Source organism: Mustela putorius, unplaced genomic scaffold (assembly GCF_011764305.1).
Source record: "Mustela putorius furo isolate JIRA1106 unplaced genomic scaffold, ASM1176430v1.1 tig00003846_pilon_pilon_pilon, whole genome shotgun sequence".
Taxonomy (NCBI): Eukaryota; Metazoa; Chordata; class Mammalia; order Carnivora; family Mustelidae; genus Mustela; species Mustela putorius.
Window position 1 is genome coordinate 4,546,092 of NW_025421999.1, and position 144,179 is coordinate 4,690,270.

Here is a 144,179-nt window from a genome sequence, read left to right on the forward strand (position 1 = left end):
TACATTTGCCGAGGTTTGTTTTGTGCCCAAACACATGATCTATCCTGGAGAATGTTTCATGTTGCATTTGTGAAGAATGTATATTCTGTTGTAGTTGAATGGAATGTTGTATATGTTTGTTAGGTTCACTTCATAATAAGTATATTTGAAGTCCATTGTGTCCTTATTGATTTTCTGTCTGATCAACCCATTGTTAAAAATGGAGTATTGAAGTCCCCTATTATTATGTGATTTTTATCTAATCTCTCTTTAAATCTGTTAGCACTTGCTTAATATATTTAGGTATGCTCCTTTCTCTCTTCTTGGACTCTGATAATATATAGGTTATTTCTCTTAATGGTATTCAATAATTCTTGCAGTAATTCTTCACAGAATTCTTCTTCGCAGAATTCTTCATTCTTTTACCTTTATGTTCCTCTGACTGGATACTTCAAATGACTTGTCTTACAGCTCACTCTCTCTTTGCTTAGTCAAGTCTGATATTGAAACTCTCTATTGAATTGTTCACTTCAGTCATTGCTTTCTTCAATTCTGTTGTTGTTTTTAATTTTTAACAGGTTTTTTTTTTTTTTTGGTCAAGCTTCTCATTTTGTTCATGTATTGTTTCCCTCATTTTAATAAGTCGTCTACTTGTTCTCTTTTAGTTTACTACATTTCTTTAAAAGGGTTGTTCTTAATTCTTTTTTAGATAATTCATAGATCTTTATTTTTTTAGGGTAAGTCATTGGAATTTTATTAGTTTCCTTCAGTGGTGTTGTGTTTCTTTGGTTATTCATGATCTTGCACCATTGTTTGTGTGTACACATTTAAAGAAATAGGTATCTCTTCTAGCCATTTAAAAACTGGCTTTCCTAGGCAAAACCCCTCACTAGTCAGCCCACCCAGAGATCCTGGATAGGCCCTCTGGTAGTATCTGTGGGTAGACTTATTACTGGAATTTTTGGGTGGGTATGTCTGGTGCATGGGCTAGCAAGTGAGCAGGCTTGGTGCTTGGTACATGGGGATCATCCTGGTGCCTGGGTGCATAGGGATGTACCTAGAACCTTCGTTCATTAGCATGGGCCTGGCTCTTGACTCTGTGGTAAGCCACCTGGGACCCAGGTCTGCATGGGTGGACCTAGATCCTTATCCACAGGAGTCAGGCAAATGATGGGGACTGCTGGTATGGGCTTGGCATCTGGGTTTATAGTGGCAGTCTTGTACTGGGAGAAGCTGAGAGCCTGGTTTTAGAGGAGCTGGACCAGAGGCCATGGGGACTAGAGTAAGCCTGTAGCTTGGGGTCATGGGGATGGGCTTATAACCTGGGGCCTTACATGGAGATTGAATCTCTAAGGGCCAGTCTGGTGCTTGGATGGGCCTGGATCCTGAGTCAGTGAGAGCGGGCCTTCAGGCTGGACCACATGGCCTGCCCTCATGCTAAGGCAGGCTGGAGGCTTGTATCCACAGGAAATGATCTGGAGTTTAGGTCTATAGGGGCTGGTCTGGTATTGGGGTGGTCAGAAAGTGTGAATCTATGGTAGTTGGCCTGGAGCTGAGCCCAGTTGGAAGCTTGAATATCAAGTATATGCCTGGAGCCTGGGATTGCAAGGGCTAATTAGGAGCCTGGAGGCACAAGTACATTTGGCTCTGTGGGATCTGACCCACTCTGGAATGTGCCTGGAAGAGTTATAAACATTAATTACAAGAACTTATACTACTTTGAGAAGGACATATGTCAAAAACGAAGTCCTGATATGGGATGAAACTGAAAAGTCCGGTAATATTTGTAAACAAAACTGAGTGGAATGTTCCTGGAGCTTGAATTTGTGGAAGCCTCTGGGCCTAAGGTCATAGGATTTCCTCGTGTGGGTTGGGTGTCTGGTTCATGGGAGACTTCCAGGGGTCATCTAGGACCATAGTAGTTTGGGTGGGTCCTTCTCCCATGGGTAGAGAGTCTCTCTGCACTGGGCCACCTAAGGTTGGGGAAAAAGTGATGGGGTAATATGAATCTATTTTTCCTTACTTCCTCAATGTATCTTTTTTTATTTCTGTGCTTCACCCAGGTGCTGTTATCTGTCACCTGGAAACTACCTCTTGTGAAAGTATTTTCCTTCATGGATAGTTGTTCAAATTGATGGTTCTGGGGGATGCCTGGGTGGCTCAGTTGGTTAAATGTCTGACTGTTGATTTCAACTCAGGTCATGATCTCAGGGTTGTGAGATCAAGCCCTGCCTTGGCTCCTTGCTGAGCACAGAGTATGCTGGAGATTCTCTCCTTCTCTTTTACTGCCCCAACCCCTGCTCACTCACTGTTTCTGTCTCTCAAATAAATAAGTAAAATCCTTTGATGGTTCTGGGAGGGGTGTGAACTAGAAATCCTTCTATCATTATTTCGTTAACAATAGTTTTACTTTTAATTAAATATTTTATTCCAGAATATACATGCAAATCTATGTGAATCCACAGAGTCACAGTTTGGTATTGATAATAAAATAAATATCCACATATCTACCACCAGGTTAAGAATGGTATTTGCCTAGTGCCTTAGAAGTCCTCTCAATGCCTCTCTCTGATAATTTTCCTTTCCTTCCTTTTTTAGAGTATATCTCTCTCCCCAATTTTTTTGTTAATCATGACTTTATAGTTCTTTACTCTTTAACCAGGTAGATTTATTTCTGTTGCCTCTTTTTGAATTTTATAAACATGAGCCTCTTTTCTCACTCAATTGTATAATTTTTAATAAGCTTAAATATTGATGTGTGACTATAGTTATTTTTGCTGATATATATGTATACACACACACACATATATAGTATTCTTTATTTGAATATATTCCAATTTATAGATTTTTTTTTAAAGATTTTATTTATTTATTTGACAGACAGAGATCACAAGTAGGCAGAGAGGCAGGCAGAGAGAGAGAGAGGAGGAAGCAGGCTCCCTGTGGAGCAGAGAGCCCGATGTGGGGCTTGATCCCAGTACCCTGGGATCATGACCTGAGCCGAAGACAGAAGCTTTAACCCACTGAGCCACCCGGGAGCCCCTATAGATTTTTTTTAAAAACCCTCATTTATTCACTTGACAGAGAGAGACACAGTAAGAGAGGGAACACAAGCAGGGGGAATTGGAGAGGGAGAAGCAGGCTTCCCACTGAGCAGGGAACCTGACTTGGGGCTCAATCCCAGGACCCTGGGATCATGACCTGAACAGAAGGCAGACACTCAACGACTGAGCCATCCAGGCACCCCGAATATATTCCAATTTATGTATCTAGTCTATTCTTCATGGATTTTGAGTTTTCTGTTTTTTTTTTTTTTTTTTTTTTTTTTGTTACCATGAGTAATGATGCTGCAAACTTTCCTGTTAATGTCACCAGTTGTACATGGACAAGGGTTTTCCTGTGCCTTTTAGGAGTGGAATTATTGGATTAAAGAGCATGTGCACATTCAGCTTTCCCAAACAATGTTTAATATACAAATGGTTGTATCAATTTATACTCAGACCTGTAGTGGAGGAGTCTCTCTCTCTCTTTTTTTTTTTTTTTTTTTGTATCAGAAGTTTCTGGAGTCAGCTTTAAAAGACTTTACCTCATCAGAGGGGTGATGATTGGAATCAGTCTCTTCAAAATGAAATGCTTTGAAGTAGAAAACTGACAGCTTGAATAAATCTTTCTGGCAAGTGGATAAATTTAAAATAAATGTATTTTAAGATTATAAACCTTGAGAGAGTTTAATTAAAGTTTAGAGGAGATTACAGCACAAATGTTTATGAACTAAAATTCCCCTTTCATGTCCAATACCAATTAATTCTTCTCTTCCATTCCTAATTTATCAGCCTTCTTCTGTTCCATTGATAGTGCTGCTACAGTTTTCTACTTAGTGGTTATTTTAAACCACTAAGGGAATAAATTTACCAAGCAGTCCACTTATAAGCGTGAAGCCCAGTTCACTCTTTGTATTAATCAATGGAATTTCTAAACCCACAATGAATATTGAGTTAAGAGATAAGGGAGAGTTTAAATCTCTGGGAAAAGAATAATCTAGAATTAAAAAATATATAGTACATTTATTAAGAAGGTCATAGTCTATTTTCTTATCTTCTTTACAAGAACACTTTGTGCCTTAAAATTAAATGTCAAAATTTAGGACAGATGCCACACACATAATTTAGAATAATTTTTGGAAAATTTTTCTCAAAGTTATGCTCTCCACACTTTTGAGACTAATGGGAATATTGAAATTAATTGCACTGAAAATCACCCAGAATTTAAATTTAAGTTTTCTTTGTTGATGTCAATGAAAATATTTTTATTTCCTCTTATTCTCTATTTAGCTCTTTACCCCAGTCATTCACGTGCATTGATTAAATGTAAAGTTTCCCCATGTCACCTCTTATGGTATTAAGATTTTTTTCTTGAGTTGGTAGAGAAAGAGAAAAAAGACATGGGGGAAAGATAGGAGAAAGAAGGAAGAAGGGAAACAAAGAGGGTAGGAGAAAAAGGGGGTGTAAAGAAAGAGAGAGAGGGAGATGGAGCCAAGGTAGGAGGTGAGGCAGACAGGAAGAGAAAAAGGAAGAGGGAGAGACAGGCAGATGGTAAAGAGGGGCAGAGTGGTGATTGCAAAGAGTGAACTGTCATCCCTACCAGAGAGATTTTATAGTCATAAGCTTAAGGTAATAATATCTCCCCAGACTGCATATATGTCTCTTCTTTCTCTGGAGGCTTAGGAAGCCTCAGGAAGGAAAGTGGCACAGGGGAGGAAAGAGAGTGAATACAGGGTAGTGTGTTACTGAGCTGATTACATCTCATGTTGTTTGTTATTAAAAAAACAATTTATTGGCTTTATGTACACATCAGGAAATTTTTAAATGTTGGTTCATTTTGTTAGGTTTTATGTTTTATGATAAAAGAATACTGGACCAAAACATCAGAGAAAATGGAAGTTCAGCAGCATAGTTTCCAATATATTTTCCCAAATAACAGATTTTTTAAAAAAAAGTATATGGCTTTTAATCTAAGAAAAAAGGTTTCTAAATTCAATATTTAGAGTTAAATTGTTTTTGACTAAAGCCAGGAAACAGGAGCTCTTAAAATAAAAGCATAGTATGGGCAGCAAGAGAAAAGGGAAAGAAATGGAGAAAAATAGATTTTAATATCAAGTATAATATCAATTGGCTGATTTTGTTTGTTTTTGCTTCATATTATTCAAAGCAGGATTATCTCTCTGTAGCCCTGCAGATAAATCCTAGTGTTTTAACTGTAAGAAATTCTTAAGAGCTCAGGTGTACAGATAAGCCAATTAAAAAAAACTCTTTCCCTACAGTATTCTAAAGGCTTTCGAAGCATTATACACTACATAGGTAGTGGTTTAGTTACAGGACATTTCTAAAGAGGTTATCTGGAATCACTCCTAGAAAAGTTCATTGAAGGGGTGCCTGGGTGGCTCAGTGGGTTGACCCTCTTGTCTTCAGCTCAGGTCAGGTCTCAGGGTCCTAGGATCAAGCCCCACATCGAGCTCTTTGCTCAGTGGGGAGCCTGCTTCCCCCTCTTGCTATTTTATTTGCTATTATCAAATAAATAAATATAAATAAATAATCTTTAAAAAAATTTTAAAAAAAAGTTCATTGGAGTTGAAAGAGAAAAAGGGAAATCGATTTATCTTAAATCTCCTTGACATCTCCTGTTTCTCGTTGGTTTATGTATTTCCTCCAGGGCATTAACTACTCTGTCTTTATAGATTCTGTTAGCCAACCCCTGTGAGCAGCCACTGGAAAAGTCAGATTGCATGTCCCATGATGAGTGCTTCATCTGAACCTTCAAGTGGTGGGGAAAGTGAATCTCTGCTGGTTGCGTTAGGTTAGGTGTGGACACAGGTCGACCTGGCATCTCACATCAGGAGGTACTGGGAGCAACCAGTAGTTTCAAGAGAGAGGTTAATTGGCACAGATAAGCCCAGCTGAATGAATAAATTACCTCACTGGGCTGAGCTAGTCCAGCTGCTGTACCTGTGGACCATTATGTGAGGCTAGAGTGGTTCCTTGAATGGTTAGAGTGGCTTCTTGAGATTGTCCCAGTTAATTTACTGTCCAGTTGTCTCAAGAAGATTTGGATCAGGATTCAAATTCTTCTTTTCCGCACAGCCTTCACCTATGGATGTTTGTGGAAATTTTTATAAACCAGCTCCTTTTTCTTCAGAGGAGAGAGTTGAAATAATGAATCCAGAAGATAAGAGTTGACATAATGAATTCAGAAGAAAGACAAGTATCGGGGGGCCATGGGCCATGGAGAGCATAAATTTAATTTTTAAATAAATTGCATGTCTCTCCCATTGGGGATAATCTTAGATAAGAGGAAGTTTTCAGTGGTCAAGATGGGGATAGAACTAAAATTGAATAAATCTCAGAAACTGAGTTGGTTATAAGAATACAAGACAACAAGTAGAGACATACATCTGTCAAACTGCCAGTATAGCCAAGGAGCTCATTGAGTGGGAGACCTTGTGCAGCAGGATTTGGCAGGGTGACTTCTGGTGTGAAGTCTGGCAGGATTATTCATGATTTATTCATGGCAAACACCATGGACATAGGAGCAGTATCCAGCCATCAGGATGCCAGATGAATGAGAGAGAACTCCAGGTAAAATCCTAATTTCTAGTTGAGAACTAGCAGAGAAAGAATAGAATGAGGGTTCCTATAAACTGTATCAAATATCAGGCTAATGACTGAAATTAAGAGACAGTACAAGGTGGTCCTCCAGGGGCCCCATGGACATGGTGACAATAGGCATACCACATACTGGATGTGCTTAGAAAAGGAGATTCTAACCAAGTGGGGTTTAAGTATATGTAGGGATATATATATCCACTATATATATATATATACACATATATATGTACATATATATATGGTAAACAAGTTAAGTATATATAATAATTGAAAATATGAGTATTATCTTCTATTGTTTGAAACATTATCTCAAATATAAGAAGTTGATATTTGTTTAGGGTAAAGTGGTCTCCGAAGACCTTGAAAATAATCAATATTTCATATCTTAAAAACAAACGGAATGCTTGTTTGGACTCTGTTATATAAGTTTGTTTTCTGGAAGTATCCATCCTCTTCTTTTAAATTTTTGCTTGTAATGCTAAAAGATTACTATTCTTATTTGCTCTGAAAATATTAGTATGAATAGCTTCATTGATATCTCAACTAACTATTTTCATTTTATTCTTTATTGTTACCTTTTAAGATTAAGAATTTTGTCTACACAAAGACTCAATGGAGGCAGAGGGGACCAAATACTTTTTAAATTCCTTTTAATCAATGAAAGCACATTACTTGTAACTATTTTGGTTCTTGACTTAGATTAACTTTATTAATTAAACTTTGTATATTCTATTGAAGACATTAAATTTTTCCTTTACTAAGGGACAAATAGTGACATAGAAGTCTCATGAACTTTCCTCCTTCTAAAGACACACCAATTGTACAGCTATATAAGGAGCAATTCCCTCTGAGAGAAATTCAGGAAATAGTTGAGTGACCCCTACACTTGTGTGAAAGAGAAAATATACACATCAGAATGTGATTTGGTGAGTGCTGTGAAGTGTGTAAGCCTGGTGATTCACAGACCTGTACCCCAGGGGATAAAAATATATGTTTATAAAAAATAAAAAATTAAAAAAAAAAAAAAAAAAAAAAGAATGGGAGACTGATACACACTCTTGCCATAAACCTTACCCTCAGCACAGTGACCTACAATAGATGGAGAACCCGGATAGTGTCAGCTTATGCCGGAGGAGTGAAAGATTTGAGCTACTCATCTAGCACTCCAACTTTTAAGGCTCCTACCTGAGGGCAAAGCCCCACAAACCCATAGTTCTGAAAGCCAGTGGGACTTAAATTCACAAGACCCATAGGACAGTAGCAAATAAGCAGTCCTTAATGGTTACATGAACACTTGCCTCTTCTACTCCCCCTCTCTAAGACCTCCTCCATCTCCCCACCACCCCCCTAGCTCAGTGCAGCAGGATCAGGCAAAAGTACCCATCTCTATCTTTCCCTGGAAGGGGTTTGACTTTACAGGCTGCTGACTGAGGGTTTGTCTTCTAATTAACTCACATCTAGCTGTGGTCCTCAACTGAACCCAGGGGAGCTGGTGGCTATTTCCCCCACCTCCTCATTTTACCTTATTACAAAATGAAAACCAGGGTACCAGCGTCTCTCTGAAAGGAGGTTGTACACATGTCTAGTGCCCTAGTTTTTGTTTTTGTTGTTATTGTGTTTATTTGTTTGTTTGTTGTTGTTGGTGGTGGTTTGTGTTGTTTTGCAGTTGCCACTGAAGGAAAAGGCCTTCAGATTACCTGGCTCTCATAGCCAACTAGGTTTGCATTCATGAGTCCCACAGGATTGTAGCAAACAAAGAAACACTTTTTCAACGTTTATATACCCCCCTGTTATATACCCTTGTTAAATACCCGCAGGCTCTGTACATGCAAAAATGCCCATCTTCCAGCTACTGTCTCCCAGTAAGCTTAACTACATACTTTTCCAGGTATTGCCTTGGGGAGTCTAGTTTTTAATCAGTATCGTAGTTTACATTTATATATCCTTTGAGATATTTCATCCCAAAGCAACAGAATACACATTCTTCTCTAGTGCACATGGAACATTCTCCAGAATAGATCACATCCTGGGTCCTAAATCAGGACTCAACCGGTATCAAAAGATTGGGATCATTCCCTGCATATTTTCAGACCACAATGCTCTAAAGCTAGAACTCAACCACAAAAGGAAGTTTGAAAAGAACCAAAATACATGGAGACTAAACAGTATCCTTCTAAAGAATGAATGGGTCAACCGGGAAATTAAAGAAGAATTGAAAAAAATCATGGAAACAAATGATAATGAAAATACAACGGTTCAAAATCTGTGGGACACAACAAAGGCAGTCCTGAGAGGAAAATATATAGCGGTACAAGCCTTTCTCAAGAAACAAGAAAGGTCTCAGGTACACAATCTAACCCTACACCTAAAGGAGCTGGAGAAAGAACAAGAAAGAAACCCTAAGCCTAGCAGGAGAAGAGAAATCATAAAGATCAGAGCAGAAATCAATGAAATAGAAACCAAAAAAACAATAGAACAAATCAACGAAAGTAGGAGCTGGTTCTTTGAAAGAATTAATAAAATTGATAAACCCCTGGCCAGACTTATCAAAAAGAAAAGAGAAAGGACCCAAATAAATAAAATCATGAATGAAAGAGGAGAGATCACAACTAACACCAAAGAAATACAAACTATTATAAGAACATACTATGAGCAACTCTACGGCAATAAATTTGACAATCTGGAAGAAATGGATGCATTCCTAGAAACATATAAACTACCACAACTGAACCAGGAAGAAATAGAAAGCCTGAACAGACCCATAACCAGTAAGGAGATTGAAACAGTCATTAAAAATCTCCAAACAAACAAAAGCCCAGGGCCAGACGGCTTCCCGGGGGGAATTCTACCAAACATTTAAAGAAGAACTAATTCCTATTCTCCTAAAACTGTTCCAAAAAATAGAAATGGAAGGAAAACTTCCAAACTCATTTTATGAGGCCAGCATCACATTGATCCCCAAACCAGACAAGGATCCCACCAAAAAAGAGAGCTATAGACCAATATCCTTAATGAACACAGATGCGAAAATACTCAACAAAATACTAGCCAATAGGATTCAACAGTACATTAAAAAGATTATTCACCACGACCAAGTGGGATTTATTCCAGGGCTGCAAGGTTGGTTCAACATCCGCAAATCAGTCAATGTGATACAACACATCAATAAACGTAAGAACAAGAACCATATGATACTCTCAATAGATGCTGAAAAAGCATTTGACAAAGCACAGCATCCCTTCCTGATCAAAACTCTTCAAAGTGTAGGGATAGAGGGCACATACCTCAATATCATCAAAGCCATCTATGAAAAACCCACCGCAAATATCATTCTCAATGGAGAAAAACTGAAAGCTTTTCCGCTAAGGTCAGGAACACGGCAGGGATGTCCATTATCACCACTGCTATTCAACATAGTACTAGAGGTCCTAGCCTCAGCAATCAGACAACAAAAGGAAATTAAAGGCATCCTTTGAGATATTAATGTATGTCTGTACACCATCACCTACTGGGGACCAGTAAGAACCAAGATGTGGCTTAGACAATCACAGAGATTTAAGAGACAACCAAGAGCTGGGGCTGACTAGGTTCGTTTCCTACAGGAGACCACTGTATCACTCTGTCAAGACTGAGAGAGAGGCTTCTTTAATGTGCAGAAAGCGACACAGAGAGTTAAGGAAAACGAAGAAACAGGGAAATATGAAAAGACAAATCTCTAGAACAAGATAAATCTCTAAAAATTGATCTTCAGGAATTCAAAATAAGTGATTTACCCATTAGATAGTTCAGTTTAATGATCCTAAAGATACTCATCCAGGTTAAGAAGGCAGTGTATGATAATTTCAACCAAAAGATATGAAATATAACCTATTTTAAAGTTACAAAAGAAAAAATATGAACTGAAGGATACTGTAATTGCACTAAAAATTTCAATAGAGGTGTTCAGTAGCAGACTAGATCACATGCAAGAAGAGATCAATTAACTTGAAGATAGGGCATGAAATTTATGGATCAGAGGAGAAAAAAAGGAAAAGTGTGAAAATAGCTTAAGTGGTTTAAGGGAAGACACCATCAAACAGAAAAATATACATATTATAGGATTTGCATAAGGGAAAAAAGAGAGAAAAAGGGACAGAAAGCTTAGTCAAAGCTGAATGATGGCTGAAAATTTTCATAACCTGGGGAAAGAAAAAGATATCCAGATCCAAGGAACCTAATGATTATCAAGTACAATGAATCTAAGGAGACCCACGCTGAAACACATTATAATTAACTGTCAAAGACAAGGAGGAAAATTTAAAAAGCAGTAAGAGAAAAACTTGTTACATACAAAGGAATCCCTTACAAGACTATCAGTGGGTATTTCAGCAGAAACTTTGCAGGCCAGAAAGGAATGGGATGATATATTCAAAGTGCTGAGAAAAAAGTACCAACTGAGAATACTCCATCTGACAGAATTAAAAGGAGATAAAGAGTTTTCCAGAAAAAAAAATTCTGAAGAAGTTCATCACAAGTAGACCAGCTTACAAGAAATGTTATGGAAAGTTTCTCAAGCTTAAATGAAAGGATGTTAATTAAGAACATTGAAAATATATGAAAATATGAACTTCATAGGTAAAAGTAAACATAGCTAAATTCACAATTCTCTACTATTGTAATGATAGTGGGTAAATAATTTATAACACTGGTATAAAGATTAAAAGAGAAAAGTATTAAAAATACCAATTGTTACAATAATTTTTTAATGTATAGACAATGTAAAAAGATGTAGTTTTAATGTAGTCTCTGTCAAATTCCAATGGCATTTTCAACAGAAATTAAAAAACAGTCCTAAAATTCTCATGGCACCATAAAAGACCATCAGGCAATATGGAAAAAGATGAACAAAGCTGGAGACATCACACTTTTTGGTTTCAAATTGTATCACAAAGTTAGAGTAATCAAAACAGTATGGGACTAGCATAAAACAGATATAGATCAATGGAACCAATCAGAGGACTGATAAACTCAGGCATAAAATCAATTAAGTTTTTATGATGTGCCAAAAATATACAATGAAGAAAGGACAATCTCTTTAATAAATGTTGGGAAAAGTGGATATTTACATAAAAAAGAATGAAAATCTTACACCATACATAGCAATCAACTCAAAATGGATCCAAGATTGAACATGAGACCTGAGACCATAAAACTCCTAGAAGAAATCATAAGGATTAGGTAAGCTGCTTGACATTGATCTTGGAAATCACTTTTTGGATTTGACACTAAAAGCAAAGGCAATAAAAGCAAAATTGATAAGTAGGACTACATCAAACTAAAAATCTTCTGCTTTGCAAAGGAAACAATCAACAGAAGGAAAGGCAACCTACAGAATGGGAGAATACTCACAAACTATCCGATAATGGATTAATATGTAAACATATAGAACTCATACAACTCAAACAAAAATAAAAAGCCAAACAAAGAAAACAAAACAAACGAAAAGACAAAACAAAATAGGTGATGAATGTGTCAGTCAACTCAAAGGTGGAGTTCTTTCAGTGTATAAAAGTATATCACATCATTAATTGTATACTTTAAATATATTACAATTTTTTTTCTCTAAAGCTGAAAAAAAAAAGAATCCTTTAAAATTCAGTAGACTGTCTTTAAAAAAAATGGTTTTGACACTTTTAAGTAATCATTCCCTTCTGACGGAAGTGGAATGAAATTACCGTTTTAAAAGGATGATCAGAACACAGAATTTGTGAAAGTGGATTTGCAGTTTTGTGCTTGATTCCCCTGTTTGTTGACCTTCCGCATGTTTCTAATCTTCATTTGCACGGAAGTCCCTTCCAAAAGTTTTCCATCTCTAGTGTGCTTTTACATACCTTGCAGTGACACATCTTTCCTCTGGCAGCTGTTTCGCTCTGCTCTAGTGCTCTCCTCATCTTTTATCTGTTCTCCCTCTTCTCATATCACAGCCCGTCACATGCAGAGCAGCTTAGAAACCAACAGAGTGGCAAAACACAGCAGCTGTCAAGGGCACAGAGCACGACATTTAGGAAATGAAGAGGGGAAACTCAAAATTATGGACCTCTGCAGGTTAGAACATTTGGCCTAGAAATATTTAGATGTGCAACTAATTCTTTAGATTGGTAATTCTATCTAATTTGATAAGTTGTACTCTACCTGTGATATTCTTATCCCCACTCACCTTCATAGACATTAGTGAAGAAAAAAGAGCCCAGAATTTGGCTTAAAAACAAAAGTGTACTTTAAGCAAGTCTTAGAGACTATATGTAACTGGAACATTTTGTGATTTTTCTCTTTTGCCAAATTCAGAAGGAATGGGGAGACGTTGTGATATTAGTAAGCCCTTTAAAACCCTTGCCTCTAAGTCATTAAATGCTTTTGCCTTTCTGTGTCATTTGATTGAGCCCTGTGAGATTCACATTTCTTAAGACATTTTAAAGCTTCAACAATCTCGTTTTGTCTCTTTTCTCCTATGTACACTTAGAATAATTGCATGTATTTGTTGGCATTTCAGCTAGAATCCCTTGGCATAATTCAAATGAACTTACCCTGGTCTTCTTGCTTCTGTGTAGTCATGTTTGCCTTAGTTGAGAATGCGTTCCTCTTGTCTGTAGCTTTTGTATTCATTTTTATGCATTGGTGGTGTTTCTGGCAGTTCTATGGTGTATTATAGTGTCTGTCACTGATTATCAGACTGGGAGAGGCCAGAGCCTGTTCTGCTCAGTTTACATATGATGAATCTGAGTCTCAGAGAAGAAAAATGCCATGTCCTGCTCCTTCCAGCTTTCTAGGGCAAAAGAAGTGTTACATAAGGCCAGAACATATGTCACTATACTACTGGCCTTTATCGTTTTAAAAGATACCTTTGGTCTTCCATTTTCAATTTGCTGCTTTATGGTGCATGATACAAAAAATCACGCACTGGGTATTACATAAGACTGATGAATCACAGACCTGTACCCCTGAAACAAATAATACATTATATGTTATTTAATTGAATTTAAATTAAAAAATCCCCCCCAAAGAAATGTACATATACTTATTCAGTTGTTAATTTTACTTTTTAAAAGTCTTTATTTAAATTCCAGTTAGTTAACTTATAGCGTAATATTAGTTCCAGGTATATAATATAGTGATTTAGCACTTCCATACAACACCTAGTGCTCATTACAACAAATGCACTCCTTAATTCCCATCACCTATGTCACCTATCCCTCCATCCACCTCCTCTCTGGTAGCTATCAGTTTGTTCTCTATAGTTAAGAGTTCCTTCCTTTCTTTCTTTTTTTATTTTATTTTTAAAGATTTTGTTTCTTTATTTGACAGAGGGAGAGATCACAAGTAGGCAGAGAGGCAGACAGAGAGAGAGAGAGAGGGAGAATCAGGCTCCCAGCTGAGCAGATAGCCCAATGTGGGGCTCGATCCCAGGACCCTGAGATCATGGGGAGAGCTGAAGGCAGAAGCTTAACTCACTGAGCCACACAGGCACCCTTTTAAAAAATTTTAATATAAATTTTTTTCAGTGTTCCAAAATTCATTGTTTTGGAACAAAGATTTTGTTTCTTAAAATAAGCCTTTTTAAAAAACATAAATTGTTAAAAACTTTAAAAACATTAAATTGTTAAAATTCACTTAAGAAAAAAATTGACAGAAATTTCAAGGTAAAGAATCAAGAGACCCAGTGTTTATGCTTTCTTGGTTCTGAATGTTTATCTTCGTTTTCTTAGTTAGCACTAAGAGGGATAGAATATATACTTGCTTTACTCTTTTGTTTATTTATTCAATACCACATATAAATATTATGGTCTACTCTGGTTAGATACAAGGATAATGTGCCAGATTCTGGTTAGATACAAGGATAATGAACTCTTCTCTGGAAGAACTCATTGTCAAATAGGCTAAGACAGATATGTACATATCCACAATTATAGTACAGTATGACCAATGCTATAATAGAGGCAGGTCCAGAGTGCCATGAACACATGGAAGAATGATTGACTATGAGAAAAGCTGCACTGAAGACATGACATTTGAGTTGTGTCTTGAAGAATGAGCAGACATTGATCAGGTAATAGCATGGACTGGTTATAAATCAAAATTCCAGGCAGAGGGAACAGCATGTCCCAAGGCAAAATATTTTGAGAAAGAATAAAATGCTTAAAAGTGAGCAGCATAGGATGTGAGCAGAAGAATGGAAGGAGCTAAGGGTAGAAGATGCATAATTCATATCAGGAAGTGCCTGGTATATGATTCCAAAAAGCTTAGTTTTTACTTCAGCTAACACAGAAGTAGGGACTTTGACTGTCTTACTCACCATTGTATCCACAATGCTAGAATGATACTTGATATACTCAAACAGGGGTGTGTCCCTGTGATGAAAAGGGAATACAAGATTGTTTGTTTCAAGTTAGGAGGATTATCTAAGAAGCTTTTAGAATAGTTCCTGTAAAAGACTGAGGGTCTGAACTGACTGAATTATGCTGAGATGAAGAAAATTAGAAAGATTTAAAAGGTAAAACTGACAAGAATTGGTGCCTGGCTAGATAAGGATGGTGCCAGAGGGAAAGAGGTCAAGGTTTCTAACATGAAGTGACAGACGCATGATGATGCCAACTAGAGGAGGAGAGGGAGAAAAACTTGAGAGGAAGGTAATGAGTGATTTTATTTATTTATTTTTAAAGATTTTATTTATTTTTTTGACAGAGAAAGAGACAGCGAGAGAGGGAACGCAGGCAGGGGGAGTAGGAGAGGGAGAAGCAGTCTTCCCGCTGAGCAGGGAGCCCAATACAGGGCTCAATCCCAGGACCTGAGCCGAAGGCAGACTCTTAACCAATTGAGCCACTCAAGCGCCCCAAGTAATGAGTGATTTTAGAATAAGAATCCAGGTGACAATGTTGAGTACAGTTGAAAATGCCCATTTGGAATTCAGAAGAAAAATAGTAATATAGATTTGGAATTCACACACATTCAGAGTCATAAATGTCACAATTGAAGCCACAGGAGTGATAGATAAGATTACTTACAGAGAGAATAAAAAGAGAAAGGACCCTGGAATGTATTGCAGGGAGATTGCCATGATGCTTATGTAGATGATGATAAACCTTCAGGATAAAAGATGTCCTAAGCTACACTTGCTTTAACAGTCATTATTCATTCATTCAATAAATATTTAAGCATCTACTAAATTCCAGGCACTTTATTAGGTACTTGAGATTATAAAGATGAAGATATAGCCTCTGCTCACAAAGAGTTTATAGTCTAATGGGAGGTAAGAGAAAAGGACAGAATTTAGTGTGGTAGGTACTGCTGAGTGTTATGCTAGAGGTGGCCTATGAGAGAGCTGGAGAAGGACATCTGTTATAGAGTTTAAGGATGAAACTGTGAGGGGGCCAGTAGATGGGTTGGGGTCAAGAAAGGTAGTTTCCTAGACAGTGGTAAGAGAGCTGAGCTCAGTCCTGAAGGATAATTAGGTGATACCCAGGTGAATGTACGTGTGTGTGTGTGTGTGTGTGTAAATAGTAGAGTCTGATTCTGGAATACTTCTTCCCCTCCCTTTTTCAAGGCCTAACTCCTCTGGTGTTGGGTTAAGAAGAGGGAAGAACAAATGTCCTTTTCTTAATGACCTATGGTTTTGGTCCCTCCCTATTGGCACCTTTGCTTCCCTAGCTGACATCTATCGGCCACTGAGAGCTTCTGTGTGGTAGGCAGCTAAATGCTGCCTTTCTCATGGAGGCATATGGTTTGCAGTTTGAAGAGTCCCTCTTCCTGAGGCTCTTCTCACGTGACTGCAGAACATGGAAGACAAGCAGAAGGGTCTTCCAGTAGAGTTTTGTGCCTGAAAATTAATATTCCTACATTCTTTTTTTATTAAGTTTTTTAAAATTTTAATTCCAGTATAGTTAACATACAAGTGCTATTAGTTTCAGGTGTATAATATAGTGATTCAATACTTTTATATAGTAACTCAGTGGCTCATCATCATTAAGTGTACTCTTTAATCCCCCCATCTCCTCCCCCACAATTAAGATTCATATATCCTTTATGGGACTCCCATATAACACCTTTTCTATGTGAAGTTGCTGATTCTATTTTATAACATAAAAAGGATTTGGCATGATGCATAGGTTTCACTTATTATTTACTACATCTGTTAAAAAGGTGGAAAATTTTGAGTTGGTTAAAATTACTCATTAAACACTTTCAGACATTCATAGGCAAGCAAATGTTGCTGCAATAGAAATGTGTACTCTCTTAAAAATTCTATCAAGTTTTTTTTTAAAGGAACCAAGTGATGATTCAGTGTTAGTACTTAATGGCATCATGCTTCTATTAATAAATTCATATGGAAGCAAGAACTGTAGTTCCAGTAGTTGCCAACCTGTGTCATGAATTGTTTGTGGTTGAAATATTTTCTTACAGGGACATATGCAGTAAAAATCATTAAAATTTATATATTTTCATAAGATATCCAGCAACCAGAGGTAAAACTCACTGTAAAACTGATAAGTCATTTGGTTAGGCAGCAGTTTTAAACTTTGATTTTTCTTATATTGGAGAAGTACTAATGGTAATCAGATGGTAATCAGATGGTCTGTAGACTTAGATTGGTTCGAGGCCCAGATCTGCTCTCTATTAATGGGGTGGTCTTAGATGAATCCCTTAATTCTTCTTGAGTCTTAATTTTCTAATTTTTAAAATGAGGAGAGCAAGTATTTATCTCATAGATTTTTTTTATGGGGATTAAATGAGAAAATTTTTATGGAGTATTTAGCATAGAACCTGGCACAAAGGAAGCACTCAATCAAAGTTAACTATTACTAATACACCTAAAGTAGTTATTATCACAAAGTATTATTTTCATGGGTCAGATTTTGACCTTGTAGTTTTATGATAGTTTTATGTTAACAGTGAACTCCCTTGAAAATCTATTTTTTTTAAATCTAAAAAATCATCAAACTGGTCCAAATATATGTGGCAAACAGTTACTAATATGTAAATAATTTAGTTTTTTTTAAATCATGGAAATGATACAAAAACTTTCTTGTTTTTTTTTTTTTGTTTGTTTTTGTTTTTTTTTTTTGGCAGGGATAGACACTGAACAAAAGGGAAATGTTTTGTTGAAGAGTAAGATGAAGGTATGTCAGCACTGGTTTGGGGATGATGAGTGATAAAAGTGAGGGTTAGAGGGTAGAATGGGATATTCAGACATAACATTATAGTTATGGAAGAGGTCACCCATTATCACTTGTCAAAGCAAAAAGTTATTTAGATTACCTTTCTAGTAGCACCTATGCATATAAATGCATATGTATGCAATCTGATACAGTTTCATATTTTTGATAGCACTGTTACTAAAATAACCTCAGACTGATAAACGTAGATGATCTCCATGAACAGGGTAAGAAAACTTGGAGAGATTACAAATGAACCCATTTAAGGCCATTTGTCCAGAATTATCCTAGGTACTAATCTTCAGCAGTGTGAACTTGATGAGACTTAGATTTTATATGGTAAAGTCAGAAGGTTGAACAGCTAATTGCAAGAAAGTGATAATATTCTGAAAGGGGAAGTGGAGGAACATATTGGAGTTTATAAGACCGAGGTCTTTCATCTGGTCTGAGGAGTCAAAAAGACATTCTGGAGGAAATGTTTCTATGCTGAGGTCCAAAGTGTAAGAAGATGTTGGCTAAATAATTTGGAAGAATGACAAGGGAGATAAAGAGAAAGGGCAAGTAGTCTAAGTGGAAGAAAAAGGCATGTTTAATGACCCAACAACAAAAGAAAGAATATGATTTGAAGGGCTAAAAATGCAGTTTACTCTCACTAGCCTGGAGTTCCAAAATGAATGTGTAAAGAAGCCACATGGCTTGAAGGAGAGAAGAGAACTAATGTATGTCCAACCCCTGATGAATAGAAGTATCTTGTATCCTGAGAACAACCTACAGGATCCACTACTCTGATAGTTTGTTTCCACAGGCCACTAAGTCAACAAAATTATCCTTTGGTGACAGGATGTGCTATTACTCGGTGCCCCAAATATTGATAGTATTCACATTTTTTTAAAGATTTGTATTTATTTATTTGAGAGAAGGACAGTGAGAGAGAGCTTGAGATGGGGGAAGGTCAGAGGGAGAAGCAGACTCCCCTTGGAGCTTGGACCCCAATGCGGTACTCGATCCCAGGACTCCGGGATCATGACCTGAGCCGAAGGCTGTTGCTCAACCAACTCATCCACCTAGGTGCCCTAGTATTCACATTTTAAAGATGGGTAAGATATGGGGCGCCTGGGTGGCTCAGTGGGTTAAGCCGCTGCCTTCGGCTCAGGTCATGATCTCAGAGTCCTGGGATCGAGTCCCGCGTCGGGCTCTCTGCTCAGCGGAGAGCCTGCTTCCCTCCTTCTCTCTCTGCCTGCCTCTCCATCCACTTGTGATTTCTCTCTGTCAAATAAATAAATAAAATCTTTAAAAAAAATAAAGATGGGTAAGATATAAGATATAAGATATGTTATTTGGGTTGTTTGGGTATGAGCAAAATTTGGTCCTCATTTTAAGATGTTACTGATTAGCTATTACTCTTTAATTTGGTAGAAATGAAACAAATCTTCAGAAAATATAATTCATAGGAAATAATGGAGGCTTGGCTCTCATTTCTCAATCATACATATTAAAAAATGTTTAGACACCAAATACAAAAAGAAAGAGCTTGAAATTTCTAAAAGTAATAGATCTACTTCCTTGCATAGAATATAATTCATCAGGTTAAATAGTCTACCATTTGTTTCTGGGGTAGGTTTGAAATGTTATTGAGGTTAATCAAATGACACTGGACTTCAAATACTGTGTATGTTTTGTTTAGAGATTTGTAGAGACAAGGGATAGGTCAGTGTACCTGTGGATTGTTGATATGTGTTTGCACATAGTCAGGACACACTAAATGGTTGAGAAAGAGCCAGTAAATTAAAGGAAAGTGCCTTTGAAGTCCTAGAACTGGGTGACAGGTTTTAAACCTTAGGCGTACTTGAAATACACTGTTCACCTTCACTTTCTTAAAAGTGACAAGATCCATTGGTTTTCTGGGCTCTGTTATAGTGGACCCGAATATATACTGCAGCAATTACATAGGGTCATATAGTTGCAAGGACTCACAAGACTCTACAAAGTATACTTTCACAAACTTTTCATAAAGAGAAAGGACTCAAAACAGCAAAAGGAGAAAGATAGCACAGGCAAAGATCAAGGATATTTGAGATATTCAGGTGTAGATTTTAGGGTGTTTTTTTCAGTTGCATAGGACACAGCTGGTCTCTGGATCACAATCCAGCAAATTCTGTGAAGCCATGGTTTAAGTTTACTGAGGAATCTTTTATATACTGCAGGTCACATAGCCCAAACACGGTTGTACAATCAGATGAGTCAAGCGTATACCATTGGTCTGTAAATTTTCAATAAGCAATGTATAAGCTGGTACAGGACGCTTCCAAGGGACTTTCACAATTTAAAGAGCACCTTAAAAATTACCAACTAGTATATCTCAGCCCTATCTTGGCCATCCTTATCAGATCCATGGTTGCAGGGGTGCCTGGAGATAACCATAGAGCTGTCACAGATCAGCGGCAAGTTAACCCCATCTTTACACATGTATAAAAAGGGGGAGAGACCAGGAAAAGGATAAAATATTTCAAAGTTCATCCAACCCAGACTGTCCCTGGTAAAGTAAAAAAGAATGAATCTATTTGCTGGTAGTTTTATTCCTGTTTTAAAGCTTATCTGTGGAGCAGAGTAAGGGCTCTCTATCTAATTAAATGTCTGGCAAGTTAATGTTGATAGAGAAATCTGTAATCTTTGACACTTTAGAGTGAGACTCTGTAACTCTAGGCAGAAGTCCAATTTCATTTTGTTCTGTATGGTTACAATAGAGATAAAGTGTGTGGGATGTCCCCAGGCAACCAATGATATGGCGGGAAGCAGGATGAAGCAATTTTTCCTTATTGCTCTCAGCTTGATCTGCAGAAATCTTCATGATTCCAAAGCCAAGTTGCCATAAAAATAATTGGTCTCCAGCTATATATGTGTTCCTTGGGCAAGTTACTTGATCCCTCTGAACTACAGTTTTCTCATACATAAAATGGGGACAGTGATACCAACCACAAGGGGATATTACAAGAACTAAATGAGCCAATGTACAAAAAATATGTACTACAACATATGGAGTACATATGTTACTTAATTGTAACTTTAAAATGTGTTTATCAGAGAAGTGAGGGTTAATATTTATTCCTAGAGGTAATCTTCTAATAACATCAAAGTCCTAAGCAGTTAATTATTTTAAAATATATCATTCAGTGGCTGGTACACTGCTCCTTTGAATGCAAGGATCACTGCATACTGTTCCTTCAGACATAAAACCCTAATACGCTGTTCTTGTGTGCTGATTCACAGCCAAAACTAACTCAATATATTTGTATTGATTTCTTATTTTTCTTATAAAAAATTACTAGAAATGTAGTTACTTAAGATGATGCAGAATTATTGTCTTACAGTTCTGGAGGAAAAGTCTGAAATCAGTTTCCCTGGGCTAACATCAAGGAATTACAAGACAGGTTTCTTCTGAAGGCTCTGAAGGGGAGATTATAATTCCTTGCCTTTTTCAGCTTTCGGTGGCTGCTTCTGTTATTGACTTGTGACCCCTTCCTCTGTCTTCAATACTTTCTGAGGAAAGTATTCCCCAGAAGTCTTCAAAGTGTCACTCCAGCCTCTGCTTCTATCATCAGATCACCTTCTCTACTAAATCTGGATCCTCTTATGCCCCCCTAAGGACCTTTGTGATTACATTGAGCCCACTTGGATAATTCACAGATTCCAGAGATCAGGACTTTGGGGGCCATTATTCAGTCTACCACACACTATTTTATTTTATTCTCACATTAAGATGCACTAGGCTGTCTCCGTTTTAGAATGTCCATCTGTGGCATCAAGAGTTGAGTAACTCAATGATACTAGTTATGTGTAACGTAGTTTTCCTTTTTGTAAATTCAGGATGACTTGATTGAGACCATTGTCTTGTTAATATTACTTTTTATAATACTGTACATTTTGCAAAACAGCTGGAATTCCTGCATAGTATCTCATTTAGCTCTTAAAACAATCTTAGGAATTTGGTTGTATTTATAAGTTTTTATTTAACTATTCGGTGTTTTTTTGCATATCAATAATAGGTCCAAGCCCTGTGCTAGGTAGTAAGGATCCTGTAGAGACTGAGACAGGTGCAATCCTTCTATTTGCAGCTTGTATTCTACTGAGGGAGATGGACAAAAACACAGATAAATTAGACAATTTCAAATTGTGATTAAATGTAACAGGATATCAACTGAAGAAATGGAAGCTGAGTGGTGGAGCCATTCTCATAGTGATATACAATAGTAAATGGAAGAACCAGGTCTTCAGTTCATCCTTTTTCAAACACTTATTTCATAATCTTAGATTTTTTGCACATATATACCCTATAAAAGCAGCACTTAAAATTTTTTTTTTTTTACTTATTTGTCCCAAGATATAATAGAGTCTATTCAGTGGGAACCATTGTTCTCATGGCTGATGATTCAGACAGTGTATATTAATGGGCCTCATTGGAGTTGGCTCCCCTGTGGTAACTGTGCTGCTACTGCATCTTGCTATTCTGCTAAATTCTGAGCACACTTGGTTAGTATCAGTGTAAGTCTTTATTTTTCTTCTTTGAATCGTGCATCCAATAGTGTCTACCTGTCAAGAAGATCCACAGCTAAATTACTAACATAATGCTCATGTAAGCAAATTTTTATGAATTGTGCTTTCTGAGTGATTTATTATAGCTTTACAGCTTTTTCTGTGACATATTTTATCCACATTTAAATTTTTGTTTAAAATAGCAGCAAGCTGGAATGCAGCTCCCGGTGGAGGATCATTTGGCTTAGAAGCACATGTTCAGTAAATTCTCTAGTATGCTTTCACCTTGTTTTTCAAACATATCAGAATAAGCCTTGTGTGAGTTCTTTGTGCTTGGGAATGATGCTGTTCATCTTGATCAGCTGCTTCTGTTCAGATGGGGCTGAATAGAGTTAAATACAATTTGTTCTCCTCCCCATATGAGCTGCGCACAGACAGCTCTGGTGGTCTTGAATATGTGGCCTTTACTCACTGTTTGCAGAACCTGGCTTTGTTACTTTGTCTTTTTTCACATTGTTGTTTGCAGAAAATTGCCACTTCTCAGAGAGTTCTTCTCCATGCTATAGGGTTTAAGACCTAGCTCACTAAGCATATGCAGAGAACAGGCAGATGCAATAGTAAGAAAAACGACCTTAGAGAAGTCGTAAAAGACATAGTACTTATGTGCTGTGACATCATGGCCCCAGGGAAAGTCCCTAGCCCTCCAAATGCTCTTCCTCATGGTCACTGAAACCTGAAATTGTTTAAAAAATGGTAAGATTTTATTTCACATGGAGAAGAGTGATATCAGTTAGAAATACTTTTGGGCTTCAAGAAACTGCTTAGTAAAGTCATGTGTGAAATAACAGGAGTTTCTTTTTTTCTTACATATCAGGAATTAGGGCCATTTCTGGCATTGGTTTTTTGCCTTAATGTGTGGCTCTGAATCCATGTCTCAGTGATTTACTTGGTTTTGTCTTTATGATGGCAATGTAGCTACAGAGATCTGGGCATCATGTCAAAGGCAAGAAACTCTTCCCATGCCTACCTCAATATGAGAGAGGAAAGTATTCCCCAGAAGCTTTCCTTTCCCCATCAGAGTTCCTCTTCTATCTCATTGTTCAGACTTTGCCATTTAGACTGAGGGCCAGGTCTACCTTCTCTGAATTGAAGGGCTACCTTGATACCTGAACTGCAGCTTGATTCTAATAGCAAGGAAGAAGCATGAAAAGGTGCCATTTTGCGGGAGGCAACAAACTGTCTGCCACAGAAGTATGTGTGGCATACATATATTTATGAAAATGCACATATATATGTGTATATATATGCACACAATAAATGGTAGTAGTAAATATTGAGTAGTAGATACTTGATAAATTTTAGTTAGTTCTCTTTCTCTCTCTAAGAGAGAGAATCTACTGATAAAAATTTATTCAAAATGTAAAAATGTGGTACCATAATGAAACCCAAAGGCAGGTATGATGAAGAGGTATACTCCCTAACTTAGTATAAAATAAAGTATCTATGTGTGTGTTTGTGTGTGTGTGTGTGTGTGTGTGTTGTCAACAGAAAACAGAGTCAGATGACAGGCAACAAGAAAAGAAGGGAACATGGAAAATTTAAAACAAGATTTTAAAAAACTTTGTGTCCTTCAATAGCCAAAATATGGAAAGAGCCCAGATATCCATTGACTGATGAACGGGTAAAGAAAATGTGGCATGCATATGTGTGTGTGTGTGTGTGTGTGCATGTGTGTGTGTGCGTGTTTGTGTGTATAATATTGCTCAGTGACCAAAATGAATGAAATCTTGTCATTTGCAGTGATGTGAATAGAACTAGGCAAAATAAGTCAGAGAAAGACAAATATCATATGAAATTTGAGAAGCAAAACAGATGAACATAGGGAAAGGGAAGGAAAAATAAGAGGAAAACAGAGAGGGAGACAAACCATAAGAGACTCTTAACTACAGGAACAACCAGGGCTGCTGGAGGGGAGGTGGGTAGGATGGGGTAATTGGGTGATGGACATTAAGAAGGGCAGTTGATGTAATGAGCGCTGGGTGTTGCATGCAGCTGATGGATCACAAAATTACCTCTGAAACTAATAATATACTATATGTTAATTAAACTGAATTTAAATTAAACAAAACAAAACTTTGTGTTCTTGGTCAAGATAGAAGAAGATGAGGAACAACAGATGTGAGAAGCATGAATTCTTATATGACAGGCATCCCTTGCATCATACTCTACACTATGGAGTTGTGTAGCACACAACCTATACAGCTATATGCCAAGTCTCTGGAGAAAGGGAAAATGTTCAAAGTCCAATTCTTCATTTTAAGATATTGAGATAATTAATATAATTGATTTGCCTGAATAAATTTTCTAAAACAAACACCCCCCCTTAACAAAAACTGTATATATTAAACTTATATATTAAGTCATTATACACATACAGAGAAAGATTTAACGTATAAATAAAAGAGATTTCTCTAGTGGTTAACATACTTCTTAGGAAAAAGTCATGTTTGAAAGATGAGCTAGACATTTTAGGCTAATGCAGTGCCTTTTTTTTTTTTTTTTGCATTATGAAATGTTACTTCTTCCTTAAATCTTCTACTTCTTTCCTTCCTTTCTTTTTTCTTTTTATAAGATTTTGTTTATTTATTTGAAAGAGAGAGTGAGCATGAGTGCAGGTAGGGGAGAGGCAGAGGGAGTAGGAGACTCCCCACTGAGCAGGGGCCCTGATGTGGGGCTTGATCCCAGGACACTGAGATAATGACCTGAGCCAAAGGCAGATGCTTAACCAACTGAGCCACCCAGGTGCCCCTCTTCTACTTCTTTTCAAAGAGTGATTTGCACATTCAGCAGTTTGCCCTAATATAATCCTGACCAAAAAAAAAAAAAAAAAGGAAGGAGAAAAGGAGAAAATAATTGAACTATAGGTGTGAAACTGTTTGAAAACACCAAGAAATACAGTGGGGGAAAATCTGTTTAAATTCCAAAAGAGAATTAGGAATTAGTTACATGATTTTGATTTCACTAAAGAAGAAGTTTAATGTTAAAGGCATTTCTTTTCCATGATAATATTTAGAAGAGGAAATAGACTATCAAGAGGCATGACTGAAGGAGGCAATAATGTATAAATTATAAGAAGTGCACAAAGTGTACTGGATAAACTGGATAGACCAATGGATAGGCAGAAAGCACTTCCTGGCCAGTGTCAGAAAGAATGAAGCATCCGGGAGGTAATTTTCTTCGTATATTTGTGGGCACTATAGAAATTTAGGAGTATTACTTCCCAAACAGAGCTGAGAAATGAATATGGACCAACACATACAAAGTTTAACCTTCATCATTATTTGGGAAAGAATTCTTAGTAGATATATGGTTGTTTGCAGTGCTTCTATAATACAACTCACAGCATTTCAGAGCTGCCAAAAATGAAATGATATGCACATCATATTTACTTAAAAATAATGTTACATGAATTATAAGAGAAATCCCAAAGAATTACCTGGAAATCTTTTCAAGAAGACAGAGACAGAACTTCCTAGAAGGCTGCAAAGCTTTTAGTAAGCATCCAGAATGTCAAGAAAATGACAAAATGTTACAAATATGACAACATGCATAGCATCCCAAGAAGTAATATGAAAACACAACCTTCAGGGCATTTCACTGCTCTCTATTGCTACCAACATCTTTGCCAGGGCTGCTGGATTATAGTGCTGCCACAGTGAGCTTTTACAAAGACAAGGAGTCTTTAGGATAAAATGGAGTCTTTGGGATAAAATGAGGATATTGTATTCACCACAGGTGTACTTAAAATTTTTTTTTAATCCTTTATCATAGGATTGTCCCAAAATGTCCCATAAGTTGGTCATCAAAAAGAATATTGTATGTGGTCATTCGGATTTGAGATGCACTGCATAGGATATAACAATGCATATTAAAGACATTGGAAAACAAGTTTGATTTCATTGTAACAGGAGGTCTCCAAACATTCCAAACTCCAGTGAGGGGGGGGGGGCCCAACCTGTAAAATCAGTGTTTCTAGCCTGGAAGTTTTCTTTTCTCTTTTCCCTTATTTATTTATTTTTAATTAATTAGCTATTAATTAATTTTTATTTAGATTGAATTAGCCAAGAAATAGTCTATCATTAGTTTCAGATGAGGTATTCAGTAACTCATCAGTTGTGTATAACACCCAGTGCTCATCACATCACATGCCCTCCTTAATGCCCATCGCCCAATTTCCCCATCCTCCTATTCATCTCACTTCCAGCAACCCTCCGTTTGTTTCCTATAGTTACGTCTCTCATGGTTTTTCTCTCTCTCTGATGACTTCTCATTCAGTTTTCCCTCCCTTCCCCTATGATCCTCTGCACTCTTTCTTATATTCTACATATGAATGAAATCATACAATTTTCTTTCTCTGATTGACTTATTTTGCCTAGCATAATACTCTCCAGTTCCATCCACATTGATGTAAATTCTAAGTATTCATCCTTCCTAATGGCTGAGTAATATTCCATTGTATATATACATCTTCTTTATCCAGTCACCCATTGATCTTGGCTTTTGGCACAGTTTGGCTATTGTGGACATTGCTGCTATAAACATTGGGGCGCACATGACCCTTTGGATCAATACATTTGTATCTTTGGAGTAAATATCTAGTAGTGCAATTGCTGGGTTTGGGGGCAGCTCTATTTTTACTTCTTGAGGAAGCTCCATACTGTTTTCCAGAGTGGCTGTACCAACTTGCATTCCCACCAACAGTATAGGACAGTTCCCTTTTCTCTACATCTTCACCAACATTTGTTGTTTCCTATCTTGTTAATTTAATTTAAAAAAAATTGTAAATTTTTAAATTTAAATTCAGTTAGCCAACATATGATACCTCATTAGTTTCAGATGTAGTGCACAACCTGTTTTGTTAATCTTAGCCATTCTGAGTTGTATCTCACGGTGGTTTTAGTTTGTACTTCCCTGATGCCAAGTGAGGTGGAACATTTTTTTCATGGGTCTGTTGGCCATTTGTATGTTTTCTTTGGAAAAATATTTGTTCATTTTTTCTACCCATTTCTTGACTAGATCATTTGATTTTTGGGTGTTGAGTTTCATAAGTTCCTTATAGATTTTGAATACTAGCCCTTTATCTCCTGTCATTTGCAAATATCTCCTACCATTCTGTAGATTACCTTTTAGTTTTGTTGATTGTTTCCTTTGCTGTACAGAAGCTTTTTATCTTGATGAAGTCCTGATAGCTCATTTTTGCTTTTGTTCCCTTATGTTTGGAGATGGGTCTAGCAAGAAGTAGCTGTGGCTGAGGTCAAAGAGATTGCTGCCTATATTCCTGTCTCACATTTAGATCTTTCATCCATCTTGAGTCTATTTGTGTGTATAGTGTATGAAAATGGTCCAGTTTTATTCTTCTACATGTGGATGTCCAATTTTTCCAACACCATTTATCAAAGAGACTATCCTTTTTCTATTGGATATTCTTTCCTGCTTTGTCAAAGATTAGTTGACCATAGAGTTGAACCCATTTATGGGTTCTCTATTCTGTTCCATTAATCTCTGCATCCTTTTTTCTGCCAGTACCTTATTGTCTTGATGACTGTAACTTTGTAATGTAGTTTGAAGTCCATAATTGTAATGCCGCCAGCTTTGGTTTTCTTTTTCAACATTCCTTGGTGGTTTGGGGTCATTTCTGGGTCTGTACAAATGTTAGGATTATTTGTTCCAGCTCTGTGAAAAAAGTTGATGGTATTTTGATAGGGATTGCCCTGAATGTATAGTTTTTTCTGGGAAGCATAGACATTTTAACAACATTTTTTTCTTCCAAACATGAGCATGGGGTATTTTTTCATTTCTTTCTGTCTTTCTCAACTTCTTTCATAAGTGCTCTGTAGTTTGTAGAGTCTAGTTCATTTACCTCTTTGGTTAGGTTTATTCCTATGGATTTTGGTGTAATTGTAAATGGTATCAATTTATTAATTTCTCTTTCTTCTTTCTCATTGTTAGTGTATAGAAATGCAAATGATTTCTGTGCATTGATCTTATATTCTGCCATGTTGCTGAATTCCTGTATGAGATCTAGCAATTTTGGGGTGGAATCTTTTGGGTTTTCCACATAGAGTATCATATCATCTGTGAAGAGTGAGAGTTTGACTTCTTTGCAAATTCAGATGCCTTTTATTTCTTTTTATTGTCTGATTGCTGAGGCTAGGACTTCTAGTACTATGTTATACAGCAGTAGTGATGGTGGACATCTTTGCTGTGCTCCTGACCTTAGGGAAAAAGCTTTCAGTTTTTCCCCATTGGGAATAATATTTGCTGTGGGATTTTTTGTATATGGCTTTTTTTTTTCTTTTTTATATTGAGGTATGTTTCCTCTAACCCTATACTGTGAAGAGTTTTAGTCAAGAAGGATGCTCTACTTTGTCAAATGCCTTTTCTGCATCAGTTCATATGGTTTTTGTCCTTTCTTTTATTTATGTAGCATATCACATTGATTGATTTGTGGATGTTGAACCAAACTTGCAGCCCAGGAATAAGTCCCACTTGGTCATGGTGAATAATCTTAATTATTTATTTATTTATTTATTTAAAATTTATTTGACAGAGAGAGATCACAAGTAGGCAGAAAGGCAGGCAGAGAGAGAGGGGAAAGCAGGCTCCCTGCTGAGCAGAGAGCCCAATGCGGGACTTGATCCTGGGACTCTGAGAGCATGACCCAGCTGAAGGCAGAGGCTCAACCCACTGAGCCGCCCAGGTGCCCCATGAGAATAATCTTTTTAATGAACTGCTGGATCTTATTGGCTTGTATTTTGGTGAGAATTTTTGCATTCATGTTCATCTGGCATATTGGTCTGTAATTCTCCTTTTTGGTGGTTCTCTGGTTTTGGGATCAAGGTAACATTGGCTTCATAGAAAGAGTTTGGAGGTTTTCCTTCCGATTCTATTTTTTAAAACAGCTTCCGAAGAATGAGTATTGTTCTTCTTTAAATGTTTGGTAGAATTCCCCTGGAAGCCATCCGGCCCTTGTTTCTTGTTTTTTGGGACATTTTTGATTACTGCTTCAATTTCTTTGCTAGTCATGTTCAGGTTTTCTATTTCTTCCGGTTTTAGTTCTGATAGTTTATAGTTTCTAGGAATGCATTCATTTCTTCCAGATTATCTAATTTGCTGGCATATAGTTGCACATAATATGTTCTTATAATTATTTGTATTTCTTTGGTCTTGGTTCTGTTCTCTTCTCTTTCATTCATGATTTTATTAATTTGGGTCCTTTCTCTTCTTTTTGATAATTCTGGCTGGGGGTTTATCAATCATATTAATTCTTCAAAGAACCAGCTTCTAGTTTCAGTGATCTGTTCTACTCTTCTTTTGGTTTCTATTTCATTGCTTTCTGCTCTAATCTTCATTATTTGTCTTCTCCTGCTTGGCTTAGGCTTTATTTGCTTTTCTTTCTCTAGCTTCTTTAGGTGGAAGGTTAGCTTGTGTATTTGAGACTTTTCTAATTTTTTGAGAAAGCCTTGTATTGCTATATACTTCCCCCTGAGGACCACCTTTGCTGTATTCCAAAGGTTTTGAACAGTTGTGTTTTCATTTTCATTTATTTCCACAAAATTTTTAAAGTCTTCTTTAGTTTGCCGATTGACCCATTCATTCTTTAATAGGATGCTTTTTAATCTCCAGATGTTTGAGTTCTTTCCAAAATTTCCTCTTGTGATTGAGTTCCAGTTTTAAAGCATTGTGGTGTGAAAATATGCAGGGAATAATTCCAATCTTTTGGTACCAGCTGAGACCTGATTTTGACCCAGTATATGATCTATTCTGGAGAATGTGCACTTAAAAAGAATGAGTATGCTATTGCTTTAGTATGGAATGCTCTGTATATATCTGTGAAGTCCATATAGTCCAGTGTGTCATTTAAAGTCTTTATTTCCTTGTCGATCTTCTGCTTAGGTGATCCTTCCATTGCTTTGAGTGAGGTGTTGAAGTCCCCTGGTATTATTGTATTATTATCAATGTGTGTCTTTAATTTGGTTGTTAATTGGTTTATATAATTGGCTGCTCCCAAGTTGGGAGTATAAGTATTTATAATTATTAGATTCACTTGTTGGATAGAAACTTTAAGTATGATATAGTATCCCTCTTCATTCCTATGGTTTTTAGTTTAAAATCTAATTTGTGTGATAAGAGGATTGCTATCCCAATTTTCTATTGATGTCCATTAGCATGATAGATTGTTCTCCACACCCTCACTTTCAATCTGGAGGTAATGTTAGGTCTAAAATGAGTCTCTTAGACAGCAAATGGATGAATCTTGCTTTTTTTTTTTTTAATCCAATCTGATACCCCGTGTTCTTTGATTGGAGCATTTAGACAATTTATATTCAGAGTAACTACTGAATGATATGAATTTAGTCTACTGTGTTACCTATAAAGTTCCTATTTCTGTAGATTGTCTCTGTTTCTTTCTGGTCTATGTTACCTTTGGGCTCTCTCTTTGTTTACAAAACAGGAATGGTTTAGTGATCACAAATTCTTTTAATTGCTGTTTGTCCTGGAAGCTCTTTTTCTCTCCTTCCATTCTGAATGACAGACTTGCTATATAAAGTATTCTTGGCTGCATGTTTTTCTCATGTAGTACCCTGAATATATCATGCCAGTCCTTTCTGGCCTACCAGGTTTCTGTCGATACTACCAGTCTAATGTTTCTACCATTATAGGCTAAGGAGCACTTGTCTTGAGATGCTTTCAGGATTTTCTCATTATTTCTGAGATTTGCAAGCTTCACTATTATATGTCAGAGTGATGATCCATTTTTATTGATTTTGATTTGAGTTCTCTCTATCTCCTGGACTTGAATATCTGACTCCTTCCCCAGATTAGGGAAGTTCTCAACTACAATTTTCTCAAATATACCTTCTGCCCCTCTCTCTCTTTCTTTTTCCTCAGGGACCCCAATAATTCTAATACTTTTTTGCTTTATGGTATCGCTGATTTCTTGAAGCCTCCCCTTATGGTCCATTAGTTGTTTTCTTGTCTTCCTTTCTTTCCACCATCTTGTCTTCTATGTCACTGACTCTGTCTTCTGCCTCATTTATCCTAGCTGTTAGAGCATTTATTTTAGACTGCATCTCAGTTAAAACATTTTTAATCTCAGCCCGGTTAGATTTTATTTCTATGCTAAGAGATTCTCTAGTGTCTTTTATGCTTTTTTCAAGTTCAGCTAGTAACTTTATAATCATTATCCTGAATTCTAGCTCTGACATTTTACTTATATCCATATGGATTTGATCTATGGCAGAATAGTAACACTGTTACTTTTGTTGTGAATTCCTCCTTCTAGTCATTCTTTTCCCAGAGACAAATGCATGGATGAGAGAACAAAATAAAAAATATCAACTATGACCCAAGTGATATACTCACTAGACAAAACCAAAGAGGTCAGAAACCAAAAGAGGAAGGAAAAAGAGAAAGAGAAAAGGGAATAAAGAGAGAATATAATCTCTCAGGTGAACAAAATAGGGTGATCCTAAGTATATTAGGTCCTAGGTATATTTTGGTCAGTTTGTTAGAAGACACTAAATCCCAAAATTGTAAAAAAAGCAAAAAAACAAAAACAAAAACAAAAACAAATAAAGACCCACAACACACACACACACACAGACACGCACAAAAAATATGTTATTATATATGTTTATATATAGTATATAATATATAAATATTGTGTGTGTGTATATATATATATACACACACACATGTATATTGAAAAATAAAATTGAATACAGTGAAAGGAAGCCAAAAAATTAAGAATATATCTATAAAATGTAAATACAAAAAAGATAGCTAAAAAAAGACAAAAACAAAGACAATAAAATAAAATACTAATTGAAAAATGAAAAAAAGGAAAATTTTAAACTGAAAGATAAAATACTCATGAGGAAAAAACCTTGAATTCTATATGCTGTTTTCCCCTAGTGCTGAAATTTGGCAGTTTTGTGTGTTTTGTAAACTTGGTAGTCAACTGATGTTTCAGCTGGTCTTCTGGGGGAGGAGACTCCTGCACTGGTCCTTAGGTGTTTTGCCTGGGCAGAGTTGCCCTTCCCCTTGACAGGAGCCAGACTCAGTGTGAGCTGCTTTGGGTTCTTCTATGTGGCTTTTGTTCCCTAAAGGCTTTCTGCACCACTTCAGAGGATGGAAAATAAAAGCGATGGTGCCTGATCTCCAGTCCCAGAGCTGAAAGATCCCAACCCCTTCCCTTCCATAAAACTGCAGGCGAAAAGCAGTCTTCATTTATGTATGTGCCAAACTTTGCAGACTTCTATAGTGTGAACTGGCCCCATCCTCCCAAGGAAGGAGTGTTGCTGTGGACCTGCTGGTTGCAGGACCCCCATATTGAGAGTGTCTGCCTGATGCTGCCACAGATTTGGATTTATGGCAAACTGAGCTGTTACCTACTCCTGGGCTCACTGGCTATAGCCAGTTTCCCCGCTTCATTGCTTGGGAATTCTGCTGGCTCAGGGAACTCTGTTCTTTCTGTGACACTGGGGATCCCGAGACCACATTGTTCCATGTAGGATTCTGCCCCACTTCACCACCTGAGCACCTTTTCAGCAGTTAAGTCTCACACTGGAGCAGACTTCTGAAAGTTCTGATTTTGTGCTTCAGGGCTATATCACTTTCAGTTAGCTGGCTTCCTGAGGCTCCCTCCCCTTGCCATTTATCCTCCAATATATATCCCCTCAGATTCACTTCTCTACACCTCCTACCTTACAACACGTGGTTGTTGTTCTGTTTGTAGAATCCCAGCCATTCTTGCCTTTCAGGTTGAATTTATAAGTGTTGAGAATGATTTGATAGATATATAGCTAGATTCAAGGGATCAGATGAAATGAGGTATGGGATCCCCCTCTTCTGGGATCTTACCTTGAAAAGTGGAACAGTTTTCTGTGCAGTTTTGGAAGTCTTAAAAAATGTCTTAAAGGGAGTCAATATGGCGGAGAAGTAGCAGGCTGAGACTACATCAGGTAGCAGGAGATCAGCTAGATAGCTTATCAAACCACTGTGAACACCTACAAATCCAACAGATCAAGGAGAAGAAGAGCAACAATTCTAGAAACAGAAAATCGACCACTTTCTGAAAGATAGGACCAGCGGAGAAGTGATCCCAAAGCGATGGGAAGATAGACCGTGGAGTTAGGGGCTGGCTCCCATCAAGCGGTGGAACAACAGAGCACAAAATCAGGACTTTTAAAAGTCTGTTCCACTGAGGGTCATCACTACAGAGGGTAAACTGGGGTGAAGCCCATGAGGGGTCAGCGTAGCCTCAGGTCCCGTGGGGTCACAGAAGGATCAGGGGTGTTTGAATGTCGCAGATCTTGCAGGTATTAGAGCGGGGAAGCTGGCTACAGAGACAGAGCCAAGGAGTGAGCTCTCAACTCGGGGTAACCTTGAACTGGTCACAGGCTGGGTGAGCTCTGAGCATAGCCGGAGTCCAGGGAAACGGGAGTGATTGAGCGCTTTTCTCTGAGGATGAACTGAGGAGTGGAACCCTGAACTCTCGGCTCCTCCAGGCCACATAATGGGAGGCCGCCATTTTCATTCCTGTCCTCCGGAACTCTATGGAAAGCGTCAGGGAACAAAAGCTTCCAAAAACGAACCCGAGCGGATTGCTTAGCCTGGCCCATGGTAAGGGCAGTGCAATTCCGCCTCAGGCAAAGACACTCAAGAATCACTACAACAGGCCCCTCCCCCAGAAGATCAACAAGGAATCCAGCCAAGACCAAGTTCACTTACCAAGGAGAACAGCGGAATTCCAGAGGAAGAGAAAGCAAAGAATGGAATTCATGGCTTTCTCCCCATGATTCTTGAGTCTTGCAGTTAGTTAATTTTTTTTTAAATTTTATTTTTTTTCTTCTGCTATTTTTTTTAACTTTTACTCTTTCCTCTTTAAAAAAATTTTTTTTAAAGATTTTATTTATTTATTTGACAGAGAGAGATCACAGTAGATAGAGAGGCAGGCAGAGAGAGAGAGAGGGAAGCAGGCTCCCCGCTGAGCAGAGAGCCCGATGTGGGACTCGATCCCAGGACCCTGAGATCATGACCTGAGCCGAAGGCAGCGGCTTAACCCACTGAGCCACCCCGGCGCCCCTCCTCTTTTAAAATTTTTTAACTAGTTTATCTTAACAATACCTTTCATAAAAAAATAATCTTTTTGAACCTTTATTACTATAGTCATATTTTAACCTTCATTGTATCTAACTTTATTTTTTGTATACACATAGGGTTTTTTTTCTAAAAAATTTGGGGTACAACTTCTAATAGATCAAAATATACCCTAAATCTAGCTCCAGGCTTGTTATAGTCTTCAGCCTGAGAAAATTCTCTCCACTTTCTTTTTCTTTATTCTCCTAATCAACTTACTCTATCAACTTCTTTTTTAGAAATTAAAAACATTTTTTTTCATCTTTATATGCATATTCCATCCCTTCATTGTGTTTACTCTCATATATGTTTTTCACTTTTTAAAAATTTGGGTGGTAGTTTTTTCTAGGAAACCAGAATACTCCCAAAATTAAGTGGGTGACCCTGTTCTAGTCATCAGTCTGATATATATATATATATATATATATATATATATATATATTCTTTTTTATATTTATTTGTATTCTTTTTGAAATTTTTTTTCTGAACTTATTTTTATCCCCTTTCTCCCCCTTCCATGATTTGGGGTCTCTTCTGATTTGGTTAAAGCACATTTTCCTGGGGTCTTTGCCACCCTTATAGTATTTTATTTTCTCCTTCATATATTCTTATCTGGACAAGACAAGGTGGGAAAACTCACAAAAAAAAAAAATTACTAGAGGCAGTACTGAAAGCTAGGAACTGAAACAATATGGACATTGGTAATATGTTAGATCTAGAGTTCAAAATGATGATTCTCAAGGCTCTAGCTGGGCTCGAAAAAGGCATGGAAGGTATTAGAGAAACCCTCTCTGGACAGATAAAAGCCCTTTCTGGAGAAATAAAAGAACTGATCTAACCAAGTTGAAATCAAAAAAGCTTTTAATGAGGTGCAATAAAAAATGGAGGCTCTTACTGCTAGGATAAATGAGGCAGAAGAAAGAATTAGTGATATAGAAGACTAAATGACAGAGAATGAACTGAGCAAAAGAGGGACAAACAAATACTGGACCATGAGGGGAGAATTTGAGAGATAAGTGATACCATAAGACTAAACAACATTAGAATAATTGGGATTCCTGAAGAAGAAGAAAGAGACAGGGGAGGAGAAGGTATATTGGAGAGAATTATTGGTGAGAATTTCCCTAATATGGCAAAGGGAACAAGCATCAAAATTCAGGAGAGCAGAGAACCCCCCTGAAAATCAACAAGAATAGGTCCACACCCTGTCACCTAATAGTAAAATTTACAAGTCTTAGAGACAAAGAGAAAATCCTGAAAGCAGCCCAGGAAAAGAAGTCTGTAACATACAATGATAAAAATATTAGATTGGCAGAAGATTTATCCAGAGAGACCTGGCAGGCCAGAAAGAAACTGGCATGATATACTCAGAGCAATAAATGAGAAAAATATGCAGCCAAGAATACTATTTTCATTGAAAATAGAAGGAGAGATAAAAAGCTTCCAGGACAAACAAAAACTGAAAGAATTTGCAAACACCAAACCAGATGTACAGGAAATATAGAAAGAGGTCCTCTAAGCAAAGAGAGAGTCTAAAAGTAGTAGATCAGAAAGGAACAGAGACAATATACAGTAACAGTCACCTTACAGGAAATACAAAGACACTAAATTCATATCTATCAATAGTTACCCTGAATGTAAATGGGCTAAATGCCCCAATCAAAAGACACAGGATAAAAAACCAAACCCATCCATATGCTGCCTACAAGAAACTCATTTTAGACCCAAAGACACCTCCAGATTTAAAGTGAGGGGGTGGAAATGAATTTACCATGCTAATGGACATCAGAAGAAAGCTGGGGTGGCAATACTTATATCAGATCAATTAGATTTTAAGCCAAAGACTATAATAAGAGATGAGAAAGGACACTATATTATATTCAAAGGGTCTGTCCAACAAGAAGATCTAACAATTTTAAATATATATGCCCCTAATATGGCAGCAGCCAACCATATAAACCAATTAATAACAAAATCAAAGAAACACATCGACAATAATACAATAATAGTAGGGGACTTTAGCACTCCCCTCACTGAAATGGACAGATCATCCTAGCAAAAGATCAACAAGGAAATAAAGGCCTTAAATGACACACTGGACCAGATGGATATGACAGATATATTCAGAACATTCCATCTCAAAGCAAGAGAATACACATTCTTCTCTAGTGCACATGGAACATTCTCCAGAATAGATCACATCCTGGGCCATAAATCAGGTCTCAACCAGTATCAAAGATTGGGATCATTCCCTGCATATCTTCAGATCACAATGCTCTGAAGCTAGAGCTCAGTCACAAGAGGAAATTTGCAAAGAACCCAAATACATGGAGACTAAACAGCATCCTTCTAAAGAATGAGTGGGTCAACCAGGAAATTAAAGAACAATTGAAAAAATTCATGGAAACAAATGATAATGAAAACATAATGGTTCAAAATCTGTGGACACAGCAAAGGCAATCCTGAGAGGAAAATATATAGTGATACAAGCCTTTATCAAGAATCAAGAAAGGTCTCAAATACACAACTTAAGCCTACACCTAAAGCAGCTGGAGAAAGAAAAACAAAGAAAGCCTAAACCTAGCAGGAGAAGATAAATCATAAAGATCAGGGCAGAAATCAATGAAATAGAAACCACAAAACCAATAGAACAAATCAATGAAACTAGGAGCTGGTTCTTTGAAAGAATTAATAAAATTGATAAACCCCTGGCCAGACTTATCAAAAAGAAAAGAGAAAGGACCCAAATAAATAAAATCATGAATGAAAGAAGAGAGATCACAACCAACACCAAAGAAATACAAACAATTATAAGAACATACTATGAGCAACTCTACGCCAACAAATTTGACAATCTGGAAGAAAAGGATGCATCCCTAGAGACATATAAACTACCACAACTGAGCCAGGAAGAAATAGAAAACCTGAACAGACCCATAACCAGTAAGAAGATTGAAACAGTCATTAAAAATCTCCAAACAAACAAAAGCCCAGGGCCAGATGGCTTCCCAGGGGAAGTCTACCAAACATTCAAAGAATAATTAATTCCTTTTCTCCTGAAACTGTTCCAAAAAAATAGAAATGGAAGGAAAACTTCCAAACTCATTTTATAAGGCCAGCATCACCTTGATCCCAAAACGAGACAAGGATCCCATCAAAAAAGAATTACAGACCAATATCCTTTATGAACACAGATGCAAAAATTCTCACCAAAATACTAGCCAATAGGATCCAAAGGTACACTAAAAGGATTATTCATCACGACCAAGTGAGATTTATTCCAGGGCTGCAAGGTTGGTTCAACATCCACAAATCGATCAATGTGATACAACACCTTAATAAAAGAAAGAACAAGAACCATATGATACTCTCAATAGATGCTGAAAAAGCATTTGACAAAGTACAGCATCCCTTCCGGATCAAAACTCTTCAAAGTGGAGGGATAGAGGGCACATACCTCAATATTATCAAAGCCATCTATGAAAAACCCACGGCAAATATTATTCGCAATCGAGAAAAACTGAAAGCTTTTCCACTAAGGTCAGGAACACGGCAGGGATGTCCGCTATCACCACTGCTATTCACCATAGTCCTAGAAGTCCTAGCTTCAGCAATCAGACAACAAAAAGAAATTAAAGGCATTCAAATTGGCAAAGAAGAAGTCAAACTATCACTCTTTGCAGATGATACGATACTATATGTGGAAAACCCCAAAGACTCCACTCCAAAACTGCTAGAACTTGTACAGGAATTCAGTAAAGTGTCAGGATATAAAATCAATGCACAGAAATCAGTTACATTTCTTTACACCAACAAAAAGACAGAAGAAAGAGATACTAAGGAGTCCATCCCATTTACAATTGCATCCAAAACGATAAGATACCTGGGAATAAACCTAACCAAAGAGGCAAAGAATATATACTCAGAAAACTATAAAGTACTCATGAAGGAAATTGAGGAAGACACAAAGAAATGGAAAAATGTTCCATGTTCCCGGATTGGAAGAACAAATATTGTGAAAATGTCTATGCTACCTAAAGCAATCTACACATTTAATACAACCCTATCAAAATACCACCAATTTTATTCAAAGAAATGGAACAAATAACCCTAATATTTATATGGAACCAGAAAAGACCTCGAATAGCCAAAGGAATATTGAAAAAGAAAGCCAAAGTTAGTGGCATCACAATTCTGGACTTCAAGCTCTATTACAAAGCTGTCATCATCAAGACAGTATGGTACTAGCACAAAAACAGACCCATAGATCAACAGAAGGGACTAGAGAGCCCAGAAATAGACCCTCAACTCTATGGTCAACTAATCTTCGACAAAGCAGGAAAGAATGTCCAATGGAGAAAAGGCAGCCTCTTCAACAAATCGTGTTGGGAAAATTGGATGGCCACATGCAAAAAAAATGAAATTGGACCATTTCCTTACACCACACATGAGAATAGACTCAAAACGGATGAGGCACCTCAATGTGAGAAAGGAATCCATCAAAATCCTTGAGAACACAGGCAGCAACCTCTTCAACCTCAGCCACAGCAACTTCTTCCTGGGAATATTGCCAAAGGCAAGGGAAGCAAGGGCAAAAATGAACTATTGGGATTTTGTCAAGATCAAAAGCTTTTGCACAGCAAAGGAAACAGTTAACAAAGCCAAAAGACAACTGACAGAATGGGATAAAATATTTGCAAACGACATATCAGGTAAAGGGCTAGTATCCAAAATCTATAAAGAGCTTAGCAAACTCAACACCCAAAGAACAAATAATCTAATCAAGAAATGGGCAGAGGACATGAACAGACATTTCTGCAAAGAAGACATCCAGATGGCCAATAGACACATGAAAAAAATTATCCACATCACTCAGCATCAGGGAAATACAAATAAAAACCGCAATGAGATACCACCTCACACCAGTCAGAATGGATAAAATTAACAAGTCAGGAAATCACAGATGCTGGAGAGGATGTGGAGAAAGGGGAATCCTCCTATGCTGTTGGTGGGAATGCAAGCTGGTGCAACCACTCTGGAAAACAGCATGGAGATTCCTCAAAAAGTTGAAAATAGAGCTACCCTATGACCCAGTAATTGCACTACTGGGTATTTACCCTAAAGATACAAATGTAGTGATCCAAAGGGGCACGTGCACCTGAATGTTTATAGCAGCAATGTCCAAAATAGCCAAACTATAGAAAGAACCTAGATGTCCATCAGCAGATGAATGGATAAAGAAGAGGTCTACATATATACAATGGAATATTATGCAGCCATCAAAAGAAATGAAATCTTGTCATTTGTGATGACGTGGATGGAACTAGAGGGTATTGTGCTTAGCGAAATAAGTCAGTCAGAGAAAGACAATTATTATATGATCTCCCTGATATGAGAGGAAGTGGAGAGGAATGTGGGGGGCTTTGGGGGTAGAAATGGAATAAATGAAACAAGATGGGATTGGGAGGGAGACAAATCATAAGAGACTCTTAATCTCACAATACAAATTGAGGGTTGCTAGGGGGAGAGGGGTTATGGGAGGATGGTGGGGTTATGGACATTGGGGAGGGTATGTGCTATGGTGAGTGCTGTGAAGCGAGTAAACCTGGTGATTCACAGACCTGTACTCCTGGGGATAAAAATACATTATATATTTATAAAAAAATAAAAAAATTAAAAGAAAAAAATAAACAAAAAAATGTTTTAAGGACTTGAGAAAGTACTCAAAACTCCATAGGGTTGCTATAATGGATATTATTGGTTTGAACCTGATGTTCTTAGTCATCATCAATAGATTGTGTTCCACTTTTAATCTGCAAAAACGTTTTTAATGGAAATAGTTGTTTTAACATTTTTTTCTTATCGAAGCATTTAATTTGGTTTATATTGACATATTTTTCTATTAAAGCATGCCTACATGTATGGGATAATACTTACCTAGTTGTTTCTTTTTATTCGTCAGGTTATGGTTATTTTAGTTAGGATTTTAAGTTTATATTATATGCAATTTTGTACTAAAGCAGTGATCTTTATATGGCCACAATGTTAGGGCTGAGAAGTCTCTCTATAAAGCATTTCCTCTTCTGTTGGCCTTATAAATTGACCTCCCACATAAGATTTCAGGTGGATGAGGTTCTATAACTACATAAATCATCAAACAACTGCAGGTTTATACTTTTTTTTTCTTTTTTGTGAGATTTACGGTTTTGCTTTCGGAGGTACACTAACTTCTAAATGAGTTGGATAGATTTCCATACTTTTTGATGCTCAGAAATAGTTGTTCTGATATGGGGATTATGTTTCTTAATATTTTAAAGAGCTCAACAGTTAAATTCTCTAGCTAAATGACCATTTAAAAAAGTAATTCCTCAATAACTTTGATTTTTCAGGTTTTTAACTTCCTGAATCATTCAGTTACTCTATTTTTCCAGAAATTTACTTTACATAATAAATTTTACTTTACATAAATCAGTGATTTCTGAGATGTAGTTTCCAGACTGGTATCACCTTTATCACCTGGGAGCTTGTTAGAAATGAGATTTTTTTTGTGTGTACCACCCTAGACCTACTGAGTCATAAACTCTGGTTTTAACAAGTTCTGTAAGTAATTCTGATACCTGTTAAAGTTCTTGATCTTTAAAATTATTAAATTAGACATCCATACCTTATGCCTTAAAAATGATACAATAAATCTTCCACATTTTTTTAGTTGTGTCTTCTTATTTGTATTTTTTGCTCCTTTTGTGTTTAGTTTTATAAAATTTTAATCTATTTGTTTTTAAAATAATCAGCTCTTGAATTTGCTTATCACCTGACTTTATTACCTGATGTTACATGTGAGACTCACTAAAGCCAATATTTCTTCTTCTTTTTTTTTTTTTTTTAAAGATATTTATTATTTATTTAATTGACAGAGATCACAAGTAGGCAGAGAGGCAGGCAGAGAGGGAGGGAGGGAGAGGGGGAAGCAGACTCCCTGTTGAGCAGAGAGCCCAATGCGGGCTTGATCCCAGGACCCTGGGATCATGACCTAAGGTGAAGGCAGAGGCTTTAACCCACTGAGTCATGCAGGCACCCTAAAGCCAGTATTACGAAGAATTTAATTTAAAAAGATAATGTGAAACTGGGGGGAGGGGGGTTGCAAGAAGGGGGGTGGGGTTATGGACATTGGGGAGGGTATGTGCTTTGGTGGTGCTGTGAAGTGTGTAAACCTGGCGGTTCACAGACCTGTACCCCTGGGGATAAAAATATATGTTTATAAAAAATAAAAAATTAGAAAAAAAGAGATAATGTGATCTTTATAATAATTCATATAATTGTAGTTATTCAGATCTGTAAAATTTCTAGCTTTGAAACAAAGGTTTTTATGTACCATATTTTTTAGTTCTGTATCCTCAGTGTAATGTTACTTTTCCCATGTTTTGCAGCATGTTTACAAAACTGTTTTTCCTGTGGTTTCTGATTACTCTTTGTTGAAATGGGAAGGAATTAATTCAGTTACAGTGTTTCCAACAAACATCATACCTGAACTGCCACTGGACCCTCTGTCCATTTGTGTAATGCCCAAATACCATTCTCAGGTTAACTTTAAAATGGCAGGTTTACATATGAAACTATCAACCCCATTTATTACACGGAAAGCATTCATCTGAGTAGACTCTTTGGGACTGCAGTAAGATCTTCAACTTACCCCACCTGGTTCTTGGACACTTGATCCCATGAAATACATGAAAATCTGTACACTGCTGCTGGTTATTTCCTGGTACCCTATCCTGTGAATTAGAATAGATAACTAAAGAAATCCTTCTTCTGGACTTGTCTACTTTTCCTTGAGCCCCACCTTGATTTGGGATGTGTGAGGATATGTAGATGTTTCTTGTCATAACAACTTTGTATGATTTGGGGTGATTAACCCTGTTGGTTTGTCTAGGGCTTTCAGCGCTGAAACTGGGAGAGTCCTGGGCAAACCAGGGTGAATTGGTCAAACTAGCAGTAGCTACCACAAAGAAATGATTTAGTAAGAGGGGCAGATCCTCCATAAGAGCACTCCATGCTGAAGTAAGAACTTCTGCCATTTTGTCACTCTGCTCTCAGATATGGCCACCTCTTTGTACCATGGTTCACACGGTAGCCACTGTCCCTGGGAATGAGGGGAAATTGTGTACTACTTGAACAGATGATTGCTTCTCTAATATAGGAGAGGTTGTCAAAACATCTCCATCTTCTGACAAAGTAGCAACTTACAGAGGTGGTGTACCCAGTGTGCAGGTCTTGAAAGTTCTTCTTCTTCAGGTTGTGGAGCCAGGCAGCCTGGGTTGGAATGTCCAATTTACTGTTCAGTGGCAGTATAGCAGAGAACAAATTGCTAAACTTCTCTGTGCATCAGTTTCCTAATCTGCAAATGAGAATAATAATAATAGCTCCTACCTTAAAGCCATTAGAATAGTGCTTGACATATAGGTAGTTCTTAATACATGTTAGCAGTTAGTAGCTATGATTTTTTTTCTGTTCAAGTCACTTATGTGGAGCTATTTGATTTGGCTTTCCATTCATCCTTTGATCACAAGTTCCTGGTACCTTGATTCTGAATTCAGTGAAGACTTATTTTACAACTTTTGTTGGATGAGAATAACAACTCATGGTTGTGATGATCATGAATTTCACCTCATTTTTAAAGTTCTTTTGTGATCTTAAACTTTCATATTGTTTTACTAGGGAAGTTTGTCAAGTATTCACAAAAATCCTTCCTATCATGGACTCTCTGAAATCTTACCTTTTCAAAGCTTCTGCTTTTCATGGTTCTTGGATAATCTATGCTACTTTTATGTTAATATCTTTTTCTAGTACCTTTTGTCTCAGATTTGTTTTCTCTAAAATCTACATGCTAGTCTCTTGTTTTTGGCTATAGCAGAGAACAAATGGTGGGGGTTGGTGAAAGGCTAGGGTAAGAATCTCTACATCTGAAAAATGCCTGATGTGAACAAAACCAAAAGACTTTACACTCAAACTCTTCTTACTAAAAAGCCAGTCTTGCCTGGTTCCAGGACTGAATTATTACCCAGACCAATTTCTGCTTGTTCCAAGTGAGATGTTTCCAAGAAGATCCGGAGTTTCCCTCTTAGCTGCATGGTCCTGATGCTTTCAGAATGGATTCCATTTCTTCTTTTTCTTTTTTCATGTTATTTATTTATTTGTTTGCTTGTTTATAGAGAGCGCAAGTTGGGAGAGGGAGAATCTCAAGCAGACTCTGTACTGAGCACAGAGCCTAATACAGGACTCAGTCTTACAACCCTGTAATCATGACCTGAGTCAAAATCAAGAGTTGGATGCTTAACAAACAGTGCCACCCAGGCATCCTGGATCCCACTTCCTTTAAAAAAGTTTCAGATGACTTCTATAGGCAGAGATCAAAATCCTCACCAGTTCAAGGGCTCTGTCCTCTATGTGGGATTTTGCCCATAAGAAGAGTTATTTCTAGTTGAGATCCTATTGTGAGCCTACCATTTTTCTATACACATTTTTGCTATGTTCTGTTGGTTGACACCACATCATAGTCAACTCCAAAGAAGGAGAGAACAGCTAGGATACTAAATCTGAGTCACATATTCTATCCTGCCGCCTTTTGCAACTCTGGGACCTGACAAAGTGGTTAGTTGTTAGCTGTTTATCCAAAGACAGGTACATAGGGCTTTATTCCCCTGACTTGACAACATACTATGGCTGAAGACATTGAATAGAGGAAAGATTAGACAGAATTACCTTTCCTTACTTAAAAGAGCATTAGCATCAAATCCTTATCTGTTATCTCCCCTGGAGAACCATGAGTTTCAGGGGTTTCTTTTATCGGGTTAGAAATAGGTCATGGCTCTTGCACTGAGGCAAGAACAACTTCTACTACTACTACTACTACTACTACTTCTTCTTCTTCTAATTCTAATTTCTTTTTCTTTTTTTTTTTTAAGATTTTTTAAAAATTTATTTGAGAGAGAGAAAGTGTGAATGAGAGAGCAGCAGAGGGAGGGGGAGAAGCAGACTCTCCCCCGAGTAGGGAGCCTGAAATGGAGCTTGGTCCCAGGTCCCTGAGATCATGACCTGTGCTGAAGTCAGCTATTTAACCAACTGAGCCATTCAGGAGCCACTGAGGCAAGAACTTCTGAACCTCATCTTTTCTTCTCTTGACAATTCCCTTCCTTAACAATAAGGTCTGATATTCTTTGTATTGACTCAGATCAGTGCTTGAATTCATTTAGAGAGTGATTCCTAAAATGTGTTCTCAGGAACATTAATTCAGAGAGATTTCTAAAAAAAATCTTTCATGATTGCATATTTAGAAGATGTAGCATGATATAGTCCCCTTAATACACTTAAACTATATGTTGTGGAACTAGTGGTTTCATATAAGATATTTTGGAAAATGTTGAAATAAACAAATTACTATATATACATAAATGGACATTTATGAAAAGTATTCAATGTGGAGGAAAAGAAGTTTATAAAATAGTATATATGATCTGACCCCATTTTACAAAAAACAGGTTTTAGATGTACAAAAACACCTAGAACATATGTCAATATGTTACTAATACTTGTTTCTGGATGATAAGAACATTGGTCATTTTTTACTTTTAATTTTATTTTTTCAGTGTTCCAAGATTCATTGTTTATGCAGCACCCCCAGTGCTCCATGCAATATGTGCCCTCCTTAATACCTACTACCAGCCTCACCTACTCCCCACCCCACACCCCTCCCAGACCCTCAGTTTGTTTCTCAGCGTCCACAGTTTCTCATGGATTGTCTCCCCCTCCAATTTCCCCCAACTCTCTTTCCTCTCCTTCTCCCAATATCCTCCATGTTATTCCTTATGCTCCACAAGTAAGTGAGTAAAATAAGCTTTTTTTTTTTAAAAGATTTTATTTATTTGAGAGAGAGAGAGATCACAAATAGGCAGAGAGGCAGGCAGAGAGAGTGAAGGGAAGCAGGCTCTCTGCTGAGCAGAGAGCCTGACGTGGGGCTGGACCCCAGGACACTGAGACTATGACCTGAGCTGAAGGCAGAGGTTTAACCCACTGAGCCACCCAGGTGCCCCTAAGCTTTATTTTTTAATAGTGAATGCATATTACCTGATTGTAATGAAATAATACTACTTTTTCAAAAGGATAGTTTGCTTAGTTGCAATAGCTTTGCTTCCGTTTCATTTTTAGGTTTTAGCTAAACTATCAACTTTCCTCCAAATTTTGTTCAACACTTAGGAATTTGAATTCCTGGAAATAAGGAGTAACTTTCATAGTCCATGCTTTCTCTTGTAGCTGCAGGGCACCAACTCTAGTATATCTCTCTTCTTCCTACTTTTAGCAGAGTATTGGGAATTTTATGTGAGGGCCTTTACTATACCCTAAGGAAGATTCCCAGTGGGAATTAGAGCCTCCAAGCCTGGTACTTTTTGCCCTAACCTTATTCCATTTATCCATAGTCCCCAAAGAAAATGGGAATTGCCAGGAGTCACATTAACATACTTCATTTGGATCTGCAAAGGAGGACAAATATCCTTTCTTACCCACAGCAAAAATGGTAGAAAGCTCTATTCTGCAGTTTTACCCAGGCTCAGTAGTCCAAACATTGAGCTCCTGTGCCAAATGCTCTTATTTGCACAAGGAATATGGAGTAGCAATACATCCTCATAACCCTTATATGTGTTAATAAACCTTGTGGTGTAGAGGATCATTTCGCTCGTCACCCAGTGAATAAACCAACATATGATTTTCTGCTCACCACATCACATTATTGAAAAGGGAACAGTATACATGAGAATCTGGCTCATATAGGGAGGATCACTGACAGATGAGTTGTCAAGTCTTTCTTCAGAACATTCTCTTCTTACTTCCCTGAAATACTTTTGTGGTGGGTACCCTAGTTTCCAGAGGAGGAGAATTGAGGCAGACACAATTCATATTCTATGTGAGCTCCTGTACTTTCAAGATTGCTTTTTGCCAAAGCTTTATGTGTTTAATTAGTTTTCATTTTAGCAAATATTTTAAACTTTGCAGTCTAGTGATTAACCCCATTGACCATCTTTTTGCCTTTTCAAGTGCAGCAACTTATTAGAAATTTTTATTATTACCCTGTAAATTCCTCAGACTTGCATTCTGTGGCATTAGCTATGCATTCTACATTTTGTGAGCTCTTTTAATTGCTTCTCTGAAGTGTGGACTTATTTTGAGAGAAGGTCACAGTAGTTTTCATTAATCCAGTGTTACTTTTAGAATCTCAGCTTTCATTTGTATCCAAAATTCCATTAGTTTTTCCTTAATTATTTCATCAAATGAGTTGTGTTTTCCATTTTGTAAGGAGTCTTTCCTTTATAAAAGGTCAGCCCCACTGACATATTTTCAGTTGCCTTGCTCTTTTTATGGGCCATAAGTAGACAATTTCATAGCCAACTGAGGATGAAAGGAGACAGGCAGTGATTATGCTGTTGTATAGCATCTAGTCTATTGACCTCCTTCCTTTCTTGTTCCTTAACTATTAGATATTTTATTCATCTACCATTTTTTTTTTAAAGGAGGGGCCTTAGAGATCAAGTAAAATGTCAAGTAAAATGGTCCTGATACAGTTGGCATTTTAGGTTAAAATGAACCTTTTGGATTCTTTGTGGAATATATGCTATACTTATTTCAAAATCACATAATTAATACAAATCTAATGTGATAAAAATGTGTTGAGAATATATATATATTTTTTTACTGGAGTTAAAAAAATAGGGCATTTTTCCTCCTCAAGAGGTTTACAGTATAGTAGGGAGTTAGCTTCTTATAAAGATCTGCTGTGTTTTGAATATTTTAGAATTACAGGATGGGAACACTTACTACTGTGGTAGTAAATAAACTTAATTATTTATTTAGGCTCTTGTCTATAGCTTTTAGAAAGTTCTTTGAACATTACTCTAGCTTAAGTAAAAACCAGAACTATGTGCATTTGGAAAGTCTTGTGTAGAGTAGCTGCCACTTTAAAAAGAAATACTGTATGAGAAACACTCAGAGAAGAGCCAAATCAATCAAGGTTAGGGTTATTTCCACATGTGGACTGATAAAAAAGTGATGACTTGGGGGAAATATGATTGCTGTCTATACACTCACTGGATATACTCCAAATTGGATACAAACTGACACACCAAATATACGTGATTGCTATACACACAAGCACGTCAAAGTTTAAAATCCAGATTTTTGCAAATCTTAAAGCTTGGAAGAGGTCACCCTAGGACAAATAATAGCAAGTGCTACTTTTTACATTAGATAGTTATAGGAATCATTCAGGCTGAGACAATAGATGGGCCTTTTGAGGCTGATACCATGTAGAGGAACTACCACGCTCACCCATAAAACACGCCTTGTTCCTACTGCTAACACTGTGGCATTAGCTATGCATTCTACACTGCTAGTATCAGGCTGTGGTAAAGAATGAATATTTTTAGTTAGGTCTAATAAACTGTTATTCATTCTTAGAGTTTGCTGTCTTTGAATGGGTTTCAAGCCACTCTTGAAAAAATGTTCTTAAAAGTCTCAGTGTATATCACACATGTTTTAAATACAAAATTCAGAAGAACCAATTTAATTATTTATCCTTTGTATACTACACACTCAGAGCTGGCCAAGGAAAATGCTGTTTTGTCCAACACCTACCAACCAATAAAAGTTATATTTTGCAGTTTATGTTACTGCCTGATTGTCTGACAGAGGAATTACTTTTTCCCCAAGCACCTTCAAGGTAATTCAAAGTGTTATGCTTGATCAGTGGGTAATTATGTTTCCCCACTAAGCTTATAATAACAGCAAAGTCAGATATGCTCTTCTTGTTTTTAACAGTACAGTTCTGAAGATACTTGCTGAAAGAATGAGTGAGTGTTTGAATAAAAGAACATGATTGGGGCTGGCATCTTTGATCTTTACAGCTCTGAGCTAATTGAGATTAATGAACTAATCACCAGGTGCATAGCTGTATATTATGTATGAAGTCCTTCATTCCTAATGATATAGATGTGATTTTTTAAAAATTGTTTTTATTAACATGTAATGTATTATTTGCCCCAGGGATACAGGTCTGTGAATCATCAGGCTTACACATTGTACAGCACTCACCATAGCACATGCCCTCCCCAATGTCCTTAATCCAACCACCCTCTCCCTACCCCTATCCCCCAACAACCCTCAATACTTGTGATTTTTTAAAAACTAAACTCTTACTAGGGATGGATAAACAATAAAATATATCTCATAGGTGATATTAAGTCAACATTATAGTTAATTACAAGGAATGATGGGACACAAACAGATTTTGGGATTTTCCTAAGAAATTGTATACAATGTCTGGATGATGGATTTTCACTAATAAAGATCCACCTACCGTATGCTTTTGTTTAACATTGTTCCAGAGAGGCATTGTGATAATTAAATGAAATAGTACATGTGAAGGGTTTAGGACATGCATAGGACTGATTGAATGTTCAATCAGTGTTACCCATTATTATGATGATGATGCTATCAGTATTACATAACAGCAGCATCAGTATTACATAACCAGTTTGCTACTTAATAGCCATGAAGAGGGAGATCTCCTTATAAACCCAGATCTTTAGTCCCTGGTCTGAAAGGGACTTTATCCGTAGTTTACCCCCAATGATTGAAATATAGATATTTGCATCATTTGCATCGGTTTCCACGAATATATTTTTCAAAAAGTTATATCTGCAACCAAGTAAATTCCAGGACTAGTTAAATTAATTCAGACCCCCTGTTCTGTAGATTGGAGAATGGGGTCACATGAAGCAATGACAAATTTACTCACATCTGTCTGGGCAGGGGTCTTCCTCTCTGATCTGCTTTTAATGCTGCTACAAAGTGGCACGGTCTAAGTGCCAACTGCCCAACTTTTCCTGTGAGTGTGCAGACCTGGATCTAGCCCTATCAGCTTCTTCACCTTGTTGTCCTTGTCTGTTAGCCAGCTTCTGTGGGGGTTGATGGTTTCCAACAAGAGTTGTAATTTGTGTTTAAACTTTCAGGAGCTCCCTGCTAATGAGCAGTGATGGAGACACATTTTATCAACATATCAGACTGTGTGTTGCTTTGGACAACTGTTTCTGGGACATTCTGAGTGGGAATGAGATCAACGTTTTAACATTTTTACTGCATGATGATGTGTTGTTAATGTAATAGCTTTGATTTTAAAACTACCCTTGTTTCCATACTTTCAAATCCACCAAATTAGGAAATTTGCAGTTAGTTTCCTATTCATTGATGCATGTTATTAAGCTCTTATGGTTTTCTTTCTTTAGTTAAATAAATCAAATATATCAAGATTAATAAATTTATTCTAAACAGTTAAGAATTCAAAATTATGCAGCATGACACCTTTCTTTCATTTGCCTTTCATTTTGCTTCTCCTCAGGTAGTAAAGATATATTTTTGAAGGGACAAACATACATTTTTTTTTTTAAACTAACGAAGTCTATTATACATGTGTTTTGTTAGTGTTGTTGCCGATTTCCTTTGAATTTTTTCACATCAGTCATTTAATGGATTCTCAGCAGGTAGAAAAGTAGAAGTAGCGGTTTGAAAGAAGGGATAAAGGACCATGGGTGTTTGCTTATGAACTTCAAAATTTTTCTTTTTCTGTAGGTGTTTTGTTTCTACTGTTTCTACTTTTTGGCAAATATTATTTACACACATTATAGGCAGTATTCTTTAGTATGGATGTCTGATTCAATGAGTCATCTAACTTAGTATATGAAGTATGACACACTTATGATTGACTGCTTTAATGCACAATAATGTCAACGAATGGTGCCACTTCTAAACTCTGGCCACCATTCACAGATTTCTACCACATGCACAAACTAGTTAGGGTAAACGATTGATCAAATTGTGATTCATGGAGCACTGTCACCCAAACTTTGTCACTCTGCTGCTTGCCGCCCTCTAATGGGTTTCACATCATTCTTAAAATATGATGCCATAACATGTAGATCTTTGGTAACCCACCAGTGGTACTCCAACAGTTTCATCTCCTTTTGCTCTCTCCTCATTCACTATGTTTCTGCCACACAAGCTTTCTTTTCATTTTTGCCAAATTCAACCCAGCATTAAAAGATTTAACTTTTGGTCTTCCCTCTGCCTGGAATTCTCTTCCCTTAGACTTTGAAGGGCTTTCTCCCTAACATAATTCAGATCCCATCTCAAATATCACTTCCTCAGGAAAGCCTTCCCTCACCATTCCATCTAATTCTGCTTTTCCACTGCTCTCTTCTTTCTATTGTTTCTCCCCCTACCTTGCTTTATTTTTTCAAAGCACTTATCATTACCTGAAATTATTTTATGTATTTGTCTTCTTATTTATTGTCTATTTCCCCCACTGGAATGTAAATTCCATGGAGGCAAGGACCTTTTATGAATTGTTCATCTCTGTATTCCCAGCATCAAGAATATGATCTGACACATAGTGGGTCTCAAGAAGAATCTATTGCGAGTGCACACGTGAATTTGTAGACTGATTTCTCTGAGCCAGGTGTCGTGATATACAGTTTTGTTTTTTCTGTTGGATTGTATGACTATGTAAAGAGAACTGTCACCACTTCCATTTTGTTAAAGAGGAATCTGGGATGCACAAGGTTTAGGTCTAGGTTAAATGGTGTTTGATTTGCTTTGATTTGTTTAGTTCAAAATAAAATATATTATTTCTGTTTGGGAAAAAGAAGGAAGGAGGGCTTTGCTTTCTGTAAGGATGCTTTTTTAAAGCTTACAACTTTGCCATTGGCATCTATAGACTCAAGTTGCTAATTAAATTACCAGTCATGTTTATAGCATTATTTTGAAATATACATTATAGAACAGTATTGACAGAAAGGGTATTTAGAAAATCTGGTCCAGCTCCTCACCTCTGTTAGAGTTGTTGTAAAATCTTTTTTGCCTAGTAAAATTTAATAATTAAAAGAATCTTTCCTTGAAGATTATTTCTCATAGATCTATTTTCCTGTAATAATCAACTTTATACTTTGCTCATCTTTCTCTCTTTTTTTTTTTAGGTTTTCTTTTTTTTTTAAATTTTTTATTTTTTATAAACATATATTTTTATCCCCAGGGGTACAGGTCTGTGAATCACCAGGTTTACACACTTCACAGCACTCACCAAAGCACATACCCTCCCCCAAGCCCCCTCCCCCCAGCAACCCTCAGTTTGTTTTGACAATGAAAAAACTAACCTTTTTATTTGCAGACTCTGGGTTTCTTCCCCAGCAGTCTTTTTTGGATACTCATCACTCTTTGTTGTGGTAAATATTTAAGAGCCCTCCTAAAGTTCTCTCTAGTTTAGTAAATTCCCAAACCTAGTTTTTTTAATGATTCTGATGCCAACAGCCATTAACTTTGGGAATCATGCCAAGACCTCTGTTGACTTATATTGTTATAAGAAAATGTGTCATTTATGTATAAATACGTAAGATGTAGATACTGGTCAGGTCTACCTTTAGGTAACACTTGATAAAAGTTGGAATATTAGTATTTTCATGTTAAAGGCAGCTGTGAAAAATAGGCAACTGTTTCTAAATTTCCTAAGTTTCACGTTTCTGTGGGTTTATGGAGAATTTTTGTAAAATATCATGTAGGAGCAATATGTTAATATAAATATCTGTATACAAAATTCTGTAGCAAATTTTCCTTTAACTATGTGCTCTGATATTATAGGAGGTGATCAATGAATTAATACTATTTTCATTATTATAATTGTGTTTATTAATTTTTAAGGATGATTTTGGCTTTTTGACACTGTGGGATTTTATAAATACTTATTGGGATTCTTTCTTCTTTTTGCTGATATTCTTAGAATGATTGGCACATAGCAAGCATTTCATACATGTTAGCTGCTTCCTTACAACCTTGTTTTCTCTACCCCTTCCCACAAAAAAAGCTCTTTTCTGGTGGTTAGGAATATGCTGAACTACATGTATTATTGTAATTGTTCTCAAATAAGGGAATGTTAAGTTATTCTTCAATATTCTTGGTTACTATTGACATTTCTATTAATTAAACTATGGCAGTCACTGATATTCTTTTTTAACCTTCTCTTCCTTGAAAGCTAATATTTCACTCTTTTCTATCTTCATATCTGCTTTATTTCCAAGTGGTCATAAAATCAGTGTTACATAGCAAAGAATGTCCTGAAAATACTCTGTGGCTGATATTTTCTTAAAATCCATCTGGAAATTGAGCAATTTTAAGCATATTGTCTGTGTATTGGGGCTGCCCACTAGATGTGTTGGGTTTGATTGCCACAGGGTTATAAAAATACTGAATTTAATTGTCTTTACAGGAAATCAAACTCTCTAGTTCTGCCACAGACCCTACCATTTACAATTTATTTTATTTCTTTAAAAAATATTTATTTATTTATTTTAGAGAGAGTATATGTGTGTAAGCAGGCAGGGAGGCAGAAGGAGAGGGAGGGATAGAATCCTCAAGCAGACTCTGCACTGAGCACAGGGCCCAGTGCAGGTCTTATTCCCAGGACCCTAAGATCATGAGCTGAGCTGAAGTCAAGAGCTGAATGCTCAACTGACTGAGCCACCTAGGTGCCCCATTTTCTGTCATTTTAGCAGCAGAAACTCATTTGTTTATCTGTTTGACTTCTGAAAACATTTCAGATTTAACCGCTGCACTGGGTATTGAGGATAAACTGGCTAACCAAATTACCAAAATGGTATTCATATTTTGACTTGTAGTTGTATTCTATAATTAAAACCTGAAATTGAGTTTGGCTTTCACAGTAGCTATGACAACTAGTTACTTATCTTCTGTCTCAGGTTCCTTACTTATAAGAAATAAGGTTATAATAAAAATAAATAAGATAAGTAAAAATGAGTTAAAAACAAGTTTTTTAATTGTAAAAAATAGACATTATTATAATTCTTACCTACTGGAGTTATTGTAATTAAATTAAAGAATGTGTGGTATATGTTTTATGTTCAATAATAGACATTGTTATTATTGTTGCCCTATTTTTTATAGCCCTATCAAGTAAGCTTTCAAATACTCATGGTTGGGATAGAAAGCTGATAGCATTTCCTTTTTAAAAGATAAGCATTTATAGCATAATCCATATGGTCATTATAATTATTAATAACATCAATAAATAATGATGGCAATATATTTTGGATTACTTCTACTTTTGGAAACTCACTTTCTAAGAAGCATTTCTGGGAATGACTTCTCACCAGGGAGTGTGGTATGTGGTTTCTGGCCACATGGTCTCTATTCTTGATGTAGCTTCTGTTATTGATGACAAGTGCCCAGAACCCAGACACATGGAATTCTCTTAAGCATTTGAAAGGACTGAAGGAAGGTAATTTTCTGGTAGCTGGGCATTGTGACCAATCACTGTATCACTATTACATGCTATGATTGATGTATATTTTGGCCTGGATTTCTGTGCAAGCCTGATGTACCAAATGGCTTTACCTCTGTGCCCCTTTAGTGGGGATGCTAGTTGAGGTATGAGAGAATGAGTTGGCCATCATGTATGAGAATTTAGTGACTTCAGAAGACCACATAAACATATAGGCAGCAACCTGTTTGTCTCTTTTCAAAGAAAGTATCTTTGCCTCTTAATAATGAATAACTTTTCATTTGTACATAGATTTCAATTGTATTTAATAATAACATAAAATAGAAACTCAGGAGACCAGTGCATTTCACAAGCACAAATATTCCCACGGGGCAATGATGTGTAATAAAGTAAAATTTCCCAATCGAGTTGCACCCTGTACTTCAAAAGTCTTGCAAAACAAAACAAAACAAAACAACTCACTTGAGTACAACATAGAACATGGAGAATGAGTGGACGGACAATAACAACTTTGAAATCCCTCATTTGCTCAGGAAGAAAGGTGAAAGATGGTGGGGTGTGCCATGAAATGTATTTTGCTATCAGAAAACCTAGTCAGGGGCATAGGTTCAATACATACTTTATGCATCTTCATCTCCCTACTCTTCTCATGGGCATAGCTTCGCAGAAACGGGATTGGGAAGGTTAAGTCAATTTGCCACAACTACGGAGCTAATTAGGGCAGGAGTCAGGCTTTCAAGCCCTTGATTGACTTCAAAGTCTGCACTGTGTCTAAAATGATACACTGCCACGTTATGAAATGCTTTCTAATTACTAGTTGTTATTGTTGGGGAATTGAGAACAGGTGTCTACCTCCAATGGTCTGGGACCAGAATCAGGAGGGTGAGACCCAGGAAATGACAGAAAACTGTCCCCAGGGCTCCTCTGAGAGCAGATCGCAAGACAAGACCCAGAGGCGCAGTCAGAGGAGTAGCTACCAGGCAATTAATCAGTCTGACAAATGGCTGCACATGAAAAAGGAGCCCAGCTGTGAATCGGAAGGCCAGGGAAGCAGGGGGACCCAGGAAACCACTGTGGATTTAGCTGAGCAGAGAGAAAGTTGGAGTAGAAAGAGAAGGCAGAGGCAGCGTGCAATAGACTAAGAGGTTCTGATCCCTGTTACCTTTTTACATGTCCTTGGGAATGTTCTTTCTGTGGTGCTAGGGGCCTAGAACTTTCTGCACTATAAGTACTAGCAGATGGCAGGAGACCATCCCTGGAATAATTTAACCGGGGCTGATGGTGAGGTAGGGAGGAAGTAAGAACCACACAGGGGAGAGACAAGCCACTAGAAAGTGAGCTAGAATCTCATTTTTATATACAGAATGGCACAAATATTTCCTCACTATGTATGAATGTTGCCAGGGGGTTGATGTGATGTCACCTGTCTCAGTCCTCCTAGAATGTCGCCTTGTGTTTTAAGCAGACTGGGGAAAAATCCTGGATTTTTAGGAGGAAGTGGGAGATGAAGAAATAGAATAGAAAAATGAATGGTGCAGCACAGACAGGTTTAGCAACTCCCCCCCACTCTCCCCCATCTATACCCTTGATTGAGCTCTTCAAAACATATATGGGGAAGAACTGGATTTTGCACTTGCAGGACCCTGAAACTGTCACAACAATATGAAAATGGTAATTTCCCATAGGAAATTAGGTTTTATGAGCTTGAAGCTTGCATGCACTTTTTGCATTCTGTGTGTGTGTGTGTGTGTGTGTGTGTGTGTGTGACATTTTCTCATCTTTGTACTTCATTAGCGTTATGGAACCAGCCATTGGTGTGAAACAGAGCTGTCAAACATAATACAAAATTCTATAAAACTCAGAAAATTGAAACTGTTAGTCACTACATGGGGTCCAATTCTAGGTGCATTACATGCTCTGTCATATCGAGTAAGACTGTGTATCAAGCTCTGTCACTATTACAGCTCCACATTCCACATATCATTCAGTTGCTGCAATTTTCTTTTTTACTTCCCCCCCCCCCCACTTTATCCAATGGCATTGGTGCTGAGCAGTGATGGGGATGACAGCACTCAGCAATGCCAAAAGATTCGGGGAATTTAATCTCAATTCCAAATGTGTAAGTTTGACTTCTGCACAGACACTTAGAATATTAAAGGACTAGGAAAAATGGTTTTGAAAGATTCTAGTCATATAATAGCAGGGGCATAAAGAAGCTTAGATATAGATAGGGGAATTATTTTTCAAAGCTTAATACAAGCATATGAAAGCTGGCAGTGAATTTAAGCATCTTTAACTGCTGAATTTTCATTACCCATGGACACAAAGATATATTGCCATTTACTTTGAGAAAAGAATTCATCATAAAATGTGATAATACTTGTATTTCTAATTATTGAATTAAAATGTATTTTTTGAAGACTGCTATGTGTCAAGAACTTAAGTCTTAAAGTTCTATGATACCTTGTGGCTTCACAAAGTGGGAAGAAAGTTTCGAGAGTATCTGTACAACATCTTTCAACTGAGGCTGTTAACAGTGATTCTGCCCCTAACTTATGCTGACCTCTTCCTGTAAAGTCTGATTTAAAGGGGTATTTTCACAAAGTTCATTCTCCCTTTCACCACTGATTCTGGGGTAGGGCTAACCATATTAATTAGGTAGTAAGTACATCCACCTTTCAGGATACCAACTGGGGGGCATGCATGAGACATACTTATACTAAAAAATTATTTAGTGTTATATTTGCTATCTAATTTTTATTAGCTAAACTTGGCTATCTTGGGGTCTTGTGTCTGTTCATTTCATATTTCCTTTATGAAAAAAAGATAAAGTTATTAAATGCAGATGCACACACACATTGGTTAATCTTTCGAGGAAGAAAGTGCTAGGGTAATGTTTAGACATAGTACTCACTCAGCTCAGCATGTCTGAGCTAAATAACCTATCAAATGATTCCTTCATCTTCTGCCAAAAATTCTTTTTTTCCTCCTTTATGTAGAAGCCAGTGTTTTTTCATCTGTTAATATTATTCAATTCTATATTATTTATTGTCTACTGAATAAGGAACCACACATCTACTTTACTAGCCAGGCATTGATTGATGGGTGTGAAGGAGGGATAACCCTTATCATTTCAACATAAATGTTGGGATGCTTTAGAAAGACTCAATTAATCTGCAAGCCTAAAATATCTTCATGCTCATAGAGTAATAATAAAAATAGTATTGGCTGAAAATGTACTGAATGTTCTATTTCACATGGATTATCTAATTCAGTCTGGACATGGATATTATTGTTGTTATTCTCATTTTACAAATAATGAAGCTATTTAAAGAGATAAAATAATCTGTTCAAGTTACACATTTATAGTGGTGGATTCAAACTCAGGCATGACAACTCCATGAGTCTGTGCTTTTAACCACTCATTATTCTTTATTAATAGTTCTGCATATTGACCTGAGGTCATACTTTCCTCTTAAGTTTTCCATAATATTTGATTCTGAATAGAATGCCAGTAAAAGTAATATCATAGAAATTGCATCTTTAATATTGTAATGAGCTTAGAATTCTTGTTATTCCTTCAAATGAATCAACTTCCTTCAGAACTCTGCTTAATAGCATTTCATATTTTGAAAAACACCGTGGTACATTAGTTGAATCAATGAGGTAACAATGGGGAGCAGGGAAGTGCTAAAAATATGAACAGACAATAACCTTGCTTCCTTGGGGTGAGTTCTTCAATATTATAGCAGTAGAAGAGCTTTGCTATCTTCAGTTAAGCATTTGGTTCTGAAATTAACTTTCACTAAACACAGGAAAAGATGATAGCACAAGAAATGTTTTTCGTTCATCCATGAATTAGCTTGTACTGTGTAAGTAACAAGGGGAAAAATCTTTAGAATCTCCTAGGTGATGGTGTTTTCTAAGTTACGAGAAATTTCCAGATTAGCAAATGCTAAAACAGTCAATTCACTTTCGTTCTCTTAAAATCTAGGTGAACTTGATTCACAGGCAGCTATCCAAATAATGGTAAGATTTGCCAAAATAGATTCATTTCAACAGCTATATAGAACACTTCCAATTATGTTGTGCTCATTCATTCGGTTATCATTCTCTCATTGCTCACCTGCCTGGTGCCAGGCTTTGTATTAGATTCTAGGGTTGTAAGGATGTGCTTTCAAGAAGGTCACAGCTTTGGGACTGGGGTAATAAGGGTAGATGGGAAAACAAAAGGAAGCAAAGAATTACTTCATCTGAGTGCTGAAATAAGCATATGGACAAAACAAGGTGAGAGGGAGATCAGCTCTTCTTGAGGAAGGGTTCAAAAAGACCTCCTAGAGGAAGTGACATTTGGGCTGGGTTATAGAAGATGAGTGGGCTTTTGATATCAATCTGGACCCACTGAGGAACTATAATTCTTTGGTTTTAAAGTTGTCTTAGTCTTTCTCTCAAGCTGCTATTGTTACTCCACTCTGATTTGTCTTATTTCAAAATATCAAGTCATTCATCAGAAAATACTTGCTGAGCCTTTCTTTTACACCATACACAAAGATAAACTTCAAATGGATAAAAGACCTCAAGGTCTTTTATAGATTTTATAGATCCTGAGGCAGGAATCTATCAAAATCCTAGAGGAGAACATAGGCAGTAATCTCTTCAACATCGGCCACAGCAACTTCTTCAAGATATGTCTCCAAAGGAAAAGCAAACAAAACCAAAAATGAACTTTTGGGACTTCATCAAGATCAAAAGCTTCTGCACAGCAAAGGAAACAGTCAACAAAACAAAGAGGTAACCCACAGAATGGGAGAAGATATTCACAAATGACACTACAGACACAGAGCTGATATCCAAGATCTATAAAGAACTCCTCAAACTCAACACACACAAAACAGATAATCGTGTCAAAAAATGGGCAGAAGACATGAACAGATACTTCTACAAAGACATACAAATGGCTAACAGACACATGAAAAATGTTCATCATCATTAGCCATCAGGGAGATTCAAATAAAAAGAGATACCATCTTATACTAGTTAGAATGGCCAAAATTAACAAGACAGTAAACAACAACTAAACAACAAGTGTTGAAGAGGATGTGGAGAAAGGGGAACCATCTTACACTGTTGGTGGGAATGCAAGTTGGTGCAGCCACTTTGGAAAACAGTGTGGAGAGATTCCTTAAGAAATTAAAAATAGAGGGGCGCCTGGGTGGCTCAGTGGTTTAAGCCGCTGCCTTCGGCTCAGGTCATGATCTCAGGGTCCTGGGATCGAGTCCCACATTGGGCTCTCTGCTCAGCAGGGAGCCTGCTTCCCTCTCTCTCTGCCTGCTTCTCTATCTACTTGTGATTTCTCTCTGTCAAATAAATACATAAAATCTTTAAAAAAAAAAAGAAATTAAAAATAGAGCTACCCTATGACTCTACAATTGCACTACTGGGTATTTACTGAAAAGATCCAGATATAGTGAAAAGAAGGGCCATCTGTACCCCAATGTTTATAGCAGCAATGGCCACAGTCACCAAACTATGGAAAGAACCAAGATGTCCTTCAATGGATGAATGGATAAAGAAGATATGGTCCATATATATAATGGAGTATTAGGCCTCCATAAGAGGATGAATACCCAACTTTTGTATCAACATGGATGGTACTGAAGGAGATTATGCTGAGTGAAATAAGTCAAGCAGAGAGAGTCAATTATCATATGGTTTCACTTACTTGTGGATCATAAGGAATAACATGGAGGATGCAGGGAGATAGAGAGGAGAAGTGAGTTGGGGGAAATTGGAGGGGGAGATAAACCATGAGAGACTGTGGACTCAGAAACAAACTGAGGGTTTTGGAGGGGAGGGAGTGGGGGGGTTAGGTGAGCCTGGTGGTGGGTATTATGGAGCACACATATTGCATGGAGCACTGGGTGTACTACATAAACAATGAGTTTTGGAACACTGAAAAAAATTAAACTAAAAAAAGGAAAATACTTGTCAATAATTAATTGCATTGCCTCATATATACATCTATGTTTATTTTTAATTAACTTTGGACACAGGATAGGGAAATACATTCATCTCACTGTGAATTGCTCACATAATTGCTTGGTATAGTAATGCTCAACAATATTTGGTTGATTAAAAACTGACAAATAACATGACCAGTAGCCATTTTGATGTTAGATAATGGGGAGGATTGCACACCCTGAGGATTTGTTAGCTAGTTCAGGGCCTGGCTCTTCTCAAGTCATTCACAAATAGTCATTCTCTCAGAAACATTTTAACTTTTTAAAGCCGTTGCTCTTAGCTTGAGAAAAAGAAGAAATTCACATTTTAAGAGGATGTCTGTACCTAGGTTTGATTTATTAATTGGACAAATTAACTCAGGATAAAATATATCAGACAAAGTTTCTGATGTTTCAAGGAGATGCCCCGAGTCCAGTAAATCAGCCAGGGTCTCTGTAAGAGGATCAGTGCAAATAGTTGCAATATTATTTCAGTCGTCTCTCACTCAGTCGTTTCTTGATATTTTTTTTCTTTTTGTTCCTGGTGTTTAAAACTTGACTTCTTTCTAACTCCCTATCAACTCAGTGTCTCTAATTTCCTGACCTGATGGATAGTTTTAACCTCATTTTTAACTCCTGTCTGTCTATGACCTGTCTCCTTCTTTCTGGTATGATGCTTGTTTAGATTTCTCATGCACTGATTGCTAAATTTAGCTCACATCAGTCCTCTTTCTTATGCACAGATCTGACATGAAACTGTTTTTCCTTTGCTTGTTTTGAATACTAGCAATTATGTCTTACAAACTGGGAGCCCTGCTATGTCTTCTGTACACAATTCATGAGCTGCTTTTCCCATTTATCGAGTATCTACTTTGTTGTTGTTGTTATTTATTTTTTATACGTTAAACTATTACATTTTCTGCCCACCCAAGTAGGTGTTAATATCACTGTTTTGCAAATAACTGACGTGCGACTCAAATTCTCACAATTTTGCTTATCAGGACTCTTTGTATTGCAAGTGAGAGAAATCCAACTCAAATTAGCTTAAACAAGAGTTTTGTCTTATGTTCCTTTGAAGTTGAAAAGGTTAAATTTTAGGCATGTTTAGATCTAGGGGTTCAAGCCATGTCATCAAAAACGTGTCTCTTTTTCGTATCTCTCAGCGTTCCCTTCATGTTGGATTTATTTTTTAGCAGCTACTTTTCATTCAGTAACTAAGCTTATATTCTACTTATAAGAGATCCCAGAGAATATGTAGAGTGATTGGATAGCTATAGAGAAAGCCCTGGGGATGAGTCTGAATTGACCTCGTTTAGATTCCATGCCAATCCACAAACTAACTGGTGTTGTCAGGACGACTGGGTTCTCCGAATAACCCATCTCATATTAGGGGTCCCCTTGGAGCTGCGGGCCAGAATCCTGAGCCAGTTGGGCTGAAATTAGCAATGAGAGATTCTCCAAAATATGCTGAGATGAAAACACATGCCCACTACAAACTTGTAGGTGGCTGAGTCAGAATTTCAACCTGGGTTTGTGGGAATTAGACCATCACTGTGAAAATATGGTTATCCATTTATTCAACAAGCATTTAGGAGTCTTTCAAAGCTATAGAACACAGTGATGAACAAACGAAGATGATCTACCTGCCCTTAAGGAGCTTACATGAAAATAAAAGATTCAAAAATAAAAGCACAATTTCAGAGAGCAGTTAAATTCTATAACTAAAACAAAGCATATTGGGAAGTTAAAGAGTGATTGTCCTGACTGAGTGGTTAATTTAGTTAGCGAGCACAGGGAGGTGACAGTTTGTGTAGGGACTGAATGAAGGGAAGTTGTGAGCTATGAGGAGATCCCAAGGAAGAACATTTCCATAAAATGGACAGCAGAGGTCTTGGGAGATTGATTATTCATAGGCTTTTGTTCTATTTTGACTTAATTTCTCTCCACCCCTCCTTCCCAGATGTCAAATATCTAGCATTCTATCCGTTGCCTTCATAAGTAAGTCTGGGCTGGTGACTACAACGTTCTTAATTTTTGTTCCTAGAAACAGTCAATGTCATGGTTACTAAGCGATGCACACTTAATTTTGTAGTCATGCTAGACTTCAGAGCTGTATGGACACCTCTATCTAGTGTTAACTCTATTTTTCTCTTTTGTCAAGGTGACAGCTCTTTGTCGCTCCCAATGCCTCTATTCTCCCTTGCCACTTCTTTTGCTTGTCGTGTTGGCTGCTTGCCACTTGCTTATTTTTCTTATTTCTTTTCTCTTCTATATCTTTTTCTGTTGCTTGGTCCAGACAGCTTGAATTTTGCACAAATCGGCTTGGCTTTCGTAGTTATTACGGACTATTTAGAGAATATCCTTTCATTCTATGTAACAAATTGACCAATCACTGCCCATTCTGTGTAATTTTCAGCTCTTCTATTCTTAACAATTTTGCTGTTATTCTCTTTTCCTCTTCTAGAGGTACTTACCCCCTGCCTGATTGGGTGCATTTCTGAAAGCTTGAGGCTACAGGATAGCTGATCTATCAGAGTCATTATTCTATTTTGTTTTCTTCTTGCTCTTTATAGCCTGCATCCACACTAAAGCCAAACACCAGGATCCTTGCTATTTGCCAGAATCTTTAAACTTAATCTTGGCAACTCACATCCATGTTTTTTCTTACAGCCTTCAGCTTGACCAATCTAATTCAGGTACTTAAAATCTCATACTGAACTAATGAAGCAACTTCCATCTTGTCCCATCTTTCTCTATCCTTCCTGGCCTATCTTTTACATTTCTATGGATATTATTCCCAAAATATTGTTTGCACAGTGCTGTCTTTATGATCAAAGTCTTTTAAATCACCAAAGAGAGTAAAGTACCAACTCTTTAGCCTACCATTCAGCACAATTCATGGTAAGTTATGAATCACCATTTGACACTAATCCTGCAGCCTGTCTAGAATCCCTGCTGTGTAGACAAACTAATCTAAGCACTGTCTCTGAATGCATATTGAACAGTCTTGACTTCACCTTGTGTTCTATACTCTTCTCTTCTCCCTTGCATGGATTGTTTCCTCTCTCTCTCTCTCTCTCTTTTTTTTTTTTTTGTCTTTTTAAGTACTATCAGTATTTATAAATCAATTTAAAAAATTCAGTTCATATTCATTGTCTATTTTGTGACTCTGTGATGTACTCTATAATGATCTAAGTTAGAGGCTGTCATTCATTCCCAAATTCCATTTTGTAATATATGAAGCTCTTTTCTGTCTGATACTGCTGATTACTTTTTCTCATGTAGACTATCTCTGTCAACTTGCTTGCATTGTGTTCCATCCTTGCAGTTCTTTCTGCCCTTCTTGGTGCCTGCCTGGATTCTCTTCAAAATGTGTATATCAACAGATTTTTGTTGTTGTTGTTGTTATTGTAGTTTTGTGATAATATGGAAGACCAGGCAGGAAGGTTAAGCTTAAGTATAGATATCCATGTCTATGTAGATCTCATCATCTTAGGTAGTCACTGATATCTTTATAAATATGTGTCAGGGAAATTCCTTCAAACGAATAAGCATTTCTATAGATCTGAAGACTGTCTTCTCAGGAAGTATCCTTGTCTTTTAATATTTCATTCTTGAGATACTAGGAAAGATCCCTAACTCTTTTCATTTTAGTTCTAATGTTGTTTGAGTTTGTTGATCTTTACCTCCCACTTTTAACTGATGTTAAGATATTTACAGTTGGTATGCTCCAACGATCATCACAACAAACTGGTTTTTTGCTTCCTAGTTTCTATATGATGCTTTATTTCTGTATTATTAGATTACTGTAGCTGTGTATGTTTTCCAAAAAGCATGTCTTTATGCAAGTAAAAAATTGTGCTATGGGGTTGATCAGGCTTGTGGCATTGATTATTTTATGCTGAGTTTTTCCCACTTGGATATATCTTGCTGGGAGTATTCAGGCAAAGATTGCAAAAGGAGAGCATAGAAAGGTTTGCAGAGGGGGGGGGGAATATAGATCTGCTGAGGACTTTTTCCTTACACTATGCTTTGCTTTTCCTTAAATTTCCTCTTCTCTCCTTTAAATTGCATGCCATTTTTCATGTGCCAGAATAGATATAGATGATCCTAGGTTGGGCTCTAGACTCTTGACTGCCCTGGGTTTAATAGTTTTATCGGCCACTTATTAGGTGATCTATCTACCTTGGGAAAATTATGTGATATTTCTGTGCTTTAGTTTGCTGGTTTGCAGTATAGAAGATGTAGAATTCTCCAGGCTATTGTGAGCCTTAAGCAAGATAATAACTTATAACTTATAAAACAGCTACCATGACCTGGTCACAGAGTAAGTAGTCAATTAAGTCTAGTTAGCAATGTAATGTCAATAATAATAATGTTAGCTTACTCCAAACTTAGACAACTTTAAGTAGGTTAGTGTATTTATTCCACCAAAATGAAAACACAAAGATGTCTTAAAGATACTGATATTTTCAATGTGAGGGAGATTTCAACATTCCATTTCCAAAAAGCTATGGAAATAGAGAATTTTAATTTAATTTATTATTATTATTTTTTAAAGATTTTATTTATTTGACAGAGAGAGACACAGTGAGAGAGGGAACACAAGCAGGGAGAGTGGGAGAGGAAAAAGCAGGCTTCCTGCTGAGCAGGGAGCCCGATGTGGGGCTCAGTCCCAGGACCCTGGGATCATGACATGAGCCAAAGGCAGACGCTTAATGACTGAACCATCCTCTTAACTTAATTTAAATTCAGGTTTCTTAGATCCTGTAAAGTGGGCCCAGTGTCTTCTTAGTGTCTTTCTAAGAAAAAGAGAAAAAAGAGAAAAAAAAAAGTTAGAATTAAGTGGTTAGTAAAATACAGTGAGCATAAATGAGCACATATACTCTCTTTAGTACTATTCAAATGGGTGTTTTAGGATTATTTTGAAAACCTAAAAGACTCTATTATTTTAATACTACATTTAAAATGTACAGGCTTTATTACTAAATTGACAAAATGTCTAAAGATTTTTAGGCTTAGTATTAAAATTATTGGAATTATTCTCTAAAATGCCTTATATATACACATATATAGTATTAATATATGTATGCATATGTATACATATAGATCTGGTATAGATCTGGTAATGGCCATTTTATTAAGCTGATCACTTAATAGTATTTGATAAATACCTTATTTATATATATTTCAAAAGTGTCTAAATTAAACACATTGTCTTTTTACTTGCCTTAATATTATAATTCATGGGTTAAATCACTGAAATAAAAAATTCATATTAATAGCCTTTTATTAGAGCTTAAATACCTTTTCCCCAAAACGAAGTATTGTCTACAACAGTAGGTGTCGCTACAGTAAAAGAAACCAGCCATTCAAGGACTCTTTCTTTTTCCCTAGGAAACTTCAGGGTTACAAGAGAAATTACAGACTAATTTGTTGAAGCTCAATGTGTCCATCTCCTTGCTTTGAGGAAAGCAGTCTTCATTTAAATCTACGTCTTACTCTGTGTAAAACATGTTTGTAGGGATGCCTGGGTGGCTCAGTGGGTTAAAGCCTCTGCCTTCAGCTTGGGTCATGATCTCAAGGGTCCTGGGTTTAAGCCCTGCATCAGGCTCTCTGTTCAGTGGGGAGCCTGCTTCCTTCTCTCTCTCTGCCTGCCTTTCTGCCTACTTGTGATTGCTGTCAAATAAATAAATAAAATCTTTAACCCACTGAGCCACCCAGGTGCCCCAATAAATAAAATCTTTAAAAAAACACGTTTGTGGTAGGAGATGTGTGGACTTTTGGGGCAAATAGTTCTAATTTTTATAAACTTAGAAGTCAAGAAGTTCTTTTGTTGGGGTGCTTGGGTGACTCAGTGGGTTAAAGCCTCTGCCTTCGGCTCAGGTCGTGATCCTGGGTCCTGGGATCGAGCCCCACATAGGCTCTCTGCTTAGCGGGGAGCCTGCTTCTCCCCCTCTCCCTGCCTGCCTCTCTGCCTGCTTGTGATTTCTGTCTGTCAAATAAATAGATAAAATCTTTAAAAAAAAAAGTTCTTTTGTAAATGCAATAAAAACTCTGTCTTCTAGATTTTTGAATTGTTTATTCTCATTCAGTGTTAAGAAGAATAACTGATTAGATATTTGTATTCATCTGAGTACATAGTTCGTCACCAAAAATGTTATTAATAACTTAAATAATTTATCTATATGAAATGGAAATTAAAATATCAAATTTATACAATTGATAGTGAACACGAAATAAGGCATTTTTATGCGTTCTTTCATTTTTATTAGACAAACTTAGTTGGGCACCTACTATGTACCACATGTGGTAGTTACTGGACAGACATTGTCTTTGCCCTGATGGTGTTACTGTATAGCAGATTTATTCAGATTCTAACACATTGTGAAGTTCAAATTACTATTCATGAGTAAGAAGTGCAGTTATTATTGAATTCTTTGGCCTAGTAGATTATAGTGAAGCCCTTGAGTCTTTTCTTTAGCAGAATAGAATAATAGATATTATCAGCCATTTCCCACTGAGCATCTATTTTCTCTTCTGGAAATAGCTTCCTGATAATCCTCCAGGATATCACTCCATTTCACTTTCAGTTCATGTGACTTGAGTGACATTGACTCCTCTCCAGCTCTCAAAGGTAGACATGAAACCCAGGCCTGGTCAATTAGGGTTTTATATTCTTGTGTGTACAATGTCATCACATCCCATCACATCATATCCTTTGCTTCCCATTTGGACCTAATCTCTTGTTGCTGTCTGCCTCACACTATACCCATACAAACATTGGCCTTTTTTGTTTCCATTTTTGCTTATATTTGTTTCTTTTCCTAGAATACCTTTTGCCTGCCTCTTTCTTTGCCAATTCTATCTTTTCTTTCAAGACCTAACATCCCTTCCTAAAAGGCTCTCCAGCCCCCCAGTTAGGGAAGATAACCCCTTTGACAATTCTCTAAATGCAATAGTGCATTATTTTAATAATATTTGGTGTCTCTATTACTCACTTAGATGGTGCACACCTGGATGTCTGATTTTGACTGTTTGTATTCCTTGCTCCTCACTGATGTTTGGGGCACTGGTTGCTTGATAGATATCTGGAGCTTGATCCAGTTTGTTGACTGAAAGTCCTTAACAGCAGTATGGCAGAAACCTCTTTTTCTGTAACAGGCCTTTGTTGAATTTCATAGTTCTGAAGAACAGTAGTTCAGTTGACTATGTGCTGAATTGTTCAGCACCCCACTCTTTGTGTCTCAGAGAATTGCATTCATTAATTTTCTCAGGTTTGCCTTAGAAAATAATATCCAGATTTCATTCACTGAGTATTTATTTAACTATGAAGGCTTTCTGAACCATACAGGCTTGCTGTGTTCTTTTTCTCCTCTGATCACTTTCAGCATTTATAGCCTGAGCTGTTAATTTGGGCAATTAATCATATACTATCTCTTGGCATTCCTTTTTTGTGATTTTTTTATGTGGTCCTTAGTCTATAATCTAATATTTTACATGCTTCCATATGAATAGCAGTATCCATTCATTAGCATACTTATTCATTATACTTTTTTTGAGAATTCATTATAATTCCCATTGTATTTCTTTTTGCACAGTTTATTAGTGAGGGTTCTGTTTTTGCTAGCAACAAAATCTGGTAAATTTAAGGACACAAACAATGTATTGAAAGACTATTAGGGAATTCACTGTATTGAAGGCAGGACTGGAGAACCAGACTTGAAACAGAAGAGGGGCAGTCCTAGAAGTTGTTCCTGGCAGGGGACTGAAGGACAGTCTCTCACACAAACTGCTGCTGCTCAGAATGAACTCCCCTTCTTTCCTTCATCCACTCTCACCATGACCAAGATTCATTGCTCTCAAGAACATGGCCAAGTTTAGGTCATGTGCTTGTACCTCAGCTGTTTGAGAATCATGTGTGGGAGGAATTAAAGAAAAAACCACCAAGGATTTCTTGGGCTTAGAGCACATAAGATTTTATCAAGGTACCTGGGGAATTCTCAGGAGAAGAATGGATCTTGGGTAGTTTTAAAAAAAGATAAACAACAATCAGCATTTACAATTAGCTGTTCACACAGATTTCTATTAAATCCCAGCACTTCCAGTGACTAACAGGATTGCCTTATGCAAAGTGCTTCATCTCTGTAGGTGTTAATTTTTTTCCTCTCTATATAGGGAGACCAATATTTAGTGTCACAAGGTGGTTTTAAGGACTAAATTAAATAAACTATCATACGAAAGGTGCCTACTACAGTCTGTCATCCCACAATAGGTACTCAATAAGTAATTATTATTTGTTGATCTATGTGTATACAATATGAGACTGTTCTATACAGATGAGGCAAAGAAGTAGCAATTATTGCCTCTGTCTTTAAACAGTTTGTAGTTTAATTAGAGACAAAAGCACACTTGTGATTTAACTCTATCCTCGCATGGTGAGGTGAATTGGGCAGAAGCATTTTTACAATCTCTGGTTTTCATATGAGCAATCAGAGATTCAGAGTTTAGCAACCTGACAATAATCACACAGCTCTTAAGTGGCAGAACTGTGCCTGGGGTCAAGGTTTCCTGGCTCTACTGCTCTTTACAATGAGGGAGATTGGATAGCTCAGTGAAGGATAAAGTTACTCAATTCAATTCCAATTAGAAAATGTTATTGAATACCTACCATGACAATCTGATACTCTAGGTGTTGTGAGGGAAGATAAGTATAATCAATATATAGTTTCTCATCTCAAGAAAGTTATAATCTTGGGAAAAAGATGGACAATCATTGAAATACAAGATAATATATAAAAAAGTACTATGTTTTTCATTTAGCTCTTTTAATAAACATTTATTAAATGTGTCTGGCTCTGTATTGAGGATTCCATAGTAAACAAAAGAATAGCACTCTTTCCTCAAGGGGCTTACATTTTGTTGGAAGGAGACAGGCATGAACACAAAGTAAGTATATGCACATAAGATAAGTCTAACTATTGACAGTCATGTGTGCTAGAAAAAAAAATGCAGAGGTTTGTGATATTGCGTTGATGTTGGCTACTCTCGAAGGGCAGTGCCTTTGAGGGCCTGAAGAAGTCAGTCATGTGAAGATGTGTGAGAAGAGTAATCCAGGCAGAGCCATGGCAAGGGCAAAGATGTTGAGGTGGAAATAAACTTAGAATCTTGAAGAATAAAAATGAGACCTTGTGGCAATAACTCAGGGCAGCATGAGATACAGAGATGAAGACAGGAGCCAGAAAATACAGGGCATTGTATATAATGGCTAAGAGTGTCTAATTTTATTATTTTGAGCTTAATGGTAACCCCAAAATATTTAAGCAGGAACGTGATATTAATTTGATTTGTCTTGTAAAAAAGATCCTACTGGCTGTCATGAAGAGTTACAATTTTACCTTGGCACTAAGAGGAGAAAGAGTGATATTACTTTGAAAAAGTCAAAGAGGACCTCAAGAAGGAGGGAGTACTGTCATCAGGAAGATGGGTTAAGCATTCTAGAAACAGGGAGTCGCATCAGCAGAGGAGGAGAGTTTGGAAAGTGTGATGCACGTTTGGGCAACACTGAGTTTTTCAGTGAAGCCAGAGGATCTGCTTTGTGGGAATATCAAAACGAAGTGGTCACCCGGGATGAAGGTGGGTGCCAGGCTGTCCTGACCTCATTCTGTAGGCTGCTGAAAAATATTCTGTATTTGAGAAAGATTGTGCTGTGATTGTGTGAAGGACATTAGAGGAGGCAAGAAGACCATCGATGAGGAGACTTCAGTAGGTCATTTGAGAATGATGAGTGCCAAGCAGGGAGAATGGAGAGGAGGAGGGAGATACGGTTAAGACCCACTGACAGGAAGAGCTGCCAGCTCTTGATATGAATTGTGTATAAGTGGTTGGGAGGCGAGAAGAATCTGAAGACATCTGAAAGGTGAGCTGGGGATGCCCTTTCCTGTGAGAGGAAGTTTGGAGGATGGGGTGGAGATTTTAGATTTGAACAAGTTGAACCTAAGATTTTGGCAAGACTTCTACACGATGATGCAGGAGAGACAGCTGCAAAAGCAGGGCTGGAGCTCAGGAAGTTTGGCCTTTAAGAGCACACCTATTCCAACTAATTTCTTATAATCTGTGAAAATTTTTGTGAATTTTTAGATATTTGCTATTTTCAAGAAGACAGAAGTTTCACAAGTGTTTGTCAGAACCAACTGGCATTTTCTACCAAAGGAAAAGGTTTTCTTCTTCAAAAAACAGAACGTTCAGTTAAGAGAAAGCTGGTTGATGATTTCTACTTCCTTTTCTTTAGATGCTGAGTTATCAGACTGGTTCAGGCCCAGGGAATAATATTAGAGAATATTATAACACAGTCTTACTGTTATAAGGAAAAAGATCTTGTTAAAATAATCTACAATTGGTAATAAAGAAAGACTATCTCTTGTGTCCCTAAAGGAAGTAATAGGGGTGAATAGAGAAAAAGCAAGATTTTTCTTAGAATTTATGTTTGGTTATTTTAATAGTTCTAACAAAATACTGCACAAAAGATGAGGATGAGGGTCAATATAAATAGCTAAAAGAGAAAAAAGTATGTCAATAAGAGAGAAAGGGACTCTTTTTATGAGCAGTTATAAAGTTCACATTTGAAATAAACAGTTCTCTGTACTGCTAAGTTGAACATCCTTAAAAGCAAAATGGAAGGTTTGTGTCTAGTACCAATTACAGCATGAGTAAGAACCTTTTCTCTCTGGCTCTTCTCCTCATGAGTATAACCATATCTTTCTCAACAGTTACATTTTCTTCTCTTGAATCACACAGTACCTTCTCTCCTGATACTAATTTGAGGGTAGGTACTTTGGTGCGTAGGTACTTCATTCACCAACAAAGGTCATTTTTAATTGCTATCTCCGCTGTCTGAGGACTGCATCATCTTTTTTTTTTTTATTAAAAGATTTTATTTATTTATTTGACAGACAGAGATCACAAGTAGGCAGAGAGGCAGGCAGAGAGAGAGAGAGAGAGAGAGAGGGAAGCAGGCTTCCTGCGGAGCAGAGAGCCCGATGCGGGGCTCGATCCCAGGACCCTGAGATCATGACCCAAGCCGAAGGCAGCAGCTCAAACCACTGAGCCACCCAGGCGCCCCATGCATCATCTTTTATCTGACGTGATTCAGCCTTGGCATTGGCATGGACTTGCACAGCTCCTAATAGACTAGAATTGGTATCACAGACTGACTGGCAGACCAATCACGTGAAGCCAGGAGAGAGAAATGAGGCTGCCATTGTTGAATCCATAGCAGACCTTAACAATCTAGGTTAGGAAAGGACTGCCTATTCTGAGGGAGACTGGTTCATTTTGCAGTGTGTTTCTTGCTGTGATTATTGCAGTGACTGTTGCCTTCCTGTTTTATATCTATGCAAATTGTTTTGGAAGAAGGACATAGAGGTACAGAGACATGCAAACTTTTGCAAAACCCACTATTATATTATATATTGTAGTGGAGTCTGTCCAGGGTTGGAGATCTTGTTAACTAGTGATATGGGCAGCTTGTTTGACTTCTGTTCATTGTTTTTTCATCTATCTTTATAAAACCTCTGTAGTTCAGACCCACTGGATGCCAGGTGCCTATTTACTCTTTATAACAAGTGCAGGATAAAAATACCATTGCCACTGTTTTTACAGGGGGAGGGACTGTAAATTTTCCAAGGCACATTGCTAGTAAGTAATGAATTTGAAGTTTTACCATGTCTCTCTTGCTTCAAAGACAGCACTCTTTAACTGCTCTCCTAAAGTTCCTCTCATCTGTAAAATATGGATGATAATAACATCTGTTTTATAGGGTTGTTGTATAGATTAAATAATAGAACTATGAAATGTCTTGTACTTTAGTATGCATTAAGAAATCAATAAATGGTTGATAGTATTGCTACAAATAATGAAGAAAAATCTTCACTGAAGCATCTACAGCAGTGAAGTCCTTGCTGGAACATAACCCTTTGACTCTTTAGTCTGAATTAGTGTGATGTAACTAACACTGAAAGCAGACGCTACGGAGTACAATCCAAAGAAATGACTCTCTAGTAGTGAAATGTCAGATACTATAACATCTGGGTGGGAAACATATCTTTGTGCACTTTGAGTTATCCTGATAACTGCCAGATCATTCCGTGTTGACACCAGTATAATCTCCTTTAAGTAACATTTGTCCTGATAAACACAAAACCATCAGTTTCAAAGTAAGTAGAGTCTGTACTGAGCTGCAGGAGGCTAGAATTCCAGAATTAAGTTTGGGAAGCTTAAATCTGGGATAACAAAATATAGTACCAGATAGCTCTGATAAATGTTTTGAAAACAATTGCAAGCAATATGAGTAAACACAGAAGAAACAGAGGTTTGTAAGGGAGTCTGGGAAATATAAACTCTGGTTTCTTATCTTTTTTTAACTAAACAGAGAGAATAGAGGATGAGTAAGCCATTCCAGAAAATGTATATTGTTATTATTTTTTTAAAGATTTTATTTATTTATTTGACAGAGAGAGAGAGATCATAAGTAGGCAGAGAGGCAGGCGGGGGCGGGGGAAGCAGGTTCCCTGCTGAGCAGAGGGCCCCATGTGAGACTTGATCCTAGGCCCTGAGATCATGACCTGAGCCAAAGGCAGAGGCTTAACCTACTGAGCAACCCAGGAGCTCCATATTGTTATTTGTTAAGAACATAATAATTATTACCATCTGGATCTCCTAACTTTTAGATCAAAAACATGAAAAGCCAACTGACTTTGTAGTGGTTACCTGACATCTTTGTCTCCTTGCTACTCTCGGTGTCTGTAGGATGCTGTTAACTGAGTAGGACCTCTGCTTTAGACACAGATCTTGTGCTTTTTGGTACAAAGCAATTTGTGTCTTATGGCACTTCTATGGTCCCTGACTGTACTGAAATGTAGCACTTTACCAACCATGAACTTTGACATGTTTACAATAGGAACTTAATCTGAAAATATGCAAGAGGGAGCCTTCTGAATACAACTTATAATAGATGAACTCTCATGTAGGTGTTGAATAGCATATGAAATTAGTATTTGTGCCTTGAATTTTGAGGTTAATTTTGTCCTCCTTCAAGAGACATAGTAATATCAGTAGGTGAACTGAAGGTTGAAATCTCAATTGCTTTGAAGGGACATCAAGCCTTATGAATTTGCATTAGTACTAAAAACAGCAGGGGAGTAGTATAGTTAACATATATGAAATTCCATTTCTAAACACAAAGCAAAACCTAGAACGAATCTTACAAAGGACCTTTGGATAAACACTCTGTTATGTCATGGCTAACATCAATAGTCTTAGTTATTATACCTGAAGATCTTTATTTCTGTAAGTGTGAGCTTTTCCTAAATTTCCAGCATGTATTTTATGATGTGTTGACCTTTTCCCCTGCTCTTTCAGTTATATACAATAATGCCACAGTATTTATTTCTTCTTTAAGGTACTCGGTTCCTAAAATTGAGTAACAACTTCACATGCCTAAGCTTAGCCTGAAGTGTTTATATACTTTAATTAGTGTAGAAATATTTCCTAGTTTTCAAGGCACTTTTATGCAGACCATAATCCTAGGCAGAGGGGAAAATACTACTATTCAAATAACTACTCTGTTCTACAAAGTACTCCAGAAAATTCAACTTCTAGAAGAGTACTAGAAGAGGACTAAACAGTAACTTGGAAATTTCATGGTAGTAAAAGATGATTCAATATTTTGCACTCAGGAATTTGAAGTGTACTTCAGTTTTTATTTTAATTTTTCTGGTGAATCTTTCATCAATAAGATTGTCAAAATAACTTTCTATGGGAACTTAACTATTAATCAGTAAAAAGAGACAAAACACTTAAGGAAAAATTGGTCACATTACGCAATTATATTAAAGATAAGCGCATACGACAGAGTGGACTTTGCGTGTGGTTGAGGGATTCTGAATGCCAGGAACAGCACCATTGTAGCATGTTTGCATGAGTGTCTGCTGGGGTGGTGTGGACCTGACATGCACGTGTGCTTATAAATCTCAGTCAGTGCTGCTGTGGGAGCTGTTTCTGAATCTCTTTTGGCCTACACATTCCCATGTAAGCGCACACATGAGAAGAAGGATGAGTATGACTGAATATGACTTTGTGTTTCTATGTCTATCCCAAAAAGCATACAAGTGAGTAATTTGCATGTGGATGGGACCATGTTCTTTCTTATTTGTGTTATATGATTGTCTCTAAAACTTTTGATAACACATGGGGTACCTAGGTGGCTTAGTCAGTTAAGAGTCTGCCTTCAGCTCAGGTCATGATCTTGGAGTCCCAGGATTGAGCTCTGCATCAGACTCCCTCTGAGTCTGTACTGATCTGCAGTACAGATCTCTGTCTCTCTCTGCCCCTCACTCTGTTCATGTTCTCTCTCACTCTCTCTGTGTCTCAAATAGAACAAAATCTTTGAAAAAAAATAAAATATTTGATAACCAATACTTATTGCCAGTGTTCTGCGTAGCTCTCTGCCATCTTGGCCACTCACCTTACCAAGATGGAGCTTAAATGATATAACTCATGTCTTTGCTGCTTCAGAAGTTTATATATCTCAGACTGAGGATTATCACAATGCTCAATCAGAAGGCAATACTAATGGCAACATCATCTTCTAGAGCAAAGGGCAAAGCTAGAGATGTATCTGTGCCAGCAGGAAACTTATAGTTATGAGGTCACTGCCGACTACTTTATATTTTTATCCAGTACCTCACAAGTTGATTTTAGCCTGCAGCAAGAAGAATATTTCTTCACTTCACAGTTCTCTCATATCTTCTCTTTCAGTAGACTGGAACTTATAAAAAATACCTTGCAATTTCTAGTGCCTTCTTTTTATCTTGCAGGTGAGTGAGAAGAAAACCAAAGTGAGTTGTATATAGTCTTAACTCAGAGGAAAGGAACCACTGATCTTGGATTAGAAGACAAAGATGTAGTTAAGAAGGGTCAGAAAAGGATTCAGGGAAAGATAATAAGCAGATAAATTCTGGCAATGTTTACATGAAGACATCAAATGAAAGTTTGAGTCATTGGTTTTTGATACTAGTATATTTAGTAGTACAAGCATTCACAGCAGCAGCAAATGATTTCATGCATAGCATAATAGGGGAGTTGCTGATTTCTGTCAACCTGTTAGCCAAAATGGTATAAGATTAAAAAAAAAATGCCAAGAGATATTTAGTAGCTTTAAAGAGTTGGAGAGAGAGTCTCTCCTTGTGAGGTTCATGGATATTAAAGTCAAATTGAGTTGCAACACAATGTTTAAAGAATTTATACAAATGAGAGCAAGGGGATTGCATGCCAGAAGTAGATATACATTCTTTGGTTCTCATTTTGGTGTTACTTTCTGATAATCCTCTCTAAGACTCTTCACTGAATACATATTTTACCTTTAATTTTTGGAGCTGCTGTTTCCTACTTCCTTGGGCACCCACAGCTGACTTTTCTTCTATATAAGTCTGTGGACTCCGTTCCTGCCAGGTCTCCTTGCAAGGCATGATAGTCATGCAAATTGAGAGCTGCATGATTCCTGGGAAGAGGAAAGAGACCTGCCAAAGGCCAGTAATGTTAGCATAACCAACAGCAAATTATTCAACAAATTTGTCAGAAATGCACGTTGTATGAAAAAACGCCTTCCTCTCACCCAACTCCACAGGATATCTCATTCCTTTTCTACTTTCTGGTTCACATTGTAAAAATGAGATGGGTTTTCCACTCAGAATTTGGTTCAGATATCAAGATGGATGATAGCCATACCTGTAGGAAAGAGTGAAAAGTTTATGACTCACAAAATGTGGCTTTCTGGGGAGGTTAGCAAATGGGTTTAGAGATAGTTTGAGAGAGCAGGGAGTAGAGGCTGGATGGTTTTTGTTGTAGTTAGGAAGTGGGCTTGGCATGATTCCTGCACACACACAGGCTGGAGCTTTTAGGCTTTGCACATTGAAGGAAGGTGTGCCTGTGCTTTCTTATCATCTTTCCCAGTTGTAAGGAGGAAGTGGATAGGATGGGGGAGAGGTGGGGCTTTGAAAGCTGTCAGTGGTCAAACATCAGAACTGGAATTGGACTCGTTATTACACCACTATCCTGGAACCATGTAGGGAAGTGGATTCGGGTAAATGGTAGTGATGCTGAGAATCTCATACCCTGCAGAAAATGGCATACACTGGCTATGATCTCAGACTTCCTTTATTCCGTGTTACCTGGGGCAACAGGGAACCACTTTCCACTTCTGCATCATTTTTCTAGTAATGAACCGATCACTTTTTAAATTAATATCTATTTTAAAAATCAAGATGGAGACCAAAAAGTTCTTATAAATATGTAAAGGAGAAAAGTCACTGATGTAAGTAATGAATTATCAATTAAAAATGAATAGAAGGCTTTTCCCCATGGCAAGAGAATTAATACTTGAAAACTGTATAAAGAACTCTTCAGGAAATTTACACCTATTAAAGATAGGGCCATATTTTCTTAAAATTTCTCAAAGACAAAAGATAAAATAGAGTGAATTTATATTCACCCTTGGCATACACTATCTGGAAATTTCAGCCTCATTCAGACCAACAACAACAAAATCGTATTAAATACATGGTAACTGTTTAGTTTTAGTGAAGTTGATTTACAGTGGGGAATCCAGTTCTTGAGATATGATAGTCCAAATCTAAGAAGGCAGAATATTACAGAACCTTTGATGGTTTAGAAGTAGGTCACCTCAGCAATTAATATTAAGGACCTCTTTTCTGATTATACAAGGATGTCTGCTTATGTGACAAGCACTGGATTAGGTGTTGGGGATACAAAGTTGAATAAAATATAGTTTGTGCCATTAAAGATTTTAGAGTCCATTTAAGTGATATTTGGGATTAAAGGGTTCTAAGGATTTAAGGGATAAAAAATCATAGTCAAAACCATGAAAACCTACTAAGTAGCCACTTTTATAAAAACATAGCCTGCTGCTACCCAATGTTTTAAAATAAAAATTTCTGTGAAAAAGAACTCCCAAGTATCAGCATTATTTCCTTAAACAATTTTTCTAATATTAAAGGAAGACTAGCCAGGCAAGGACAAATTCTAAATTTGGTTTTGAATGTTGTCCATGAAAGACTAGAGACAACTGACAATATTGTCCAGTTTTCTTAATGTAATACTGATTTCCATTTGAAACAGTGACTTGTAGCTTGCTGAAGTCAGGCACCTCTGAGAGATGCTTTATTGTGTATTCTGAGGCACATCTTTCCAGGTAATGAGGTGTGAGAGTGACTGATAAGCACATAGAATGTGGAAGAGAACAAAATAATAAAATAAGCAGGTTCAGTCTTAGTCATGATTGCATACAGTAAGTAAACAAAATTCTTTCACTAAAAACATTGAGTACAGAGAGTTGAAAATCTCAAAGTTTTTTGAAAACCAACAATCTAGAATTGCAAATGAATTTAATTCTCTAATCATTCTGGTCTAATTAGTGAAGAGCTTTAAACATGTATCACAAATATAAATGTGTAAACTTTATAATTTAGTGTGCAACTTCTGATTTTTGTAGGTGAATGTGGAAAAAAAAGTCAAGATGTTTTCCTTGTCAACTGGCGATGGGCTCAGCAGTGAAGATTTCAGGTAATGTTTTCAGGAGGAGTCTGTATATGTGGATGGGGAGAAGTTATCATTCTTTTTTTTAAATTTAAATTGGGGAATAATGTATTTTGGAAATCCTTTGATTTGTATTATTTCATTTGGTTCACATGACAACAATCCTATTAGGTAAACAGAACAAGTTTTTTTTTTTTTGTACTTATTTGCAGATAAGAACAAATTTAGGGAGGTTAATTCATTTTTTGAGGTCTTTTATCTGGCTACTCACAAAATCAAAGAAGAAGCCTAATCTACTTATTCCCAGTCTAGACCTCTATTACAGAGCACTGTCTTCTTATAAGTAGTATTCCACCAGAACCTCTGATTTTGGCATTCTTACTATATGATTTTGATACTTTTGATTTTGTATATGATCATATTTGTTGAATTTTATTTTCTCTTTGAGGGCAATTTCTGATATAAACCCAAAGAATTCAGAGTAGGGAATGAAGTACTAGATTACTTTTACTAAAATTATATATTCTTTTTTAGTTTAAATATTTGTGAAATTATAGAAAAGTAAAAGGAATGGAAATAATAGTCATTTGCTATTTCTTTGCTCTGTGCCTATCAGACCCTTTAATTTTAGCAGTTGGGTGAAGGTTGTAGACGACAGAATCCTAAACTCTCTTAAATCTCATATTAAGTTTTTTTGAGACAGTAAACATTTTATTTTATTGGTAATGCTATATTTATTACTTAATTTTTATTTTTGCTTATTTTTAAAGATTTTATTCATTTATTTATTAGAGAGAGACCGAGTGAGAGCATGAGCAGGGTGGAAGAGCAAAGGGAAAGGGAGAAGCAGATTCCCTCCTGAGTGCAGAGCCCAGCATGGGGCTGGATCCCATGACCACAGGGTCACACTTATAGCCCAAATCAAGAGGTAGATGCTTAACCAACTGAATCACCCAAGCACCCCTGGGTTACTTAATTTTTTAAAATAAATTTTATTTTTTAGAGCAATTTTAGATGTATAGCAAGGAAACGTTTACTTGAGATTCATCTTTTGTTTTCGTGTTGCTGAAACAGATACTGATAAAAATGCTTTAAGGGAAAAAATTGCATTTAAATATTAAAGTAGGCCTTCCTGAAGACACTGATACTGTTTTCTAGGCATATTGATTAATTTGAATATTAGCGAAATCTCTGAACTCAGCAATTTGATCATTTGTTCTTGGTTTAATCTTTCCTCTCTAGGTCTCTATACCACGTAGGCTGTATACCAGTACCTAAAAGAGTAAGTTGTCTTATGTAGAATGATAAAATAAAAATGTTAAAACTGAAAAATTGATACAGAGTCCTGCCATGATATCTGTTTTAAAAATTATAATTTTATCCCCCCTGCCTTGGTAATGGAGTTTTATTTCCCACTGGATTCTCAGTAATATTTACCACTGGTTTGTGTGAGTTTATTTAAGGTCATTTATATTCTTTGTGGAATCAAAACTCAAAGTTCACATGTATCTGATCTTTTAAAAAGTTAATTGTGAGTTCTTAGCTCCATTTGGGGCTGGAGCATTTTAAGAATGAAAACTATGATGTCTGACACTATATACATGAATCCAAAAGGTAGAACTTCTTGCTCTGATCAGGGCTTATTTTGAAAGTCCTGATAGTTTGCTTGTTTAATTGGACTTTCGTTTTTAGAATTACTGTATTTTACCCAATAGAGTAATATCTAATAGCAGGAAGACAGAGTGCTGACGTTTACTTAATGTTTTGGTAATGCATTGCATCACTTTACCTACTTGGACATTTAAGTCCTCCAGGGCTATTTCCTGTACTTCACAGTAAACTGTACTGTTGATGTCTCACAGAGCCCCTGCCCCTGCAGCTCTGCTGGTTAAATTCATCCCCCTTATATGTGCTTGCTCAGTTGTGGGTCAGCCTGACCTGTGCCTGTGTTTTATTTACTGTTTCTGCAGGTCGTTAGGGGATAAATGTGTGATCTTACTCCACTCCAAGAGATTATAGACTGATGCTGTGTAGTACAATAAGGGATAAAATGTCTTTTTTAGTATATCAAGCTGAGATGTAGCAGCTTTGTTTCATGGAGATTTGGTTTGAAATTTCCTTGTCAAAAATATTAAACACAGTGACCTCTGAAGTGGAAAGGAACTAGTGTTTCAGAGATTTGAAGCAATGTGTATGTTATTCCCACCTCACACAATTTGGAAACTGGGCAAAATCACAAAACGTGTTCGTCCATTTCGTCCCAACTTTCACACATTTAGAGTTAACTTATCTCAAGGTCTTTTTTGAGTGACATGCTTGCAGATGTTTTTCACATTTGTTTCTTGGCTCCTTTGCAAGCTTAGCAGCTGTGTATTTGCAAGCTAAGCCTTCTTTGCCTTAATGTGCCAAAGGGGTGCAGGGGCAGAATCAGCTCTAGCCAGTCTAATCTCCAGTAGGATCATTTAGGGGAACTTGATCCTTAATGTTGCCATGTTGGCATTAGCTCATCTCCACATTATCCCAATGACTCCCATTTTCCTATTGCACACTCTGGACAAGTTAGGCCATGTTTCCTATCACCCCTTCCCTATCGTTCCCTTCTCTTGAGTCTTTTGAGGTCTGGATGTGGTCTCAAGTGGAAGTTTGGCAAAACCAGACGTGAACCTTCTAATATAGATTGGTGGTTCCTGGAGTGATCAGTATATAGTGTCAAGCTCCTCTGAGTTGAAAGCCAAAGCGAATCTTATGTAATGGAGAAGAAAAATTACTTCATATTTTTCAGCTCTGTTCTAGTTCATTTCGTGAGCATCAGCAAAAATAATCTACTTCATAAAGATAAAAGCCTGCATTTCCCAGAAGATTGTCTTTATCAAAGAAAACAGAAAAAATTGTGAGGTAGGCTTCCTAGCAGAAGTTCCAAAGGAACTAAAAAATGGTGTGTGAAGTTAGTATAGATGATAAATAAAAACACTGTTAAAACTCTAGATTTCAAATATCTAATCATGTTGTTTGTAATAAATGATATGTAGCATAAGCACGAAATACTTACTTTTTCTGCCTGGTAAACTTCATCCTTCAATGATGAACTCAAATGTTACTTATATTATGAAGGCTTTCACCATCCCCAGGGCAAATTAATGACTTCTTCCTCTGTGTTTATAGCACAACTCTAGTCCTCTGTTATTGAAGGTATCACTGTAATGTCTTTATTTTGTTGATTAGTTCCATCTATCTATTTAAGATCATGGACTCTGAAGCCAGACCATGGAGACTGTAGCTTTGGCCCTGCCACTTTCCAGCTGTGTGATTTTATGCAGTTACTTAAATGTATTCTGTGCTTCAGTTTCCTCTTTTGCAAAATGAGTGGGATAATAGGACCCACCTCCTAGAGTATGATCAGAAATCAATGAGTGAATATCCGTGAATGATTTAGTGCATGATACCAAGTACGTATTATTTAACAAATACATAAGAACTGTTTGTATGTGCCAGAATCTAGACCAGGCCTTGAGTTTACAGATATGGGAGAACCTCTATCCTCAAAGCATGTGTGTACTTGTGACCTAGACACTGAATGATTCAAAAGCATACAAGGACACCATTTGTTTATTGTACATATATTCATTGAGCACTTTTTTTGTTTATTTGTTTAATGACCACTACTGTTCTAATTTTAGGAATGCAACAGTGAAGAAGACAAAAGCCTATCCTTGGGCTTCCATTCTGGTAAATGTAAGGGCTATGAGGGATGTCTGCCCCCCCACCCTTACCCCCACCCCCCCAAATAAAATGCTGTCAGGAGACAGAAAAGGGTCCTCTAACTCAGCCTGGATGCAGCTAAGAATGAGGGAAAGCATCCTAGATGAAAAGATTTATCCAGACAGAGAAGAAGTATAGGGGCTTGGGATAGGTATACTAGTAGTAATTAAGTCACTGATACTTACTTTCTTAAAGCAGAAACTCCTGTTCTGTGAAGTTACACATTTCCTCTGTACAGATGGAGTAACAAACACTACCTTTACACTTAAGAAATAGGACAGTGATTGTGTCAACAACTTCTGGAAGTGGGGTTCTTCACTGATATGAATGTCCTCAGTGTTACTTCCCATGCTGTGGATCAGCTTCTTCTCGAGAATTTAGTTCTATCTTTATAGCATTTTGCGTGATGTTGCTGAATTGCAGCAATGGAGATACAGCTGAAATAGCATAAAAATTAAGTCCAGATGATCTGGATTCAGGCCTTAATTCTGTCACTTGATCATTGGCTTTGTACAAACCCCTTTACTTGTTTGAGCCTCAGTTTGTCCATATGTTAGGGCTATTAATATAGTAGCACACTTTTCAGAGCTGTAAGAGGGGTTGTATTAAAAAAAATTGTGAAAAGGGCTTTAAAAGCTGCAAATGCTTTATAGTATAGTATCAATCATACTCCTGAAGAACACATTATTTTCAATATTTGACAAAAGATTCAGTGGCAAAAATAGTATAAGGGTATTTTTATTGACAACTGGTACTTCAAAATTAGAATGAACATGCATTTACAACCACCACCTGGGTATGGACCACGTATGTAATCCTGCCTGTCAGTATTATTACTGGAGGAGGAGAGCAACATGCTCCCTATTATTTGGTAGTACGTGGGAGAGCCGGGTACCAAACTTAAGTTTATTTGACCCTATATCATGGATTTCCTCTCATTATATAACACTGCTTCTTCAGAAGTCTGGCAGCATCTGCTGTATCCTGAGGAATGTTGCTGAGTCCTGGATATGTAAACCCACTGGGCTTTATTGTGATGCCCTGTAATCCTTGAAAGGTGGGCTTCTCAATCCTCTAAACTTGCAGTTCTTGATTTTCAAAAACTGTGAAAGAGTGGGGTGGGGAAGAGCAAGCAGATGGTAGTAACACTGACAAAGAAAAACCATCTTTTCTCCTTACTTCACTTGTGTGCAAAAGCTGCCATGCTCACATCCCACAGTCTCTGAGGAATTCTCCCCACCCTGAACTCTTAAACCTAGTTTCCTTCTGTCCCTCTTTGCTTCTATCCAGTTTTGCAATCAAAGCCAGAGAGGGTTGATCTCAGGAGAAAAGGGGTGGGGAGGAAAATGATCAAATTGGTAATTCTAGAAATCTTTTCTTTCCTTCCTTTCTTCCTTCCTTTCTCTCTCTTTCCCTCCCTTCCTTTCTTTTTTCTTTTTTCTCTTTTCTTCTTCTGCTTCTTTTTTTTTTTCCTAGTTGAATAAGGAGGAAGCCTGGAAACCCTCACACATTAATTTTTTTCTTGCCGAAAATTAATATTAGGTAACATGAACTGTTGTCATATTGTCTAACTGCATTTTAATGGAATGAATTGAGTAACATGACTGGTAAAATTTCAGCCACATCCTTGAATGTGTCAGCAGAGTACTTGCACTACTTTCTGCAGTCTGAGAGGACATGTAGGTCTGAATTCACCAGAAACCTATATTTTCTAAATTCTGCTGACCCTGTGGTAAGATCCCATTGACTTTATATCATGGCCAGCATTTATATTTGGAGTTATGCTTTCAAGCTCTGAAATGTGTGTTGATATAATCTCCCCGGATAGGCCTTTACTGTAACAATTGCAGGTGCCTAATTCAGTTTATTAAAAAAGCAAATTTATTAAGCTGATTAATTCCATGTATATATTATTTTCACTATGATTTTCAAGCTGATCCACAAAAATCTTTAAAAAAAAATCTTAAAAAAAAAAATCTGAATAGCAGCGTGGAAGCAAGTACTGCTACTCTGGAAAGTAGTCAGTACTGTCTTTTCATATCACTGTTTACATTTGCAGATTTAAATGTCCCAACAATACAAAATGGTGCTAGAAACAATTGTGTTTTTAATTTTCTCTCTACTTAATTATTTTTGTGATTTTTGGTGAATTTGAAGCATTAACAAACTCTTTCTAGCATGTATTTTGGGGACATAGGTGGTCAAGACAATACTAAACTTCCATACAGAGTACTTCATCATGCCTCTCAGTGTAAGATAGATTTATTTATTTATTTTTGTTGTCTTATGTTAGTCACCATAAAATACATCATTAGTTTTTGATGCAGTTTTCAAGATTCATTGTTTATGTATAACACCCAGTGCTCCATGCAGTATGTGCCCTCTTTAATACCCATCATCATCACTAGCCATCAGGGAAATTCAAATCAAAACCACATTAAGATACCACCTTACACCAGTTAGAATGGCCAAAATTAACAAGATAGTAAGCAACAAGTGTTGGAGAGGATGTGGAAAAAGGGGAACCTGCTTACAATGTTGGGAATGCAAGTTGGTGCAGCCACTTTGGAAAACAGTGTGGAAATTCCTTAAGAAATTAAAAATAGAGCTTCCCTATGACCCTGCAATTGCACTACTGGGTATTTACCCCAAAGATACAGATAGAGTGAAAAGAAGGGCCATATGTACCCCAATGTTCATAGCAGCAATGGCCACAATCACCAAACTGTGGAAAGAGCCAAGATGCCCTTCAACAGATGAATGGATAAAAAAGATGTGGTCCATATATACAATGGATATTACTCAGCCATCAGTGTAAGATTTAAATTCACCTCTCCCCATTTCCATATTAATTGTGGTCTATCTTTTCACACTCTGTTAGCTGATGAGTACAGGGATAAAAAAAAAAAATTGTCCCTGCCCTTGATAACTTCAAATCTTACTGGAACAAACAGACAGTATATACATATAGACTATAATTCAATGCAACTAGTCTTACAGTATATAGGAACAAATTGCATGAATAAAAATGTGGGTTCCTGGTAAGTGAAGGCGAATGAATTAAGGACTTGAGTAGAATACCTGAAGAAGTTGACAAATCCATGCTTCAGTAACCATTTTAATTTTCTAATAAGGCATGGATTTGTTAGTGGTAGGTTTTTGATTAGATTTTCTTGGCATTATCTGGAAATTCTCTAATTATATTTGGCAGTCAAGGCGTTTATTGTAAGAGAATGTTATCGTGTTGTTTTAGGCTGTGTCTCAATTAAGGCGGCACACCTTTCCTTATGAAGCACTGGAAGACACTCAACAGAAACTTAATAAACACATGTTTCCATTACACAGCACTCAGATCTCAAGAGTCCTGACTACCACAACTGTTAAAACAAATCTGTTGGAAAATTGAATAATCTTCCAAATGTTTGTCCACTCCCTAATTACTTAGCATTTATTTTCTGAAAATATCAACTCGTGAAATATAACAATATACTTTGTTATGGTTTATAAATTTAAGAGTCATGCCAATAGATGAACTTAATAGAAAGCCAACAATAATGTTGCAAAACACATGACATTTGATATTTTGGAAGTCAACTTAGATACAAACCATGGAATAAAAATCCCATTTAACTCAAAAAGAATCAGTTCCATATAAATTATGTTTGTGAAAAATTAATTTTCTTTGAGGACGTATTTAAAAAGTTCTCCCTGGGGTGCCTGGGTGGCTCAGTGGGTTAAGCCTCTGCCTTTGGCTCAGGTCATGATCTTAGGGTCCTGGGATCAAGTCCCGCATCGGGGCTCTCTGCTCATCAGGGAGCCTGCTTCTCCGCCGCACCCCCCCCCCTGCCGCCTGCCTCTCTGCCTACTTGTGATCTCTGTCTGTCAAATAAATAAAATCTTTAAAAAAAAATCGAAAAAGAAAAAAAGGTCTTCCTGATAAATGGAGAAGGCAAACTCTTCTTTAAAGATGTTAGAAAGATTCAAAACGGGTAAGAAAGTACAAAATAGGTAGTGACTAACCAATTATTAAAATACATTAAGAAATAAACATATCAAGCAGAGAGAGTCAATTATCATATGGTTTCACTTACTTGTGGAGCGTAAGGACTAACACGAAGGACATTGGGAGATGGAGAGGAGAAGTGAGTTAGGGGAAATTGGAGCGGGAGACAAAGCATGAGAGACTTCGGACTCTGAGAAACAAACTGAGGGTTTTGGGGGGAAGGGGGTGTGCGGGAGTTGGATGAGCCTGGTGGTAGGTATTATGGAGGGCATGTATTGCATGGAGCACTGGGTGTGGTGCATAAGCAATGAATTCTGGAACATTGAAAAGAAATGAAATAAAATGAAAAAAATATATAAGATTAAAATTATACCATTGATAATGAAATCTGAAACCTCAAACAATGATCTAACACATTGGGCCTGGCACTATTTGTGGGCCTTCACAAACCTAGAAACTATTATGGTGGAATCTGAAAACAAAACCAAACCAAACTCATAAAACCCTATAATATGTGTATTGTAGCTAACATAAATAAGTTGGCCAGATTCTTGTAAATTTTTTAGTATCATTTAATTACTTTAAAGTCAATAGTCAGATTTTAGAAACCTGTGCCTTTTTATAGTTAACAAAAAGCAGAGAATTCCATTTCCATTTTTCAGTACAAAGCTTGTGGAGGTTAGTGTCACAATTTTAGGACAGGTATATCCAAACAAAGTACTGGATTGAGTGATATTTGACAGTAATCTGAGCAATTTAGGCCTCAGGAAGGATATAAGCTGTCTGTCCCTGACAGTAAACAAAACCCTTGGAAAGACCTAAGTTGGATTCTTTTGAGGAAGACAATGTCAGGACTTGGGAAAAAGTTCATAATTTTCAACTTTGTTTCAAGAGAAGTATTTAAGGGAAACTCTTGGCTGACTGTCAGTGAGTCTGGTTTCCATGACATTTTGTTTTCATCACCCCATCTATATCTGTATGCCTCTTTGGACAGACTATGAAGAAAAGAAAAATAAGAATAGATCAAAATACAGAGTCATTTGCAAGCATCTTGTAGAAATGCTGCTGTTGTTTAAAAATAAGAAGCAAAGGAAAATCTTTCAGAGAATAAGAATTTTAGACTGGATACTTTAACATTTTAATAGGAAGAATGAAACAATAAAATTCAAACAACAAAATTATGTTTTCAATATGGGACACTATAGTTTAGCCAAGTGTAAGAAACTTAGAGATAGATCAAGTTTTAGTAACATTGGCTCTGCCTTTGCAGAGTTTACAATATGAAAGGGGAAAAGATGAAATCAAACATCATTAAATGTGGAATATGAAAGAAATGTATTACATGATAAAGAAATCTATGGCATCTCACCATCTGAATCTTCACCATTTGGATTGAAGAACTGAGATAAAGTTGATCATGATGATAACGCTGCTGCTGTTTTTATATTGGGAGGAGGTAAGAGGTGTATAAGCATCAGGTATCCTGATAAAGGGTATTAATTGGCAAACTAAAACTTTGAATATATTTTGAAAGTTCAGTGCTATCTGGTGATTTTAGATTTTTATTTCTGACTATTTGAACTCATTCTCTTTCTTGTGAATTTCAGTACACCAACACACACAACAAACAGGGTTTCTATGTATTTTGTTGTTAAGAAGTTAAGTTTGTAATGGGTCTTGAATTCCATGGGTTCAACGGCACAATGTAAATGTAAAATATTGCTTATTACTGCAATCCTCTTGGATACCATTTCTGTCATTACCACGTGCCATTGTCTTCATACTGAAAAACTTCTATTCTCACATATATCTGAATGTGGGGGTGGGGAGACAGCTTTCTCCAATGTTGTGGCTACTATTTACACAAAACAAATCACCCCAAAACTTAACAGCATAAATTATTTTATTTTGCTAATAAATTCTAAAGGTCAGTAGTTTGGATAGATCTATAAGAGGATAGCTTCCATAATGAACATGTCTCTGTTCCATGATGTCTAGTTTCTGCTGAAAAGACTCATAGTCCAAAAAGGACTCAATTGCTGGGGCTGAAGTACTGCTCGTTCCTGTGTTTGGCTTGGGAGCTGGAAGAATTTGAGGTTTAGAACTCTGTTAAGTGTGCCTCCCTGTTAGATTCCTTAAAGAATGGTGTATTTAGAATCCCTGGATTTCTTAGGGAGTCGCCAGGGATCTAAATACAAATGTTCAAGGAAATAAGGTTGAGGCTGCATTGCCCTTGGTGACCTAGCCTTGGAAATCACACAGAATAATTTTTGCTGAATTCTGTTAGTTACAGGCAAGTCTACTAATCAAAGGGAAAGGCGCATAGACTCTAACTTTGGGGAAAAGTGTCAAAGAATTAGCAACTATTTTTTAAAAAGCACAAAACTAGGATTTGTTTCCATTGCATGTAATATTAAACATTGTTTTCACTACTCAGGCAGTCCATAGGACAAAAAAACCAAAAAATAAAAACCAACAAAAACAAAATCAACAAAACAAAATCCTTGAACAATTTGTGTGTATTTAATTTTTTCCTGTATGTTTATTTCTTCCTGTGTTTTAAAAATGTTTATTGATGTAAGATAAAAAATAATTTTAGTGTAAATATTTATATACTTGTTAATGTGAGGAGAGGAGCCATTGTTTCCTGTTTGTATTGATTATTGTTACATTTGATTCCACATACAAGAAACCTGTTTATAATGACTTAAGTTAATAGAGTTTTTTTTTTTTTTGGATGTGGCAAGAAGTCCAGAAGTAGGCAGTCCAGAATTCTTGGTGCTGTTTAAGATGGTCACCAACTTTCTGGGCTCTATTTGCTTCTTGCTCTGCAAACCTTAGTATGAGGCTTCCAAGATCCAGGTAAGAAGATAAATGGGAAAATGAAAGGCAAAAAGTGGTTCCAGCACTTTGATCAAAACAGTGGTTTTTCTAAGACTCACTCGGTTAACTTCAGCTTAATAACTCATTGGCCAGAACAGAGCACCCCTCACCATATGGGAGATAGGCAGTAAGCACTTTGAACCTAGCACATGTACCTCCCATATACAATCAATGTTAGAAAAGAAGGGGAGAAAAGATGGTGAATCTGTGCCTAGCACTTAGCCCTAGCACTAGTAATATCTGCCTCATGATGGAAGCAGTGAAATGGAGAGGGACCAGATAAGTTAGGACATGGAAATGTTAGGGTGGAAGTGTTACATAAGGTTTAAAAAAGAGATGGCTGATGATGCCACTGTTTTCAGGTAGAAGTGAAGATGGTACTTGTGTGACTGATCTATACCCTAAAGACAATAATTTAATTTATTTTTGAGGATGAGTATATAGTATTTTCAAAAAATAGTATAGCGATACAAAGATCCTTGTCAAATTCACTTGAATCATGAACCTTGAGCACTTTGAAAAGGAATTTCTAAATTTTTTGAACATGCATTTTTCACTACTCAGGCAGTCCATAGTTTCATAGTTTCATATTTTCAACTCATGTGGTATGGGTTTTATCAGTAATATGCCATAGGATTTTATTTCTATGTTTTGACTCATTACAGTGGTTTTTACTGCCTGAGTGAAGCCAAAATTCAGCAAGAATATTCAAGAGAAATGCCATAAAACACCAAACACGACACTCTTACACAGTTAATGTTTTGACTTATATTTAGAATTTTTAAAAAAGATTTTATTTATTTATTTGACAGACAGAGATCACAAGTAGGCAGAGAAGCAGGCAGAGACAGAGAGGAGGAAGCAGGCCCCCTGCTGAGCAGAGAGCCCAATGAGGGGCTCGATGCCAGGACCCTGGGATCATGACCTGAGCTGAAGGCAGAGGCTTTAACTGAGCCACCCAGGTGCCCCATATTGAGAATTTTTCAAGACTGTTAGGTTTCTACTAATTTTTTAGAAACTATGATGCTCCAGGCACTGAATGTAGAGCATCACTGTCAGACTTTTAATATGATTAAGAGATGAAATAATAACAAATTGTTGCTTATAAATTACATGTATGTGTCTTTTCTTCTATTCCATTGAGTCTGTTGAACCCAAACCAAACACAAAATTCAGACAACTCCAAAATGAAAGCTAGGGATTTCTGGTAACACTCTTAGTGATGTAACACTTTGAAGGTGGAGATATTTGGAACAATAAATTATTCTTGGAGAAGCTTCCTTCAGATTTGTATCAACCTGACTCTTAACTGTTTTGCTGACAGGTTATTCTCATGCCCTAAACTCTGCTTTCCACTAGTTATGCTCTTCTATTACCTTTTCTTTCTTTCTACAACAGTTTGACTGAATGACCTACCTTATCTTTTTATTTAGCTCCACCATGACTGGTCAGATATCATATTTTCACTTTCATATGTCCCCTTTCCCTAGTAGTTCAACATGACTCCTATAATCTGATCAGTAATTACTATAATGATATAGAGAGAATTCTACAATTTATAAGACAATTCATTAAAATGAAAAGAAATTCTTGGAACATATATGAAGCAATTTTGTGAACTAGTTATTTAAAAAGTTTAGTTAAATGCTCTTTTTAAAAAATGTTAGTCTAGTATAAATAGCTGAGAACTTAACAAATCCTATAAAAGCTCAGAAATGAATATCTTACTTGAAGTCAAAACAGAGAGGCATATTTCAGAAATGTTTTTATAATATTGATTGTAATTGTGAACTCTAAGATGAAAAGCTAATTGTTCCTCGAAATACTTGTAGTTATAATAAGAAATGGACTCAAAGTCATCTAAAATTTTCCCTATGTGTTGACATTTTGGAATTAAATTTTTAAAGACTAGCTCTTACTACTCTGCACATTCATATATTCTAACAGAGAATCAAATATCCCAATCTAACAAGTATGTTTTTTTCCTTCTTGAAAATAATTTGACTTGGCTAAGTAAATAAAAATGAAAATAAACTGCCTAATTTTTAAGCATTATGAAATGTTATTGAATAAAGAAATCCAGTATAAACATCTACAAATTATAATATCTGAAAGTAATTAGGCAGTCAATAAAATAGGAAATTGGAAAGATTTATATAAATGTATAAATAAAGAATTTAAAATTTAATTGCAGTAAACAAGAGAAGGAATTATGTGCATAATCGTTATTTAAGAGGATATTTATTTCTGAATCCCATGGAATAAAACAATTTTCACATATAAGAATATCCAATAGATGTGTTTAGTTCACTCATTCTAAAAACCTATAGATTATAAAGTACCTGAAACAAGTTTGTTCGTGTAAATTAACTTTTTGTTTTATATGATGCTATATTTTTTGGGATGGTAGGCATTCAACACACATTTTTTAATGAACAAAATAAAATTTTTGATTTTAAAAATATAAAACAACAACATATTTTATTGATATTTGAGAACAAAATGAGGCTCTGGGTCCTAAATGTTCTAATAGCTCTTAGCCAAAATGTAAATTAAAGAACTAAAATGTATTGTCTTACTTTATGTAAGAATGACTTGAGGGTTTTTTTTTTTTTTCCCTTGTAGGTCTCATTAACACCTGATAAAAGTGCTTTAGCTTTTCAGGCAATGTTTCTTAAAGTGTTGTCTTGGACCACCTGCATCAGCATTATCTGAGAGCTTTTTAAAATGGGAGACATAAATCAGACCCTCTGCTCTGGAACCCTGGGATTTGCCTTTTAGCAGGCACTCAGGAGACTCTTCGCACCCTGAAGCATGAGAATCACTGCTTTTTGACTTCCAATAAAATGGGGTTCCACTGCTGATTGCACTGAAATAATCTAATGCAGACAACATCAGAGTGGACACCCAGGAGTTAGACTCTCCTCACTGTGCCCCTTAGTTATATCTGGGAGGTTCCTCATACTCTGCATTCCATGTGCTGAAAGGCAAATTTCCTCATAATCTCCTTGACTTCTTCATTGAGTGGTTATGCCTGACCACATCGTGATGTCTCCTGGCTTATGACTGCTTATGACTCCTGGCTTATGGCTGTCAGGCAGGAAGGGACAGTTCCCCTTCTCTTTATAATTCTCACAGACTTGAAATAAGATCTTTCCTTAATTCTACATTAAGAAGCTGTGACCATAAGCTAACTTTTAAAAAATTTCTGTTAGCCTTACGTTCACTTATGAAGTAAGGTATTTCCTAAACAGATAGCTTGCCACTGTCCTCAGAGCTCAATCTTCAGTGCAGAAATCCCCACTTCCCAGAAATCCCACTTCCCCACTTGACTCTCCCATTCTTCAAAAACTCAAGTATCCCAAGATCCAGAGAGAAAGGAATTTCTTTTTTTCTTCACTCAATCCACTCAGAAACTTTCTCACTCTCCCCACTAAAAGCAACAAAAGCTGCAGGTTCAGAGTTTAGGACATCCACTCAATACAATTTATATTGCCAAACAGAACACTTAGATTCCCTCTGTGAAACATATGCTTTCAGATTATTGGTTGTTTTACTTGTTCCTCAGGAAAAGTAGACAGATACTTACTTTTTACTTTGAGTAACTTAGCATTTTAGGTGATTTTCTCAGGGTGAAGAAAGTGTTTCTCAAGGAAAATAATAAAAGTATTTTACCTTATGAGATAGAAACTTTTAAGTGACAAGCTTTATTTTTTTCCTAGTTTCTATCCTTCATGACCTTAAAAATCTTTGTGCCAAATTTTAGACATGACACTCTGATATATGGCATATACTTAAGAGGTTTGTCTGTTGCTTTAGGCCCCATAAGAATGTGTAAGGTAATAAATGACAGGTTTAACATATTTTTTCTAACTATTCATTTCCATAAAAATGGCAGGATAATTAAAAAATGACAGATTGCTGATAGTAAATTAAAAACCACATTTGGCTTATTTATTATTCTAATTTTATTAGATTATTCTAAAACAGTATAATTAACATCAATACATATTCAGATTTCAGTGATGATAAGTGAAAATAGATATATTAGTGTTAAGGAACCCTCACCTGGAATGCACCTGTGGCATCTGAGTGCGTCAGTGCTATTGGCTCCCTACCTTGCAGATGCTGGAGGGGTTGTGGAAAAACTTGATTACTATATACATTGCTAGTGGGAATGCAAAATGGTACAATCACTCTGGAAAATAGTTCAGCAGTTACTTGAAAAAATAAACATGTAACTACCATATGACCCAGTAATACACTCCTGAGCATTTATCTCAAGTTCATATAACAACTTGAACATAAAGGTTATAGCAGCTCTGTTCATAATACCCCAAATCAGGAAACAACCCAGATGTATTTTTCATGGATGAATGGTTAAGTAAATTGTGGTACATCTATACCATGGAATACTACTCATCAATAAAAAGGAACATATTACTAATCCATGGAACAATTTAAAAGAATCACTGGAAGTTATGTTGAGTGAACAAAAGCAAACCCCAAACAGTAACATACCCATGATTCTTTTTTTTTTTTTTAAAGATTTTATTTATTTATTTGACAGAGAGATCATAAGTAGGCAGAGAGGCAGGCAGAGAGAGAGAGAGGAGGAAGCAGGCTCCCCGCTGAGCAGAGAGCCCGACTCGGGACTTGATCCCAGGACCCTGAGATCATGACCTAAGCCGAAGGCAGTGGCTTAACCCACTGAGCCACCCAGGCGCCCCCCCATGATTCTTTTTTATAACATTTTGGAATGAAAAAATTTCAAGATTATGAGTACATTATTTGTCCAGGATTAAGAATGGGGTGAGAATGAAAAGGAAGTGAGCAACGCTAAAAGAGGGTCAACTGATGGGAAAATTTTGTATCTTGAGGTGAAAGAATTGTTCTTTATCTTGATGTTAGTATCCTGGTCATAATATTGTGCTTTTGTTTGCAAGATATTACTGAGGGAAACTTTAGTAAAATGGACACAAAATCCTATTTCTTGCAACTGTGTGTGAATTTCTATTATCTCAAAGTAACAAGTTTATTGAAAAATTGTTCCTGGTGTGGCCACATTTGGGACTATTGAAATCTAAGTCTGAGAGTGGACTTTGGTCACATCATTGGCCTCAGCTGCATCCTAAAAAGGTTTATATTTTGAATCAGAGATATCCCAGCATGGTCTTAATTACAGAGTTCTGACAAGCCCTCCCTTGCCAAAGGCCATTTCATTGACAGCCAGTCTTAGGGTCTTATGCCTATTGTGCTATGTACCCCAACCTTCTTTGACCCCCCCTGCCTTGGATCCAACCTCTATAGTTTTTGCATGGTTACCTCACTTGAACCTTAGTTTCCCTTTAGGACTAAACTTATACCTTGACAACAACCCATGTAAATGATTCTGCTTAGTCCCAGTCATGTCTCTTTTTGGGGTTTAGAACCTTCATTTTCCCCTAAGACAATTTTTTTCTGGATTTTTTAAAAATTTATTTTTTATTTATTTTCAGCGTAACAGTATTCATTATTTTTGCACCACAACCAGTGCTCCATGCAATCCGTGCCCTCTATAATACCCACCACCTGGTACCCCGACCTCCCACCCCCTGCCCCTTCAAAACCCTCAGATTGTTTTTCAGAGTCCATAGTTTCTCATGGTTCACCTCCCCTTCCAATTTCCCCCAACTCCCTTCTCCTCTCTATCTCCCCATGTCCTCCATGCTATTTGTTATGCTCCACAAATAAGTGAAACCATATGATATTGACTCTCTCTGCTTGACTTATTTCACTCAGCATAATCTCTTCCAATCCCGTCCATGTTGCTACAAAAGTTGGGTATTCGTTTTTTCTGATGGAGGCATAATACTCCATAGTGTATATAGACCACATCTTCTTTATCCATTCGTCCATTGAAGGGCATCTTGGTTCTTTCCACAGTTTGGCGACCGTGGCCATTGCTGCTATAAACATTGGGGTACAGATGGCTCTTCTTTTCACTACCATCTGTATCTTTGGGGTAAATACCCAGGAGTGCAATGGAAGGGTCATAGGGAAGTTCTATTTTTAATTTCTTGAGGAATCTCCACACTGTTCACCAAAGAGGCTGCACCAACTTGCATTCCCACCAACAGTGTAAGAGGGTTCCCCTTTCTTCACATGTCTTCCAACACATGTTGTTTCCTGTCTTGCTATATTTGGCCATTCTAACTGGTGTAAGGTGATATCTCAATGTGGTTTTAATTTGAATCTCCCTGATGGCTAGTGATGATGAACATTTTTTCATGTGTCTGATAGCCATTTGTATATCTTCATTGGAGAAGTGTCTGTTCATATCTTCTGCTCATTTTTTGATATGATTGTCTGTTTTGTGTGTGTTGAGTTTGAGGAGTTCTTGATAGATCCTGGATATCAACCTTTTGTCTGTACTGTCATTTGCAAATGTCTTCTCCCATTCCGTGGGTTGCCTCTTTGTTTTCTTGATTGTTTCCTTTGCTGTGCAGAAGCTTTTGATTTTGATGAAGCCCCAACAGTTCATTTTCGCTTTTGTTTCCTTTGCCTTTGGAGACATATCTTGAAAGAAGTTGCTGTGGCTGATATCGAAGAGATTACTGCCTATGTTCTCCTCTAGGATTCTGATGGATTCCTGTCTCACATTGAGGTCTTTTATCCATTTTGAGTTTATCTTTGTGTACGGTGTAAGAGAATGGTCGAGTTTCATTCTTCTACATAAAGCTGCCCAGTTTTCCCAGCACCATTTATTGAAGAGACTGTCTTTTTTCCACTGTATATTTTTTCCTGTTTTGTCGAAGATTATTTGACCATAGAGTTGAAGGTCCATATCTGGGCTCTCTACTCTGTTCCACTGGTCTATGTGTCTGTTTTTATGCCAGTACCATGCTGTCTTGGTGATCAGAACTTTGTAGTAAAGCTTGAAATCAGGTAACAAGATGCCCCCCCATTTTATTTTTGTTTTTCAACATTTCCTTAGCGATTCGGGGTCTCTTCTGATTCCATACAAATTTTTGGATTATTTGCTCCAGCTCTTTGAAGAATACCGGTGGAATTTTGATTGGAATGGCATTAAAAGTATAGATTGCTCTAGGCAGTATAGACATTTTAACAATGTTTATTCTTCTGATCAAGAGCATGGAATGGTCTTCCATCTTTTTGTGTCTTCTTCAATTTCTTTCATGAGTGTTCTGTAGTTCCTAGAGTACAGATCCTTTACCTCTTTGGTTAGGTTTATTCCCGGGTACCTTATGGTTCTTGGTGCTATAGTAAATGGAACTGATTCTCTAATTTCCCTTTCTGTATTTTCATTATTAGTTTTATTCCAAGCATAAAGACACATCTTGATTTGCCTTCTCACTGGTCTGGCTGTCAAGCCGGTTGCTCATCTGCTTTTTTCGTAGGTAAGTCTCAGCTCTGTCCCTTACCTTTCCCATAACGTCTATATTGCTTGTGTCCCAGCATGGTCAGAACCACCATGCCCTGGTTAATTCTTGACTACCCTGTAAAATATAGCTCTCCCATTGTTATTCTCTGTTTGGTCTTCTTGTTTGTTTGCTTGCCAGTAGTTATTATAGTATATGATTATTTTGTCTTTTTTCTTTTCTGTTGTTCACTCAATCTAAATTATAAATTCCATGAGAGCAGAGATTACTGCCCACTGTTATGTGAATTGTGCCTAGCATGGTACCTGATACAACATTAGTAGGAGTCACTCAATAAAGGATGTTAAAAAAATGAATGAAATTATTGAAACAACTGACAAATTTCAGTTGCAAATAATATTTTCAAAATGTTGAAAACTTTCCAATAACTACACTTTCCAGCTAACTAGATTTTGAAGCAACATAATATACTAGAAATAGCAAGTCTGGGACACAGAGCTGCTTCTTTCATTTATTGCCTGTGGACCTAGGCAAGTTAACTAAACTTTCTAAACCTTCCTTTTATTTTTTGTAAACTTGGAACAGTGATTCCTATCACCAAGGCTTCTCCTGAAGATTAACTGAAATGATGTAACAAAGCAGATACTGTGGCTTTCATAGGATAATTGTTCAATCACAGAATCCCTTCACCAACTCCTCAATCTAGTGCATTTTTTGGACAGCTACTTTATTTTTGGAAGTAGGCAAGTAGAAGAAAAAATAAGTTCAGATCATTGAAACTGTTTTTTAAGTTTTTAAAAAATTTATTTATTTGTTAGAGAGAGGGAGAGAGACAGTGTGCACCAGCAAGGAGAGTGGCAGGCAGAGGGAGAAGCCGACTCCCCACTGAACAGGGAGCCTGATGTGGGACTCTGTCCTAGGACCCTGGAATCAGGACCCCACCTGAAGGCAGATGCTTAACTGACAGTCACCCAGGTGTCCCCAGTGAAATTATTTTTAAAAGATATTCAACATTTGTTGAGGAGTATGCATTTGGTTTAGTCTTTAAATCTGTAACTGCATCTACAATTGTTTTTAGCAAGAACTGATGTATGTAATCATATTCTTAAGAGGTTACAGAGACCTTAATTATCCATTATGTTATGAAAGTTAACTTATTGAGGTGAGAAAGTTAAGTTTATCAATACATTTTAGAAAGATTTTAAAAGCATTTAGAAGTTAAAACTGTGATAATGTAATCCAGGAATCTTTCTATTAAACCAACTTATACTATTTCTTGTGTTTCAGAGTGAGCATTTTAGAAACATATCTCACTTGCTGTTACATTTAGGTAATGCTTAAATTGGCTTCCTGCTATAACACAGTTTCTGTTTAAACATAAATTTGGGGTCCTATTTAACTTTTTGTCACATTTGGAAACTTGATATACTGTTATATTTTATAGACTAGAGAATGTGTTTAAGTATGAGGAAGCTGTGTCTTAGGTGCTCTCCTTAGGAAGACTGAGATACTAAATACTCAAGGTCTTAGGGAACTTTGATGAAATTTTCTTAAGATATGGTGATCTCATGTTATAAGTAATTAAATGCAATCTTCACATGTTCTAAGATATATCTTTTTATCTTAAAATCTTTTTTTTAAATTCTGCCTTTTTTCCCCGAATTGAAGGCAATTTTTTTTTAAGATTTTATTTTATTTATTTAACAGAGAGAGAGATCACAAGTAGGCAGAGATGCAGGCAGAGGGGGTGAGGGAAGCAGGCTCCCCGCTGATCAGAGAGCCCAATGAGGGGCTCCATCCCAGGACCCTGAGATCATGACCTGAGCTGAAGGCAGAGGCCTTAACCCACTGAGCCACCCAGGCTCCCTTATCTTAAAATCTTTTATCTTAAAAACTTAAACACTAAAAATGTTGATTTTCTCTTTTAGATATTGGATTCACACAAAAAGTGGATAATGATTAAAATAAGACCCTTACTGAAGTCTGAACTGAGTGCACAGTTTGGGAGATTACTTCCTTTGAATTAATATTTATTTAGTAGTAACTACTTTAAAACACATTGCAAAATAATTCTGATTTCAAAATCATATTGTATACAATGTTGATTGAGGAAGCTACTGAGAAATGTCTTCCTCCTTATGCTTTTATTAATGTAGTTGCTGAGGAATAAGCTGTATGTTTTAGACCAATCTATTTGGAATAAACCTATAGAAATTCATGAACAAAATAGGTGCTTAAAAATGTAATTTCATTACTTTCAATTTTGTAGGGGCAAGGACATCTGCTCCACAATGACTAACCTCTTGGTTCATTTATGTCATGCCAGTTTCAGAAGTAGGAGGGCAAATCATTAAGAGTGGCTTTGGAGTATCTTCTTTCTCAGTTCAGATTTGCTTCATTAACATGTTTCTTCTTGTGTACAGTGGTTGTTGCTGTCTTGGTCCATAAATGGAAAATTTTTCAATGGAAATTAATTCTAAAGAATGAAGAATGCAATAGAATTAGGTTCAATAATCTATATGAAATGAACGATTATAGCATTTATCTTCATGGCAAAGACCTTTGTGAGTTATCTTTTTCATTTGTAAAGATAGATACTATAACTCAATAATCTGTCATTAGTTCTTTAAAATTTACCCTCTCTGCAGAAACACATTGCTCATACTTCACTGATATGAGACAATTTAAGAATGAGTTATTTTATATGCTTATTTGAGAGTTGGCTATAGTCTATAAACAGCACTGTTGGAGAAGGTCAAATTGTGATTGATGTCCCACCCAAAATATGATTCAGCTAGTCAGAGTGATTGAATTTAGAAAATTCTTTCTCTGCTTACTAAGCTGATCAGTATTCATTACTACGTAATCAGTAGGTAATAGGTTGGGATGAAAATAACCACTGCCTTCAGATATCCTTAAAAAAAAAAAGAGAGAGATCTCAGTTCTCTGATAAACAAGAATATGTCATATTTCAGTGTCACTTCTTGGAAAGCTTCTTCTGATTGCTAACCTTTTTTTTTTTTTTTTTTCTGAAAACCCCCCAGACATCACCAGTGCCTCATTCCACATCACTGGTATAATTACAGAATGATTTGTTTTTGGATATTTTACCTACTGATAAATGAAGATGACCTGTTCTCTTTTCTGAATCAAAAGCAAATGCTAAGGAGTGGATTTAATGATTAACAAGTAGGACCATGGAGTACTGATAGTCTCCAGCTTTCTTGACGAAGGACATTAAGTCTGAATTTCCAAGATAAGTGCTTTATATGGGAAAATTCAAATGAATTTGCATAATGGGAGAAAAGTTATAGTGCCATGATATTACATAATTGGCTCATTAATGCTGCCATCTTGAACCAGTTATCCCAGAATCATATTAGATTTAGAATAATAGACTTCAGGCATTGAAGTATTCAACTGGAATCTCTGATGAATCCTACATGCATATGAAAACTTAAATACATTATGATCAAGACATAATTATCTCAGAATGGTTTTTGCATTAAGATTTCTTTTTTTTTTTAAAGATTTTATTTATTTATTTGACAGAGATTATAAGTAGGCAGAAAGGCAGGCAGAGAGAGATGGAGAAGCAGGCTCCCTGCTGAGCAGAGAGCCCGATGTGGGACTCGATCCCAGGACCCTGGGATCATGACCTGAGCCGAAGGCAGAGGCTTTAACCCACTGAGCCACCCAGGCGCCCTGCATTAAGATTTCTTATCATTTCTAATTTCAGGGCAGGAAACAAATGACTCAGTTGTAGGGTACTCCAATACAAATTAGTCTTAGAGTGCCTTAGAGAGACAGGAAGTAAACTATACCATTTTATTCTGTTTGTATTCTGCTTGAAACTTTAGAGTATTCTGTAATTTCTCAAAGACTGAAAACAAGATTTCAAGCTCTTTTGGTACTCTCACAGGAGGTAAAGCAGTAGTGTTTCCTGCAGCCAAAGATTTATCTAGATTGCTCTGATGAGAATATACACTATTGCTGGCATATCAGAAGTTAGAAAAAGTCTTAGAACTGAACATTCTTATTTCCATTTTGATCGTGGCATAACTGATTGAATTGTTGGATTCTAGGTCAACATATAATGCATTGGAATATGTTGGAAAATGCTACTCCAATCTATTTCTTGTTACCATAAGGCTTCCAGCTTTGATTTGTGTCCAAATCAAAAGAAGGCACTGCAGCCATGTGGGAAATACATATGTCTACCACATGGGTTTTATGACATAACAAATCCAATAGTAATTGAAATAACTGTGATAGGTAGGGGTGCAGGTAGGGAAACTCAGACAGGAGAGTGGTAACGAAGGACACCAGGGTTTTGGAACACCTGCATACTATATAATTGTGAAATAAATATTATTTAATTATTGAGCTATAAATTCAGGCCTATACAGCTGTATTATGTCATCAATGACATTGAACTTTAGCAGAAGCTAAGATATAAGTTAAGTTGCTTGGGCATGTGACTCAGACCCAAGTGCCACTTTCTTTTGTGATATTGCCACTTTTCCTTCAAACCCATGACGTTATGGGTGTGAATAATGCTATTCCAGTCCTACTTAGAGATAACCCTGAAGAATAATGAGTAAAGAAAATTCTAGGAGGCAGATGTTCAAACATTCATCTAGCTTTCCCCCTCATCTAGAAGAAAGGTGGCCTGAGGTGGTATAGATATATATCATGTTATTCCTAGTACCTGAAGTTTTGGCCAAAGATATATAACTGAAGAATTATTGACTCTAAGATCTGGGCTTCAAAGAGGTATGTGAGGATGAACCACACCAGAATGTCCATGGAGTGTGGATTTTTGTTTCTCATGATCATAGGGATCCACACATACGTGTGTGTGTGTATTATAGAAACCCTGTCACAGTTCAGATGCTGGCAAGAGACAGACTGTTGGAGACAGACTATAGAGATAGAAGATGGTCAGGTAATATATATACTTACAGTGAGTGGCATCAGAGAGAACTCTGAGTTTAAGAATAAGAAATACGTATAAAGAAGTGCTTTATAATGTATAGTATGTCTGACCTTTGCCCTAGTGGGAGATACTGTCTTTATTATACTGGACAATAAATAAATAAATAAATAAACTTACTCTTTGCTATGCATCTATCCTTGAAATGACAGTCCTGCTTGCAAAATAGGCAGAAACTTGAGAGATCCATGAACTGTCTTCCAGTGACTGGTTTAGGTGCTGGATAAGGGCAAAAGCAAATAGAATGTAGTTGAGCAAAGTTGACTAATTATGATGTTGTGATCAGTTTCAGAATCAAGGGCTATGATAACTATATATATATTTTATCCTTGCTTTATTGTGTATATGATTGAATGTATTAATTGTTTTTCTCCCCCCCTTCTCCACGATTTCATGTAATTTGTACTGTTTGTGATTAACATTTTATTCATTACTTACATTACAAGCCATTTATCAAAGGAGGATTCCTGAGCTAGAAAATAAATGAACATTATCCAGACATCAATACAATAATTTATCGGGCTTTTTGTCTTTCTTTTTTGAGAGAAAAGTTGAGTGTGCCTTTGTTAGCATATGAATAGTTGTATTTATGTTAGTTGGAAGTATGTCTTTGATATTATTGTTTGGAAGGTAATAATGGGCCAAGCACTGGGAATGGACATTGAATATCCGAAGAGTAGAATCTACCTAATATTGTTACTGATTCTCAGTTCTATCCTGACATTCCAATGCTGCAGGACAAAGCCTAGAAACTACTTACTCCCTTGCCAGCAGAGTGCCAGCTAGATTCTGCCAATCAGAGGTTTAAGCACAAGATTTGGAAGACAGAAGGAAGTCTTCCAGTCCCAGCCAGGGAATAGATTACCACAGAAACTGTAAAAGTGTCACATGTGAGAAAGTCAGTGACTCTGCCTTCCTTTGATAAATATTTATTGTGTACTTATATTGTACAAGATGTTCTAGATGCTGGGAAAGCAGCAGTGAAAAAAGAGGAGAACAAGAATAGAAATAAATGTAATATGTTAGGTGTCAATAAGTCCACTCAAAAATAAAGTAGGCGAGGGGGATAGAAGATAATAGAGGTGTTACTATAAGGGTAGCTGAGGAACGATTATCTATAATAAGGGAATATTTGAACAGAAATCTCAAGGAAGTTAGATGGCATGCAATAGAGAGAGCCTTATAAGCAGAAAAGAAGTGTAAAGGCCCTGAGATGGGAGTAGGCTTACCTAGAATGGAGTTTGGGGAGGGAAGAGAGTGATGGGAGATGAGGCCACTATACTTGAAGGGGGCCAGATTATTCAGCATCTTGGAGAGCAATGGCCAGGGCTTTGGATTTCATGTCAAAAGAGATTGGGAGGTACCGGAGGGTTTGAGGCATAGTGATGACATGATTTTGATCTGAGTTTAGAAAGCGTGTGTGGATGCTAGACTATTATTGGGAGAAATGGTAGATGCTGGGAGGCAGGTGAGTGCACATGAAAAGATGATAGTGGTCTGAGCAGAGGTGGTAGTGAGATGATGGTGATGAGAAATGGTCAGATTCTGGATATATCATGAATATTCATTTTACATAGATTCCAGGTTTGTTATTTTGCCTTTGCACTAAAATTTATTTAAAGCTCCCAAAACAATACTCACAGTGCCTTATTTTGTGGTCATTCACAGACATGCATGGGCACAGGGTAGCAAAAAGTTTGAGTTGTTTGTTGTGCACATTACTAGCTGAGTTCCAACAAGATGACACTCTGCCTTTTTGTTTCAGTTCTCATATTTTAAATATGTGTCATGGTATATTTAGTGACACATCTTTTCATGGTATATTTATGGTATATTTAATGGCACATCTTTTGCACGTTTGTGCCTTTTGTTGTTAATTTTGCTGTTTAAAACTATTCCAAGCATGGTGATGTGTGCCCTACAGAGAAAGTATATGTGTTAGATAAGGTTTGTTCAGGCATGACTTCTAGTGCTGCTGGCCATGAGGTCTATGTTAATGAATCAATGATATAAATTAAATAAGTGTTTAAACAGAAGCACACATAAAACGTTATATATTGATTGGTTGATGAAAATGTGACCAAAATGCACACAGGAACATAACCCTGTTTTCCCCCAAGGAGCAATGATTTAGGATTAGCTAATTTGATGTTTGCAGTGACTTTATAGAACATAATTACTGTGAATAATGAGAATTGGCTGTATTTTGAAGATAGTGACAGGATAGGCTAATGGTTTGAAAATGGATTATGAGAAAAAAGGAGGGCACTAAGATATTTGGCCCAGACAATTGACAGAAGAGAGTCACCAATTGCTTCTGAGGGAAGATTCTGGGAAGATCAGGTTTTACGGTGAGGGAAAATCAACTTTGATATTAGACATAAAGTTGTAAATGTCTACTAGACACTTAAGTGGAGTTATTGAGTAATCCATAAGATATACAGGTTTCGACTACAGATACAGATGCTACATTCCAACTATGTCAGCTACTTTAACTGTGTACTCTTTTCTCACTAATCTTCTCAGTTCTCACCAGGGGGAATCAAAGCAATAGCCAGTAACAGAGAACAAGTGCACTGAGGGGAAAAAAATAGCCATATCCTTTGCTCTGGCAGGTTGGAGTTAGAGATTTTGGAGTTTTAACCATTACAATGGATTTGTTTCTTAAAACTTGTGAATGACTTTCTATTATTTATAACTATAGAAAGGCTCTGGGATCTTACCCAATCTTCATCACAGGGGTGTGAAAGGGGTGTGAAAGGGGTGTGAAAGAGTTTCACAGGCATGGGAAAAATAACAGGTCCTAGTAAGTTCAACTATGATGTGACTTCCATTACCTTCCATATGCTGACCTATTACAGATTCATTTCTCCAAACAAGATCTTTTTTCTAATTCCTATACTATCGAACCCCTTATTTGATATTTCTGTCGGGTGTCTCAAAAGTTCCTCAAATTCAACATATTCAATATTCGACTCATAGTCCGCTCAACACTCGCTTGCCAGGCTTCTCTGAGCCTTCTTCTTTAGTAGGTAAACCTTGGTCTATAAAGAAACAAACAAAACACTAACATGGTTCCTAACAGTTCAAGGCCTTATCTCTAGAATGACCGTCTTACAGTGTCTTCCTAAGAAAAGTCAAGGCTACAAAAAGAATCTAATGTTTGTTCCAGCCAATACCTGAAGATAAGTCCCTTTTTCTAGATTCTGTAGGAAGGTAGGGGCCTAACTTTGATTAGTGCCAGCTAACAAATCCAGATGGATTTTACATGGACTAATCCCTGTTTTATGGGGAAAAAAAAACCAACAAAAAACTAACAAACCTGTCTTTCTCCCATGTTTCTCCTTTACTCATATACTCACAACACTTCTGACATTTCTGCTCACCAAATATTATGGATTTTCCTACACCAAGCAATTCTCTGTGACACCAGTTGGGTGTCCTACAATTTAACTCAATTCTGACACTATCTATCTGAAGATAGTGTCTGATTCCACAAATTAAGAGCTTAGTCCCACAAGACTGCTCCTCGCTACAGATTCTAATCACCAAGTAGTAGGTCCCCAGGTTACCCTAGTCTGTCAGAAACTAGGAGTAGAGATTGGTAGATATCTATATTTCTTACTACTCCATGTCCTCCCTCCTACTTTTTGTACTTATTCACTTCCCATACTGTGCCATCCCTTACCTGGATCCATTTAAAACTCTTCTCCCTTAATTCTTCCTTTAAATCTCTTAGTCACCTGTGCAGAAATTGAAGTTGAGCTGAGTTCATGCTGGACTCTTTTCCCTAATAGTTATTACTGATTCAAATCTGTTCTTACCACTTTAGTGTCCAGCAAAAATAATCTGGTCTGCTTTTGATGTTCCCTATTTCAGTGAATGGCACTATCATCCATCCACCTGTGTAAATCAGACTCTTGGACATCATCTTTGATATCTCCTTCTTATTTTAACTGATATCACCTCCTCACTCTCCATAACAAATCCATCATTGTGTCCTGGAGTTTCAGCTTCCAGGTATCTCTTAAATCTGTGCTCTTCTTTTCATTTCTAAAGGCTGCCATTTCTGGGCAGCTGTGTAGAACACCAGATACGAGCACGAGTTTTATTGATAGATTGCTTACTGCCTGGGCTTAAATCCTACTCATATTGCATATTACCTATGTGACCTTGGCAAGTCAACTGTGGAGCTACTTTCCGTATCTGTAAAGATCATTACAGTCTCTAATACATAGGATTGATTTTAGGTTTAAATGAGATATGTCTGACACATGAATTCTGTTAAAGTGAGCTCTTATTAGGTTAAAATATTATCTTCTCCTGCATGGATTATTGCAATATTCTAACTGGTCTTCCTTTATCCATTTTTGTGTATCTCTCCAAGCCTGCAACCTTAATCCTGGGGGAGTTATCATTTCAAAGTCCAAATATAATTGTATCACTTTTACTTAAAAACTTTCAGTGGTTTTAACTGCTCTAAGGATAAAGACCTAAATCCCTAACATAACTCACCAGGCTTTCCTTCATTTAGTGCTCACCACTCTTTTTATTTATTTATTTATTTATTTTTTTAAAGATTTTATTTATTTATTTGACAGAGAGAGATCACAAGTAGGCAGAGAGGCAGGCAGAGAGAGAGAGGAGGAAGCAGGCTCCCTGCTGAGCAGAGAGCCCGATGCGGGACTAGATCCTAGGACCCCGAGATCATGACCCGAGCCGAAGGCAGCGGCTTAACCCACCGAGCCACCCAGGCGCCCTCACCACTCTTTTTAGATCCAGCTCTGTGCACTCCTGCTATGCCCATCTTCTTTAGTTCTTCAAATGGTCCATGCCATTCTGTTTCTATCATTTCCTCTGACTCTGTGATTTTTAAGTTTTCTGCATATACTGCTTCCTCTCTGCAGTATCTTTTGTCCTCTATGCATAATAAATTATCCTGATTTTTTTATGTCTCAGCTTGGTCATCAATTCCTTGGTTAAGACTTTTCATATTTCTCTAGCTAGGTAAAATCCTTTGATAGACTCTTTTAAAAAAAATTCTCCTTTTTTTCAGAGTTACTATATTCGTAGATTCCTTGTACTCAGTGGAAACAGATTGTTGTCTGGATTAAATCAGTTTTTTCAGTGCCTAACAGAGTATAACTTGGTATATAGTAAATAATTTTGTTGAATGAATATTCATGTAAAGTACTTATGCTCCATAAATATTAGCCATTATTGTTATTGATGCTTACTGAGAAGGCACTCTTATTCACCAGAAGGCAGACTAGATCAATGAAGCAGGAAACAAGCAAGGAAGTGGTAGATTGATCATGACCTAGAAGATCAGAGAGTTCAGTGGCCAACAGAGATCTTCTAGTTAAGGTCCTCCTGATCACTTAATAAAGATCAACATTTTTTTATTTTTTTTTTTACAAGGAGGCAAAATACTAGTTTTTATTAGTATACACACAGCCAAATGCCCCATGATAGGTTCTCAGGTTTCTTCCTCATTACCCAATGACATACTTTGAGAAAAGAAAAACATCTTTAAAGTCAAGCTTTTTCCAGAAATGGGGTGAAATAAATAGATAATAAACAAACTATAAGTGAAATGAAATAGAAATGTGTTCTTTGGTTATGTTTTCCTTGGATTATCACAGTGACTTTGTTTTGAGGTGTCATTTCCAAAGTGACTTTTTCATTTGACTTTAAATCTCCAGGGAAAGGAAAGTCCTCTCTAATTGAATAGGTCCTTAATGGTATGGGGGGGGGGATAGTTGCAGTTATCAAAAATAAGTCAATATTAAGATTATAAAGTTTCTTAGACTTTAATTGATATAGATCATTTTGAAAGGGCAGTGCATAAATGGAAGAGCTTATGGGAGTGATTTGGTCTAAGTTGACAAACAATAGGGGTAGAAGCTGTATTCTTAAATACGTAGCACCAAGGAAAAAGTCAAGTTCTTAAGTGATTGTAGAGCTGAGTGCAAAATGATGAAAAAGGAAAGGAGGCTATATTTCCTCAGATCACTTCCTTCACTTCTGTGTCTTCTTTTCAGAAGGCATAGTTTGAAGGGAGGCAGAGTGACAAGAGTAAACATGGAAGCTATTTAGTTTCTGCCAATCTATTTTATCTTTACTCTTTTGGTAGCAACAATTGCAAACCTACATAATGATGATGGCTTTCTACACTACTAGTGTAGTGGATCTATATTTTCTAGTCTAAAATGATGGTAAAACATTAACAGTGAAATTAAGATTAAATGAGACTCACTTTAACATCCTCAGGTTTCCACTTAAATAACCTTACATATAAATAAAATGAGGTGTTTAATGGGCAGAGGACTTGGATAGACGTTTTTTCCAAGAAAACCTACAGATGGCCAATAGATACATGACAAGGTGCTCAAAGTCACTCATAATCAAGGAAATGCAAATCAAAATCAAAATTGGATATTACCCCAGAGCTTTCCAATTAGCTATTACCAAAAAGACAAAATAAATAAATAAATAAGTGTTAGCAAGGTTGTAGAGAAAAGGGAACCCCCTCATGCACTGCTGGTGGGAATATAAATTGTTGCAGCCACTGTGGAAAACAGTATGGAGGTTCCTCAAAAACTTAAAATTAGAACTACCATAAACTCCAGCAATTCCACTTCTGGCTGTTTACATGAAGAAAACTAAAACACCATTTCAAAGAAATATAAGCATCCCAGTATTTATTGCAATATTACTTATAATAATCAAGATATGGAAACAATGTAAATGTCCATTGGCAGTTGAATGGATAAAGATGTGGTAAATATATACAGTATAATATTACTGCACCATGAAAAAGAATGAAATCTTGCCATTTGTAACAGCATGGATAAACCTAGAGTGTATTATGTGAAGTAAATCAGACAAATATCATATGATTTCACTTACATGTGTAATATAAAAAACAAAACAGAAGCAGATTCATAGATACAGGAAACAAAGTATTGGTTACCAGAGCAGGGAGGGTTTGAGGAGGCAGGCAAAATGGATAGAGTAGTAAGAGGTACAAACCTCCAGTTACAAAATAAATGCATCATGGGGAAGTAAGGTACAACACAGGAACTATAGTCAGTGATATCTTAATAACTTTGTAAGGTGACTTATGGTAATTAAACCTATCTTGGGCATACATTCATAATGTATAAAAATACTAAATCATGATGATGTATACCTAAAAACTAATAGAGCATTGTATGTTAATTATACTTTAATTTAAAAATGAGGTGTTTGTGTCCACTTGACCTGGCCTGACAAATAAACAATATATAAACAAATAAGTTTATATATTAATCATTTATTTCAAAAGTGGTGGGCAATTATATACAATTTGAAACTATATGACTTAGGAGTTATGTATAGTATGTTATTCTTTATATTTTAATTAATAAAATACAACATGTTTCTTTCTCTACCCACAAACAGAGTAGAGATTGGTACAGAAAATCAAGCTGATAGAAAAGTAGAAACTGTTAAATGTGACCATCAAGTTAGTGTAATATCCATCAGGTTTGGTTCTATGGTTCCTGGCAGCTGGAGCAAAAAGAGAAATGACCTTTGTTATTGGAAAAAAGGAAACATTTTAGTTCTTTTGGGAAAACTTTCCCTCCAGTTTAAAATTCTAAAATAAATTTCCCATGTGAGCTTTATATCCAGGATAATGAATGATGCAATAAATAATATCTTCTAAATGCAAAACTAAATTATATAAAATGCAGAATAAAATTTCGTATCCAGATTGGCATATTACATATTAATTGGGATTTGGAATCAGAGACTTTATATTTTTGACAGGATGAAAATTCATCTGAGCATTTTCACAAAAGCATAGCCAAGCAAAGGAACAATGTGAATAGGCTTTAGAAGAAACTGCCTAATGGAAGAGAAACGGCACTTTTAAGAACTTGAGAAATATCTTTTTCACGTATAAGTAGAGTAGTTCCCGTATAATCTGAGCTAGTGCTTTGAAAGTTTGATGAAAATTGATTTCCAAGGCTTTTTAAGAGAGAACATTTAACTAGGAAACATTTAGGTTAATTAAAAATATCACATATTTGAAAGCTAAGATAAATATTTTTATTTATTAATTTCCTTATTTCAAAATAATTTTAATACACTGCCCACCCTTCCTTTCCAAGTAATCCTGCCAAGTAAAAGTTTACTGCTTATAGAAAGGTATTATCAAATATTGTACTTTCAAATACGTTTTTTCACTATACTCTGTATTAGTCTAACTGGTCATTTAATATATTGTATATTTTTCACATCATAGCATAGTATTTTGTTATAAAATAAAGGAATGAACTGACAAATGAATAAGTGATATATTTGCCATAAAGTCATATCACTCTCCTCTGTCAGTGGTAAGAATTATAGGTTTAAATTTAGTTTAAATGCTGGGGTTTGACCCTTTTTGAACCTCTCAGTTTTTTTCTGCCCAATTGTGAATACTCTCTGGGAACTAGTTTTTCAGGAGCTTTCCTGTTAAACCTTATGCATAAGTTAGCTAATAATTAAGGCATAAGCTTAAATGTGTAACAACTAAATTAACTTATGTAAAGCACATCTAATAATGCATATATTAAGCCAAGAATAAATATCAGTTCTTTTCCTTTCAAATGTATTAAAATTTCAATGGATTTTCTTGCAAACATTGAAGATCGTCTTGAGCTGAAGAAATTACATTCAAATGAATGAACATTGGCATCCGTACTTTTGAGAAGCCCTTGTGCCTTCCCAAGGTATGTCACGTTGATTGCCACTTCTTTATTGACTCACAATTCTAACTGTGCCAGGGTTTCTAAGGCAAGGAGGCCTTCTCAGTTTACAGTCTTTAATGCTTTCGCATGGATACTGCAGGTGCTCTTTCATCAGAAGACAATCTTCTACCTCTTATCATGATGTATAGCACTGAAGAGTTGCAGGGTCTGTAGCCAGGTAAAACCAATACCTAATATAGAAATCTGGACACACGAAAGGGCTCCTATCAAGAAACTGGTTAATTTTTATATGACCCTGTAGAAAAGTTTGATTAGGATTTGTATAGGGGCATAACAAAGCTAGATTCAGAATAGAAATGTAACAAAATTAATTTTCCTTCATTTGTTTCAAAAAATAACAAATTCTAAAGCAATTTTACAGTATTTCTAAAACTCTGCTTTCATTGAGTTAACAGATGGTGTGTTATAAAACAAAGAGATTATTTCTTAACATTTTCATGGAATTAAAAATATAGTGATACACAGTTTGCTTTGCAACTCACTAAATTTTATTTGGGAATTAACTTAATCATTTTTAAGATTTATTTATTTTAGAGAGAGTCCATGAGCAGGGGTATGGGCAGAGAAAGAGGGAGAGAGAATTTCAAGCAGACTCCCCACTGATCAAGTACCCCAATGTTTTAAGGCTCCATCTCACAACCCTTCAATCATGACCTGAGCTGAAGCCAAGAACAGATGCTCAACTGACTGAGCCACCCAGGCACCCCTAATTTATAATTTTCAAGACCTGAATTGATACAAAGTTCTAACAGTTTTTCTTTTGTCTTGAGCAGCATCCCTCTGTCATTTTTCAAATCAACACTCCCTTTTGCAAATGGATGTGTTCTATACATGGATATATTTATGGGTAGCTCTGTGTATGAATGTCTATAAAGATAAAAATTGCAAATCTGTTTTTTAAGTTCCATCTTGTCAGGAATCATGTAAGCCAAAGGGCGAAGATTGGAAATGGTTTCAATTTGGTCAGCAACTGCTATTAGTAATATGGTAAGGAGAACAATTTAGCATTAGATAAATGAGCTTTTATTGACCAGATTCCACCATAAAGCAGGAACCTGCAATCTCAAACAGCAAATATCTACATGTAATATCCCCAGGTGTAGACCATTGTATTAGGCTATCATTGCAAACTTTTAAATATCCATTAGATACTATGATATTTTGACAGTGAGATATTAAAAATACAAAATCCTAACAACTGAACTCTCTCACAAGTTGCATAATCAATATCTATTATTATTACTATTATTATTATTATTTTATTATTATTTATTGTTTTATGTTAGTGATCATAAAATACATCATTAGTTTTTGATGCAGAGTTCCAAGATTCATTGTTTATGTATATCAATATCAGTTATTAACAACACAAAAGAATTTACTGTTAAGCTGAGATTGATATCTCAACTACCTATCTATATTTATCACCAAAGCAAAATTTTGAGTCTATATAAAGTGAAGCACCTGGCCTAAATCTTAGGGAAAGAGGGCTAGAGATTACCATTTAATTTGGTTGATAGCACGTGCCAAATGTCTGTAGCACCTTTAAGAAACAACTCTTTAACGGGAAAAATTAATTTTATGACCTAAACTTAGCAAAATAATACCCAAGTAGCATTAAGCTTTTTAGCGCTTTGCCACTGCTTTTTAAAAAACTAAACCTTTTGCCAAATTTTGCTTCATAATAGTTCATGATGGATATGAAGCAGCCAACTTCTGTAAACCTTGGTAACTTTCTCAGAATAATTGAGAAAAGCAGGCATTATAAAATGTTAAAGGTCGCCAAGATTTTAAAATCTAATATCACCTTTCTTAAAAATAACCTCTGACTCATAACATTACTCATCTACCCTTTCTCTTAGACTTTATTAAAAACTACGACCAGTGAGTCAGAAAGAGAGGCTTGGAAGGATGTTGCATTTCCAGGTGAAGCATTCTCTGAAAACTCATCATTTAACACACTTGCCATTGTTTTTCACAATAATCCTTTTTGATTAGTCTTCCATCCTTCCTGTAACCTTGGATTTTGAAGACATTTCACTAAATCACCAAGAGATACCCACTTTCTCCTTTTAAAACATTTTCTTTTCATCATTCAGCCAAAATTTCCATATAACTCTTGGATTTCTCAATCTATTGTGTAAGAAATAAATCTTCACTTTTATGTATTTTCTTTTTGTCATTCTCCTAGTGAGGCTTAAATGAAATCTTTTCCTCTTTATATACTATTTTGGCATTCTTTAAAAAGCTGTTTTTTCTGGTGTGTTTAAATATTAAAAGTTTATCTCATTATTCTTGAATTTTTCTATGTAATTATAATGATGATTTGAAAATTTATCAGTTTTTCTGACTTAAAATAAATTGTCTTTATGTCAGTTTGTAATTCTTCCATTATTTCTCGTCCCTTAAAAAGTGAACAGACTTGAGTTCTTAAGTTTTCAAATTGAAAAGCATAATGCTGTCTTACAGCATCTGTCAGAATTGAGTATCCAAAATGCTTTTATCCTCTTCCTGCTGGAAACTGAAAGAAAACAAACAATATTCTATCTTCTTTTTCTTCTTCCTTTTCTTCCTAACATGTATGGAGAATTTACTGCGTGCCCAGGTCTTTATATGAATTAACTAATATTCTTATCCAATGAAACAGCTGCTGTTATTCATATTCTGTACGTGAGGTACTTGAGGATTTGTACTTGAAGGAATCCAAGGTCACAGAGCTGGAAGTAGTGTGAGGTTCAGCTGGAAGTAGTGTGTTTCACTGTGGTGGTTCCAACACTACGTACGGTGTTTATCTGTAAGAAGCTGTGTGTGATTTATATTCAAAGTTTGTATTATAGGTTGAAAATAATTCATAATAGAAGGGAATCTGAAAGAAAACAATCTATTTTTCAGAGTTTCCTTACTGTTTTTGCCATGTTGCAAGATACCACGAGATATCTAAATGTCACAGACACAACAAACTGGAAAGAGTTGGAGTTGGCCTTAGAACATGGTGGCTGCACACTCACCAAGGAATCATTTTGACTCTCAATAGGTCCCACTTTCTTCAGTACTCTTCACTTTCTCTAGATTGCTCATTTTTTAAAGATGCTATGACCATGGCTCCCTCTGTCCACAGAACTGTTGGCAAAAGATTAAATATTTGCAGAGGATGTAGAAAAGCAGAAGTATCAGCCCAAGTTAGGACTCACCTGAGATGGGCTCCTTCTGGAGAACTATCTCCCATTCTGCCATAAGATATAAGCAGACAGAGTTACTTATAATTGTCTGGCATTTACATGGTCCATGTTCAGCCCCTAGATCTATCTGTGACATTTCTACAATTTGTGGAACTGTCTTTAAATAAATGTCTAAATAGAGATACATGAAATGAGAAGGAACTTATCACTGCTAGCCATAGGAAAAGAAGGATGAAGGAATGCAGAGAAATAGGAAATGGTCTGTGGTCCTTCTGCATCTTGACAGAGAGAGAAGTTGCTAAACCTTTAGGCATTACTGAAGGTAGTACTCTTTATAAGTTTTGATGCCCAGCTAATTTGAAAATTACTTTAAAACTATATGTGTTTTAAATCTGGTCATATTCTACTTAAATATGTTTTTAAGTGTTTGGTTCTGATTAGCATTTATGTTTTAGTTTCAACCTCTTTGCAGAAAGAGGTTTTCTTTCTGAGATCACAATTACCTGATATGTGTAAAATGATGGTTGTGGAAACTACTGGATATAGAGCACAAGTTATTTTTTTTTATTAACTAGTTAGGAGCAAAAGAAACCTGGAGTAGTTTTTCTGCTCCAGATTTCCAAAATTCCAAAATTTCCAAAAGAAATTTTCTTTTCTGGAAAAAAGTCAATATATGGTAGCATGCCAGAAAATGTACAGATAATGCTTAGAGTGTGTTAGTTTATAGGTATTCAGAAAGGAACATAAGAACTTACAGTTTAGCTAAAGGTCTCGGAGGATAATTCAACATTATATCTGGATTTGGCTTACCTAGTAGTCAGTTTTCTTTAGATACAGATAGAGCAAATGCAGGTGGTTGTGGTTGGGCTGGCTTAGTTGTAGACAGTGTGACCCTGTAGTTTAAGAGCTCGGGTCTGAAACCTGGTGTTGCTAATTACTGGTTGGGTGACCCGAGACAATTTATACAAATTCCTTGTTTCTCTTTTCCTTCCTTAGTAAAGTTGGGATAAGCATACTAGTGTATACCCCAGAGGGGTTTTGTGAGGATTAAAATAATATTACTAAATCACTTAATATAATGTTTAACACTTAACAAGAACACAGTGAATGTTGGCTGTCTTTACTGCAAAAAGGTGGCTTGGTTTTGAGTCCCAGGACTGACTTGTATTTATTAGTTGTGTGACTTTGTTGAAATTACATAACTTCTGAGTGTCCATATAAAAAGAAAATCTGTTGTCTGCTTCTGAGAAAATACTGTCTGCTTCTGAGAGTTGTTAGGATGATTAAATTAATTGATATATGGGAAGTACCTTGGTAAGTGTAAAACACATCAAAGCGAGCCACCAGCATAACTGCTGAAGAGGTAAATAGCTTCTTACTATCTACTGCTGTGTAGATCCTACTTTACTGTTTTTATTCTTATTTTATTTTTACTTTTACTATTTTCTTTGCTCTCTAGTGGTTGCAAATGTCTATCAGTTAAGTGATTCAAAGATGAGTAGTGTGAGTTTGAATGTTACTAAGGTTTGTATATAAAATTGGAGTTGGAATTATCTAATAAGGGAAAAATAATTGTTTGTGAGAAAGTTATCAAATTTAATACTCTTAAATATTTAATAATTTTATCCCAACACATTCTACATAAATATAATTATTATTTAATATGAAGCCCATTTGTGTTAATAGTCTCTTTTTAATGACTATGCAATAGAAACTATGAATTTAGGAGTTTATGAGAATTTAACCACAGTTAATAAAAATCTCTTAGAAATGTTATTTATGGAACATAATTAAAAATTTTCCCCTTTTATCCTCACAGCTATACATTTATTTTAGGCCTCTACCTCCTCAAAGGGCAGTTTCTCTGTCTTTCACATCATACTTACCCTCCGTGCTCTTCCAGATGGGCCTCACTTTCATAGCAGTCTGCCTTTGCTCATTGAGTTTCCTTTGCCTGTAGAATAGATAATTTAAATTATATTTCAGGCCTCCAGCTCATGCATTTTAAACTTTATGAAATCATTGGTCACTGGTACCTCTCAAAGCACCTAGCATACTTTCTGAACTTACTGATGTTCATTGTTCTCTTGCTTTAGACTGGAGGTAACTTGGGGAGAAGGAATCACATCTTTTTCATCTTTGTATCCTTGACATATTACACAATACTTGGCACATAGTTGAGGAGTAAATTACTGTATGTATTAGTTGATATATGACTCTTTTTTAAAAGTTTTTATTTTAATTTCTGTTAGTAAACATAGTGTTATATTTGTTTTAGGCCGTACTATGGGATTCTTGTATTTCAAGCCAAATGAGGCTTGGTGCTGTCTTTAATTTCCCTTTTTCATGTTTGGTAAATAGCCTCTTAAAAAGTGAAGCTACTAGCTAAATATTAAAGTGACCACAAATTTCAGTTTGTGTCTATTGGATTAAGCTACTGCTAAGTAGCCTCTTCTTGGTTTCTAGTTACTAGAAAAAGTGAATGCAGCTTTTAAATTACATAATTTATAACTCGATATCATGGGTTCAAACCTATAAACTACTCGTTTAATTAGTGTGAATTATGTAGGGTCTGGTTAAAGATCGTGCTCATTTTCCCAATAGCATATCCTCAGAGAAAAAGGTGCTTTAGACTAATTTAAAGAAGATGCATTTCTATTGTGTTTGGTTCAAAAGCTTGAGTTTAATCAAGTCACTTCAGTTTTTAGTAAAAACCTTGTACCTGGTTGTTAATTAGTGATCTAGATTCATTGGTTCAGAGGGAGACCAACCTCACATAAACCCAGAGAGCCCCACATATCTTGTATTTTCCAATAGGGCTATGTACAGTTATGTAAAGTGGTGGAAGGGAACGACTCCGTGTTTCAATAATGTTAATTTAAGACAGTTTAGATTCTTATCTGAAATATGTGGACATATGAACAGCCACAACAGTTTTCACAATTATGTGAAAGTGCAGGTCTAGGTTTTGGATTACAGAGTAATTGAAACATCTCAGGCAGTAGCATCCAGAATAAACCAGAGCACTGCCAAGAACCCAAGTACATTAGTCTACATTTTTGCAAACTATATCCCTGTGCCAGGAATTCTCCCAAAAGAAACAGAATATATATGCAACCCTTCAATAAGGTCTTTAGAGAGGTCCTCTCCTACCCAAAATAGGCACTTAAGATATATTTGTTCCTCTGCCCTCACCCTTCACCCTGCCATGTATTAGAGATTATGATATGTGGAACGTTTGTGTACATATGATTGGATATGGGCAACGTGGAGTTTATAAAACTCTAGCTGATTCTGCTAAAAAGCTGCTTCAACTCATGGGCTATGCACTATCTGGAAATATAAGCACTTTCTTCAAATCTCAGTTTCTATTTCTGGACTGCTATTTGACCTTGCACATTATAATTAGATTTGCAACTTTTGCAAGGATACAGACATTCTTCCCACTGTGTGTAGCATGATGACAAACAAAACAAAACAAAACGAAACAAAACAAAAAAACAGTGTGAACAGTGTTAAGCCCAGAATGCATATTTCCTGTCTCTAAAAGCAGGGAGTGTTTGTATGTGTTTTCTGTTTATTTATAATGGATTATTTACATTACATTTACATATAATAAACTTGATTTTCTATCTTTGTTATTGGTTCAATCTTTTAACTGTTGTCAAGTAATTTAAATCCATTTTAGAACCAGGTTGGGTATAAATAATGAAAGTTCAAGTCTTTGCTGATTTCTCTGTTTAAGTGGTGATTTTCCATTCAGTTATTCTTTATTTTGCTTATGGCCTAAAACATGTCTTCATTCGGGTGTTGTTGGGTCTAGAACCACTGATGAATTTTTATTACTTAGCTCATAGACTTGACTACCTATTTATGCATTCAATTATTCACTCATTCCATAGATGTTTAAAGACTGCCTACTGTATGCCAGACATTATTCTTTGTCCTAAAACAAATGATACAAAGTACCTGCTCAATCTGAGAATGCTCAAAGTATTATTCTTTGGAATTCAATGAAGATAGTTAGTATTTCATTGTACCCAACTATTAGATTGCTAAGTTTATCTTTTTGTATGTGTAATTGTTGCAGGGCTTTAAAGGTGCACATTTAACTTCTCACAATTGTATGACTTAAGTCACCTTTCAATACATTTTATATATGGTGAAAGAACTCTACAAAGCATACTCTATTCATTTTCAATTGCTTAACAAGTTATCATGGACTTAGTAGCTTAAAACAACACCATTTAATTAGCACACAGTTCTGTAGATCAGAGAGTCCAATGGAGTTTGACTGGTTAGTTATCACAGAGCCGAAATCAAGATGTTGGCCTGGGTGAGCTTTTATCTGGAAATTCCGGGAAAGAATGGCTGTCAATCTTGTTTAAATTGCTGGCAAAAATCAGTCCTGTGCTACTGTAGCATCAAGTCCCTGTTTCATTACTTGCTATTAGCTGAGGGTCACTCTCATTTTCCAAGACTTTCCACGTTCCTTCTCATATGACTGCCTCCATTCTATACCAGCAATGGTACACCTAATATGTCCCATATTCACATGTCTTTGACTTCCTTTTTCAAGGAAATCTGAGAAAATTCTACCTTTAAAGGGCTTGTGTGATTAGTTTTGGCTCACACAGATAGTTTCTTTATTTAAGGTGAATGGATTAATAAACTTAATTATATCTAAAAATACCATTAGCCATGTAACATAAATTAATCATGGCTGTGAAAGCCCATCATTTTCACAATCCTATCCTGGGGATCAGAGAATGAACACTACATTTTTATAATTATGCTTCCCACAATTTCCATTTTTTAAAGCTATTTACTGTGCTATTGCTGCCATATATTTTACCTCTACAATGACATAACTTCCCAAATGTATTATTAGCTTTGATCTAAACAATGGATTATTAAGAACACTTATAAATAAAAAAGTTTCTTGTATTTATGTATATACTTAGACTTTCTAGTACTATTTATTTATTTACTTATTTTTGTCTAGATATGATTTTTATCTGGTGTTATTTTTCTTCTACCTAAGGAATTTCCCTTTACATTTCTTGATGTACAGGTCTGCTGGGAAGATATTCACTCTAGTTTTGTTTGTCTGAAGAAGTCTGTATTTTACCTTAATTTTTTGAAAAATGTTTTTTGCTGAATATAGACATCTATTTTCTTTTTAGCACTTAAAATTTGTCATTTCCTTGACTTTTTTGTGTACTGTTTCAGATAATAAGCAAAAGGTAACTCAACATTTTTCCCATGTCTTGTAATTTTTCCTCCCTTTGGCAATTCTTAAGCTTCTTTCCTCATCACTGGTTTTTAGCAATGTTATTATGATAGACCTTAGTGTTCTACTTGTGTTTTTTTTTTCTTATTTGTTTATATGTTTTATTGCACTTCTTGTGTTTGTGCCTTTATTGTTTTCATTAAATTTGGAAATGTTTCAAAGATTAATTCTTCAAATATATTTTTGCCATTTTCTCACATCTGTTTCTGGGACTACAATTATATATATGTATGCTAGGCTCCTTGTTATTGTCCCACATGTCAGTAAACTTTATTTTACTTATTTTTTTAGTGAGCCTTTATTTAACTTTCCAGTCTTCTTTCTCTCCCTCTGTGTGTATGTGTGTATTTCTGTATGGATAGATTCTGGTATTCTGGTACTCTCTCTCTTCTTCTATAGTGTCCAATCTACTATTAGGTAGATTGAGTCATATTTGTTTTTCATTTAAGATAATGGATTTTTCAAATATAGAATTGTCATTTGGTTTTTCATAAATTCTTATTTTCTGTGCATTTATTTATTACCTCTGTATTTTCCTTTAAATCCTTCATACATTTCTAATGCCTTAGTATTTGTTAATTTCAGTATTTACATCGTATTTAGTTATTTTTCTATATACATTTTCTTTTGGTTGTGTGTCACATTCCCTGTTTCTTTGAATACCTAGTAATTTTGGTTTTGTTGTGGACATTGTGAATGCTCCATTGTTGAGAGCCTACTTTTTTTTTTTTTTATCTTTATGAAAGTCTTGAGTTTTTTCTGGCAGCAATTTCCTGTCTGATATATCTGATAAATTTTATCATGTTGAGGCTATTTGAGTAGGTCTAGAGTAGTCCTTAATCTAGAACCAAAATAATACTACTTTTAATGTATACTCTTTTTGAGGTCTCAACTAAATGTATGTGGAGTTCAGTGAAGCCACTTATTCTAGAGAATTAGAATTTCAGTGTCTCTGGACATTACGTGATTGTGGAGCCCTTCATTCACTTCACAGTCCCTACTAGCTATTTTACACCATGCCTCATGTAGTCTTGCCCTGAATGTGTGTATGTTAGTATTGGTCCAAAGACTCAAATGGATATATCTGCAGATATCTGGAGATATTTCTCTGTGCAGTATACTGTTCTCCAGTTATCTTTTCCTGAAAGTTTCTGTTGCCTCAGCAGCCCTTAATTCTGGTCTCTATTTCTCCTACCCCGTGAGAACACAGTTTTTGTTCAGGCTACTTTTCTATGCTGCAGTTTGGAACTCAACTCATGTATGCCCTTTCTCCCAAGGATCATGGATGGCTGTTGCTTGATTATTTTAAATGCTTGATTCATGTATTTATAATTGTTTAAGGTAGAATAGTAAGCCCAATGACATTTGTTCTGTCATGGTTGGAACTAGAATTAGTAGTGTAAAAAATTTTTTAAGTCATCTATTTGATACAAACATGCTTTAATATTAATTTTATTTGATATCATAATTACTCAAGTTCCTGCATGTGTGTGTCTTAAGAGATTTTATCTGCTAGTGTTGAGAAGGCCATAGCATTCTCAAGTAGGGGGATTTCAAGCAATCTTCATTTTTATTTATTTTGCTTTGGGGAACTATATTTTGAAAACTTTCTTCCCACTTGTTATCCCCTTGTGGGTTAATTTTGGAGTTTAGAGTTGGTTTGTTGATTATATCCTAAAAATGCTTCATTTTCCTGCCCACCAACTTTATCCTTTGGGACCTTTCATTCTCTTATAATTCTCCACAATCCTCCTTTAGTTAGTTGATTGCTAAAGGCTACAGTCTACCCTAGTTGGTGAATGCCTCAGTGAAACTAGATACCAATGAACATGCTTCTACCAGTTGTAGGTTGTTCAGTGATTGTGATAGTATTTTGGATTCCCTAATGTGTTAATTAACCAGTTCCTTTTAGTGCTTTAAGTAGTTCTGTTGGAGTTTTTTTTTTTTTTTTTAATTTCTTGATAAACTTATTCAATCATGGCCAACCACTTAAATACGTCTTCTGCTTCCAGAATGGCTTTTATTTCTTTGCCATTAAAGTGGCTGTTTTGATTATAGAGAGACTATTACCAACCTGCAAATACAGTAAAGCCATGAGGATTTCCATCATTTAACTAGACCTCCAGGATGCCATAAGTGTGACCCAATACTTCTATCATGAGGAATGACATTCAGTTTTCCAGTTTCATTTTTTGTTAGAACAACAATGTTCACTCCTGTAGAGTAAATTCTAATTAACCAACCCAATACAATTTTTGCTTTCTCTTGGGAAACTATCTTCCCTTATGTTTTGTAATTTGTGCAAAGTGAAAATCCTTACTTCCTTCTCTGTGATTTCTTTCCATCTGCTGACTTTTTGCTCATTACCAATTTATATATTCTCAGTGGGTGGCTGTCTCTCAGGAGATCAACATTACGAAAACCTCCTAGGCAATGAGTCAGTTGATGAGGGATCAAAAAGAAGAGTTATCATTTCCCCAAATACTTATCTTTGAAATTTTTAGCATGATTATCTTCCCTTCTTCTTGTTCTCTCTTACTTTATCTGACAAGCGTTTAGACATTAAACATGAAAGCATACTCTTTCTATCCTTTTTCTTAAAATATTTAAGACTAGCCAATAATACCCCAGTCTCTCCTTTATTACAGTGGGCTTTGATTTCTCCACTTTCTTATATTTTCTTAAAATTAGCCATTGATGTGTGTTTAAATAGAGTTTTCTTTTGCTCTCACAAAATAAACATTTAGAAAGATGGGATGGAAAGTGTCTACATTTTACTGGCTTCTATGCATTTTCTTATACAAAAAATGGTCATACTGATTCTGTTTAAAATAAAAATAAGTGCAATATACTAACAAAACTAAAATCATATGTAAAATAATTATATTGCCTTCCACCAAAGCCAATTTCTTCATTGAGTAAATATCAGGCTCATTTCGGTGACTCTCCTAGTATCTAGTGTTTATACATCATAGTAGGATATGCATTTCTACCCTAAAATTTCACAATTTCGGATCATCACAGTGAAAGTAATCTCAGACCAACTTTTGTTACACATATAGACGTTTCTTGCCAAACAGGCATAAGAACTAAACTACTTGCTTGAGTTCTATCCCCAATGAACTCATCAATATGTTCCTTGAAGGACTTTCTCTGAAACTAATGTGATGACATTCTTATAGGAGATAGAGCAAGTTTCAATGTCAGATAAAGAAGTAGGATCTTCTAACTTCTGGATTAAAGAACTATATTCCTTTACTTTCCTAAATCAAGTGTATTTTTCTTTTAAGCTTCTCTCCCATTCCTTGTTTTAGCAGAAGATTAAATCATAATCATGGTTGGGACTCCCTTCACTGTCCCTAGCTCAAATTAAGAATTCCTGGGGCCTTTGGGCTGAACCTTCTCTTTTATCCCACCTTTCGTTCCTGTCTCTCTCCCTCTCTCTTGTTTTCTTTTCCTTTTCTTTTTCCTCTCATTTGGGTGGGGAACCCTGATTGCTCAGAAGCGTTCCAGGGTGCACCTTGACAGCACCACAGATGATACATCCAGCTGCACCTGTTCAGCCATCTCTCACCAAAATGACTAGTAGGAGCAATGCCCAATAGAAGAAAAATACAGAGGATGGACCTTATGCAACAGAGCTAAAGGCTATCAACATAGACAATATGTCAGAAAGAGAATTCAGACTAACAATTATCCAAGCAATAGCTAGGTTGGAGAAAGCCATGGGTGACCAAATGGAATTGATTAGGGCCAAACTGAAAACGACCAGAGATCATGTTTTCAATATTAGGGAAGAGCGGAAAGCTACCAGGGATGAGCTTCACAATGCTCTCAATGAGTTCCAATCTAATCTAAATTCTCTCAATGCTAGAGTAACTGAGACAGAAGATAGATTTAGTGATCTGGAGGACAAACAGAGAGAAAGGATCAGGAGGAAGCCTGGAACAAACAGCTTAGAAGTCACGAAAACAGAATCAGGAAAATAAATGATGCCATGAAACATTCCAACGTCAGAATTATTGGAATCCCTGAAGGGGAGGAGAAAGAAAGAAGTATAGAAGATATAGTGGAACAAGTTCATGAAAATTTTCCGAATCTCATGAATGGAACCAGCGTTCATGTACTAGAGGCTGAAAGGTTTCCCCCCAAGATTACAGACTCTCAAAAGTCCTTGAGACACCTAATAGTAAGAATGAAGAATTATAGTTGTAGGCAGAACCTCTTGAAAGCAGCTAGGACAAAGAAGATCCTTACGTACAGAGGAAAGCCCATCAGAATAACATCAGACCTGTCCACAGAGACCTAGCCAGAAAGGGCTGGCGAGATATATTTAGGGCACTGAATGAGAAGAACATACAGCCAAGAATACTTTATCAAGCAAGACTGACATTCAAAATGGATGGAGAGATAAAGAGTTTCCAAGACAGGCAAGGCTTAAAAGACTATGCAACCACCAAGCCGATACTGCAAGAAATATTAAGGGGGGTTCTATAAAAGAGGAAAAGGCCCAAGAATAGCATTGAACAGAAATATAGAGACAATCTACAGAAAGAAAGACTTCAAAGGTAACACGATGTCAATAAAAACGTATCTATCAATAATCACCCTCAATGTGAATGGCCTAAATGCACCCATAAAACGGCACAGGGTTGCAGACTGGATAAAATGACAGGACCCATCCATATGTTGTCTACAAGAGACCCATTTTGAACCTAAAGCTACATCCAGACTGAAAGTGAAGGGATGGAGAAGCATCTTTCATGCCTCAAAAGAAGGCCGGGGTAGTGATTCTAATATCAGACAAATTAGATTTTAAACTAAAGACTGTAGTCAGAGATACAGAAGGACACTACATCATTCTTAAAGGGACTATCCACCAAGATGATCTAAGAATTGTAAATATCTATGCCTCCAATATGGGAGCAGCCAATTTACATAAGAAAACTGTTAATCAAGATAAAGAGTCATATTGATATGAATACACTAATCGTTGGAGATCTTAACACGCCTCTCTCAGAAATAGACAGATCATCGAAGCAGAAAATCAATAAAGAAACAAGAGCATTGAATGACCATTGACCTGATGGACCTCATAGATATATACAGAACATTCCACTCTAAAACAACAGAATACTCATTCTTCTCAAGTGCACTTGGAACCTTCTCCAGAATAGACCGCATACTGGGTCACAAATCAGGACTCAACTGATACCAAAATACTGAGAGTATTCCTTGCACATTCTCAGATCACAATGCTTTGAAACTGGAGCTCAATCACAAGAAGTTCAGAAGGAACTCAAACACCAGGAAGCTAAAGACCACCTTGCTTAAGAATGCTTGGATCAACCAGGAGATCAAAGAAGAACTGAAACAATTCATGGAAACGAATGAGAATAAAGACACTTCGGCCCAAACCTATGGGATACAGAAAAGGTGGTCCTAAGGGGGAAATACATAGCCATCCAAGCATCCCTCAAAAAAATTGAAAAATCCAGAGCACACCAGCTGTCTCTACACCTTAAAGAATTGGAGAATCAACAACAAATCAAACCAACTCCACACATCAGAAGGGAAATAATCAAGATTAGAGCTGAGATCGATGAGGTAGAAACCAGAGATAGAGTAGAACATATCAATGAAACTAGAAGCTGGTTTTTTGAAAGAATCAGTAAGATCGATAAACCATTGGCCACACTAATCCAAAAGAAAAGAGAGAAAGCTCAAATTAAAAAAATTATGAATTAAAAGGGAGATATCACAATGAACACCAAGGAAGTAGAAACAACCATCAGAAGTTATTATCAACAGTTATATGCCAATAAGCTAAGCAACCTCAATGAAATGGATGCATTCCTGGAAAAATATAAACTCCCAAAATTGAACGAGGAAGAAATTGACAACCTGAATAGACCGATATCTCGTAACGAGATTGAAGCAGTGATCAAAAACTTCCCAAAAAACAAGAGCCCAGGACCTGATGGATTCCCTGGGGAATTCTACCAAACTTTCAAAGAAGAAATAACACCTATTCTCCTAAAACTGTTTCAAAATTTGAAGCAGAAGGAAAACTTCCAGATTCTTTCTATGAAGCCAGTATTACCCTGATCCCCAAACCGGGCAAAGACCCTACCAAAAAGGAGAATTTCAGACCAATATCACTGATGAATATGGATGCTAAGATTCTCAACAAGATCCTAGCAAACAGGATCCAACAGCACATTAAAAAGATTATCCACCATGACCAGGTGGGATTCATCCCTGGGCTACAAGGATGGTTCAACATACGCAAATCAATCAATGTGATAGAACAAATTAATAAGAGAAGAGAGAACCACATGGTCTTCTCCATTAATGCAGAAAAAGCATTTGACAAAATCCAGCATCTGTTCCTGATTAAAACGCTTCAAAGTATAGGGATAGAGGGAACATTCCTGAACTTGATCAAATCTATCTATGAAAGACCCACAGCAAATATCATCCTCAATGGGAAAAAAACTTGCAGCCTTCCTGTTGAGATCAGGAACACGACAAGGATGCCCACTCTCACCACTCTTGTTCAACATAGTATTAGAAGTCCTAGCAACAGCAATCAGACAACAAAGAGAAATAAAAGGTATCCAAATTGGTAATGAAGAAGTCAAACTCTCTCTATTCGCAGATGACATGATTCTTTATACGGAAAACCCAAAAGACTCCACCCCCAAACTACTAGAACTCATACAACAATTCAGCAATGTGGCAGGATACAAAGTCAATGTACAGAAATCAGTGGCTTTCTTATACACTAATAATGAAAATACAGAAAGGGAAATCAGAGAATCGATTCCATTTACTATAGCACCAAGAACCATAAGATGCCTGGGAATAAACTTAACCAAAGAGGTAAAGGATCTGTACTTGAGGAACTACAGAACACTCATGAAAGAAATTGAAGAAGACACAAAAAGATGGAAGACCATTCCATGCTCTTGGATCCGAAGAATAAACATTGTTAAAATGTCTATACTGCCTAGAGCAATCTATACTTTTAATGCCATTCTGATCAAAATTCCACCGGTATTCTTCAAAGAGCTGGAGCAAATAATCCAAAAATTTGTATGGAATCAGAAGAGACCCTGAATCGCTAAGGAAATGTTGAAAACAAAAATAAAACGGGGGGCATCACGTTACCTGATTTCAAGCTTTACTACAAAGCTGTGATCACCAAGACAGCATGGTACTGGCATAAAAACAGACACATAGACCAGTGGAATAGAGTAGAGAGCCCAGATATGGACCCTCAACTCTATGGTCAAATAATCTACGACAAAACAGGAAAAAATATGCAGTGGAAAAAAGACAGTCTCTTCAATAAATGGTGCTGGGAAAACTGGGCAGCTTTATGTAGAAGAATGAAACTCGACCATTCTCTTACACCATATACAAAGATAAACTCAAAATGGATAAAAGACCTCAATGTGAGACAGGAATCCATCAGAATCCTAGAGGAGAACATAGGCAGTAATCTCTTCGATATCAGCCACAGCAACTTCTTTCAAGATATGTCTCCAAAAGCAAAGGAAACAAAAGCAAAAGTGAACTTTTGGGACTTCATCAAAATCAAAAGCTTCTGCACAGCAAAGGAAACAGTCAAGAAAACAAAGAGGCAACCCACGGAATGGGAGAAGACATTTGCAAATGACAGTACAGACAAAAGGTTGATATCCAGGATCTATCAAGAACTCCTCAAATTCAACACACACAAAACAGACAATCATATCAAAAGATGGGCAGAAGATATGAACAGACACTTCTCCAATGAACACATACAAATGGCTATCAGACACATGAAAAAATGTTCATCATCACTAGCCATCAGGGAGATTCAAATTAAAACCACATTGAGATATCACCTTACACCAGTTAGAATGGCCAAATATAGCAAGACAGGAAACAACATGTGTTGGAGGGGATGTGGAGAAAGGGGAGCCCTCTTCCACTGTTGGTGGGAATGCAAGTTGGTGCAGCCTCTTTGGAGAACAGTGTGGAGGTTCCTCAAGTAATTAAAAATAGAACTTCCCTATGACCCTTCCATTGCACTCCTGGGTATTTACCCCAAAGATAACAGATGGTAGTGAAAAGAAGGGCCATCTGTACCCCAATGTTTATAGCAGCAATGGCCACGGTCGCCAAACTGTGGAAAGAACCAAGATGCCCTTCAATGGACAAATGGATAAAGAAGATGTGGTCCATATACACTATGGAATATTATGCCTCCATCAGAAAGGACGAATACCCAACTTTTGTAGCAACATGGATGAGACTGGAAGAGATTATGCTGAGTGAAATAAGTCAAGCAGAGAGAGTCAATTATCATATGGTTTCACTTATTTGTGGAGCATAATAAATAGCATGGAGGACATGGGGAGATAGAGAGGAGAAGGAAGTTGGGAGAAATTGGAAGGGGAGGTGAAACATGAGAGACTATGGACTCTGAAAAACAATCTGAGGATTTTGAAAGGGAGGGGGGTGGGAGGTAGGGGTACCAGGTGGTGGTTATTATAGAGGGCACAGATTGCATGGAGCACTGGGTGTGGTACAAAAACAATGAATACTGTTATGCTGAAAAGAAAAAAAGAAAGAAAGAAAGAAAGAAAGAAAGAAAGAAAGAAAGAAAGAATTCCTGGGTCTTAGGTAGATAGAAATAACTGGGGTTGGGAGCTGGTGTCTAGTTTACTTCTGATGGGTTTCTGTCCAAGCCTTCTTGAAATCTTGAAAATGGTTAGCATTCTGTGCCACGTTTGGGCTCTAGGATCTTTTTTTTTTTTTTAACAATTTTTTGTCTTTTTTTTTTTTTAAAAGATTTTATTTATTTATTTGAGAGAGAGAGATCACAGTAGACAGAGAGGCAGGCAGAGAGAGAGAGAGAGAGGGAAGCAGGCTCCCTGCTGAGCAGAGAGCCCGATGCGGGACTCGATCCCAGGACCCTGGGATCATGACCTGAGCTGAAGGCAGCGGCTTAACCCACTGAGCCACCCAGGCTCTAGGATCTTTAAAAAATCTTCCCACCGTGTTGTTTTGTGATTGGTACCAGGCTTCCATAGATTATTTCATCAGAGGTGCAGTTGCATTTTGAGGACCCTTGTCTTGGAGCTGGTCTTTGTATGTATACCTAGGTCTAAGTAAGTCATCAGGTATAAGGTATCAGGGTCTTTACTTGAGGGATCTGGCAAAACAGGAGTATAAAAATATGAACAGAAGTGTAACCTTGGTGAACTTACTTTGGATTTTGCAATTAGGAAATGTAATCTTGGTAGACCTGTAAAGTTTGTATTCTATCATGTTTTATTTTGAATAACATGGATAGATGGGTTAGGCCATTATACTTTCTGTCCCAAATATGGTCTATGTCTTGCTGTCCAATATGGTAGCCATTAGCCACACATGGCTATTTAAATTTAAATTAAGATTCAGTAAAATTGAAAAAAAAATCAGTTCCTCATTTGCACTAGTTGCATTTCAATATGGGCCACCATATTGGACACCACATGTATTGAACATTTCCATCATTACTGAATGTTTTATTGAATACTGCTGATGATCAGTTATCTGAGATCATCAATTTACAACTGATGCATTTAAATTTTTTCCCTTTTTTTGGGCGTCTACTAATACACAATACCATGTTTTATAAGTAGCAAAAACCTGTTTATCAGATTCCAGGCAGTGGAGTTAATCTTTATAATTTCTTTGTGTTCACTTTTTGATTTCATTTTTGTGTCATTTCTGAATAATTTGTATTTATAAATTCCATTAAAAGCTAAAAGTATGGGTAGATATCACTGGTGCTTGCTTATATTTATAAAATGACTATTTATAATGTCATAGATATATTGGGAAGGAAAAGTCATTTATATGTAAATAGGGTAGATGAAGGTAGAAGTAGGATAGATGTAGTCAACTTTTGATTGGTTTTATTTCAATGGCCAAAATGGATTCTCCAAAGGAGTTTTTAAATTTGTTTTGTTTCCTTTCATTTTAACTGAAAGAATAGGTTTTAGGACACTGACCAAAATTTTGTTGTCATTTTGTGCACAGATTTCAGAAACCTGTAGCATAGAAGCAGTCTTCAAACCAAGGCCAGTGAAATTTGAGGCTGCCAGCACCACCTCTGTATATTTAAATATCAGTTTTCCCATTTCTGGGATATCCCATACCTGCATTCAGAGTAGACTCATGGGAGTTTCAGAGGTCATTTAGTATTAAATGTTTCATATGTACAACTTGAAGTGCTGAGTGACTTGCCCAAGAGGCATAGATGCTCAGGATCAGAGCCAGAACATGAACTCACATATAGAGACTCGTCACCTGGGGCTTTCCTCTGATTTGGTACTCATGCTTGGTACAGACTCTGTACCACACCTGGTTCCATGGTAAGAGTATTCTTGGACTGCTTTTGATATCACAACAGTTAAAAATTATTTGGCTCCTCATATTCATGTACTTTTGAGTAAAGTGAAGAGGAGAAAAACAGAACCACTTAAAAAATCCAATAAGTGATTGAACACGGGGCTAGATATTTGGATTGCTGTCTTCTTCTCAACCCGAGCCAGGCCCACACACAAGCAACCATGTCTAAGGGACCTGCAGTTGGCATTGATCTTGGCACCACCTACTCCTGCGTGGGTGTCTTCCAGCAAGGGAAAGTGGAAATAATTGCTAATGATCAGGGAAACCGGACCACCCCAAGTTATGTCGTCTTCACAGACACCGAACAATTGATCAGTGATGCTGCAAAGAACCAAGTTGTGATGAACCCCACCAGCACAGTTTTTTTTTATGCCAAAGGCCTAATTGGATGGAGATTTGATGATGCTGTTGTCCAGTCTGATATGAAGCTTTGGACTTTCATGGTGGTGAATGATGCTGGAAGGCCCAAGGTCCAAGTAGAATACAAGGCAGAGACAAAAGCTTTGATCCAGAGGAGGTGTCTTCTATGGTTTTAACAAAAATGAAGGAAATCGCAGAAGCTTATCTTGGGAAGACCGTTACCAATGCAGTTGTCACAGTACTTGCATACTTCAATGATTCTCAGCATCAGGCTACCAAAGATGCTGGAACTATTGCTGGTCTCAATGTACTTTGAATCATCAATGAGCCAACTGCTGCTGCTATTACTTATAGCTTAGACAAAAATGTTGGAGCTGAAAGGAATGTGTTGATCTTTGACTTAAGAGGTCACACTTTTGATGTGTCAATCCTTACTATTGAAGATGGGATCTTTGAGGTTAAGTCCACAGCTGGAAACACCCACTTAGGTGGAGAAGACTTTAACAACCGAATGGTCAACCATTTTATTGCAGAGTTCAAGTGCAAGCATAAGAAAGATATCAGTGAAAACAAGAGGGCAGTTCATCGCCTCCGTACTGCTTGTGAATGTGCTAAGTGTACACTTTCTTCCAGCACCCAGGCCAGTATTGAGATTGATTCTCTGTATGAAGGAATTGACTTCTATACCTCTATCACTCATGCCTGGTTTGAAGAATTAAATGCTGACCTGTTCCGTGGCACCCTGGACCCTGTAGAGAAAGCCCTTTCGGATGCCAAGTTAGACAAGTCTCAGATCCATGATATTGTCCTGGTGGGTGGTTCTACCCGTATGGCCAAGATTCAGAAACTTCTTCAAGATTTCTTCAATGGAAAAGAACTGAATAAGAGCATAAACCCTGATGAGGCTGTTGCTTATGTTGCAGCTGTCCAGGCAGCCATCCTTTCTGGAGACAAATCTGAAAATGTTCAAGATTTGCTACTGTTGGATGTCACTCCACTTTCTCTTGGCATTGAAACTGCTGGAGGAGTCATGACTGTTCTCATCAAGCATAATACTATCATTCCTACCAGACACAGACCTTCACTACCTACTCTGACAACCAGCCTGGTGTGCTTATTCAGGTGTATGAAGGTGAGCATGCCATGACCAAGGAAAACAATCTACTTGGAAAGTTTGAACTCACAAGCATACCTCCTGCTCCTCGTGGTGTCCCTCAGATTGAGGTCACTTTCGATATTGATGCTAATGTTATCCTCAATGTCTCTGCCGTGGATAAGAGCACAGAAAAGAGAACAAGATTACCATCACTAATGACAAGGGCCACTTGAGCAAGGAAGATATTGATCGCATGGTCCAGGAAGCTGAGAAGTACAAAGCTGAAGATGAGAAACAGCGGGACAAGGTGTATTCCAAGAATTCACTGGAGTCTTATGCATTCAACATGAAAGCAACTGTTGAAGACGAAAAACTTCAGGGCAAGATAAATGATGAAAACAAACAGAAGATTCTTGACAAGTGCAATGAAATCATCAACTGGCTTGATAAGAACCAGACTGCAGAGAAGGAAGAATTTGAACACCAGCAGAAAGAGTTGGAGAAAGTCTCCAACCCCATCATCACCAAGCTGTACCAGAGTGCAGGGGGCATGCCAGGAGGAATGCCTGGAGGCTTCCCTGGTGGTGGAGCTCCTCCCTCTGGTGGTGCCTCCTCTGGGCCCATCATTGAAGAGGTTGACTAAACCAATCTGAGAATAAATAGGTTGAGCATTGTTCCACACACAATATTCAAAGGACCCCAATTTGTAGCAAATTCCATGGCAGTTGTAATGTTGAGCTGCTATAGCAAAAGAACTGGGCATTCTTTTTTTCTTTTTTTAAAAATTTATTTATTTATTTTTTATAAACATATAATATATTTTTATCCCCAGAGGTACAGGTCTGTGAATTGCCTGGTTTACAGGCTTCACAGCACTCACCAAAGCACATACCCTCCCCAATGTCCATAACCCCACCCCCCTTCTCCCAACCCCCCTCCCCCCAGCAACCCTCAGTTTGTTTTGTGAGATTAAGAGTCACTTATGGTTTGTCTCCCTCCCAATCCCATCTTGTTTCATTTATTCTTCTCCTACCCCCAGAACTGGGCATTCTTGATACTTGAATATGGAATATGTGCACAGGGAAAGTAAATAAACATTGCTCTTTATAAGCACTATATTGTTAAGTGGAAAATGCAATGTCTTAAATAAAACTGTATTTTAAATTGGCACCACAAAAAAAAATCCAATAAGTAATACATTAAATCTGAAAGTAAACTTTATATACATACATTCTAAGATAAACATCTAAACATTTCCTGGTCTTAAATGTATTTCTACTGATACTCATGACAAACTGTTAAAGAAAACAGGCAAAAGGCAGATATATGATAAGATTCCTTTTTAGTAAGATATGTATTATATAAGACATAGACTAGAATATATATTTCAAAGTATTAATAATGTCTATGTCTGCATGATAGGATTATGGGTGATTAAAATTTCTTTTCATTATCTGCCTTCTCTTCAAGTTCTCTTATGAATATGAGTTTCTCGTATAATAACAAAAATATTTTAATATAAATTCCATTTTTATCCAGGATTGAATAAATATTATACTTTAATAATTAAAGTTTTAAAACAAATTATAATATTTTAAGAATAGGGGAAATTTTAAGGAGATTGAATTCAAGATTTTTATTTTTAAAGAGGGTAGACTTTAAAAAGATGATTAAATAGTTATGAATAATACCTTATCTCCTACTGTCCTACTAATTTAAAGCATTTACATATATTTAGATCATAATTTCTAAAAATATCTTAGGAAGGTTAATATTCTATAACAAATATGAATGGAATTTACTTAATTAAACCTTTCTTGGATCCTTATTTAATCTTCTAGTATTAAAAAAAAATCCAGAAGCTTTATCTTAAATATCTCCTTACAGTGTAATTATCTTTTATTTTAAAATATATATATTTTTATGGATTTTATCTATTTGACAGAGAGAGAGAAATCACAAGTAGGCAGAGAGGCAGGCAGAGAGAGAGAGAGGAGGAAGCAGGCTCCCCACGGAGCAGAGAGCCTGACATGGGGCTCGATCCCAGAACCCTGGGATCATGACCTGAGCCAAAGGCAGAGGCTTTAACCCACTGAGCCACCCAGGCGCCCTATAATTATCTTTTGAATACAAATCATATCCAATAACTTCTGCCTTCCCCTCTTAGGATTCACTTATTTCTATGTACAATGCACTTAATATACCATATGCATTAATATCCATCAGTTATTTGTTTTGTATAATTTAATCCTTAAATTGAACCATTAGATAATTTGAATATACAGTACTGCCTAGTTCATTCTACTTTGGCGTTAAGTTTTCTGGGCCTACGACCTATATGATATTATTTTACACCAACCACGATTTTAATAACTCAGTAGGCCCTGGACAAGGACTTGATGTAGTGAGTATCTGGCACTCTGACTCTGAAGCACTGAATAGTCAGATGAGAGGAAAAGATTTTCCTTGACTTGATTCTCTTTCCACTGGGTCTCAGCTCTGCCACAAAGTCAATTAGCAAAGACCCTTTGGTAATGGTAAGCTCTTAAGTAGGATTTAAAAGTACATTAAAAAAATTCCCATCATGAAATATTGGATATTCCCCTACTCAAGACTTAGTAGAAAGCAGACAACTACATAGAATGATCTTTGCCTTTAGAAAAAATATGGTTAAGTGAACCAAATGTGGCAACTTCTGTGACAGGGAGATAGAGGCTTGGTGGGGCATGGTGTGGAAGACATACACAACGGTCTTGCCTCCCCACCTCTCCCTTCTGACACAGTCCTCTCTGTTTCCTATCCAGTACTTCTTCCTTTCTATCTTTTCTTTCTGATCTGAATAGTACAGGTCTCAGCAGGGTAGGGCAGGGAGAAATAGACCAGGAAAGGAAAAGTACAAGATTGGACAGAAAATGCAGGTGTTTGAATGGTGGATCTGAGAGCTATTTTGGTGTAATTTCTGTTCACACAGAAAGGGAATTAGAATCCTAGGAGGAAAGGGAAATGCCCTTCCTTCTTTCACCTCATCTCAAGCACAGAAAACAAAACAAAACAACCTCCCTCCCATGGAAACCAGTAGATTCAATTTGTAATAATTTTCTCCGAAGAGTCAGGTGCATGCTTCCTCTCTTTTCTATTGTTTTCTTTTTTTGCCTTTTTCTTTTCAATAACTGCTGTGATTGAGCCTTCTCTATCTTTGCTGGCACTTCCCAAGTTGTCCGCTTTGGATGGTGTATAGATTCTCTGACTAGGGGGTTATTTATTGGCTATATAGATTTTCTGTCCCTTTCTCCTCAGGGTGTGCAGTTGTGTTTTATTTTTCCCTGTTTCTTCCTTCGTTTGCATGCTCATTCTATTCCTTGCTATTCTCTCATAAAGAAAAAAAATTTATTTCACTTTACTTTCCCCCCTAAGTGTTTTTTGAGGAGTTTCCCCCCAGCATTATAACTCTGATATGTTTATTCCCTGTGATAAAGTACTTCCACTACCTGCATGAGAAAATACATACATGTGGAGTAAACAATGACTTTTACTTTTACGTCATGAAGATAATCAACCTATTTTAGCATTCTGCTAGAATATACCTTATTTATCAAGGTTGGTAAGACAAAGTTGTGGTTATATTTTTTGAATTTCCATTTTTAGGTATAATGCTTTGTTTTATGTTGAACAATATTAATAAGGTTATGAAGGTTTGCTGCAAAAATGGCTTAATAACAGTCATAAAGAGACCTATTATTTAAAGAGAATTGAAATGAATTCAGATGGAAAGGATATTTTTTTCTTTTTTAAACCTGCCCCATACTTCCCTTGTCCACTAGATATCTTTTATTACCGTCTCAGGGCACAATAGCTTTGGGTGGCTAGAATTTCTATGACTGCTCTTCTCTGCTTTGTTTCTGTTCTTGTTCTTTAGTTTCCAAACTAATTGCTTTTCTAAAAAGATCTTATTTATTTGAAAGAGAGAGAATGAGTGGAGGAAGGGAAGATGGAGAGGGAGAAGCAGACTCCCCACTGAGTACAGAGCCCTAAGTGGGGCTTAATCCTTGGGCCCAGAGATCATGACCTGAGCCAAAGGCAAATGCTTAACTGACTGAGCCACCCAGGCACCCCCAAACTGATTGCTTTTTACAGTGGTTTCTGAATATGGGGAAATCCTGGTTCACTTGATTATCTAGTCAAAAATGCCTTGTTCCTGGATAGCTGACTTATCAACAGTGGATAGTGTCTTACTCCAATAACCTCCTTGGACAATTAGGAATCATCCTTGCTGTGTTCATAGTTCCGTCTATGGTGCTTAGCTTAATGCACTGAATACTGGAGGATTCCCTGCAAAATAAATAAATACTTGTGATGTTAACAAGTGTACTAGAGATGTTAATGCAGTGGCAATAGGACCAACAGATAATTTGGCCTTACTTGGTTTAAAAAGAAGCATAAACCAAAAGATAGGATATTTGAGAGTTTACCCTAGGTTTGCTATTTAATCTGATAGTAATAATGTCAGTGATACAAATAAAAATCAGGATGATAATAATATAGTATTTCATAATTACTTCACACTTATAAATGATTAATTCTAGACTAAGTGCCTTGCACCAATTGTCTAATTCTCACAAAACTCTATGAGTTTGATACTAAGGATATTCCATTTTATGGTTGAGGAAGGGGAAGCTTGATGAAATTAAGGAACTTGCCTAATGCCATATAGCTGAAGAGTAGTGGAACTCTTAGCCCACCTAGAGAAAATTATATCACTTAACTGAAAGCCAAAAGCTTAGGACTCAATTTCAATTTATCAGCAGTTTCTCAGGATTTCCTCAACTTTGTGATTAGTTTTGTCCTCAGGCTAGTTACCATCTCATGGTAGGAAGCAGGTTCATGGACTTCAAGTTTCCCTTGGTCACTTCGAACAAGAAGAGAGAATCTCTTCCAGGAGTTCTTTTAGAATAATAAAGAAATTTTTATCCTAGAAATCCTCGGGAAATCTCTCTCTGTGCCCAGTTGAGTCATGTGTCCAGGCCTAAATCAATTACTATGACCATGGGAATAAACTTAATCAAAGTCATGCTTGAGGTACAGTTAGCTTCTCTTGAGCTATACACATCCTACCTGAATGCTGGGAAGTCGATCAATAGTTAATATATCTCCCATACACATATATAAAATCTTGCTTTAACAGTCTTATCTAATGAATATTTTGACAGAAGGCCTCCCATCAGTAGAACAATGTAATTTTATCAAAAATTTTATCTATCTACCTATCTGCTTATCTTTCAACACCAATATATTTTATTTCCCCCCAGATTTACTTAGAAAAATTAACACAAAACATTGTTTAAGTATAAGATTTATAGCCTGGTTAATTTGATATACTTATATACCATGAAATGATTACCACAGTAGCATCCTCTTACATAATCACCAATTCTTTTTTGTGGTGAGAACATTTAAGATCTATGACTCTCTTAGCAACTTTCAAGTACATAATGCAATATTAGTAACTATAATCACTATACAGAACATTAGGTAAAAATTTCATTTATTTGGGTTGTCTGACTGGCTCAACTGGTAGAGCATGCAACTCTTGATCTTGGGGTTGTAAGTTTAAACCCCATATTGGGTATAGAGATTACTTAAAAATAAAATATTAAAATTTTAAAATTTATTTAAAGAAGGATATTGTTGAAGAGTGTCTCTCCAAAATTCATGTCCACCCAGGACCATAGAATGTGACTTTATTTGGAAGTATAGTCCTAGCAGATATAATTTGTTAAGTTAAGAGGAGGTCATACTGGAATATCATGGGCCCTGAATCCAATAACTGGTGCCATGTTTTATGGTCCAAATATTTGTATTCCTGTGCTATGTCTGAATGTGCTATAATCCAAACGTTTTGCCCCTCTAAAATTGATATGTTAAAATACTAAAGCCCAGTGTGATGGAATTAGGAGGTAGGGTTTGGGAGGTGCTCAGGTCATGAGAGAACCCTCATAAATGGCATTAATGCTCTTGTAAAAGAAGCTCTAGAAAGCTAGTTGACCATTTCTACCATGTGAGGATACAATGAGAAGTTTGATATCTGGAAGGAACACTCACCTGACCATGTTAGCACGCTGATCTTGGACTTCCAGCTTCCACAACTATGAGAAATAATGGTTTACTGTATATTACAGTCTGAACAGATTAAGACACCAGTGAACACACAGATGCACAGAGACACACAGAGGGAAAAATGCCATATGAAAATAAAGCAGAGGTTGGAGGTATCCTGCCACAATTCAAGGAATATCAGGTGCCATCAGAAGCTGGAAGAGGCAAAGAAGAATATTCCCTTAGAGCCTTCAGAGGGAGCCAACACCTTGATTTCAGCCTTCTAACCTTGAAAACTGTGAGGGAATAAATTTCTTTTGTCTTAAGCCATCGAGTTTTTGGTGCTTTGCTATAACAATTCTAGGAAACTAAGACAGAATAATGGACAGATATATCAGATGGATGACATAATGGAAGACTGTATATGCACAGTCTAAAACTGACAAGGCACTAATATCCAGAATATCCAAGGCCCTCAAATCAAGAAGAAAAACAAAACAATAGAAAAGAAGATGGATACAAGATATGAACAGGCAATTTATAGAAAAGGAAAGTAAAAAAAAATTAATACCTGAAGAGATGTCCCAAATCATTAATGGTCAGAAATACAAATTGAAATAAGATATCTCTTTTCACATATTAGCCTGCCAATAATTAGCAAAAATAGATGTGCCAACTCTTGATCAAGATGTGAAAATATAAGAATCCTTATGTCCTATTGGAGGGACCATGAACTGGGGCAGCCATTCAGAGAACAAGATGGAAATAGTAACCAAAATTAAGTATATGCATGCATTTTGACCTATCAGCTCTGCTCATGGATATATTACCCAGAAAAATCATTTCATAAGTCCATAAGGAGATGTATATAAATGAAAATGTTATTTCAACATTGCAATTGTTAATAATTGGAAGCAACCTGGGTGTATCTATCATAGAGAATATAGATAAATTAAAATGTGGTGGTTGTATATTATGGAATATTATGCAGCAATTAGGAGTACTGAATTAGAAGTACACATAGCAATAAATGGATATAAATCTATCCTTGTGAAAAGGAAGGATCAGAACCAGATATATCATGCAATGTCACTTATTTTATTGTTTATTTCCTCATTAATCAGAACACATTTTATAAGAACACAAACAAAAGAAGGATATACACTAGACATAATAGAATGTTTGTTTATGTACCAGAATGGTGGGTATGGAGGCTAAAAGGTAATAAAATCTATCAGTAAGACAGGATCTTACATGGATCAATGACAGAGTATAATAAAATAAGAAGCAATATAATCTCAATCCTATTCACTTGAGGTTCACACTCACTTCAGTCAGTAAAGATACAGTCACACCTAATTACTAGGCATTTTCCTACAATGTTTTATTTTTTCAAAAGACATAGTTTAGAACTGAGCTTATGTATACTAAAATGCAACATACATTATTTCCTTACTCCAATGTTCAAATAACTTTACTGTTTCTCTCCACCCCTCCTTATTTTCTGTCTCCTTAATTTACTTTTCATCTTCTGACACCATTTCCCCTTAAACGTATTCCTCAGGTTTTTGTTCTTAGCTATTTAAAAAAATTTTTTTTAAACATATAATTACATTATATGTAAATTTTATTAACATATAATGTTTTATTTGCTTCAGGAGTACAGGTTTGTGAATCATCAGTCTTACACAATTCACAGCACATACCCTCCCCAATGTCCATAACCCAGCCACCTTATCCTTCCTCTGCCACCCTACAGCAACCCTCAGTTTGTTTCCTGAGATTAAGAGTCTCTCTCTACTTCCCACCTTTCCCACAACTATTGATCCCAACCTGAATTTCCTATAGATTGTAAGCTCAATAGTTCTGATATTAAATCCACATTCTCCTCTTCTTTGCCCTATAAGTTTGATCTTTTAAAATGATATTATTCCCCCGTATCTCAAGCTAATTTGGGACACATCATAGACCCCTCTGTCTATCTCATTCCATATATCAAATACTATTTATTGTACTTCAGAAGTATCTCTAAATCCAGTTCCGTTCATATCTCCACAGCAACAGAAAGACACTGAAGGGGTTTAAGCACCAAAATAATATAGGTAGAACTGTTTTAAGAATGATTACTCTAAATGCAGTGAGAGGAATTTACTGAAGAGTTGGAGCTATGGAGACAAGTTTAAAGTTATTGATGAAGTCCAAGAAAGAGATAATGGATGCTTCAACTAAGGTGGTGGCAGTGGAGACACAGGGAAATAAATTACTTTCATAGATATTTTGATTCTGGAACAGACAGAACTTAATGATGGACTTAATGTGAATCACTAGGAGGGTAGGGAGATCCATGGAGCGTGGCTGTCAGGTTTCTTTCATCAACAACTAGATGGATGTTGTGCAATTTTTCTGAGGAGAGACTAGGGAAGGAGAAATGATTTTCTGGGGGAAAGATTATGATTGCATTATGGATATCTCATTGAAGAAACCTAGAAGCATTTAGAAATAAGTTGCAAAAATGATCTAATTCTCAAAACTGAGGTCTGGGCTTTTGACACAAATTTGAAAATGGTTAGAATATTATGCTTTTGTCACCATGGTAGATGGATGAGACCACTCAGCAAGAGAGTGGAGTTAAAGGAAGCCAGGCTAGAGTCGAGTCCTGAGAAACACCCATATTTAATGATTGGTAGAGGAGAAGGTGTTTACAGAAAGCATGAAGAATGAGAAGACAGAGTAGCTAGAGGAAATGATCTACAGGGCGAAGCCAGAAAAACCTGGGGAAACACTGCTTCATATATATGAGTAAGTCTGGGAATCAAATACTGCTGAAGGTGAGTAGGATGAGAACTGAAACCAATCCCATTGGATTGGAGACATGTGAATAACAAGGGTGCAGTGGGGTAGCTGCAATTTTTGAGTTCAGACCAAGTGGGAGGGGAGGAAATGGGGGCAGCAAGTTTAGACATCATTTAGGAGATGTTTGAATAACAAAGAGCTCAAATATACATGACAGTAGTTGGAAAGTTATGTGGAATTAAAAGAACTTTTTAATTTTTTTGTTTTGAAGATGTTTCTACTAGTTCTCATCTTTCTGCATTGTATGATAATTATCTACTCACAAGTGAAACTCTGCCAGTAGATTTTGGTTCCCTTGAAAGAAAGGCCCATGTCTTATTTAATTATTCTTAATTTTTTTTTTTTTTTTGCTATTCTTATCACTTAGCACCTAAGTGGGCCCACTATAAGCAGTCAATAAATATGATGAATAAAATGAGGCTTGACGCCTAACGAAATCCAGTCAGCTAATTACCTTTGCAACAAGCTTCTAATTTGAATGAAAATAAGTGGGGCACATTGGTTATTATCACATAAATTAACTGATGTCACAGTTGTTAGTTTAAAATAAAACATGCTTTTTGGGGCACATGGGTGACTCAGTTGGCTCAGCCTCTGACTCTTGATTTCAACTGCAGTCATGATCCCAGGATCGGAGACTGAGCCACATCAGGCTCTGCACTCAGTAGGGAGTGTGCTTGAAGTTCTCTCTCTCTCTCCCTCTGCCTCTCACCCTGCTCACATGTGTGTGCGCATGCTCTCTCAAATAAATAAATAAGTCTTTTAAAAAAATAAAATGAATCATCCTTCTTGTAAGGCACTAGCTTCCTCCAAATACAAAAGGACCTTATTAGATAGTAGCAGTGAAAAGAAGTAACTTAAACAAAACAAAACAAAACCGGACAACAACCTGACAGTAGGAACCATAGGTTGGGAGGAGAAAAATAAGGAAAAACAAACAAGAGTTAAAATGAAGAATAGAAAAAAACAAAAAAGGAAATCATGCATCTACCTCTAGAAAGGGATTCTTTACAAATGGCCATCAACAAAACTGTAAAAAGACAATTATTCATGAGATTCATTTTATAAAATATTCATTTTTTTCAAGATATGCTTGCGGTTCACTATCTCAGTTAAGATCTTTCTTGTAATGTTCTTTTTTTCCCTCCCTTTAAACATCTTTTTAAAAATTTTATGGCACCATGCTAAGATATTATACATACTTGTCATAACATTTTTATATTTTTATACATGAATTTTATATTTATAATTTTATAAATTATAAAATTAGTGATTTCATTTAGTGATTTCTTCATTGTATTTTAAAGTTATTATGTGATTTAAGAGAGAGACAAATATTTCCTGTTAATTGCCGGTTGGTATTTTGAATTTAACTTAGCCCATCAACCTACAATTAATTAAAAAATTTTATCACTATTATTGCTTCAATTAAATGCTGTAGTGGCCTCGGTAGCTCCCTTATTTTAAAACAGTAATTTTCTGTGTCATTGTAAGAATAAGATTTAGTCTTTATAATAATTCAGATGTAAAATGGTATTACCTTTATAGAAATTTTCTGATTCTTATCAATGAAGTCTTCATCACGGAGGTAATTTTCCTATAATATTCGAATAAATTAAAATCAGATTTATTGAATTATTCTACATCCTACACTTTTAGACTTCAGACTTTATAATTATTAGAAAATAATTTTGCTACGTGGTTAATCTTGTTTGGATGTTTTTTAAAATAGATTTTTTTCTATCAAAATCTCCACAAATATTAATGATTCAGCTATTTTTGTGTATGACATAAGTCCTATACTCCAATAGGAAATGTGTTTTCTTTCTTTGACAATTTAAAGTTCTGTTTTCCTCAGTAATATTTTGTAGTCTGGTTTTAATAGATCGCATTACCTTGTTGAGTACAAGGACTATGTTAGCTAGATAACAAATGGCACTATTTTTAACTGCTTCTTTTCTGAGTCCAAAAAACTTTTAAAAGTTTCTCTTAAACCTTATCTGAAATGCGGATGATAATAATTTTAACTTGTAGTTAATATAAAATAGCAATGGTTTGCAGCATGAATTATGTGGTAAATTTCATTTATCCTGAGAAATTCCCCATTTTCCCAAATTCATTTTTTTCCCTCAATTATGTGTATGTGTTTGTGGATGGATGGATGGATGAAGGGATGGATGAATAGATAGATAAATAGATGTTGACTCTTGAACAGCACAGGTTTGAAATTCATGAGTCCACTTATACATGGATTTTTAAAAAAATATTTTATTTATTTATTTGGCAGACAGAGATCAGAAGTAAGCAGAGAGGCAGGCAGAGAGAGAGAGAGGAGGAAGCAGGCTCCCTGGCAAGCAGAGAGCCCGATGCGGGGCTCGATCCCAAGACACCGGGATCATGACCTGAGCCGAAGGCAGAGGCTTTAACCCACTGAGCCACCCAGGCACCCCTATACATGGATTTTTAAAATAAATATACTACAGTAGTATAAGTGTATATTCTCTTCCTTGTGATTTTCTTAATAACGTTTTCTTTTCCCTAGCTTACTTTATTGTAAGATTACAGTATTTTATACTAACAAAATGGTACACTTCTAGATATTTTAACCCAATGAAATTACTCAGGAGGAGGGCTGGTCATACCAGATAGACTAACCCTGGGGTTAAATGGTTGATGCTTTGAGCCATATGTTAGCCTGACCCCCAAGGAGGCCAGAGAGGCTGAAGATTGAATTCAACCTCATGGCCAATATTTTAACCAGTCATGCTAACATAATGAAACTCCAATGAAGACTCTGGATTCTGGGCTTAGGGGAGCTTCTCTGTGCTTTCTATTGCACTGTATATTGCTTCTGGTGTATTATCATACAGTGCTGTGCCTGGAGAGTGATGTGTCCTGACTCAAAAGAGAGAAGACTGGAATTTTTGTCTTTGCATTTAGGACTTTTCCTGACTTCTCCCTATGTGTCTCTCCCTTTGGCTCCTTTTGATTTACCTTTTATCCTTTCACTACAATAGAACTGTAGTTGTAAGCAGAGTGCCTTCCATCGTTCTGTGATTTGTTCTAGCAGATTATTGAACTTGTGGGGATAGTAGAAACATCTGAATCTGTAGGCATCTGGTCAGACCTCTGAGGACTCCTGTAGCAATCTGGGGATCTCTGAACTTGTGCTGATGTCTGAAGCAGAGATGGTGTTATGTAAAACTGTCCCCTCAACCTATAAAGTTGGGCCTAACTGTAGGTAGTTGGTGTCATAAGTCATGCTAAGTGTTCAGCATAGTGTTCAGCAAATAATAGGTATTAATTAATAGTGATCATTAATCACAGAAATGTGGTTATTATGTTCTTAATATAAAACAGATACTTCATCACTGCCACATATAGGGCATTTAAGTTTATCAATGCCCAAAATTAGTGAACAATAATGAATTTGTTAAAAGTAATTCCCTCACAATCAAAATGTATAATCGCTCAGTATTTTTACTTCTGTACTCTTAGGTGGTTTGGCTGACTAAAGTTTGAAAACTAACGTTTCATTATGTGATAACATATTGATAACAAGAACAATTCTCCCTGGATTACCTTCTTATAATCTATATTTTAAGAGTCTCTATTTAAATTCATTCTAAGTCCTCACCATTCACTGAGAGCCTTCTCTGTGTTAAGCATAGAGCTTAGACAGAAATTCGAAGTCAATAAGACAAGATCTCTTGACTTCAAGGCTCATTATTTAGTGGGAGAGGCAGGCATGTTAATTAACAACTCTAATAGGGTAGACTGTACTAAGTGTTTTAGCATAGTTACAAGCACAATGCTATGGGAGTATATGGGAGGAAAATAATAACGTCAGATATTAAACTCTTTTAACATAAGCTTAGATTCTTGACATAAAGCAAATGTTACATGTGAAATTCCTCTGTAAATTGCTGTTGAGAGTTTCTTCCCTTTACAGTTGTGCAATGCACATGTTCCTTTATATCATGGATTCTCTGTCTGTTGCTCTCAGGTAGTCTGGGATCCTAAAAAACATTTTTTCTTTGTTTCTTTGAAGAAATCATTGTAGAAATATGCTTATTTATTGCAAATTATATTTTACAAGTATTATCTTACTCCAAATCTGTGTTAAGGTAAATGAATATAAGAATCCTTCAATGGATACTAGTTGTCATTCCATGATTTGAGTCTGAAATAGTTTCTTATTGATTAAAATTAGACACACTTGACCTTGCCATTGGTCATCCTGAAAATACAACACTAGCACTGATCAATTTTGTGAAAATACTGGCAATTTAGTGCATCCAAGCATAAGGTTTAGAATATGGTACATCAGGCCTTCTATAATTTGACTTTACTCTGTATCTCCAGCCTCATCTTTCCAAAGCACTCCTTGGTTTCTCTACTGTAGTCCTATTTTTTTTTTCCAGAAGGGAAGAAGTGTTTTCAAGAGTGTTTATCTCTGTTATGTTAAAGTATCTGTCTAGATTGCCCTTTGCATTTTAGTCTGCCTGATGAACACCTGTCTGTGTTTCAAGACATAAGTGATGCTGAGTTCTTTTATGAAATATTTCTTTTTTAAAAAAGTTTTATTTATTTTCTGACAGAGAGAAAGAGAGAAAGAGAGAGAGAGAGATCATGCACAAGCAAGGGGAGTACCAGCAGAGGGAGAGGGAGAAGCAAACTCCCTGCTGAGTGGGGAGCCTAATGTGGGGCTGGATCCCAGGACCCTGGGATCATGACCTGAGCCAAAGGCAGACACTTAACTGATTGAGCCACTCAGGTGCCCCTTATGAAATTTTTCTTGTCGAATTATAGAACAAACTCTGTAGCTGATAACTAATAAAATAGCTTCCAGTATTATACACCTTTATTTATTCACATTCTTCTGTAATCCCCACCCCTTGAGGCTGGACTAGTGACTTACTTCCAATGAATAGAATATAACAAAAGCATTGAGGTATCATTTCTGAGATTAAGATCTATGAGACTGTAACACACTCTCCACTACTTAATTTTGGTTTTACTCTTAGGGGTTTCTCCACTAGCCCTGCCCTAAAAAGAAAGCTCTGGTTCATATATGCTAGACTATTTCAGTCTTCAGATTTGAATTGCACTAAACCATAACTGAGTAGGAAAACTTTTTCAGTTTATATTGTTGTTCTCAAAATCTCCTTTGTTGCTTTCCAAAGCTGTTGGCTATTTTGAGGTTCTCTTAATCTCAGATCCATTAGACATCCTTTTGTTCATCTTTGACTTCCTCTTGCAAGACTAATACCATGCTAGTCTATAGCTTTTGATAGTTTGTCCCCATCTACTTGTATTTGGACAAGGGATATCTTGTCATTTAGGTTTTCTTGTAACTATCACCCACAGGTTTTTGACTTTGCCATCTAGTTGCTTTGGAGTCCCGGCAGATCCAAAAATTATGATGCTTTCACTGCTACCATCAACCCAGAATTCTCTTTTGGT

The 144,179-nt window shown here is 36.5% G+C and overlaps 1 long non-coding RNA gene and 1 pseudogene across 1 annotated transcript; both read left to right on the top strand.

Moving 5' to 3' along the window:
- Positions 1-12,674: 12,674 nt before the first annotated feature.
- LOC106007289 lies at positions 12,675-78,890 on the top strand. The gene is made up of 3 exons (XR_001181971.2): positions 12,675-12,725; positions 77,520-77,590; positions 78,806-78,890. It is a non-coding gene; the product is annotated as an uncharacterized LOC106007289 (long non-coding RNA).
- Positions 78,891-128,418: 49,528 nt separating this feature from the next.
- Positions 128,419-130,934, top strand: LOC101685147 (annotated as a pseudogene).
- The last annotated feature ends 13,245 nt before the right edge of the window (positions 130,935-144,179 follow it).